Source organism: Chlorocebus sabaeus, chromosome 24 (genome assembly GCF_047675955.1).
Source record: "Chlorocebus sabaeus isolate Y175 chromosome 24, mChlSab1.0.hap1, whole genome shotgun sequence".
Taxonomy (NCBI): Eukaryota; Metazoa; Chordata; class Mammalia; order Primates; family Cercopithecidae; genus Chlorocebus; species Chlorocebus sabaeus.
In genome coordinates, this window is record NC_132927.1 from 27,202,377 (window position 1) to 27,318,871 (window position 116,495).

The 116,495-nt window shown below is 41.2% G+C and overlaps 1 protein-coding gene across 13 annotated transcripts; it reads right to left on the minus strand.

Moving 5' to 3' along the window:
• Nucleotides 1-5,919: 5,919 nt before the first annotated feature.
• Nucleotides 5,920-116,003, minus strand: NIN (ninein). Of its 13 annotated transcripts, none has more exons than XM_073010983.1 (32): nt 115,796-116,003; nt 115,261-115,314; nt 106,721-106,924; nt 92,412-92,493; nt 81,809-81,898; nt 80,076-80,245; nt 66,485-66,524; nt 64,362-64,552; nt 59,985-60,131; nt 59,295-59,504; nt 58,384-58,520; nt 57,904-58,044; nt 57,443-57,617; nt 53,856-53,966; nt 53,386-53,475; nt 50,777-50,915; nt 48,796-48,917; nt 46,869-47,371; nt 43,501-45,642; nt 41,754-41,879; nt 41,576-41,645; nt 39,520-39,735; nt 34,967-35,080; nt 31,152-31,274; nt 30,324-30,437; nt 28,498-28,644; nt 25,913-26,092; nt 24,752-24,895; nt 21,827-21,928; nt 15,908-16,108; nt 12,032-12,145; nt 5,920-9,770 (listed from the first exon to the last, which is right to left on the minus strand). In XM_073010983.1, the coding sequence occupies exons 3-32, from the start codon at nt 106,901-106,903 to the stop codon at nt 9,561-9,563; spliced, it is 6,534 nt and encodes a 2,177-aa protein (XP_072867084.1). In that variant the 5' UTR covers nt 106,904-106,924; nt 115,261-115,314; nt 115,796-116,003; the 3' UTR covers nt 5,920-9,560. The 13 variants fall into 13 exon arrangements, with proteins under 13 accessions (XP_072867084.1, XP_072867080.1, XP_037839882.2 ...); XM_073010979.1 differs by having other exon boundaries at nt 59,337-59,504; nt 115,796-115,844; XM_037983954.2 differs by lacking the exon at nt 81,809-81,898 and having other exon boundaries at nt 59,337-59,504; nt 115,796-115,955.
• Between the last annotated feature and the right edge of the window lie 492 nt (nt 116,004-116,495).

Sequence of the window (116,495 nt, forward strand, 5' to 3'; positions counted from 1 at the left end):
TTTAAGAGGAGGACCGTTCAATCATGATGAGTATTGGACAGCTCATTGACACCAGCGTGAAGATCTCAAAGCCAGATTTATATTGATTTAAGAAAACTAATGTGGGCCAGGGGCAGTGGCTCACGCCTGTAATCCCAGCACTTTGGGAAGGCAAGGCGTGTGGATCATGAGGTCAGGAGATCGAGACTACCCTGGCCAACACGGTGAAACCCCGTCTCTACTAAAAATATAAAAATTAGCTGTGTATGGTGGCATGCACCTGTAGTCCCAGCTACTCAGGAGGCTGAGGCAGAAGAGTCACTTGAATCCAGGAGGCAGAGGTTGCAGTGAGCCAAGATCATGCCACTGCACTCCAGGCTGGTGACAGAGCAAGACTCCATCTCCAAAACAAAACCCCAAACTAGTGTGATATTTCTTCTACGAGAGTTGTGGAGCAAACCATATGTATGCGTGCATATATGTGCATACTATCACTTCTATAACATTGTGTGTATATGTTGTAAGCATAAAACTATGTCTAGAAAAGAGTTCGCAAGTGTTAACAGTGATTACCACTAGGGCCTAGGATTTGAGTAATCTTTACTTTTTTTTTTTTTTTTTTTTTTTTTTTTTTAGAAAAAAGCTTCAATATTCTTTGAAAATGTATATCATTCTTGAATTCAGGAAGATGTAAAATGATTTTACATTTTTGGGGAAGCTTTTAATGGATTGTTTTAAAGTGACCCTAGTTCTTACCTTGCCTCCATTTTAAACTGCATGTCTAGTAAGAGGGAGAATAGAAATAAAGAAGGGTCAGTGGTTCATGCCTGTAATCCTAGCACTTTGGGAGGCTGAAGTGGGTGGATCATGGGGTCAAGAGATTGAGACCATCCTGGCCAACATTGTGAAACTCTCTACTAAAAAATTAAAAAGTTAGCCAGGCATGGTGGTGCGCGCCTGTAGTGCCAGCTACTCAGGAGGCTGAGGCAGGAGAATCGTGTGAACCCAGGAGGAGGAGGTTGTAGTGAGCTGAGATTGCACCACTGCACTCCTGCCTGGGTGACAGTGTGAGACTGTTTCAAAAAAAAAAAAAAAAAAAAAAAAAGGGTGATGGGAAGTGACTTAATCTTCACGTATGGTTGGATCCTTAGGTTCAAGCAGGTAGCTGAAAATCAATTGTAGGAAGACACATCACAGCTAGGCACAAACCCAAGTGCAGAGACCCCTCCTACTGCATGCAGTCAGAACATGAACCTGCTTTTAAGTTTTTGCTTCTCCTAGAAAAAGTGAGAATATTGCAATTTGTTGAATAGCAAAAATTAAACAATTGTAGCAATATGTCAGATAACTTAAGCTTCTCCAGCCAAAAAAAAAAAAAAAAAAATTGTAAAAGCAATGTCTAATTTGTTACATTGTCTTTACAAACCATTCATTAGAGTTTATGTCATGAGCTTGCATCTGTTATGGTCAGTTTAGTTAGATTGTGAATTATAGGCTTGAAATAGAGATGTATTCTTTTAATTGCTGGAATCCAGCACTTGACTTTTCTCATGCTGAAAGATGATTTTTCCTTATTTAGAAAATTTCCTCAGGCCTTTGCTAAAATATTTTTAAAGCTTTGGTCCTTTAATAAAGAATAAAGAAAAGAGGCCAGGTGCAGTGGCTCATGCCTGTAATCTTGGTGCTTTGGGAGGCCAAGGCAGGAGGATTGCTTGAGGCCAGGAGTTTGAGACCAGCCTGGGTAACATAGTGAGAGTCTGTCTCTACAAAAATTTTAAAAATTAGCTGGGCATGGTGGTGCATGCTACTGGAGGCTTAGTGGGAGAATTGCTCAAGTCTGGGAGTTTAAGACTGAAGTTAGCTGCAATTGTACCACTGTACCCCAGCCTGGGTGACAGAGTGAGACACTGTCTCAAAAAAAAAAAAAAAAAAAAAAGACTGAGAAGAACACTATTAAATCATATATAGAAAACAATTAGCATACATATTCTCCTATGAGTGTTATTTCAGGAAGACAAACTTAAAATAGAAATGTACAGTCTTCCATTCACATAATGAATATTTGAGCACCAATTTTGTTTCCAGCATCAAGTTGGGAACTGGGAATAATACCATGCTGAATAAGACATCAGTTCTTGTCTTGAGAAAATCTTAGTCTAGTGGAGGTCAGAATGGTCAGTAGGCAGTTACTTATAGAGTAGTACCTGCTTCAACTGGGAATTCACAGGGTGCTTCCATGAGCACAGAGGGGCTCCCACACCAGTATTTGAGGGTAAGGAAGACAACTGGGAAAAGTTCAATAGAACTTCTTTAATTTATGCATAACCTTAGTATAAAATTTAAATCCTTACTTTGACCTTTACTGGCAATATTTTAAGTAAGTTGCTACCAGGTCGTGCCACTTAAGTAAGATATGGTGGGTGGCATTTATTATACCTACTGTGACTTGCATGGACACTGTTGAACCTTTACATGTGGTATCTGGAGAATACATAGGAATCAGGACAAAGGGGTGGGGAGAGAGCAAGGACAAAAGAAGGAATGATATGAGAAATAGTGCTGAGTGACCACACTTATCACTAGACAGCACTGAATATGGTGCTTATTTTTTCTTTTTCTTTTTTTTTTTTTTTTTTTGCAGATGAAGTCTCATTCTGTCACCCAGGCTGGAGTGCAATGGTGTGATCTTGGCTCACTGCAACCTCCGCCTCCCAGGTTCAAGCGATTCTCCTGACTCAGCCTCCTGAGTAGCTGGGATTACAGGCACGTGCCACCATGCCTGGCTAATTTTTGTATTTTTAGTAGAGATGGGGTTTCACTGTGTTAGTCAGGATGGTCTCAAATCTCCTAACCTTGTCATCCACCTGCCTTGGCCTCCCAAAGTGCTAGGATTACAGGCATGAGCCACTGTACCCGGCCAGTGCTGAACTTTTCATAATAAACTATAGGTGTATGGTTAGGCTAGCATAAATGGTTTCTAGTGAGTTTTTGCTCGGAATACCATCTATTCTTCAGAGTAGCTACGAGGGCAAGGAAGGTTAAGGTGCTTGATACCACACAGTATATTTTTTTTATCCATAACACTTCAAACATTTTAATTGGAAATCATTTCAAACTTACAAATAGGGTTACAATGATAATACAAATAATCTTTGCTTCATTGTCTTATTTCTCTCACATTCTCCCTCACACATGTGTGCACGTGCCTGGGCAATTTTGTTTCTGAATCATTTAAGAATAATTTGCGTACATCGGCCGGGCACGGTGGCTCACGCCTGTAATCCTAGCACTTTGGGAGGCTGAGACGGGTGGATCACGAGGTCAGGAGATCAAGACCATTCTGGCTAACAGAGTGAAATCCCGTCTCTACTAAAAATACAAAAAAAAAAAAAAACAGCCGGGCATGGTGGCGGGCACCTGTAGTCCCAGCTACTCAGGAGGCTGAGGCAGGAGAATGGCGTGAACCCAGGAGGCAGAGCTTGTAGTGAGCTGAGATCATGCCACTGCACTCCGGCCTGGGCGACAGAGCGAGACTCCTCTCAAAAAAGAATAAGTTGCATATATTGTAGTCTCTATTCCTAAATACACCAGTGTATACTTTTGTAGAAGATACTTTTACATAAACGCAGTAACTAATTTCAGTAATTTAATATTGATATAATATTCTTTTCTAAGCTACTATGCGTACACCAATTTTGTCAGTTAATTCAATGTCCTTTATAGCAGTGGTCCCCAACCTCTTTGGCACCAGGGACTGGTTTTGTGGAAGACAATTTCCCACGGACCAGGGTTGAAAGGGGACGGATGGTTTTGGGATGATTCAAATGCATTGTTTATTGTGCACTTTATTTCTATTATTACATTGTAATATATAACGAAATAATTATATAATTCACCATAATGTAGACTTAGAGGGAGCTCTGAGCTTGTTTTCCTGCAACTAGACGGTCCCATCTGGGGGTTATAGGAGACAGTGACAGATCATCAGGCATTAATTAGATTCTCTTAAGGAGTGCGCAACCTAGATCCCTTGCATGTGCAGTTCACAATAAGGTTTGCACTCCTATGAGAATCTAATGCCACGGCTGATCTGACAGGAGGCAGAGCTCAGGCGGTAATGGGAGATATGGGGAATGGCTGTAAATACAGATGAAGTTTTGCTTGGTCACCAGCTGCTCACCTCCTGCTGTGTGGCCTGGTTTCTAATGCCCAGGAGGCTGGGGACCACCTGCTTTACATTTTCTTCTCTGACACAGAATCTAGTCTAAGATTAGGTACTACATTTAGTTAACATGTCTACTTAGACTCCTTTAATTTGGAACATTGCCACATCTTTTTTTTTTTTGACATTGACAGTTTTAAAGAGTCCCTTTTATTGTTCATAGTACTTTAATACTAGATAACCTCTTAGTACCTGGCACAGGGTCAGCACTTAATTATTGCTTGATCTTGAAGACAGATATGCCTCCAAACAGGAAAGCAAAAGGATTGGTAAATGTTCATTTGGGCTGTAAGCACTGTTAAGAGCTGCCTACTTTGCCTTAACTAGTAAAGCATATCTCATGTAATCATTTTTCAGAATTAAATATTATTTTAACATAAGGGTATTCAGCTCTATTTTACATTGTTGCCTACTCACTACAACATTTCACTGATTTAGTTATACAGTTCTCTGCTTTGGAATTTTAACTTTATTTGGAATTTTAAAAAAGTCCTTGTCATACCTAGCCATGTCTCCTGTTTTGCAAGTGAAGCAACCAAACAAAATCACAAACAAAGAATAGCACTTCTGGGTGAAATTTAACCTTTTGATCAGGAGATTATATAATAGACGTTTCACAATTTAGGTGAGAATTCCAGTCTTATGGCCAAAACATAACATTATGGGGAAAATGGGCATCAAGTACATATTAGAAAATTACTGTTTATGATTTTGCACAGTAAATAAGACTACAAAACACACAGACTACACAAATCTCAGTGAAGTGCAGAATTATGTTAAATTCTAGGTTGAGGACCTTACACATTTGACACTAATCCTATCTCGGTGCTCATAGCACAGAGTCTGTCAACACCTGATTGTCTTCCGTACGGATGCAGATTTTCTGATCTTCTTTTCTGTGTAAATCTTACCACTTTACTGCAAACAGATGGCAGGAATGTTTTACACAGTACCTTTCAGAGTGCAGTGTACATGGCTGCCGTTGAACCAATACTGATAAAATGTTCTGCCAGAAGTAGGAATTGATACAAGTGTTGCAACTCAGACAAACCTGAGCCCCTAGTCCCAAGTCCCCTACTTACCTGGCAGTGTGGCCTTGAGTGTGCTAAGCTCTATTTTTCTCATCCATAAAATGGGAATACTGGTAGTTTCTGCCACGAAAAGGCAGTGTGAGGTTGGTATAAAAGCTTTGAAATTCAATACAAGGCTCACGAGATGGGTCTAGTTTGGGCAACATTTCAATTCTACATTTCGGTGTTCAGCATATTCACATGCTTTTAAGTTGTTGATGAGTTTCCAACTATGTATATCTCATCATTCATGAGCTGCTCAATTAAAGTCTGAGCCATCCATAAAGATGGCAAGCTGAAATAAAGCCACCTTTGAAGCACCCAAAATCACAAATGGGGCCTTGCCAAGGTTAAGTCATGATTCTGCAGGTAAACTATGCACCGCCACAGTATACAGGGACCCCAAGCTGGCTGGTGTGAAAGTCATCCTTCTAGAATAGAAATGGAATCTCAGTGCTGTAAGCCCTACACAAATCACTTGGGGTATCTCTTTAAAATGAAGATTCTGAGTTAGTAGGTCTGGAGTGCGGGCTGAGATTCTGCATTTGTAGAATGTGTTTGGTGAAATATTTTGATATCATTCTAAAGACCAATGAAAAATACACTGAAACTTTATTTAAAAAGTCAGGGTATATAGAAAACAAAAGGCATGTTTGCAAAATCATTTATTTACATTTTAAGCTCACATTAAAATCTTTCTAGGATAGAATGGCTAAGATGAAATATACAAAGCTGATATAAACACATAACTCATTAATCTTTATCTGAACAGAAATATAGAGATGGCTTTAGATAATCTGTTTTCTTCACAAAACCAATGTTCCCTTAAGTCATGCCATGATAATGTCTCCCCATTAAGAACTTGTATTGTCCAAAACAGCTGAGAAGCAAAAAGCTAACTTTGATTTGTTAAACAGCTATTCATATGCCACAAAGCCAAAACTACTTGACAGTACTGACAGGTCCAAATAAGTCCAAACATGATGATTTTTAAATGAGTGCTTTGGTTAATTAGGCTTTGACTTGGTTTTTGGCATTACTTGTATAATTATATCATTCCAATGCATCATTACAGGTAATCCATTCAAAACATGACTTGCTTAATACTATCACAAAGCACTTAGCCTTGCCTTGATTGGAAATACCTTTAAGATGCTGACAATAGCAACCATTTCTCTTTTCCTTCACTCAGCAAAAAAAGAAATCACATAAATCACAAAATAAAAAATTCATTTCTCACATGTTAAAAAAGCAAAGTCTGCCATAAACCTTTATACTTGAGAGAAGAAAGTTTCTCATAATATCTGCCCTGGGTATTAGTGCATTATTAAAATACTAGGCCTGTAATATCGCTTCCTATGCCTTGAAAGTCTATGACTTCATGATCTACTTATGTAAAATATGCAATGCATTGAAGTTTCTGGGAAGAATTCACATTTAAATCAGTTTTAAAACTCTGGATTTAGTAAGAATTTTAGAAAAATAAATAAAACACTGTGGTTCTACCTCTCCCCTTCTACTCTCCCTTCACAAATCTGAGCTTAAGTGCAGGCTTCTAAAGAACACATGAGAGCAAGATAGGATGAGAAGTGGGTTTTACTATCCACATTTTCCTTTTCTTAGTGTAACGTATTATCACAAAGGCAAACTTGATTCCCTTTCCTTGAAACGAAGATCCCATCTTCTAAGACGATCTTAAATAATTATTCTTAAATAAAAAAGCTTAAAAATCAGTGCTTTTAATAAGCAACTAAATGCCTATAATACATACAACTTAATATTTTGAAGAGTGCTATTGTAAAGTTTGAAACAACATCTAAACGTAATTTTAGGTTTACATTTAATTCTTTAAAAGGTCTTTTAAAAGCTATAACCTGTATTACAAATTGCCAACTAAATTATAAATTGCCACTCACCTTCTCAAAAATTGTTGCACAAATGTATACATTTAAGGTATCTGTATGGGAAAAACCTCAATATGAGAAATATCAATCTCATAAGTGGGGTAAAATGAGAAATTAAGCACCTAGATGTTGGTTAAATTCACTTTCATTTGAGCAGCATTTTGATTTTGAATAGAGATTCTAAATGTCGTCTAAACTTTCCAGAAAGTCATATTTACATTCATTGTACATTTTATATACACATAAATACAAATTTATAGGAAATACACAAATTAACCTACACCTCTTATCATGTAAAAGACAAAAATTAAAAATACAACAACTGTGATCACATGCTAAGGCCAGCTATCTGGGAAATATTATTGTTCAGTTCCGACAGCAATAACCTTGAGTAACTTGGTGCATATCACAAATACACTACAGGTACTTAGTTCATGTCTGTCCTTAGCCTAGGCCAATCCCTAGTTTTAAGTGAAACAATTTTCTGTGAAAGCTAATGCCATACAAGTAGTTAAACACCTACTAGAAATGTTTGCCCGGCAGAAGAAAGATCTAAAGAAGGCATGATAGCAGATGTCAAATATTTTGAAGTATAATAATAGGGAAGGATTAAAATTAACTCTATATCCAAGGGGAAGTCAGGGCTTTCTGACAAGAGCTGTGCAAAAATTCAAAGGTCTGCTTCATCAGTGTGAACTCCCAGTCCCACAAAAAACAGTGCCTTGTCAAGGCTCTTGTAGTGAGGCCTCCTGGGTTGACTGGTGAGACTCATAAGCCCCAAGAAACCCTGAAATTCCCTGATGGAAATTATTTTGTTGAGATTGAGTTTCTGACACGATGACCTCTTGGGCAGTTTGCTTTCTCTTGTGTTCCTGCCCATAAAGCAGTGCTTGATTTTGCTGTTACACCTTTTGTAAATAGATGGGCTTGGCCCTCCAGCAATATATCAAAGCGAACTTTTCGGATTATTGTCTCATGAAAACAAGCAGGTTGTTGTGATGAGCTTGGATAGTGCCCTGCACCTAGTAAGTATTCCACCAACTGCTGGCAGAAGTGGCTAGAAGCAGAGATTATAATTGGAAGGAAAAAAAGGTTACCGAATCTAAAATGTGTAACTGTTCTATAAAGTTTTGATCTTGAGCATGAGTGGAAAGTCCTATTTGGCACTCCTTGACCTCAGGTGGCATGCCAATGATTATCACAGTAAGAAATTCTTAGAATCAGATTTGAGGTATAGAAGGAATAAGAAACACAGAAAATTTTGACCTATAGTAAATAAACTCTTCTGTAAGTCAGGTTTTTAACCCTAAAATCAAGGCCTTTTTTCTCCCAGAATATTAAATTTACTAAAAACGTAGAAATAAAAATTCTACTATGGCTGTAAATATATAAGACAAATAAATGAGGTCACACGGTTTATACATTTCAGATTCTTAGAGAGGCCCTATAGTAGTTCAGGAAGACAGTTTACAGTATTGTTCCCTGAGTTCTTGAGGCAACCTCAAGTTCATGAACTGCAAGACTCGAGAGACAGAAAACCTACATGGTCTGCTTATCCCTCTTTTCTAAGAGTAGCTATTTACTCCAAAGTGGTTTGTTCAGTGCTTTCCCTATAGTTCAACTGCTTTAATTATGTGGCTTTATCCATTTCTTAGAAGACCAGCTCCCCAAATGAAACCTCTAAGAGAAAGAAGAAAAGGCTGTTTAAAGCAAGTAAGCTTTAACATTAGTTAAGAGTGCAATTGAGTAAATCAGTTCTAAATCTATAATACAAAAAGAGTGGTAATACCGCCACAGGTGTTAGAAGGTTAGAATTCTACAGATTTGGGTTTGTCTGACCTCAGTGGTTAACAAGTCCTGCCTCCTAACCAAACAATTACACTCTACCAATTAATTGTCTACCAATTAAAATAACCAAAACTATTACAATAACTTTCCAGTATTTAAATATGTAAGAACACCTACATTTGGTTTTAAAATACAGTTTATAACAACCATTCTCATCAGATCTCAAACTTCAAATATCTAGACTTTACGCATAGATTCATAATAATGATTTAAAAAAAAAAAACCCCAAACCACAAAAACCCATTCAAAACTGGTATTTTTTAGGTTCTTGAATTGTTTTCATACATCCACATTCTTGGTGGCTATTAGAATTTTAAAATAAACTCAAATCTTGGGAATAATTTAAGTAGTGAAATATGTGAGTATTTTCAAACTCCCGTGTCTATTTAGAAAAACTAATTATGATAAATGGAAACTCCAGTTCTGTTGCTTAATTTTAACTTTAAGCCAATAAAGGTTAAAAAAAGTTGAGAACCTACTGAAATGTTCCATCTATTTCAGTAAAGTGCACAAATATGAGTGTACCCTTTGGTTTGGCTATGACCTCAAAGGAGGTGTAGAAGTCAGTGGCGCTGGTGTCAGATTCCTAACTATATTACTGAGGCTGGCAATCTTCTCCTCCAGGAGGTAATTTTTCTTCTCTGCTGTTTTCTGTCGCTGTTCAGTCATTTCCAGAGCTTTCAACAACTGGGCATTTTCAACATACAAGTCCTTCACCATTGCGTCTGCCTTAGTGTTCTTGCAGAGCTAGAAACAGAACCAGAAACATCTTGACTCCATTTCTGTAACTCTTCTTAAACCTTCAGTTTAAGGTCGGACATAAGGACTGTTGTTTTATAAAGGCAAATCACTTCTTCTAATTATTTTATTTTACAATATAGCTTCAACATCAGACTTGGCATCACGGATACCATTGGAGCAAATCCACTTTTTCCAAGCTATTTCTTTGCATAAGATGTTGATGTAGGTTACTAATAGAACAGATTGATACTAGAGGGCACCAAAACAAAAGGTTTTTTTCTACCTAAATAGGCATTATTTCTTTATTTATTCTTTAAAAACATAAAATACTTTTAAAACTTAAATTCCTGAGGTGTCAGGTGTGGACTGTTTAACTCTGCTTGTAACAGATGCTTGAACTTCCCATTCATAACTACAACTCACTGATTATCTAAAAATATAGCTCACGTATTATAACAGAGATAAGATTTGGGCAGTTACTTTTACTGAAATGTCTTTGTTTTGTTTTGTTTTGCATGGGGCTTTGTCTAGTCTAATCTTTATAGTTAGAATATACGGTCTAGGCTGGGGTGGGAAAACTTGTTAGCAGCCTTGGGATACTTTCATTGTTGTTCTGGTTAATATTTTCCATACCCCCTTCCCATGTTACCTTTTAAGTGTTCATTTTACACCCAATTTCAAATAGGGCATCTAAAAGTATAAAGGTTTATGAGAATAAAGAGTAATTAAAGAGTAACTTAACAACCTATTAGGGCAGGGAGAAGGATGACAGCACTCTCAAGCTCAGAACCTAGATGTTTGGCAGGCATCACAGAACATTTCAGAAACTATTCTCTGTTGAACTTCCCAAATACGACTTTTTTTTTTTTCCTTCCTTCCTCCTTTCCTTTCCTTAAAAAAACACTTCGATATTTCTTCATCACCAATAGAATAAAAATCAGGCTCCGTGGCTCAGCACTGGAGGCCTAGTGTCCTGTTCCCCTTCCTCTCCAGTCTCTCCTCCTGCCTCTCCCAGGACAGTGTGAACTGGCAATGCTGAAGTGTTTATATGTGTCCACACCCCACATGTGGTCATAACTCCATGACGTTCCCACAGCCTAGGATGCCCTTCCCCACACTTTCTTAACTGGGTGAAATCTTAACTCTCAAGATGCAGATTACGAGGTCTTTAGGAAGCTTTCTTTAAACTCCCGGGTTGGATCAAATATCTCTTCTCTTGTGTTCCCCTTTACTGAAAACAGGACGGATCCCACTTACTTCTGAACCTACCATGTGGCCAAATGTTTGGCACCTTCTAAGTGCATTCTATATGGGCAGCGACTGTTGTATCCATGTGCCCACGGCAGGACCTGGCCCACAGTAACTATGTGCTGAATGCTTGAATACGTAAAGAACTGAATGGATAAATGCTTACTAAATGGGACTTTTTCTTCCCTGTGTATTAAGACACAGAACAACAGAAAGTTCCTGTCTACAGCTGAATTCAGACCCTCTCTTGGGGTTATTCTTAGGTTTTAAGTATCTAAAGAACTAGGTTGGGCAATTTCTGCTCCCCACCCAACATGTTCATCTCAATTTCCAGAGAGGCTATAACACTGTCCCAGAGGGTAGTACTTTCTGCTTGTCTCTTCAGTGGAGGCGCAACTAATTTCTAAACACCAAAGCCACATCTGCCACCAGCAGGTGAAAAGGAGCAGGCTGTTTAGTGGTCCTGGAATCTGGGGTCTAGACTCTAATTCAAACTACATCTTTTTGGAGTTGCTGTAGCAATAAGATACTTTTTGAGGTTTTCATAAGCTGTTGGGAACAGGAAAGCTAAAGTTCCACTGATTACCCCCATATATATATATTTTTAAACCAATATCATTTTTCAATTTAAACAGGAGTATTTCCTGTCTCAGGCAGAGAAAAATCTATTGATTCACATGGACCTAAAGCATGTGAATGGATATGCTTTAGGTCCATGTGAATCAATATGTATTTTTTGATCTTTAAAATCTTAGGTCCATGTGAATCATGTTAGCAAAGATTTACACTTTTAAATTGTGGACAAACATGCCTTAAACAGAGCTTTGGAAAAAATACACAGTTCATATTTTTGGGGCGGTATGAGGGACAGGAAATCCTAAGTTCTTGTAGACATTTATAATAGAATTTGCCTTTATTAGACAACGTAAGTTAATGAGTTAATGGCAATAAAGGGATGTAAAGCTGGCGTTAAAGCTGGAATGTGAGGTGGGTGAACAGAGATGACCAGGGAGGCTCACTTGTTCTTTGAGCTGATTCACTTTCTCTTGAAGAAGCCTTTTCACTAGTTTCAGTTTCTGTTCAACTTCTATCATTCGTTCTTCCATGACAGTTACCAGTTGTTCCTGGTTTCCCTGAAGGGAAGAAAAGTATATTATTCGAAAATCATGTCACACTGAAAACAAAACACTGGTTTATTTTTCCCACAAGATGCCTAAAGAAAGGACAGCAAATGTTTTGCCTTTGTAACAGGAAGGATGGATTTCTCATGAAATGAGAGTTTTGAGCCCTGCGTGGATTGCACAGGTCAGAAAAGTAACCCTATCAGAGAAAGAATCAGATTTAAAAAACAGAATCTTACCTGTGTTACCATCATCCCCCTGATATAAAGCAAAATTCTTAAAATCCAGAATTTAATACCTGTGTGTACTTCTAGTAAAATGGAAATCCAAAGTAACTTAAAAGACAGTTATCAACTTCCTATCTGTGATTTGGGACTTTGCAATGTTGTGGGCCTCTCAACACCAAAACAACCACAGGATAGATTCAGGGTTTCCCAACATTTCCAATAGCTTGCAATATGCATGTCTATTTTTCCTTTGATGTGGCTGATAACTGCGAGGGTGGTTTTCTTTCTTCATAATAATCAGCCTCTTCCTGCCAATTTTTCTAGTCATCTGTTTCCCACTTGTAAACGTGAAGCACACACCTGGATTGGAGGATGAGTTTACTGCCAGAGCAGATTGAAAATTAAAAATCTCCTCACACAACAGTGATGGGTTCAGGAGTAAGTGGGTTTTGGAGAGGAGAGAGACCTAGAATGCAACCCCCATCCCTCTGCAGTCCACCCAAATGTCCCCATAAGGAATTTCAGATTTCATAAAGGTGTTAACAGCTGATGGTAGTTAAGAAATACTTTAAAAGACATGCAGAATGACCAAACATGAGTCAAAGGCCACCATCTGTTTGGATACTAAGTAATAACACTTAATCATAAAAGAAACCCTAAATCATTGTAGTAACTATCCTGAGGATAAAAACTGTAACAGGCAAAGGTCTGATGCAGGAAGTAAGTTACAAAACATTGGGCCTGGAGGACGTCTAGCTTTTAAAAAGGCCTATATTTAAAAAAATAGCTTTTTAAATTTCAAACATATAAATATAAAATGCCTGATGTCTATATGCCCAACAACAAAGCAAAACAAAAAAAAAGAGATAATTCAAAGAAGAGCTGGCAAGAGTAGAAAAACAGGAAAAACAAAGGCAGTCATATACTTAAAATTTATTTTATTGTTTCATCAAAAATTTCCTGTCAAAAAGATTTATACATTTTATACAAAACAGTATAAATACCTCTGATTTTCTTCAAATTCCATATATAAAAGTAGTACCTTTTGTTAAAAATAGTTACAACATATGGAATGAGAAAATATATAGACTACATCCTTTCAAGAATCTTAAATCCACACTCTTTAAAGGGTATAAATAAAATGATTTGTAACAAGTTGATGTTTGTGAATTTGATTCACAAGATCTGTCATTTCTACATAAATAAGAGACATAATACTGCAAAGGTTTAACAGTAAAAATAATAATTTAAAAGAGCACTTAATTCCAACACAGCTTATGTCTCTGTGTGTGGTGTGTGTGCATGGGTGGGTGTGTGCATCTGTCTGCCATGGTAAGAAATGCCATCGATAGCAGCCCAGTTTTCACAGGTGCCCAATCCTTCTGTAGGAATCTGCATGCACTGCTCGCTGCTCCGGTAGCAAGGCCTAGAGAAAGAAGGCAAGTGGTACACTTCACCCTCATGTCAGGAGGAGTTTTTAGGGGGAGTCTAAATTCACACATTTCTAATGCAAACAATTGTTAAAAGCATACACATTAACACTACACAGGCAAGCAAAGCAACACAAAATGCAGAAGAGATCATCACATCACTCCACACACAGAAACGTGCAGATTTAACAATATTCTGTATTCTTAAAATTAGTGTCAGCTCAGCAGCGGGAAGTGAGCCTGCAGTAGCATTCTGGTGAGAGTAATAAGCAGTCCACCCTGTCATCTGGTTGGAGGATTTTTTTTTCTTTCAAAAATCTTAGTGTTTGTCTAATCCTGAAGGAATTGGAGGAAAAGGATATTTTTTTTAACATTGGTGGGTGGATTGGAAACAGCAGGCTTTGAAAATAGTGTGTACGAGAGCAATGAGTAAAATCCTGGAGGATCATTTGGTCAGAAGATCCACTAAAAACCGAGATCAAAGTTTTGTAATTCAATTATATACTGGAGAGTTAAAGCATCTAACACTCTACCATCACAATTTAAGAACTTTAATATTGGGAAGTTGAAGAAGTGTGTATAAAGCTTCCAAAAACAGATTTTAAAGCTCATAAGACAAAGACCTTCTGAAGTTTATTAGAAATACAGCATAGGTATGGATGTAGAGGGAAAAGTTTATTAGAACTGACAAGTGGTAGGAGTACTTAGTAATTAAGCATAGATGGATACTAGTAGAAGAAACAGAACTGTTCCTATGTAGAGTTCCAGGGCTAATGTGACTTTGCAAAGTCACGCTGAGGGGATGCAAATAAGAGATGGGAAATTCCTTATCAAGCAAGGTATCTGAGAGGCAAGGTATCTGAACACACAAGCACATGCAAACCAGAAAGCATTAACGTAGAATTCCACAAAGAAGGACATTCTGTTTTATTGCTAATTCTGAATTAACTAAATGGGCAAGCCCCAAGAGTTAAGAAACTTCTGAGAAAGGATGATGAATGAGGCACTACAGAGAGATAACTATGAATACTTGAAAATCTAAGTAATATAAGATTGGATGTGGTGGTGAGCTGGGATCATGCTAATACAAACAATGAGAAGACTTTTACTTTTTTTTTTTTTTTTTTTTTTTTGAGACGGAGTCTCGCTCTGTCGCCCAGGCTGGAGTGCAGTGGCCGGATCTCAGCTCACTGCAAGCTCCGCCTCCCGGGTTCACGCCATTCTCCTGCCTCAGCCTCCCGTGTGGCTGGGACTACAGGCGCCCGCCACCGCGCCCGGCTAATTTTTGTATTTTTTAGTAGAGACGGGGTTTCACCGTGTTAGTCAGGATGGTCTCGATCTCCTGACCTCGTGATCCGCCCATCTCGGCCTCCCAAAGTGCTGGGATTACAGGCGTGAGCCACCGCGCCCAGCCTTGACTTTTACTTTCTTAAATAGTTTTATGAACTATGTCAACTAGAAAGATGTCACTGACTACATACTCTATTTGTTGTGAAAAGTCCTCACTTGTGATTTTCATGGGATGCTGCAGGGCTCTCGCACAGGGAAGCTCAGTATACTTTGTTAGTAGCGCATATCCTAGCCACATTTAAATTTTGTAATATTTTTGGCATGGGATGGGAACCTTAAACATTGTACACTATGTTTAAGTGATCCTGATACTTCATTGTCTATTACAAATGGGCAAAGGAGACCCAGAACACTAAATGACTCAGTTTATAAAAGCTGAGAATTCAAAAGTAGCACTGCACAGCCCAAAAAACAGCACTGCAGTTCTGTGGATTTGTCATACAGGTAAAATATAACTCTCTGAAAGAAGATTTAGGGTTGTGATTTTGTTTTGTTTTTTAAATTTAAGAGATGGCGTCTCGGTATGATGCCCAGGCTGGAGGACAGTGGCTATTCACAGGCATGATCGTAGCTCACTGCAGCCTTAAACCTCTGGCCTCAAGCGATCCTCCCGTCTCAGCCTCCCAAGTAGCTGGGACTACAGGTGTGTGCCATCAGATTTAGGTTCTTTCTCTCCATCTTTGAACTGGTATAACTTTCAAATAAACAGGTAAAATTAACAGGTGATTAACAGGTGATCTACTACTAGAGAAGAGAGCGCTTCACACCTGTGGTGTATTGGTTTCGGAGGTCCTGTTTTCAAGTTCCTCCTGCAGGTGCTGGTTTATCCTTTCTGCCTGCAGCAGCTGGTGTTGAAGCTGCAGAAACTGCTCCCTGGGTACCATCGGACAGGCTTGCTGCTGGAGCAGCTGCAAATCCCAAGCATGAGGGGACGGGCTAGGCATCGCAGTGAACCTCAGGTGCTGCATCTGAAGGACAAGGGCAAAATCCTGGTCAGTTGAGTCCCTTCAATCCCAGAGCTGCCCTTGATGGTGTCAGGCAGTGAGGAATGAAGACTATGAATTCATTAATAACCTCAGATCCACTGAAACTTGGAAATAGGACAGTATATGGGCCTGAGGAAATGAGAAAAGCTATTTCACTTAGCAGAGAATATGCTTAATAAGTAGCTTTTCTTAAAAGTTTTAGGCTTAAAAAAAAAAAGCCCTTCCCAACTCTGGAGTGATATTAAGGGCATGATGTACATAATGCATCTGAATTCTATTTCATTCTTTCTTACACTGGAAAAATTACCTCCCCCCTTTTAAAAACTGGGGTTGGAGAAAGTGGTTATGCTTTAGGGTTTTACCACTTTACTTACCATTCATAAAGATTCTTAAATGTTCATTGACTACATTTTTTTCCAACCCCAAGTTAGCGATTTTTTTGAAGAACCTCATCTTGCATCTAAAATTATTTTAACCTACCTTTAGTTTATCAATATGTAGTTATACCCTTAGATTAAACAGCACAAGACAGACAATTCTGGGGCATAAAGCAATAATATCCTAGAACATCTGGGAACTGGAGAACATGGAATGGAAGAATTCAAGACAATGAGGAAATGTGTACCAACATGCCAGTCAAAGTGGGGGAGAGGAAAGGGAGGAGGATGCACGGCATTTTGGCCAGTGAGGCAGGCCACCTCACATCTATAAATATGCAGAGCATGCAACAAACATGACCAAGTACTAAATTCAAGAAGCGGCACCTCCAGGCTTGTGAGAAAGGTGGAAAAGAACCTCTAAGACTCGGCTATAACTAAATGTTACCATGAAATGTCAGAGCCACTATCCATTTCCTTATATCTAAATTTCTAGGTGGGGACAGGGGCACTGCCCACTTTGAGATACTTCTAGTTGTAGATTCAGAAAACCACTTTATTTTTATGATTAAAATTATGGAGAATTATCCCATAATTTTATATCAGTGGGATAATTTTCTTCATAATGCTTTAAATACTGAGGAAAAGTTTGATGTAAACAGACATACCATTAAAACAAAATGAATACTGGCTCTTAGCTTAAGTACTTATTAACTGTTATAATCAATAGAAATGATAACATGAGCAAGGGGTTTAATGAGATGGCTCCATGCTATGAAAGTTCATTGTAAGAGAATGTTCTACCTTCACACACTATCTCAGGCAGAGAACTGCACCCTTCTCTGCTACTTCCAACCACTGAGTTCTAGGTACAGGTTAGCCACAGACAAAACAAAAAGAAGAGAAAATTACAGGAGTTATAAAAAAAGTATGAGTTATAAAAAGAGAAAGAACAGTACTAATTAGGTCTATTATACATGAATAAGAGCATATGAAAGACCAACATTTACATTTTTCTGTATATAAATTTTACAGACATTAAAATGTCCTACAATTCTAATTCTGCAAGTGCATCTTCACTTACTATATCCTATTTGTGCCCCTCCCAATATAATGATGTAGAAGATTCCAGGTCTGGGCCAGGTGCAGTGGTCCACACCTGTAATCCCAACACTTTGGGAGGCCGAGGTGGGTGGATCACTTGAGGTCAGGAGTTCAAGACCAGCCTGGCCAACATGGTGAAACCCCATCTCTACTAAAAGTACGAAAATTAGCCAGGCGTGGTGGCACATTGCCTTTGGTCCCAGCTACTCGGGAGGCTGAGAAAGGAGAATTGCTTGAACCTGGGAGGCGGAGATTGCAGTGAGCCAAGATCACACCAATGTACTTCAGCCTGGGTGACAGAGTGAGATTCCCTCAAAAAAAAAAAAAAAAAAAAAAAATGCCGGGTGTGGTGGCTCATGCCTGTAATCCCAGGACTTTGCGGGGCCAAGGTGGGTGGATCATGAGGTCAGGAGATGGAGACCATCCTGGCAACTTCGTAAAACCCTGTCTCTACTAAAAATACAACTGGGAATGGTGGTGGGCGCCTATAATCCCAGCTACTTGGGAGGCTGAGGCAGGAAAATTGCTTGAATCTGGGAAGCGTAGGTTGCAATGAGCTGAAATCGTGCCACTGCATTCCCACCTGGTGACAGAGCCAGATTCTGTTTAAAAATAAATAAAAAAGATTATTCCAGGTCCAGTATGGAACGGATCTGACGTTAAATCTCTTGCCACTTGGAGATGCAGAAAGAAGTATAAACTATAAACCATTTTTGTTAAGTGTCTGAAATGTTGGCTATCAGAGGTACACAACAGACTCAAGAACTGCTGATACAGTCTGCAACCCTTCTGTTGAATGTTCAAAACGAATTTATTGAACCGCTCACATTGAAAAAGTCCTGAAATAGGAGTCAAATTCTAGCCCTAATTTTGCCTTTTCCTAGTCTAGTGATCTGTGATCTTTAATTACAGTGGGGGGATGTGTTATATTAGAACTGTGACTGTTAAACTAGTATATAGAGATGAGGAGCGACTACTTCCCCCAAGGCAGTGAACATGTCAGATCAGAACCATGAAGACAGCTTTGCTCAAATCCCAATTCCAGAGATTCTGATGCAGAAACCTGTCCCTGCCCAGCCCACCACGTGGTGCATTGCTCCAATCAGGTGAGAATCCCTGCCAGAGTGAGAAGGAATGTACCTATCCCTCAGGTGAGCTGGGACACACTGTACATCCCCCACATTAACCTGCTCTATAGATATCACACTATAAATAAAAATCCAATTTGTAGGGCTGGAGAAGGGGAATGGTTAATGCTTAATAGCTATAGCTTCTGTTTGGTGTGATGAACAGGTTTTGGAAGTAGTGGTAATGGTTGTAGGATGTTGTGAACTTAATGAATGCCACTGAATTGTACATTTTTAAATGGCTAAAATGGCAAATTCTATGTTATATGTTTATCACAGGTTAATTAATATACTAAAAACCATTGAATTGTACACCTGAAATATGTGAACTACATAGTATGTGAATTATACCTAAATAACACTGTTTTTGTTTGTTTGTTTTGAGATGGAGTCTTGCTGTCACCCAGGCTGGAATGCAGTGGTGTGATCTCGGCTCACTGCAACCTCTACCTCCTGGGTTCAAGCGGTTCTCCTGCCTCAGCCTCCTGAGTAGATGGGACTACAGGTGCCCGCCACCGCGCCCGGCCAATAACACTGTTTTTAAAAACTCCAATCTGGAGTAATATAGGAGAGATCAGGGAACTCCCAACACTTTGGGAGGATTGCTTGAGCCCAAGAATTCAAGGCTGCAGTGAACTGTGATCACACCACTGTACTCTAACCTGGGTGACAGAATCTCAAAAAAATATCCCATTTGTATAAATCTATAGTGTTTTTTTGAGATGGAGTCTTGCTCTGTCACCCAGGCTGGAGTGCGGTGGCGTGATCTTGGCTCACTGCAACCTCTGCCTCCCAGGTTCAAGCGATTCTCCTGCCTCAGCCTCCTGAGTAGCTGGGACTACAGGCGCATGCCCCCACACCCAGCTAATTTTTGTATTTTTGGTAGAGATGGGGTTTCACCATGTTAGCCAGGTTGGTCTCGAACTCCTGACCTTGTGATCTGCCTGCCTCAGCCTCCCAAAGTGCTGGGATTACAGGCATGAACCACCGCACCCAGCCAATAATTTGGTTCCATTTCCTAATGAAAGCTTCATTTGAATAAACAGGTATGAGATGTTCTTTTCAGTGTTCAAATAGAAAAATCCATGCTTTTTCCTTAGCTATTTGGCTCCAGTGTCAAGACCACTTAATTTTCCTCCTCTGTTAGCAAATATTTACTACTAGGTCAAAAAAAACATGGGAAAATTACTTATGATGGCTAATACTGTCAACGGGTGCCTGGTAAGACAGGGGAACAGGTGGGAGAAGAACTGGCCTCTTGGCAGAGCCTCTGGAAAGGCTCTCTGGTGACTAAGTACACACTGCTACTTTTCAATTTGATACTAGACAATATGGGCTTAGTTTTAGACATCTTATTCCTCAGAGTATATAATTATATTTCATGAGAAAAGCATGTCCACATCTAAGTACAGCCCACTGCTCAGTTTTGAATGCATTCATTTTATTGCTGTTAAAAAAGAAAAAATGGTTTAGATTTCACTAAAGTTTCATGAATTTCCCCTTTAGCTGACAGATCAGAGAACACAAAATTGACAAACTTCACCGGTGATTTAAATGTTAGTGCTATATGTATGCCCATATTTCACATTAAAAATCAGTGCTTGGTGCTTGGTTTTTAAAAGCTACCTTTTGCATGTGGCCAGCTTCATAAAAGAAAAAAATAGCTCCATTTCTTTTTCCTCTTCTTTTTTTGAGATGGAGTCCGGCTTTGTTGCCCAGGCTGGAGTGTAATGGCGTGATCTCGGCTCACTGCAACCTCTGCCTCCCCGGTTCAAGCAGTTCTCCTGCCTCAGCCTCCTGAGTAGCTAGGATCACAGGCGCCCACCACCATGCCCAGCTAATTTTTTTGTATTTTTAGTGGAGATGGGGTTTCACCATGTTAGCCAGGCTGGTCTCGAACTCCTGACCTCAGGTGATCCACCTGCCTCAGCCTCCCAAAGTGCTGGGATTATATGCGTGAGCCTCTGTGCCTGGCCCCATTTCTTCTTATAATTCTGGATTAAAAATATGTGTATACATAGTACTTTTTAAGAGCACAAAAAGAATTTCTACATGTTCTTCTCTGCCTTACGTAAGTCTTATAGTTCACTAAATGTTAGATTGACTAATTTCATCTACCCAAGGTATATCAATGAAATCGTTAAGAAGGATTTATACATAAGTTTGTTTTCTGAATACTTAGCTTAATTATAGGATATAACAATCTAGAAGACTGGAACCCAAAGTCCAAGCTGACAAGTTAGTTTTACAAATCCAGTTTTTTCTTTTTCTTTCTTTTTGAGACAGGGTCTCTCTCTGTCGCTCAGGCTGGAGTGCAGTGGCGTGATGTCGGCTCACTGCTACCTCCAACTCCTGTGCTCAAGCAATCCTCCTGCCTCAGCCTCTCAAGTAGCTGGGACTACAGGTATATACCACCACACCTGGCTATTTTTTTTTTTTTTTGTAGAGACAGGGTTTCGCCATGTTGCCCAGGCTGGTCTTGAACTTCTGGACTTAAGCCATTTGACTGCCTCAGCCTCCCAAAGTGCTGAGATTACAGGTGTGAGCTACCATGCCTGACCACAAATACATTTTCATAGTTATTAGAGGTACCTCTCACAAGGCACTGCTGAGTTCTAAATGTAGTAATGAAGAATAGCAGCACTTGAAATTAAAACTTCCAAATGTTAATGCTCTCAAATTTCCTGCATGGATTTCCCAACTGAAGAGGGTGCTAGAGACCAATCATGTCTATAAAATGCTGCAATATAGGAGGGATCAGGGGAACTGGCATAAACACAGTGATGGCAAGAGTGCTCAGGGCCCCGTGGCTAATCAGAGAGTCCCTGCAACCTGGATTTGCAGAGGCACAGGTCTTTGCATTTTAGGTCATCATTATTACTTCCTCTGAAAAGCAGTATGGCTTCCTATGACAGTATAATTAAGCAAAGTTGTCTATAAAACTTGGTAAGACAGACCAAAGAATTCAACTTGGCAGGGTACTTAGATTTTCACAACGGGAATTCAATGCCATGTCTAGTCTCTCCCAACAAATGGCTCATTCATGGATTAAAATATTCTTCATAGCTAAGGCCATCTGCTGAGAAACTTACCTCCATGAGCTGCTCATCCAGTTTTACTTGTTTCTTTTTCAGGCCTTCATTTTCCAAATGAATTGTTTCCAATTCTTGTTCAAGGGAATTCATCTGACTGACCTGTTTAAAAAAACAAAATATTCCCTTTAAACAAAAACAAAAACACTTGAGTTGCTCTATTTTGACAAATCTGTGGTTGTCAGAAATCTCAACTCTTGGAAGAAAGCCAAGTTAATTCAGTGACAGAAAACAAATAATACAATTCAGTGTACTGCTTACATTTAAGTGATCTAGTTTTAATCACCTGTCCTCACAGAGAATAGATTCCTTAAGGCAGCTGGCTTTTAAACTTGGATGCCACCCACTGTAAGAAATACATTTTATCTTACAGCACAGTACACACCCCCACACATATGTACAGTACATAGGTACATATCACTGAAATATCCTTACCATGGACCATGTACTCTGATATTTTGTATATTTTATTAATAAATGGCCGGGCGCGGTGGCTCAAGCCTGTAATCCCAGCACTTTGGGAGGCCGAGACGGGCGGATCACGAGGTCAGGAGATCGAGACCATCCTGGCTAACCCGGTGAAACCCCGTCTCTACTAAAAAATACAAAAAACTAGCCGGGCGAGGTGGCGGGCGCCTGTAGTCCCAGTTACTCGGGAGGCTGAGGCAGGAGAATGGCGTAAACCCGGGAGGCGGAGCTTGCAGTGAGCTGAGATCCGGCCACTGCGCTCCAGCCTGGGCGACAGAGCGAGGCTCCGTCTCAAAAAATAAAAAAAATAAAAAAAATAAAAATAAAAAATGCTGGTTTCCATTAAGTTGATTTCATAATCCTCTACTATGGATCTGCAGTGGGAAAAATAGTCTTAAGGCAAAGTTAAAGGCTTAAAATTGAGAGTACGTAAAACCTGATTTATATAACTTTTCAATTTTAAAGATTTCTTGAGTGCTTTTTATTTTTATTTTTTTTGAGATGGAGTTCACTCTGTTACCCAGGCTGGAGTGCAGTGGCACAATCTCAGCTCACTGCAACCTCCGCTTCCTGGGTTCAAGCGATTCTCCTGCCTCAGCCTCCCGAGTAGCTGGGATTGCAAGTGTGCACCACTGTGCTCAGCTAATTTTTGTGTTTTTTTTTTTAGAGATGGGGTTTCACCATGTTGGTGAGGCTGGTCTCGAACTCCTGACCTCATGATCCGCCCACCTTGGCCTCCCAAAGTGCTGGGATAACAGGCATGAGCCACTGCATCTAGCCTCACTTTTATAACTCTTACTACAGGAAGAACCTAGTGAGCTATGGGACACTGAGTCAGAATATTGTTCAGTAAAAAACATACAACACTATCTTAGAAAGCTAATTTTGCTTCTATCAAAAGGAGCTGAAGAGAACAGCAAGAATTGTGAAGCAGAAGTGTAGTCTTCCAGGTCCATTTTAAAATTCAATATACATTAAAAGCCTATCACAGACTTTTTTCTCCCTAATGAGCAGCTAAATGAAACCCATTTTCTTTCTACAAAGTTTACTTGAATGTACCTGAAATTAAATGACATTTCGGCTTTAGAGCACCACCAGGCCTTCTTACTGCAAATGGTCATAACTTTCACAAAAAACAAAAATTTTATGAATATTTTATAATGAAATATTCTCAGATTTCTAAACAAACCATATTTTTTTTATAAAGAGGTAATAGTGAAAACTGAGTTTCAGTTTAGAAAAAGAAAACAACTCTGAGAAGTCTGGTCTAGAACTCTAACTTCATGGGACAAATTACAGAAAGCAAACTGAGTGGCACTACAGAGGTGTGACCATGGGGTAGCCAGCCTCCAAGAGCCCCAAAGAGCCCCACCTCCGGGTGTTCACACCCTTATACAGTCGCCTCCCACACTATACTAGGGTTAGTCTGCGTGACAAATACAATGCAGCAGAAATGTTGGTATGTCACTTGCAGGCTTAGATCATACAAGGGACCACAGCTTCTGTCTTGGTCTTTTGGTCTCAGTGTCTGTTTCATCACTTCTTCTGGGGGAAGCCAGATGCTATACCCTAAGAAAAGGCCCAGGTAGTGAAGAGCTGAGGTCTCAGGCAAGCAGCCAGCAAGGAACAGGAGCCTCTTGCTAACAGTTGCATGAATGAGCTTGGAAAGTAGATCCTCTAGCCCCAGTGAAGCCTTCAGGCAACTGCAGGCCTGGCCAACATCTAGACTGCATCCTCATGAGAGCCTTGAGTTGGACCACCCAGCTAAGCTGCTTCTGAATTCCTAACTTGTAGATAAAGACAACAAATGTTGTTTTAATTTGTTACATAACAATAAAACATACAGCCCATATTAAGATGTTTCTAATATTCAGGTGATAAATATTGCCAACTTATAAAGCTTCTAATACTAATAAAGATGATTTAACTGCCTTCTTTAAGAAAGGTTAAATTGTTTTTATTTATTTATTTATTTATTTTGAGACAGAGTCTCGCTCTGTCACCCAGGCTGGAGTGCACTGGTGCAATCTCGGCTCACTGCAACCTCTGCCTCCCCGGTTCCAGCAATTCTTCTGCCTCAGCCTCCCGGGTAGCTAGGACTATAGGCACGTGCCACCACGCCTGGCTAATTTTTGTATTTTTTAGTAGAGATGGGGTTTTACCATGTTGGGCAGGCTGGTCTCAAACTTCTGACCTCATGATCCGCCCACATCAGCCTCCCAAAGTGCTGGGATTACAGGTGTGAGCCACCGCACCCAGCCAAATTGTTTTTTTCAACCATTATTCAATCAAAAAGAACCATGATGCTATTTTGACAGGAGAACAACAGTATAAAGAGATATATGCCAAAATATGCCATCGTAATCATTTCCTTAGAAGTACACCTGAGAAGAAACACACTTAGGAACATATTACAGTGAGAACACAGACGCGTGCCATATATTCTCTAAAACTCACCTTCCTGTTAGGAGATCGTTCTTTCTGAAACTGATCACACTCTCTCTTTAAGCTCAATTTTTCTTGCTCTGTGGGTTTCATGGTACCTGATGGGTTTAGATGTTTTTGGTGCTTGGGAAGAAGATTGGATTCCAGTTGACGGACCTAACAAGAACAAATGTAAGAGGAAGAAATGCTAATACAATCACCCAGCCAGCAAAAACAACACACGGAAAGTTTTAATTCAGTACTTGGGTTCTGTTATAATTTTCCTTTTCAGTCAAGCCTGTAAATACTCGAAGCTAGCTTTTCCGGATTTCAAAAGACCCTTTCTAGGTAAGTCTGCTTAGGTCTACAAACCCAACACTGTAGGAACAAGACAGGGAAGAGGAGACTTCTGGGTCTACTAACTCTCCAGGAGTCAACAGTGTATGTGATGTGGTTGCCAGGAAAGCAGGCACAGCAGTCCCAGGCCCTTTTTTTCTGACATGAACACTACTTTTAGGAGAGAATGGGCTGACAGTCCCATCTGCTCTTATTGGACTGTTCACATCTAAAACAGTTCTATGAGGACATGAACCATGTCTGTCCTGCTCACCACTGCAGTGTCAGTGATAGCAGTTTCTGGCATGGAGTAGATGTTCTAAATAAATATCTGCGACTCTTCAGAGTTCCTCCTCAGAAGAGGTGTTAAGCATAGGTTAAATACCATTGGGAGACTATGCAGCAGAGGTAAGGAATTCCAGCACCAAGTTGGTGGTTGGAAAAGACCTTTAAAGATGATTCTAACCTTGAAATGCTGTCTTTTAAAGGAGGCACCTTTTTCTCTCGTGAGGAGTTATTTAGACCTGCAAGATCTGAGTCTGGTTTTACCATTTTTGTACACTAGTCTTGGTGGCTGGCCAATGTGAAGAATACACGGTTCACATAATTTCCATGGGTCTACATTTTGGATATGAAGATTAAAGTCAAATATATTTTAAAACTGCTGTAATATTTTATAAACATCAGGATAAAATTATATGTGAGTAAATGATAAATTATACATTCTTAAAATAAGTCTGCTATAGCAAGATACTCAAATCCATACCTTAGAACCATTCCAATCATATCCAACATTCATTTTCATATCAAACTAGTCATTTTCAAACATATGCCATGATGTGCAGCTTCTCAAGTTACCTTCTCCCGGGAGTGCGTAAGTTCTGCTTTGGTGTTCTGTACCACGGTCTGGAGCCTCTCATTCTCTTGCCAAAGCAGCTGCTGTTCCTCATTCATCAGATGATCCAACTTGTCCCAGGACAGCCTTTTCTGCTGGTTATGGAGCCCTGATGGATGAGTAGCTGTTTCTGGGGCCCAGCTCTTAAGAGAATTGTAGAGTGTAAGCCTTAAAAACAAGCTATTGGGTAATTTCTGTTTTGAGATAGGAGTCATATTTACCCAATGACAATGACTCCTAGTAAGTACCTTTCAATTGTCCCCTCAGTCTTCTAATGAAAGTATGTGTATGTACATATAAATATGAATAAAACAATATTCTTGAAGTTTGATTTTTAAAAAAAGGTTTGGAGAGTCTCTGTTTAAAATGGTCTTTGACAAAACAGCCATGCCATTTCCAATAGTGAATATGACTGAAGGGCAAGGTCCAGTTCCATAAAGGACTCAAAGTGCATCGAGATTGGTGGCTTAAAAGTTGCTTCATTCTGGCCGGGCGCAGTGGCTCACGCCTGTAATCCCAGCACTTTGGGAGGCTGAGGCGGGCAGATCACGAGGTCAGGAGATCGAGACCATCCTGGCTAATGGCGTGAAACCTCATCTCTACTAAAAATACAAAAAAATTAGCTGGGCATGGTGGCGGGCACCTATTGTTCCAGCTACTCGGGAGGCTGAGGCAGCAGAATGGCGTGAATCCGGGAGGTGGAGGTTGCAGTGAGCCGAGATCGCGCCACTGCACTCCACCCTGGGCAACAGAGTGAGACGCTGTCTCAAAAAAAAATAAAAATAAAAAAAGTTGCTTCATTCTTATGAAGTTATCTTTGAGCCCAGAAGATATTCATTTGATTCACAGAGGACATAAAGAGAAAGCTGAAATGCACTGCTAACTCGAAAGCTTTCACAAGCTAAACTCTACTTTCAACTTCACATATGCAATCATATCCTTTTTTTAGAATTCAAAGCACATATTGTCCATGTAATTAACATCTGAATTCAGAAATGTGCTTTCAGCTACCAAAGTGATTTTTTGGATCTTGAAAATGATTTAAAAAATAAAAAAGATAACACAAATAGATAAGCCTCTTGCCTTTTAAACCAAACATGGAAAAAAAAAAAGGGTACAATCTCATTTTGAGAAAGTCAACCCAGAAGTAATTTCAAAAATGGAAACTTTGAGACAGAGTCTCACTCTGTCACCCAGGCTGGAGTGTAGTGGCACGATCTCAGTTCACTGCAACCTCTACCTGCCGGGCTCAAGCAATTCTTATGCCTCAGCCTTCCCAGCAGCTGGGATTGGGGGGGGGGGCGTGTACTACCACATCTGGCTAATTTTTTTTTTTTTTTTTTGAGACAAAGTCTAGCTTTGTTGCTTAGGCTTTGGCACGATCTTGGCTCACTGCAACCTCTGCCTTCCGGGTTCAAGCGATTCTCCTGCCTTAGCCTCCCAAGTAGCTGGGATTACAGGCACCTGCCACCATGCCCAGCTAATTTTTGTATTTTTAGTAGAGATGGGGTTTCACCGTGTTGTGCAGGCTGGTCTTGAACTCCTGACCTTGTGATCCGTCCGCCTAGGCCTCCCAAAGTGCTGGGATTACAAGCATGAGCCACCACGCCCGGCCATTTTTGTATTTGTAGCAGAGACAAGATTTTGCCATGTTGGTCAGGCTGGTCTTGAACTTCTGGCCTCAAGTGGTCTGCCTGCCTCGGTCTCCCAAAGTGCTGGAATTACAGGCATGAGCCACCACACCCAGCCCAAAACAACTATCTTATTTTTTTACAAAAATTTCACCAAGAGAATCGGTGTCTACTTTTATTGTAGGACAAAATCTTGACATCTACCCCAAAACTGATATCTATAACATTGTTCTTAATTTATTTGCAGACAGATTAGGCAGCATTGTGACTTACTAAAATGAGACACTTTCTACCACACCACCATAATGTGTCAGCCAGCTAACGCTTTAATCAGTTCTTCCTGGACTCTCTCATGCCACAGCAACCTATCTGTAGCAATGAATTATCTCCTGAAATTCAATACTATTGTTTTATGCCTTTTTAGCAGAAGTTGTACTTTTTTGCAAGTCTGCGTATATGTTCCCAGATTGATTTCTTTCAATGTTTTTCTTCACTTGATTTTTTTAAGGTCACAAATACTTTTATCTACCATTTAACAAAATGTTTTAGTTTTGTTATTACAAAACTCAATTCAGTCATGGTCTTCTGACTTGCTCAATACAAAAACAAGACCTGTTTTATATCATTATGGTTTCATCTATATGTTTAGAAAAAAGCATCCCTAAACTACAGTGGCAGAGGGTACAAAAGTGGTTCCCTTGGGGTTACCAACTAGAGGGAACGAGAGAGCCTGTTGGGTGCTGGAAATTTTCTGCCTTTTTATCTAAGTGATGGTTATACAAACACATACATACAGATACATAAAATATGCATATTTATATATACATGCATATACATATAATAGCCAAGTTGTAAACTTAAGATGTGTATGCTTTACTGTAAATAACTTATACCTAAATAAAAAAAGAACAAATCACCTTGCCACCAGCATTCTGAAGTTGCTTATGCAAAGACATCAGTTCTTGTTTTAAAGCCTCCTTTTCCTGCTGAGTCACTCGCAGGTCAGATTTCATCTGGGACATTTGCAGGTTTACATTCTGCAGGGTGTCTTCTAAATTCTGAACCTGTATCATGAGAATGATCTTTTACCGCTACACAAACTTGTGATTTCACCTCTAGCATGTTCAGGAATGAATAAGGACAAAAGAACTTTCAGGTCCCTTTGTTTCTCTTTACTAAATCCAGCATGCTTGTCAGTAGCTCAGGGGAAACCCAGGATAGTATGTATATTTACAGGATGTTAAATTATATTTAGGACAATGATGAACTATGTCTGGAGCAAGGTATTGCTGATAGTCATCTGGTAGATTACTAAATGGTATCTTACAGAACCAATGGGTACCAACTGGTATCACAAAAGATGGTTTCACTGAATTTTGTAGAAATTATGTTTCAGCCTGAGATGTTGGACTGTAAAGGGCCCTCTTAGTTGAAAATAAAAATGTATACTTGTAGACTCCTATTCTAGGCTAGGCATGGTGGCTCATACCTGGAATGCCAGCACTTTGGGAGGCCAAGGCAGGAGGATCGCTTGAGCCCAGGAGTTTGAAACTAGTCTAGGCAAGATGGCAAGATCCCCATCTCTACAAAAATAAAAAGCTGAGTGTGGTGGCGTGCGCCTGTAGTCCCAGCTACCTGGAAGGCTGAGGTGGGAGAATCCTTTGAGCCCAGGAGTTTGAGGTGGCAGTGAGTGGTGATCTGGCCTGGGATACAAAGGGAGACCTCATCTCTCTTTTTTTTTTTTTTTTTGGAGACAGAGTCTTGCTCTGTTGCCCAGGCTGGATGGAGTGCAGTGGCGTGATCTCGGCTCACTGCAACCTCCACCTCCCAGGAGCCATTCTCCTGCCTCAGCCTCCCAAGTAGCTGGGACTACAGGCGCCCACCACCACTCCTGGCTAATTCTTTGTATTTTTAGTAGAGACGGGGTTTCACTGTGTTAGCCAGGATGGTCTCGATCTCCTGACCTCATGATCCTCCCGCCTCAGCCTCCCAAAGTGCTGGGATGACAGGCATGAGCCACTGCGCCCGGCTGAGACATCACCTCTTAAAGAAGAATCCTATTTTACACTAATTTCGCATATAAATTCCAATTTGAAAAATTTAAATTCACAGATCTTTAAAATAGGGTATACACTGCCTTAGAAGTCCTATTTATAAATTAGGAACAAGCAGTCACTTTTACGCACTATTCTGAAGCCTTCATAATTAATAAACTTTGAGGGAAATATTTAAATTATTATGCCACAATATATTTGAAATATTATTTAAATCATTTTGTCACACTACATTTACTTTTTTTTTTTGAGATGGAGTCTCGCTCTGTTGTCTAGGCTGAAGTGTACTAGTGTGATCTCAGCTCACTGCAGCCTCCTCCTCCTAGGTTCAAACAATTCTCCTGCCTCAGCCTTCAGAGTAGCTGGGACTACAGGCACGCGACACCACAACTGGCTTTTTAAAAAAATTTTTAGTAGAGATGAGGTTTCACCATGCTGGTCAGGCTAGTCTCAAACTCCTGACCTCAAGTGATCTCCCCACCTCGGCCTCCCAAAGTGCTGGGATAACAGGTGTGAGCCACCACGCCCAGCCTTGCCACGCTATAAACACACATCAAACATTGGTCAAATTGAATCATTTGGAACCCTCTTACGCTACTTCCACCTGGAACATTCTTTTTCCTGGGATTTTTGGTGGAAGATCTAGGAGAAGACTAACTGTGAAGATGAAACAAGAATTGTCCACATACCTTTTCCTGAGAAGCCACCAGCTGTGACTTTAAGCTCGCACTCTCATGTTCCCAGGATTTCTGTTCCTGCTTCATCGTCTCAATTCTGTGCTCTAAAAGACTTGATTTTGCCAACTGTTTCAGGAAGGGGAAAAGAGGTAAGAGGGCATTTTTGCAAACATAGCTAGCCTTAATTTATATGCCTGCACTTACACTGTCAAGAATAAGCACCATCTATTTATGTGGGGGAGCAGGGCAAGGTCAAAGGAAATGGTCTTCCTGGCTCCAAATCAAGACAAACCAAAGACTGTTTTACACGTCTAATTTTGAGGAGTTGCTTCTTTTTGGAAATTTCCTATTTTTCTTTTCTATTGCCTCATGTTTTGAGGGTGGAAGATGGTAAGCTGGAAGGCTATTAACAATCTCAGGAGCACACCACAGGAAGAAAACACAGAATATCTATTAAGGTAAGTGGGGGAAAAAGGTGGTGGTTTTGGATTTGCTAAGGAAGATAAAAGAGAAAAAAAGTGTTTGTCTATAAAATTGACCTCAGATTATAAAACACATATTTATATTATAACAAAATAGTATAAAGTAGCACTGTGATATGATAATGAGACAAATTTTATATTATCGAGTTTAATAATATAATTAGTAAACAACTAATTTAGACTCCATCAGTCTTGGCTGCAGGAAGTCTAGGGTCACAGAATGCCAAAGAAATGTTGCTCCAGGACACTCTGGAACAATAGAATACCACAGAAGGCCCCTGTGCCACTCTTCACAGAGAAAGGTTCATTATGGTGTGTATTGTATACGATGATGGCAAAGTCTTATTATTTTTACTACCTTATCAACACAGCTATTTAATTCCTCACTCAGAGCTTCCTTTTCTTTCAGCAGTTTTTCATTGTAGCTTAGAACACTAGAGACTTTTTGCTGGAAGTCAGAGAGATCGGGACATCTGTGCAGCTGTAAGAGATAAACAAATGAGCTATCCCATCATATCTCATGGCTGTAAGTACAAAGGGGTGTTTCTCAATAAGGCATTTTCACAGCTGCTGCTATTTGCCTGTCTGTAGATATTTCAGAGGACATAAATTCTAGCAGAGACTATAATAAACCTCAAGGATTCCCTTCTGACTTCTCTCTGCTCCCCAGCTGACTGTTGAAATGTCTGCTTAGGTAGATTCAACCAGACAGACATTGTTAAATAATGATCCCAGCTCTCCATTTTACCTTCAGGGTAAAATAACATACTGCCATTCTGTCATCAATTTAACACATGTGGCATATTACATTTTCCTCATGCTTTTAACTAGAAAAATGTTTTTCAAAAAATCAGTCAAGACTATAGAATTGGGCTGTGGGGGTGGCTCACACCTGTAATCCCAGCACTTTGGGAAGCCAAGGTGGGGAGGATCACTTGATGTCAAGAGTTTGAGGTCAGCCTGGTGAACATGGTGAAACCCCGTCTTTATTAAAAATACAAAAATTAGCCAGACATAGTGGTGAACGCCTGTAATCCCAGCCACTTGGGAGGCTGAGGCAGGAGAATCGCTTGAACCTGGGAGGCGGAGGCTGCAGTGAGCCGAGATGACTGCACAACAGAGACTCTGTCTCCAAAACAAAAGCACCCTAGAATTGGCATGGACCACATACAAGGTATGTGGCAAAACCCAAAGGCAAGTTTGAAGATAAAACCGTGTTTTCAGCTTGTTCCCTGTACTCTTCCTTTCAGAAGATGCCTACGCTGACTGGCCAGTAAAATGTTGTTGGTGTGAACACACTGGCTTTTCCTCTCTACTTCATGAAATCAAGACAAACCAAATACTGTTTTTATTCCTTTTCAACATCAATGCTAGTACTCATCTCATTTTGGGCTGGATACTTCTTCGTCAGGAGTTGTGGGTCAGGGGACATTCTGGACATTGTAGGATGTTTCACAGCATCTCTCGCTTTATTCACAAGATGCCAGTAAGCCCCCAGCTTCCAGTTGTGAAAATAAAAAATGTGCCCAGACGCTGATAAATGTTCTGGGGTAGGAGAGCAATCCTCACCCCCTCACCCTGTTGAGAACTCATGCTTTAAAGAGGCTGTTTCTTATACTTAACCCTTTCCCATAGTTCATAGGTTTTTAACTTTCCTCTATTTCACTTGGCTCTTTGATTCTTTATTATTATGATTTTACGACCATCTTTCTACTTCCTGAACCTGAAATTCTTTCACATTTAGCTGTAGGAATAGACCTTCAGGGATGAATCTTGTCTTCAACTGGTGACAAATCCAGCACACCTTACAAATCTGAACAAGTCAGAAGGATATAGGAAAATGTATTCTGAAATGCCTGGGCACTGGTTTAATAAAGGACTTTCTACTTTATCCACTGCCTTGCCTCCCCACCCTCCAGACACCCATAAAGCTTGATACCACTTTGGATGTCTGTAGACTGGCATGTGACTTCTGCTAATGCTATTTGTGTTTCCTTTCAGTGCAACAAATAACACACATAGATGTGCTTTGTGAACTCTGAATCACAGTAGCATACACAGTGACACATGCCTTCTAGGTCCACGTTGTATAACAGCAATGATAGGCTGATACTACCCTATTCTTGGGATCCAAAAGGATCCAGGTGCCTGATAAAACAGCCTCCTACCAAAAGCAGACCAGGCTATTTCTTCATCTCACTATTTATACCAATGCCTCTGTTTAAAAAAATAAAATAAATAAATAAATGAAAAGATGCTGAATGACGTCCTCATCATGTTATTTTTCTCCTAGCTCTGCTCCTTTCCTTCTGTTCTCCAGCTTAGCAAAGCCACAAAGCACACATTTCCCATACTATGAATTTGAAACCAATCATTATCATCTAAAGGCTGAACAACAGATAGGCTTTCAAAAAGTCAAGGAAAAAAGGATGCTCAAGTTAATTAGGATAAAGTTGGTAATAACAGCCTTGAAATACTTCACCCCACAGAAAGGCCCTATGAGTTTTAACTTCTGTTATGTTTATATGGACAGGCAACTTCTCTAGTCACAGCAGAACACGCATTTTGCATAGCAGTAGTTGACTTGAAAAGGTTCTTATAAAGCATTTATTGAGTACCAGTACTGTACTAGGCATTATGAAAGACACACATACCCCGAGGGTTTTATAATGCTATTAAGAAAGCCAGACTCATAGGAGTCAATCAGATCCACATAAACATAATACCAGATGGTATAGACTCAATGTTTCCACATTCAGGAAAGGACAACTTTGGCTTACAGGCTGAAGAGACAGATGTAACAAAGAAAATTTTATATGAGTGCCATCATAATCTGATGCTGAAGTAAACAAATGGAACAACTAAATTTTCCTACTATAAATCAGTATTGTTCCAATTGAAAGACTCCTGTAAATACTGAAAATTAAAACAGGACAATGTTTAGGACACAATTTTTTTTTCCAACAATGCATTTCTCCATGAGAGGACATAATTTTTAAGTTGAGATCTCTTTCATATTTTCATATTTAAAAATAATAAGCCTTTTTTTTTTTTTTTTTTTCAGACAGAGTGTTCTGTCACCCAGGCTGGAGTGCAGGGGCACAGCAGTGCAATCTCAGCTCACTGGAGGCTTGACTTCCTGACTTCAGGTGATCCTCCCATCTCAGCCTCCTGAGTAGCTGGGACTACAGGTGCACACCACTATACCCAGCTAATTTTTTGTAGAGACATGGTTTTGTCCTGTTGCCCAGGCTGGTCTCAAATTCCTGGCCTCAAGTGATCTGCCCACCTTGGCCTCCCAAAGTATTGGGGTGACAGGCATGAGCCACTGCGCCTGGTCTAAAGTTAAGCCTTTGAAACTTTGAAATAGGCTTCTGAAGGCCAAATTCATAAGAGAGACTGCATGCCATCATGCTCTAGAACTGATGCCTTAGTTGCTACAGAAAAAGGCAGAAGGACCGGCTTCATCAGTGTCTCACAAATCAGTGTGAACAGAATTAGAAAACTAAGCAAGATAGTCCCCCTCCTTTTAGACAAACATATGTTACTTTATCTATAACCTGACTGAGTGAAAGAACAACAATTTCTTAAACTGAAGTGGTTGGGATTCATTCATGATAATAGAATTTTAGAGTGGACCGGATGCAGTGGCTCACACCTGTAATCCCAGCACTTTAGGGGCTGACGTGGACGGATTGCTTGAGCCCAGGAGTTCGAGATCAGTCTGGCCAACATGGCAAAACCCCACCTCTACTAAAAACACAGAAATTATCTGGGTGTGGTGGCGGGCACCTGTAATCCCAGCTGCTCGGGAGGCTGAGGCACGAGGATTGCTTGAGCCTGGGAGCCAGAGGTTGCAGTGAGCTGAGATTGCACCACTGCACTCCACCCTAGGCAACAGAGGGAAGAAGGAAACTGTCTTTAAAAAAAAGGGGGGGGATTTCAGAGTGTACAACATATATAAGTTAGACACATGGATAATTAGCAATAGCCTTTACAAATCTGATTTTGCCCTTTAGGTCCTCAACTTTACCAAGCAGCAAGTCCTCAGCTACCAAGCTAGTTGATAGGACTCGGTACAAAAGACAACTGGTGGCCAGAAATACCAGCCCACCAGGAGCCCACCAGGTACATATTGTTCTGTGAACCCCGCTAAGCTGCACACAGCCTTACCTGTTTCATTTTCTCCAGTTCATCTTTGAGAAGGAGGTTTTCCTGTTCCACAATATGGGTCTGTATTTTAATTTCAGAGAGTTCTGCCTCTAGAGAAGACACTAAAGTGGAGGACTAAGAGAAAAATAAAAAAGTCAAATAACAGACATACATATTTAGCCTGGGGAAACTTACTAAGTTCATTAAAGGCCATAGGAAGGAAATAATAATATGAACTCAATGACACTGTTTTACGACCATTTTTTATCCTTATACGTAAAAGACTTTCCACTTAAACGGCATGGAAAATTCAACACCACTTCATGCTAAAAACTCTCAATAAACTAAGTACTGATGGAACGTATCTCCAAATAATAAGAGCTATTTATGACAAACCCACAGAATGGGTAAAAGCTGGAAGCATTCCCTTTGAAAACTGGCACAAGACAAGGATGCCCTCTCTCACCACTCCTATTCAACATAGTGTTGGAAGTTCTGGCCAGGAATCTCTTTCTCAGTCAGGCAAGAGAAAGAAATGGAGGGTATTCAAATAGGAAGAGAGGAAGTCAAATTGTCTTTGCAGATGACATGATTGTATATTTAGAAAACCCCACTGTCTCAGCCCAAATCTCCTTAAGCTGATAAGTGACTTCAGCAAAGTCTCAGGATACAAAATCAATGTGCAAAAATCACAAGCATTCCTATATGCCAATAATAGTCAAATCATGAGTGAACTTCCATTCACAATTGCTACCAAGAGAATAAAAATACCTAGGAATCCAACTTACAAGGGACATGAAGGTCCTCTTCAATGAGAACTACAAACCACTGCTCAAGGAAATAAAAGAGGACACAAACAAATGGAAAAACATTCCATGCTCATGGATAGGAAGAAACAATATCATGAAAATGGTCATACTGCCCAAAGTAATTTATAGATTCAATGCTGTTTCCATCAAGCTACCATTGACTTTCTTCACAGAATTAGAAAAAACTACTTTAAATTTCACATGGAACCAAAAAGCCCATATAGCCACAACAATCCTAAGCAAAAAGAACAAAGCTGGGGGCATCATGCTACCTGACTTCAAACTCTACTACAAGGCTACAGTAACCAAAACAGCATGGTACTGGTACCAAAACAGATATATAGACCAATGGAACAGAATAAAGACCTCAGAAATAACGCCACACATCTACCACCATCTGATCTTTGACAAACCTGACAAAAGCAATGGGGAAAGGATTCCCTATTTAATAAATGGTGTTGGGAAAACTGGCTAGCCATATGCAGAAAACTGAAACTGGAACGCTTCTTTATACCTTATACAAAAATCAACTCAAGATGGATTAAAGACTTAAACAAAAGACCTAAAACCCTAACAACCCTAGAAGAAAACCTAGCCAATACCATTCAGGACATAGGTATGGACAAAGACTTCATGATTTCTAAGGTAAGTTTTGCATGTTTCTACACTGTAAAATTACTGTCTTTTTCTTGGAGGAGATACTTTGAGACTATACAAATCCTGTTTCTCCTCAAACTTCTGCTTATTAATTCTAGCATCTATCAATGCATGTTGTCTACAACTATTATTACTGGGGTGTTTGTCTAATGATGGTTTTCTATTTTCTTCCTTTATTGGAATTAGAGTTGTTGTCTTCCCTCCCCGCTTAATTTTTTTATATTGATATGGACTCATATTTATTTATTCAGTTTTTTTGGTGGCTAGACAAGGTCTCACTCTGCTGCCCAGGCTGAAGTGCAGTGGTGCAGTCTTGGCTCACTGCAGCCTCAACCTCCCGGGCTCAAGCAATTCTCCTGGCTCAGCCTCCTGAATAGCTGGGACTACAGGGGCATGCCACCATGCTCTGCTAATTTTTTTTTAATTTTTTGTAGAGATGGGGTTTCACCATGTTGGCCAGGCTGGCTGCAAACTCCTGGGCTCAAGTGATCCATCTGCCTTGACGTCACAAAGTGCTGGGACTACAGGCATGAGCCACTATACCCTGACTGGTACTTATTGTAGTCTATGTTTATTTCATAATTATTTTATTCTATACTATCATTTATTTTGTTGATCAAATTGTTCCAGCTTTGGCCATTAGGAGCCCCTTCAGCTAGGGGCCTGTGTCCTTTTGACCTGTCCTGTCTTTTTTTTTTTTCAAAGAAACACCTTTTTCCTTCTGGCTCCATGAGATGTTCCAGACTTATCCTGTATTTTCTCTGCCCCAGCCCTAGAATCATTTTTCCAAGGAACCCTGGTTCCTTTTATAAGAGAATGGCACTTACTTAGTAACCAAGATCTGGGCAATCCATGCATATATACCCATCTATGTTTCTGTATCTATCTAGCTTTTTATATCATGTTTATATCAGTTAGAAATCATGCATTTATACAAATATCTCAGATCTCAATCTAACATCAGAGGGCTCATCTTAGCATTCCCCATTGCCCCACTTGCAACTTCTTCTCCAACAGTGAGAAATCTAGTTCTTACTGCTCACAACCTATTTACTTATTTGTTCAATTCTAGTAGTACATATAGTTTCAGAATTACCCATACCTCTCATGAGAATCCTGTTTACTGACTAGATTATCATAGCATGTAGGTACAGTTCATCTTGTCTTTAGCCCGGATAGTATCCAGTCAAGATATTAATTTCTGAATTACTTAAGATGATTGTTTTCTTCCCCAGTGTGGTTATATTATCCATTTATAATACAGTTAGGCTCATCTGTTCATGTATGTGCTCCCTTTGGGTTTCTTCCCCCACCACTACCATATTGATTAGTTTTACTTGTGTACTTATTTTGGGGGTAAGTGAAGAGTATGTGAAACATCATTGTGGTTCTAAGTCAGAGCTATATGAAAAGATAAACTCAGAGAAGTGTTACTGGCCTTCCTTGTCCCTTCTAACGCATTCTCATTCCTCTGTTCCATCCCTTTCCCATCCGTCCTTCTTAGTTTCTGGTTTATCATTCTTATGTTTCTTTTGCACAAATGAGCAGACATGTATTTTTAATATCCCTTTCTAACACACACAAAGGCATTCTATAGATAACTTTTTTGCACTTTTTTTCACTTAACAGTATGTCTTGGAAATCATTTCATATAAATAGGGATTTCTTTTCTTCCTTTAACAGCTGCACAGTATTACTTCATGGTATGGACCTACCCCCCACATTTATTCACCTCTTCTCCTACATATCAGCATCTATGTTGTTTCCACAATTTTGCAATTGGAAACAGTGCTGCAGTGAGTAACCCTCTGCGTACGAGTTTTCATATTGTTGGGGTAGATTCCTAGAAGTGAGATTTCCAGGGCAAAAGCTAGGTACATATGTAATTTTGTTAGGTATAGTCAAATTCACCTACAAAAAGGCAGATCAGTTTGCATTCTCCCAGCAAAGTATGAAAGAGTCTGTTTCCCCACAGCCTTGCCCACAGAGTATGCTGTCATATTTTAAAATTGATGCCGGTCTTATAGGTGAGAAATTATACAACAGTGTTGTTTTAATTTGCATTTCTCTACTTATGAATGATTCTGAACATTTTCCCATAGATTTGAGGGCCATTTTAATCATTTTATTTTATTATTTAGAGATAGGGTCTCACCCAGGCTAGAATGTAGTGGTGCAGCCTCAAGCTCCTAGGCTCAAGGGATCCTCCGGCCTCAGCTTCCTGAGTAGCTAGGACCACAGGTGTGCACCACTGCACCCAGCCAATTTTTAAACTTTTTTTAGAGATGGAGTCTTGCTATGTTGTCAAGGCTGGTATTGAACTCCTAGGCTGAAGCTATTCTCCTGCCTTGGCCTCCCAAAGTGCTGGGATGACAGATGTGAGCCACCACACCTGGCCCATTTTTATCTTTTGTGTGTGATTTATTTGTTCGTGTGTTTCTCCCATTTTGCTATCAAATTTTTGGTCCCATGTCCCTCCATTTTTAAGAGTTCTTTACTAATAGGGATATTAGGCCTTTTTACTGTGGTATATGTTGTGAATATTTTCTCCTAGTTTGTCAGCTGTCTTCTAACTTTGTTTATGGTATCTTGTTGCCATGTAAACATTTTTTAACATATAAGCAATTTTTTCTTTTATTGCCTCTGGTTTTTGAGTTACAGTTAAATAGCCTTTCTTTACACCAGGGTTAAAGACAAATTCACCTATATTTTCTTCAAGTATTTGTATAGTTTTATTTTTTTATATTTAGTCTCCCAATCCAATTAAGTTTATCCTTGTGCATGGAATGAAATACAGGTCTAATTTTATCTGTTTCCAAATGTCTACTCAGTTGTTCAGGCACCATTAATGAAAAAGTCCATCTTTACCCCAGTGGGTTGAGAAGCGGCCTTGGCTATATACTATGTTTCCATTTGTATTTGGGTCTAATTCTAGCCTTTCTATTCCACTTATCTACTTGTCTGTTCATGTGCCAGGACCATACTGTTTTAATTACTAAGGCTTTATGTTTAAGGAAGTTTAATACAAACATTTCTTCTATTTCTTGGGATTTCCTCAAAAAAAAAAAAAAAAAAAAAAAAAAGCTGTCAGATGGCTATAGACCATACCTGCACTTTACAACGTTCCAGTTCTTCTTTCAGATTAAACTTCTCTTGTTCCCGTTCCTCCAATGCACTGGTTCCTGGCTCTTTTTCCTTCTGGCATAGCATTTCTGTTAGACGTTGATTAAGTTCTTGCAGTTTTTCCTGGTTTTGAGAGTTCTTTTGGCTAAGTTCTGTATTTTCCAAATCCAACTGTTGGTTTTTGATTTCTAATTCTGAAATCTAATTAAAATTAAAATAAGTTTTTGAAACTTGTTACCCTACTTGTGCTAAAAAAAAAAAAAAAAAAAAAAACAGATCTAGAGACATAATTGTCTTTTCCCTCTCTATGTAAAGTTTAAAATATATATATATATTTCAAAACAGAAATAATACACACTCATTATTACAAATTCAATCCATTCAGAAGTGTATGAAGAAGTGAGACATTCAGTCTAACCCCACTCTACAGGGAAGCCCATTGTCCACAGCTGGATACGTGTCCCTCCAGATCATTTTCTATGCACATACAGAACCCATACACACATACAGATTCTTTTCTTCTCTTTAGCAAAAATTTGGAAATTTTATGTTTGGACAGCTTGCTTTTTCTACTTATAATATCTTAAAGACTCTTTCCAGGTCAGGCAACGTGGCTCACGCCTGTAATCCCAGAACTTTGGGACGCCGAGGCAGGCGGATCACCTGAGGTCAGGAGTTTGAGACCAGCCTGGACAATATGATGAAACCTCATCTCTACAAAAATACAAAAATTAGCCGGGCGTGGTGGCATGTGCCTGTAATCCCAGCTACTCAGGAGGCTGAGACAAGAGAATCGCTTGAACCCAGGGGGCAGAAGTTGCAATGGGCTGAGATCGCGCCATTGCACTCCAGCCTGGGCAACAAGAGTGAAACTCCGTCTCAAAAAAAAAAAAAGACTCTTTCCAAGTCAGTGTGTTCAGCAGCCACCACATACTCTACTTTTGATTGGCTATAGGATATTCCATGTAGTAAGATATTCCATAATGCATTTATCTGTTCCCATATTGATAAAGCTTTAAAAATCATTATTTCTTTTAAATGGATCTTTTAGAAAATCCATTTATACATGGTAGCATTTTGTATTTAGAATTATTTTTTAGAAGTAGGATTGCTAGGTTAGAAGATCTGTATACATACATATATTCATTACTGTTTCAACAGACACCTCCAATATGTCTTCCTCACAGTGCTACCACCTTATAATCCTAACAACAATGCATGGGCACAGTCATTTCCTCACATCCTTTTAAATACTAGATTACTTTTTGCTAATTCAATAGGTTAAAAAAGAAATATATTGCATTTGCACTTCTCTAATCACTAATAAGGCTAACCATCTTTTGTATTTTTTTTTTTTTTCTGTGACTTGACCATTCACATAGACTGCCTATATTTCAACTGGATTTTCCCATTTATTTGTAAGAGTCCAAAATACATTTTGGATGTTAACACCTTGTCTATTTCAAGTGCTGAAAATACTCTTTCCCAATATGTCCTTGTCTTTTGACTGCTTCAGACAGATTCTTAAACGGCCTTCCCTTTTTATAACTGCGTGTTGTCAGATTACACAAATTGAGCACTGAATGGCACTAGCTATCTGAATAAATTGTAATTCTGTGAAATGATATGCTGATTAGCTGGCATTCTGTATATGTGAAATTCTGTCCTTAACTTTCTGCTTTCAATCATGGTGAAGAAAAAGGAAGGGCTAACATTAACTGAAACTGCACAAAGGCTAGAGCTAATATTTCGTAGGTATGGTTTTAGAGGTATCACCTCCCCAACTCTGTTGATTATAAATCTTTATTAAGCACTTAGGGCCTAGAATAATATATACATTATTTAACATAAAACAGGAAGCTAAGTTTAGGAAGCTAAGTTTAGAGTTAGTATGAGGTAAGTTTCCATTTTCAAATTTGGAATTTACAACCTTCCCATCATTAGCTATACGTTATTCATTACCGTGTGCTGTAAATTTATAAATTTCAAAAAGGAAAATTTTAGAGTCAAAAAACATTGAGAAATATTAAGTATTCCTTACCTGTTTCTTTAAATTTTCAACTATCTTCTGAACTGCAGCATTTTCTTGTTTTACAGTTTCCGTCTTTTGCCTAAAGGAATGATGAAAATAAAATTTAACGGTTAGACTTTAAAAGTTGATGTAAAAGAATTTTAGTCTCTGCAAAAATGTCTTAGGAAAATGTAAGTATATGTCTTACCACATTTCTTCCTGAGATCCATTTAATTTCCCTAATTTCAGGTTAGAAATGCTATCTTCTTCATTTAAAGTAGTAATTTCATTTCTCAAAATAGAATTTTCCTGTTGAAGCTTTTCAGATTCATATCTGAAGCACAGAGATTGAAAAAATAGTTACAAGGCAGTCATCTGGCATCTTTGGAAAATATTTTCTAGTAACTTCCAAAAGGATGAGTATTCAGTGCCAGTTAAAAAGAAAAGTCTAAATTAGTAGTCTCTTAGTACTTGGAAATCAAGTTATGACATATTGACACATTTCTTTTGGGAAGTAAGAATTTCACTAAAAGATGTTAGAGAAGTGTAACTAAAAAAACCTTAAGCCTGGAGAAATGAATCGAGACTCAATGCTCATTCTGGTTGTTGATTTTTCTCAATGGCAAGCATATTGCTTTGAGCAAATGACTTCATTTATCTCAGTCTCAAGTCCTACCTGTTCTGAATACACATAAGCCACATTACAAAGCTATATTAGCTTAGTTTTAGGCCCCTGGGTACCTAGGGAAAGAAAATTGTCTATGTAAATCAAAGGGCCATAATGAAATATGTACACTGTTTACTTCGTGATTTTATTCATCTCATTATATTCTGATTTTTAGGACTAAAAATGGTCTGAAGAAGAGGAAAAACTATATTCAGAATTAAATTATTCCAGAGACATTTCAAACATCCTTTAATAGCTTACAAGTTTTTTGTTTTTTTTTTAAACAAATTTGCTGGAAGACTATGCAATTATATTTTACAATGTCAAGTGGACAGTGGTTCAAATTAGTTCTACCTTTATCTCTGCTTTTCAAGCATATTTATTAGAATCTGGAGGCTCCTCAAATTATATGTTCTAAGATAAATTTCCACTGTTTTGTCTTTTTTTTTTTTTTTTTTTTTTTTTGAGACAGGGTCTTACTCTGTCACCCAGTCTAGAGTGCAATGGCATGATCATGGCTCACTGCAGCTTTGACCTCTCAAGCTCAAGCAACCGAACCCGCCCACCTCAGCCTCCCAAGTAGCTAGGACCACAGGTGTGCACCACCACACCCAGCAAACATTTATTTTATTTTTCTGTGGAGGCAGTCTTGCTATGTTCCCTAGGCTCATCTGGAAACTCCTGGCCTCAAGAAATCCTCTTGCCTTGGCCTCCCAAAGAGTTGAGATTGCAGACGTAAGCCGTGGTGCCTGGCCATTTGCACTGTTTATGGGTTATCAGCATGTGCTTCAAGTGATATGAGTACAAAACTATAAAGACAGAACATTTTTTCTATATTAGCATAAGAAATGAGTTCTTATCTACTAAGTTAATAATACACAAAAAGTCATTCATTTGTATATAATGTGTTTCCTCAAAATGAGGAAAGTAACACTTAGCCAAAAAAAAAAAAAAAAAAAAAAAAAAAAATCCCTATCCATCCAAATGAAATAAGTGCTAGAAAAAAGTTAAAGAGGTACATTGAGGATGCATGTGGTTAAACAGCAAACACTCGCCATTGTGAACTTTCACACCCCATATGAACATTTGTTTGCTACAGAGGAAGGGAATGCCTCCTAAACAAGGTTATTTTATTTGTTAATACGGCACAGAAGCAGAAGGAAGTCTAGAGAGTACTGCTCTCTTCTTGAAGACTAATGGGTTAGTTTCTCTAGACACAGCAAGCAACGGAAGTTAGATCTGGTGAGGCTCTGTGGGATTCGTGACGTCTAGAAGGTACATACATTACCTCAGAAGTTCAACTTTTTGCTGCATCTCACTGCAGGTGATCTGCAAGTCATGCATCATTGCCTTCAGCTCTTCCTCCTTTTCTCCTTGAGAAAGTACATCTTTTTGCTTAACTAAAATAGTGACTCTCTCCTTCAACTTCCTAGTCAGCTCCTGTAGCTTTGTTTTCTCCAGTTCTAACTCTGCTATTGTGGCCTGACGCTGAAAATGTTTGTCTTGAAAGCCTAGGAGAGTAGTGTTTTCCTCCAGTATAACTTGATTCTGTACTCTTGGCCTTTCTTGATGTGTCCGAATTGTTCCATGTAACCAGGCAATTTCATGTGCTTTTACTTTTTCTAAGAGCTGTGTATTCCCCTGCTCAAGGTACTGGTTTTCTTGCTTACATTCTTCTATGACATGATGTACACTCCTAACCCTGGGCACACACTCTTCCAGTGTCTGATCGAGCTGGAGTATATTTGCATCAGGTTCGACTTCCAGGTTCTCTAAACTGGCTTCCCATAAGCAGCAGTCACACCGCTGGACCATGCTTTCCTGCAGCTTCTCAATCTTTCCTTGAAGTCTCAAAACCAGAACATTCAGCTCCTCGTTTTCTATTTTGACCTCATCGTAACTCTTTTCCAGGCTAAGGAATGTTTCAGTGACCTCCTCCATTTTCTTCAGCTCATCCTGCAACCTGAAAACCTCTGCAGTGAGTTCTTTGTTATTTTCTAGTGCCTCATCATAGCGTGTCTCCATCATTCTCAGCTCTTCCTGAAGGCAGTCATTTTCTTGGCTCACATCTTCATACAACAGCTTATATCTGGGAGAAGCCTCAGGGATTCTCTCAAGCATCTTTAGTTTCTTTTTTAGCACAGAAACATCAAAAAGTAGGTCCTGTTTCTTTTCAGAAGCTCGATCACAGTCCGCACATAACATCATTAGCTGTTCCTGAAGCTGACTAATCTGATTCTTCAGCTCCCAGGATTCAGTCCTCGTCTCTTCACTGTTTTCAAGCTCAGAAAAACCCTCTACTGAAGCTTCAGACTCCTCTATTTTGACTTCCTTCCTCTGAACAGAGCTCGTCCCTGTACTTCCCAGGTCCCGGACCTCATCATCTTCCAGGTCACTGAGGACATGCCGCCTGGTCACATCTTCTACTTGCTTCGTTCGATTTTGCTGCAAAAACGGCTCTGTTTGTTCCGCAGTATCTCCAAAAAACTCAGTAGCTGGTTCATCCAAACAAGAAGACATTACTAACCCTGGCTCTAACTTTTGTAGCCTCTGTTGCAATCTGGAAATTTCAGTAGCCATTTTCACATTTTCCTTCACTGCCTGTTCATGAGCTCTCTGTAGACTTAAGAGGACATCCCCATTTTCTTCCAATAGCTGCTCCCCTTGCTGAAGCAGGGACAGGGCTCCATCTCCTTCTACTTCCTCCTCTCCTATCACCTGGGAACCACTCTGAAGCGTGGAGAGAGGAGATGCTGCCTGCTGCATTTCCTTTATTTTACTCTTAAGTCTGGAGATTTCTGTGCTCATCTCAGCTCTTTCTCGATCTGCTTTCTCACAGGTTGTTTTGTGAATGTTCTCCATGGCCAGAAGCTTACACATCATTTCCTGCCTTTCCTGGTCATGTTCCATTTCTAGTCTTTCCAGCCGCTGGCTGGCCAACTGCTCCGAGGCCCCTGCCTGGCACAGGGCCTCCTCGCGCTCCCTCAGTTCTCGCTCGTGACTGCTCTTCAGCTCGAGAATCTGGTCGGACAGCAGGCTTTGCTGGGTTTCAGATACATTCCTTAGGTCTTCCAGGTCTTGGAGTAGCTGCTGTCTTTCGACAACCATGCTGTTCAAATGTTCTTCGTATGTTTTCTCCAGCATCTCTCTCTCCTGCGTCAGGACCAGAGAAGTTGCTTTCTCTCTCTTAAGAGTCTCTTTCAGCAGCTCCTGGGCTTCCGCACACTCCTGGGTGAGCTCGTCCTTCTCAAACTCCCACTGGGATTTCTCCTCGCGCTGCTGTTCCCGGAGGTCCTTCAGCTCTTGGCGGTAGCGCCCTTCCAGGCTTTGCAGAGCGCTTTCACACCTCTCAGTGACTTTCTGACAATCAGACTGAAACTGGGCTTCTATCTGAGAGGTTCTTCTATTACACTCTGTTTCCATTTTTTCCCTAAATATAGTCAACATACAGCATTATTGAAACTGCCGCCAACTCCAGAAGCAAACAAAAACCATTTTCCCATGCACTGAGAAAGCTGCTAAGCAAACAACTGACATACTCCCTAAAAATGGTCTTAACTTACTCCTGTGTGATTCATTTATACTGGAAAGGGATCTATCTCATTTCTGAAAGCTAAGACTGGCAGCCATAATTCATTTAAAAGACTTACCTCTCTCTGGAGCTAGAGGGAAATCTTAGAAACTAATTTCTCTGGCATACTCCCGAATGTATTTGTTTATGAATTTTTAAACCAAAGACAAAAGACCAAATGCATATTAATCTAATCCGTAACTTGGGAAATATATACCATTCCTTCATGTTAATTAAGCATGCATTACAGGATATCAGTCACATAAATGACACATATTAACAAATTCATTCTGCTTTTGCTTCTTATTTAACAAAGTAGCACCAAGTCAATCAGGATGTGATGAAACAAAGTCCTCAAACAAACCTGGGACTTCACATGAGGAACATAAGCACGAAGTGCTGTTTCTTAACTCTGGTAGGAAATGTAACCTTGCCTGGAGTCCAGTTTAGCTTTTCTCAGAAAGCAACAGGATTGAACTAGGAAGGAGCCACTTTTGGGATAATCTTATCCTCCTCTTGAGCCTTATAAGATACAATAAATCTGAATACAAGGAATACTTTCCTCTTTTACAAACATAACAAAATAAAAACAGTTCCAATCATCCCAAGGTAGGTTCACATCAAAACAATGGCAAAAGTAGTAAAAAATATTTAAAAGAATCTACTCAATCAATGGGCTACTATGCCTTCTGATTTCTCCAAGTCTCTTAAGCAACTGGCACTTTTTTTTTTTTGATACGGAGTCTCACTTTGTCGCCCAGGCTGGAGTGTAGTGGCGCGATCTCAGCTCACTGCAAGCTCCGCCTCCTGGGTTCATGCCATTCTCCTGCCTCAGCCTCCCAAGTAGGTGGGACTACAGGTGCCCGCCACCACGCCCAGCTAATTTTTTTTGTATCTTTAGTAAAGACGGGGTTTCACCATGCTAGCCAGGATGGTCTTGATCTCCTGACCTCATGATCCCCCCACCTCGGCCTCCCAAAGTGCTGGGATTACAGGCGTGAGCCACTGCGCCCGGCTGCGACTGGCACTTCTAATGCCCTGAGGGATGGCACCCCAGGTAGCTCCGTTTCCCTTCACTTTCTTACCTTCCCTCCTGAAGCTCCTTTTGGTGCTTTTCCAAGAGCTCTTTTCTTAACTCCTCTTTCTCAAGAGTGTGCTTCTCTACCAGGCTCGACAGCTGCTCCTGGTGAAACCGCTCTAGTTCCTGAGTCAAGCCTCTCACCTTCTCTTCTGTCCAGGCGCGACTCTGAAGGCCTTCCCTCTCCTGCTCAAAGCTTGCTTGAGCCTGCGCCAGTCTAGCCTTGAGCTCCATCTCATGTTCCAGCCTCAGCTTCTCCTGCAGGTGAGTCTTTTCCTCCTCAAGCTTCGCTTGCAGTTGTTTCTTCTCCTCCTCATGCCTGCAAGTGGCCTCATGATGTGCCTCCTTGAGTACTGCTGCTTGCCCCTGAAGTTCGGCAATTTCATTTTTAAGGTCACTTATTTGTTTTTCTAAGGTGTGCATTTCATTCTCGTGCCTTTGCTTCATGTTCTCCTGTGCCTTCTTGCAGCTGACAATGGTTTCATCCAGCTGCTTTTCATAATGGTGCACCTGAAGGCAGAGAGTGACAGCACCACAAGATTACTCAGCTCAAGGCCACTGAAAGCACAGTGATGGAGCAGCAAGTACTTTTTTTTTTTTTTTCCTACAAGACATTTCTCATTTCCTGATCTTGTTTTAAAGTAACTGAATTCAACGCTTTAAGTAAGATATTTAAGTCAGGCATGGTTTACATATCTCTTTGAATTGGCTGAATTTTATTAGTCTCTGAACAGCTCTATTAAGAACTGAGCAGCCGTTACACATAGCTACCCTCTGTCTTCCCGTGCATCCTTTCCAACCGTAAACTTAAGTCTTGAAACACATATTTTTTGAGATAGGTTCTCACTCTGTCACCCAAGCTAGAGTGCAATGGCATGATTATGGCTCACTGCAACCTTCCATCTCCTGGGCTCAAGCAATGCTCCCACCTCAGCCTCCTGAGTAGCTGGGACTACAGGCACACACCACCTTGACCTGCTAATTTTTTTTTTTTTTTGTAGAGATGGGGTCTCACCATGTTGCCCGGACTGGCCTTGAACTCCTAGGCTCAAGTGGTCTGCCCACCTCGACCTCCCAAAATGTTGGGATTACAGGTGTGAGCCACTGTATCCGGCTGTGTCTTAAAATATTTAATTAAATTCAAATATTTATTGAACACCTATCAGGTACTTGCAGGCCTCAGAACATAATACTCTGGGTAAGACATGGTCCCTGCTATCCAGGAGAAACCAGTCTAGACATGGATATGACAACTATAAGTATAGTAGGCGGCAGAAAATAAAAGGTATAGAAAAAACAGCTACCATGTAACCCAGGGATTCAGTGGAGGGAAAAATCACATTTTAGTTGGAGAAATTCAAGAATGGCTTCATGCAAGAGGCAGCATTAGATATAAATCCTGAAGGGTAAGTAGACTTTCAAGAGGCAGAAAGAAACTAATGTCAGCATAGTTTGTAACAGCACAAGCAAAAGAGGACAGAGTTTGATGGACAACTGGGAATTACCCAGTTCAGCTGGAGGATAAGGTAACTCAAAAGAATGGTGTAAGAGAAAACTGGAAACGTAAGTTGAAGCCTCATGGTAAAGAGTTTAGAGGCCAAGGTTCAGAACTTGTACCTAATTTAGTAGGCAATGCAACATCAAAGGGCTGTTTTTGGTTTCATTGAGATGTTTTTAAAAAATAAATTGGGAGATAATATAATGGGTTTCAAGCTTCAAGTTCCACGATTGCCAGGGCTGAAGATATTGCATTTTGGAGAAACTCTCCAGAAAAAAAAGGGCCTGGCTATCACCCTACAAAACCATCCTGAGCATGTGGGTTCCCAACATAGAATGTGCTGCTCTATGAGAAAAAGGAATTAGAAATGCCCTCCACACATAAGGCTGTCAGAGCCAAAAGAAATTAGAGAAGTGGATTGGTGGGAAGGACTTACTTTATCTTCGAGTTCCAGTCTGAGGCAGCATATGTCCCTGTGATGTTGTTCTTTCATCTGTTCAATGACCAGCTCTGCCTCAATGCTCATATTCAATGGATTGCATTCTTCAGAACCGAGCCCTGAAAACACATGGGACACATTGATCCTGCAGCAGGTTCTTTCAATAACACAATGTGGCATCTGAGGAGGGACATCCAGTTTAAGGAATTGTTTTCAGCCTGAACTGCCACAGATGTGAACTAATAGGAAATCAGGAAAGTAGGAAATTAACAGAGGCCAAGAGAAGTCTTTTCTCTTTTCAAGCATTAGGGAAAACAAGAAGAAATGAAGGTGAACAGATTCTTTCAGCTACAGGCCATGGAAAAAACCTTAATAGAATCCATCTCTTAGAACAGTAGGTGGTGGTGGGGGTGGAAATTGTTGCTTAAAGGTGGCTACCTCCTAATGAAACTGCTGCAAATTGAGGTAATAGCATGAGGTAGTTTGATCAAACCAACCAGACTCCTACCCATCCAACAAATACTGAATGACGATGTGGCAGGAAAATGAATGGCCAGCATACTAGTTGTTATGCCCTGAGGAGTTAGCTTCATGGGTTACACTATCCACAACCTATCACCCAAAATTACAGAAGACTGGCTATTTCCTATGAATTTCCTGGAGTGTGGGGAGATCCCCATTTTAAATTATCAGCTAAATTTTTAAAAAATAGGGCATAGGTTAGGAACCAGGACACAGGCAGTTGTGGGTAGAAATTCTTAACTCACGCATAAGCTCATCTCTGCAACTGCCCATGATGATGACTAAGAATGACACTGAAAATGCAAAGCATAAGTTGGGGGCTGAGCTTGTACACAGAAGAAAAGATTATGACTAATCTCTTAAGGCAGTGGGACCCAAAATAGCTTTGCATGTGGGGATACACAGGCAGATGGGAGAAAGGAACTTTCTTGGGTATAGGTCTAGCAGCTGCAACTGGCAGTCTTGCTTTGGGTCTTCCCTTCATATTTGATGGCATATTCCCAACTAAGAAGTAACACTCAGGGTGTGAGCCACACCACGATGGTACAGCTTCTTGTCCCCATGAGGAACAACCCCAACACTTGGCCATCTATGGAAAAGTCCATAACAGCTGCCGAGATATATCATATTGTGAGATCCTCAGACTAGAATGAGCTAAGAATCAGAAGGGAGGTCTTAAGGCCTCTTCGTCTCCTCCCTCCCCAATCTGTTAATTATTCTGCAGTAAGAGGAGGAAAAACAACATGTGTAAGAATGACACTCCTATCCCAAGTAGCACTGGGGAAAGTTATTTATAACAGAATGACTGATTATGAGCTCTCTTTGAAATTTAAACTCAACATCCCCAAGAAAAGAGGCAGGCTATCGGGAGAGAGGAAAGGAACTCATTGTTAATGTGGGAGGCTCCCAAACTCTGCCTTCCAAACTTGCCACTCAAAATCTTCCTCAAAGGCCCAGGAGGCCAGTCCGTAATTTATCTTCTTTGTTCTGCTGAGGTAATACAGACATTCAACACAGCCAGTATAAGAAAACCAGCTATGGATTCTGTAGTTTCTGGCTGGCCTGCTCTCCAAAGCCGTCTTCATACGAGTGAGGCACTCTCCTCGAAGGGGACAGCAATAGCTCAGTGTCTGAATTCTAATACTCCCAAGGCCTGGATTCCCAGATTTGCAGCCAGTTTTTTATTTGTTTTGTTAAAGCAAATACCCTTGTGGTTTGATTCTTCCATTCCTTTGTTGATGCATATCAAAATCAGATGGAAATGTTCTCATAAAAACTTCGAGGACAAATGAAAAACCAGACCACAAGTGAAACAGCTCAAGAAAAAAGTATGGCCAAATTCTTTTTTTTTTCTTCTTCTTTTTTCAAGTTGCCAAGGTTTTGCACTTTTATATTGAACCATGGTTCTAAAAACAAGGGTAAAGTCTTTATCTACAGCTTGTCTGAATGTGTTTACCCTGGTCGGGCTCAATGCCACCGCTGTTAGCATCAAGTTCTTCTGACAGTGAGTTCTTCAAGGGAAGCCTGAGCACTCTGCCTTGTGCACGATATTCTTCCAGCTCAGACTGGAGTTCGTCTACTTGGTCTTGTAATACCTAGGGTTTATAAACCAACACAGGTCTTAGATGTGACACCAAAGGCAAGCAACAACAAGCAACAACAACAACAAAAACGATAAATTAGATATCATCAAAACAAAATATTTTGTGCTTCAAAGAACAGCATCAAGAAAGTAGAAATGTTTTGCAAATTATGTATCTGATAAGGGACTTATAACTAGAATACACAAAGACTATTATCACTCAATAATAAGAAACAATTTTAAAAATGAGCAAATGATCTGAATTGATATTTCTCCAATGATGATATACAGATGACTAATAAATACATGTAAAAAATACTCAATATCATTACCTATCAGGGAAATACAAATCAAAGCCACAATAAGATAACATTTCACACTCACTAGGGTGGTTAGAATAAAAAAGACATACAATAATGACTGCTGGTGAAGAAGTGGAGAAATTGGAACTATCATACTAGTGGGAATATAAAATTGTGCAACCACTTTGGAAGAAGTTTAGCAGCTCCTCAAAAGGTTAAACATCGGGTTACCATATAACCTAGCAATTCTACTCCTAGGTATATGCCCACACAAAAACTTGCACACAAATTTTCATGGCTGTGTTATTCCTAATAGCCAAAACCCACCAAATGTCCATTAACCGGTGAATGAATAAACAAAATGTGGCATATCTACACAATGGAATATTATTCAAGAAATGAAGAACTGATACATGCTACAACATGGATGAACTTTAAAAACATTATGTTAAATGAAGGAAGCGGTCACAAGGGCTAATATTGTAAGATTCCATTTATATGAAATGTATGGAATATGCAAATCTGTAGAGACAGAAAGTACACTAATAATTGCCTAGGGCTGGGGGACTTGGGAGAGATTATGGCTAAGTGGAGCAGGGGTTTCTTCCTGAGGAGATGAAAATGTTCTAAAAGGCCGGGCGCGGTGGCTCAAGCCTGTAATCCCAGCACTTTGGGAGGCCGAGATGGGTGGATCACGAGGTCAGGAGATCGAGACCATCCTGGCTAACACGGTGAAACCCCATCTCTACTAAAAATACAAAAAAATTAGCCGGGCGTGGTGGCAGGCGCCTGTAGTCCCAGCTACTTGGGAGGCTGAGGCAGGAGAATGGCGTGAACCCGGGAGGCGGAGCTTGCAGTGAGCCGAGATAGTGCCACTGCACTCCAGCCTGGGCGACAGAGCAAGACTCTGCCTCAAAAAAAAAAAAAAAAAAAGAAAATGTTCTAAAATTGAATGCGGTGATGTTTGCACAATTCTGTCCATACAGTAAAAGACTGAATTTATACTTTCAATGGGGAAAACATATAGTGTACAAAGTTGTTAAGAAAACAAGTGGATGAGGCTGGGCACGGTGGCTCATGCCTGAATCCCAGCCCTTTGGGAGGCTGAAGTGGGCGAATCATTTGAGGTCAGGAGTTCAAGACCAGCCTGGCCGACATGGTGAAACCCTGTCTCTACTAAAAAAAAAAAAAAAATTAGCCAGGTGTTGTGGCAGGTGCCTGTAATCCCAGCTACTTGGGAGGCTGACGCAGGAGAATCGCTTGAACCCAGGAGGTGGAGGTTATAGTGAGACGAGATCACACTACTGTACTCCAGCCTGGGTGACAGAGCTAGATTCCGTCTTTAAAGAAAAAAGAAAGAAAGAAAACAAGTGGATGAACTGGGAGAATTTCTGAAGGTAGAGCTGACAGATTTTACTGATGAATTCATTATATTTAAAGACATTTAGAAAATACCTCTATTTAATTAGAACCAAGAGCTAAAATTTAATTATAAAAGCAGTAGAAATGTTTCTTTCCTTAAATGTGTACATATATTTCCTGAAAAAGAGTAACTTCATAATATGATTGTTTTCCTCATCTCTGCACAATTAAACTTTTTATCTAAGTAGCCGGAACTCAGTTGTATTTGTCTCATTAAAATAAACACGTATTGCTGGTTTAAGAAAAAAATTCAAATTTCTAACTTTAGGGGAATTTTTTTTAAGTCAGAGATTCTTGCTATTTGTAAAAATGTTTCCGTCCCTCCTGGCAGAAATTGTGAAAGATTTACTAGCTAAGACTTGAGATGTTTCTGCTTCATTTGCATTTTATAAATAAATGGAGTAAAAAAATGTATTAAGGAAAAAAAAAAACCCACAGGACAAAACCAAATCACATCAGATTAGGTCTGCAATGATCAATCAGGAAAGGCTAATTTTTCAATAATAATATTAATAGCTAGCATATGTAAGTGCTTACTCTATCCTTGGCTCTGCTCTAAGCACTTTACATATACTCACTTATGGAATTTTTGCTACAACCTTTCGTGGTGGGTACTTTTATTTTTACCATTTTATGCATGAGGAATTGAAGTACCCACAGATTAAGTGACTTGCTTAGGGTGACAAAGCTAGGGAACGGTGAAGCTGGGGTCTGAACCCAGGCACTCCTGCACTTACTTGATTCTCTTTGTCTACCTACCCTGCACTGCTGCTCATATTCATTTCTCATCTGTGTCAGTCTCTCTTCTTGCAGGAAGAACTCAGCACTGCTGGGATCGAGGTCACCAAACTAGAAAGGGAAAAGGGCAAAGCTGTCATTTTTCCCGAGTGCCCTTCTTTGACCCAACACAGCAAAGGCCCAGTTTCTGGTATTCACCCAGTCTCTTGAGTATGATAGGAATGCGATATTTAAACACAAACACCACCAACTGGGTGATGGGGAGAACGCACTAGAGTGACGTGTTCAATGAACGCAGGGATCATTTCTCAGTGCCAGGCATGTTCTCCTTCATAACCAACTTAGTAAATTATATCCTTGCAGAAGTTAGAGCATCCTTTAGCTCCCAGTAATTGCCTGATAAAAATGTTCTGGGGGCATTGCTTCTGTTCTTTTGAGTAAACTACATAAAGTAGGCTGCCTATCAGGAAATGAGATTTGAACAGGTTTACCTTTTCTGCTAACACATTTTCCAAATTTCGCTGAAGTTTGTTCGTCAGATTCTCATATTCTGCCAACTTCTCTGCATTTTCCAGAAGCTCATTTTCCAGACGACTGTTTTCCTGAACAAGCATGGGGAAATTAAATGTGGCACAGATTAAGAAATTAGCAAACTGTGGTACCATTTTATATACAGCATAAATCAGCACTGTAGATTAAAGATGTTTATCCATCTTAAGAGTTGTAGTAGACTACAGGAGGCAAAAGTAAATATAAAAAGGTTGGTATCTATTTTATAACAACAAAATAAGTTTGCCCTTTTGTTTTTGACCACATAGAACTGTGCTGTCCAAAACAGGTAGCTGCTAGCAGCCACACTGGGTACTGAGCCCTTGAAGTGTGTCTAGTACAAACTGTAAGTTTAAAATAGACACCAGACTTTGAATAGCCCCAAAATGTAAACTAGCTCAGTAATATTTTTTGTGTACTGATTGTGTATCAAAATGATAATGTTTTAGAGATAACTGGATTAAACAAGATTATTTGAAATTAGTTTCACCTGTTTCTTTTCACCTTTCAGTGTGGTTACTTGCAAACTGAAGTTATAATGTAAGCCACATATGTGTATCTATTGGACAGCATTGCAGTAGAATATGAAAATATTCTCAATATATAGTAATGACAAATGAAAGAAAATGATTACAAAATACCTTGTTCAGCTGCCAGCAAAAGAGAACTCAGAAAAAGTACAAAAAGTAGAGTAACTCTAGGCCAGGCATGGTGGCTCACGCCTGTAATCCCAGCACTTTGGGAGGCAGAGGCGGGCGGATCACGAGGTCAGGAGATCAAGAGATCAAGACCATCCTGGTTAACACGGTTAAACCCTGTCTCTACTAAAAATACAAAAAATTAGCTGGGTGTAGTGGCGGGCGCCTGTAGTCCCAGCTACTTGGGAGGCTGTGGCAGAAGAATGGCGTGAACCCGGGAGGCGGAGCTTGCAGTGAGCCGAGATCATGCCACTGCACTCCAGCCTGGGTGACAGAGCGAGACTCCATCTCAAAAAAAAAAAAAAACAAAAAACAAAAAACAGTCGAGTAACTCTATAATCAATTTATTGATATTATGATTTGGTATATATTTAATGTATAAATTTATTTTGGTTTAAAGATGTAAAAACTGTACATATACATTGCTCATAATCTGTATATGTTTATATTATAATAAAATAACACATCGACTAAAACCCACAAAAGTTTTTTTTTTAAACTTAAAAGGATCTGTATATATAGTATTTTTAAGGAAGATTTCCAACCACATTTGCTAACACACACAGACAGACATGCCATTTGACATTTTTCTTTTCCTGTGTTAAAGGCTGATTGGAAGAACATCATTTTTTAAGTACATTTTGCCAAAAGAATACAGAGCCAGTATATTTTTAGTATATTCTAGTTCATACCCTCATACAGCAACATAAGTAAAAAATAATGTACTTGGAGCATTTAAAAAACACCACCTTCCCCTAAAATGCCAGTTCTATAACATTAATCTTTCAAAGTACGTCTAAATGGAGAGGCTAGAACAATATGGAGTAATCTGTGTATCAGGAAGTGCTGGTGCTCTGGAGATTGACAAATCAGATACTATTGCTATCTTGGGGAGGGAGGCAGATGTGGATACAACTCCATATGACCCAACAGGAAATGTGCTATCTCTTGGCAAGAAACAAGTAAATGTAATGGGAATGAAAAGGTGATTTGGCCTGCAGTGTTGGGGAAAGCCATGAAGGAGCATAAATGTGCTCTGCCCTCTGCGGCACAGAGAAAACTGAGGTAGGGGCAGTGGGGTGGAGGAGGGCATGGCACTGGGACTTGCTGGCAGCAGCTCAAGTTTGAAAGGTATGAGGACGAGCTGCCTTTCAGGAGCCTTGACTGTTAACACATTGTTTTTGTTGTTTTTTTGCAAAGGGTGGTAACAGCATGATTGTAACTGATCTTTAGTTGAGTAACTGGTAGCCATATGGAGGTGGAAGAAATGGAAGAAAGAACTGTTCAGGATACACATTAATTAGCTGAGACATCATGATGAATTCTGAACCTAATCAGAGGCTGGGGAAATGCAGAGGAAGGAGATAAATCTGAGAGTCACTTCAGAGCATCAATGTAACTTACAGACTGATGAGTAATGATGAGGGAAGATGACGAAGAATTTTAGCTTCTGAGACTTACACCTCATGGTGTTGCTGTTGATTAGGGAGAAATTCACGAGATGAAACAGTTGGATGGCTAGGGAGTGATAATTAGCTCAGTGTTTGATGTATGGAGTTTCAAGAACCTTTCATGATAGCAGTAACAACAAACATTTCGTATGTACTTATTATTTCCCAGACACTGTATGTGCATCATCTCATTTAGTCCCCACGTCAATGCGATAGGGTAAGTATTATTATGGTGCCCATCAGGCTGAGGAACCTGATCTACGTTTTCAGTAAGTGATGGTACCCAGATCTGAACCAGGCAGCCTGACTTCAGAGCCCTTGCACCTTATTATCTGGTGTAAGAGTCCAGTAAAGAGAAGGATCACTTCTTTCACTGAGGCACAGGAAAGAGGGGAGGATGTTTGAGCGACAAGGCACATTTGGAGGCCAAGGTGGGAGGATCACTTTAGGCCAGGGTTCGATACCAGCCTAGGCATCATAATGAGACCCCGTTTCTATACATTTTTTTTTTTTTTGGATGCAGTCTTGCTGTGTCGCCCAGGCTGGAGTCCAGTGGCACAATCTCCGCTCACTGCAACCTCTGCCACCCAAGTTCAAGCAATTCTCCTGCCTCAGCCTCCTGAGTAGCTGTGATTACAGGCATGCACCACCACACCCTGCTAATTTTTTGTATTTTTAGTAGAGACAGGATTTTACAATGTTGGCCAGGCTGGTCTCGAATTCCTGACCTCAAGTGATCCGCCCGCCTCGACCTCCCAAAGTGCTGAGGTTACAAAACACATTTTTAATTAGCTGAGCATAATAACATGAGCCTATAGTCCCAGCGACTTGGCAGGCTGAGGCTGGAGGATCACATGGGGCCAGGAGTTTGAGGCTGTGGTAAGCTATAACTGCACCACCGCGCTCCAGTCTGGGTGACAGAGTGAGACCCCATCTCAAAACAGAGAGAAGAAAAGGCACATTTGGAGGCCGGGAGAAACAGGCATCCATGTAGCAGGAGGCAAGACCATCTGCTGAGAATGAGGGGGGCGGGCAGGCAAGGAGACGGGGATCTGAGGGTGAGGGCCAGGTTTCGAGTAGCAGCGGGAGGAACAAAGGGGTCAGCCAGGTGCCAAACAGCCCTGAAGACCTAGTGAACCCGCAGTGGGAGAGAAGAACAAGATATGCTAATCAATACCGTGAGCAAAGCAGGAGCCTGGGTAGCCCTGCTGAAATCCAGATTTTAGCAGCGCCCTGCCAAGTCTGGGTGAAGACTCAGCTGGGCAAACTTAGAGGATTTTTGGACTAAACCCTGTGCAAACATGCCCACTTCCAAAGCTGTAGTTTTCCACGTGGTGTTCCCAGCAGGGATGCAGACCACAGAACTAATAAGATGATTACCTTTAAAGAGAGGGCAAGGCGGTCCCGGATATAGTTCTCTTCTGTTTTTGCCTTTTCAATTTCCTGTTCAAGTTCTAAACGCTGCTTGCCTGCCTGCTGCAGGATTTGCTCTCTCTCTTTTCGGAGTTCATTTTTTAAGGCTGCTATTCGCTCCTTGTACTCTTCATCCAGTTTCCTGTAAGGAAGAAAAATGGACAAGCTGCCATCACGTCTTTCAGAGGTCCCAGCATCGATCTACCAAAAATGGAAACACAGAGGCACAGAGATGAAAAGCACCTGGATAAAATGTCTAGTGTACCCAGCTTTCCCTTAGGGCTTGACACATCTGAGTCACTCCAGCCAGGTGTGGCCAACAGGCTGGCCAGCAGAGTCCCCAATGCACTGTTCTGCCCCTGCAGCTGCAGGCTCCACTGTGCTGGGCTAGGGTGGTGGGTGAGGAGGAGCTTCACTGCTGGCCTCACCTGAGGTTGTACTCATTCCGCCGCTCTATGGCCGCATGGTGATCATCCACCTCCGAGGCCATTAAAGACTTGAGCTTCTCGGCCTTGTCCAGATCTGATCGTAGCTTCTCTTTTTCTCTGACCACCTGATCAACTCGTTCCCTAGGATCATAAGTACACTGAGTTAATGGGAAACTGTTTCTAAGCAACAAGTAGACCCAGAAAAGCTCTCATCTGGCTTGCATCAATGCAGAAGCAAAACCAAGACAACCAAAACCCTCCCAAAGCAAAAAGGCGTTCCACCTTTCCCTTCAAAAGCCCACATGTCAATCTAAGTTCTCCTTAATTTTCCTATGGTTTAAGGAAGATGTGTGCAGCAGTTGGATAGAAGATGAGCGATGTTTGCATACAGAATAGAAGGATGTCTATCCAAGGCATCCGAATGACTTGCTGGACAAGTAGGAAAGGGAATGGGGCAGGCGAACCTTCTGCTCAACTCACAACAAATGCCGGATTTCAGCCTTAAAGCTGGCCAGAGCCGCCTGGTGAATGCTGTTCTTGGTGACCAAAAGTTCATTTTCAAGGGCCAGTGTTAATTCTGTCAAGTTGATGTTTCCATCGAGGCTGAAATCCAAGGCCTAGAAATCAGAGCAAGGCATAAATTCAAAAACAAATCACTTATTCCACCCTCTGAAAGCAGAAAACGTGAAGGCTATACAAACTCTGAGAGCTGACAATGATCCAGAAACTAGACAATTCCATTGCTTTAGTGATTGCTTAGGAACAGCTATCAGTCTAGAACATAGTTAAGTTTTCTCTAAGGAAAGCATAACATGGTTATTTGTGCTAAAAAGAAAAAAAATTATCTTGGCCAGGTGCAGTGGCTCACGCCCATAATCCCAGCTCTTTGGGAGGCCCAGGCATGTGGATCATTTGAGGTCAGGAGTTCAAGAGCATCCTGGCCAACATGGTGAAACCCCGTTTCTACTAAAAATACAAAAATTAGCCCGGCATGGTGGTGTGCACTCGTAGTCCCAGCTACTTGGGAGGCTGAGGCAGGAGAATCGCCTGAACCCGGGGAGGTAGAGGTTGCAGTGAGCCGAGATTACACCATTACACTCCAGCCCAGGTGACAAAGCAAGACTCCATCTCAAAAAAACAAAACAAAACAAACAACAACAACAACAAAACTATCTGGCCCTGTAAATAAACACAATTGTAAGAGTATTTCTTATGTCAATAATCTGGGGATTAAAAACATGGAAAATACTTAACAAAAGGCTCCTAGTTAAAATGGCTAAAAAAAGTTACCTCTTATCTTCGAGACTTTGTGAACAGATGTACCATTAGGGAGAAATAAAATCAAATCATGGTTTTCAAAAAAAAAAAAAAAAAAATTGAAAATTTTCAACCTTTCTTCGGTTTGTCATTTTTCTCAATTTTAGCTGCCACACCTTCAGGATCTCCTGGCTGTTCTCAATGCCCTCTTCTTGCCAGGTGTCAAGTATTCTCTCCACAGATGCATGGCCCATCCCATCATCCAGGCAAGAGAAGACCCGAAAGCCAATGGTACTTGTCATTGCCGATGGGGTTGTGGTACGTCGTCCACTCTCATCAAAAGACTGGAAGGAGGAAGAGACTTAAGCAAGCCTGGCTTGATTCCAGGTATTTCAACAAGATATTGGTCAGTCCTGACCACGGTGGGTAGAAGGCATGTTCCTCTAATTTACCGTGCCAGGAAAAAAGTCGTGCAGCCTCTCTGATCTCTGTTCCCAAGTGAGTCAAGCCTACAGAGCTTAGCAAGACCAACTGTTTTGGTAGAGAGTTCTATGACATGGACGAGATACATCCCTAATTAACACCAGGTTTCTTCTGACCCAGAGCTGACATGACAAGGCATAATCAGTGGTCTTCCCATTGCAATTTATGGTCATTTCTCAAACCCAACCTTCCCTTCCTAATGGTTAAGGCTTTCTAATTCTTCTTTTGCTTCCCTCTCTTTCCTTAGTATTTTGTTTCAGACAACAGATTAATTTATTAGACACTACTCAAATGGGTTCTAACTTTTATTCACAAAGAAAGCACTTTTGCTTATTTTTTACCTGCATGGAAAGGTGCCTTTTTAGTTGTCTATATGGAGTAGATGCTGATGGTGTAAGGGATTTTCCATTTTTAAACAAACCATAGAAAAAATCTTCTACACTCATTGTACCGTCAGGATCCAGATTATGGAATACTTCCTCGAGCATCTAGAAAAGAGTCACCACATATTTTAAATACTTCATTGAAAACAACACAAGGCCCAAGGTATACTTCTGGCCAATAGTAATCAGCACCATGGTTGGTCCCAGGACTCCAGAAATATAATTATGCCCCTTTATCCTCATTTTACTGATTTCCCTTTCAAGTAATGATATGCCCTCCTCCTTCACACAAACTAAATAAAAGTCAATTTCCAACATCTTCATAATATTATGCAATTTAGCAATTAACTATATTCTCTTTTACTCACACTCCTACAATAGGCAGTCTTTAATGTTGTTACACATTATTCTTACAAATTAAAAAAATTACCTAAATAATACAAAGATACGGCTTTCTGGCTAGGCATGGTGGCTCATGCCTGTAATCCCAGCACTTTGGGAGGCCGAGGCAGGTGGATCACGAGGTCAGGAGATCGAGACCATCCTGGCTAACACGGTGAAACCCCGTCTCTACTAAAAATACAAAAATTAGCTGGGCGTGGTGGCAGGCGCCTATAGTCCCAGCTGCTTGGGAGGCTGAGGCAGGAGAATGGCGTGAACCCGTGAGGCGGAGTTTTCAATAAGCCGAGATCATGCCACTGCACTCCAGCCTGGGCAACAGAGCGAGACTCTGTCTTTAAAAAAAAAAAAAAAAAAAAAAAAAAAATGATACAGCTTCCCAGTGTCATAACAGCAGAAAGTGGTTAGACATCTGTTACACCTTTACACTGTGGTGACCCTCGGTGATATTTTCTTTATGTTGAATTTTTGAAACTGGTATGCTAACACAGCAGAATTTGGTCTGGGACAGATTACAATGATCTGATTACAATTCAGATTTGGGTTCTGAAATTCATAACCTGGGGTTTAGAACCTTACTTGTAACCATACTGAGTGTGTTGGCTTTTTGCTTTAATGTTTTAGCGCAGGAGAAACAAAGATTTTATGTGTGTGCAATAGATGTGTTCCAAGAGATGTAAAGGCAAGGGAGTTTTGACTGGCTAGTCTGCACTCTCGAATGGTAATCAAATAGCCCCTATCCTGTAATAGGGAAGGGAAGATTGGGCTACAGCCCCATCTAGAAGTTTGCCTGGGAATGGCTGGTTCCCTAGCTCCACAGAGGAATGGGAAGGTGAACAGAGAAACGTGAATCATTGAAGCCACAGAACGAGGAGGAAAGGCAAAACCCTCTTACTAGCAGTCAGATTCTTCTTTATTCTGGGGGCTAAAATGTTTCTACAGGAACATGCCTCCAATGTACAAAACGGAAATCTCTTGGAGAGCTTGTTAAAATGAAGACTCTAATATAGTAAGTCTGGTGGTGGGGACTCAGATGCAGCATTTCTAACAAGCTTGCAGTTGAGGCCCATGCCACTGAGCAGTAAGGAGACAGAATAAGCAACAAATTGCTCTTGTTGCATTTGAGCCTACAACTGGACTCATTCTAACACAGACCTAAATTCTCTGCAACACATTCTCAAAATTTTAATATTCATTTTGTAAATCTGGACTACTGCTAGGATTTACACAATCTCATTATTGTTGATTTCATTCTTCGTGTAAGGGCTTGAGGCAATTCTTTCATCTCAAATGTTTTTTTCCCCCCAATTCATATCCAATAGGAAACATCAGTTTCCATTCTTGCTTTCATACTACTTCCTCTGGAGGGAACTCTGAAACAAGAAAACCATTCTAAGGAGTGGAAACGTTTGCAAGAAGCAACAATCCTAAAAGAGGATCAAATCAATGGAGAGATATTTGGGGCAAGATTCTGAGGTTGCCAAGATCCCTTAACTTTTCTATCCTATTCTTATCCACCAAAATAATACTCTCCTAGAGGACAAGGCTTTCAGGACCATCATACCAGAAATTACAGTCAAGTCCAGGTGTGTTGACTGAAGTTAACAAGGTTAAAAGTTTGGCTCTAACCTTAGATCCACACTGCTTGACCTGTGACATTAGCCAAATCCGTGCACCACTTCCAGACTGCCTAAAGACCTTGTACCTGGGAAGTCCTTCCAGTTATTTTAGGTGGTGGAGTGGGCAAGTGATGAATAAAACAGTGTGGATTCAGAAGACCGGGGGGGCTAGGCAGAAAACAATGCTGGTTAAATGGCCAACTGGGGCACGCTCTACACATCGAGCAGGAGCTGTCTCTGGAACTGTGAGGACATTCTAATTCCCCAGGATACATGGACCAGGTCTTTGGATGGTTGGTTTATGGAAGTGTAAGTTGGAAAATAATCACAAACCCACACACTCAAAGAGGGCTGGAAAATGATGTCAATGAATGAGGCAAGATGGGTTTAAGACATCAGAAAGTAGTGAGTGCTGGGAAACTGAACACAGGGGTGCATGTTCTCTCCAAAGGAGCTGGCTGCATCTTACTGTCCACAAAATGGAGCCAAATCTTTGGATTTTGAGAAAAATCTCCTGATTTTTTTTTTTTTTCAATGTAGCAAAAAGTTCATTTTTAAGAACACTGGGCATGACCAATAAAATAGGCTTGGGGCCAGACTTGGCATCAAGCATGCTAGTTTGCATCTCTGCCCCGTCACTGTTCTTGCTTTTGGAAAAGAGTGTGCTAGTTACAGGCATAAGACAGTGACTCTACTTCCCCTTCATGAAAGCAGTGAACAGCCATGATTTCACTCTCTCTACCTATAAAATGAGAGGTGACTAAATCTAAAATGGCTTTCAGTTATAAAATTTTAGGATTCCAAGTAAATGAGATCATCTTGAACTTCCAGCTCCTCTGTGGTTTAGAGCTAGTAATACTAAGTACTACAGTATTTCACTATTTTTCTTTAGCAGGAAAAACACTAAGCAAAAGCTATATTCACACTGCCTGTCCTCAGGCCAGAGGAAAATAACTAAATGTGCTATTTCTTTTCCTGAGCTTTGGAAACTCCACCACAGAAGAAAATGCAGCTTTCCACAAATGGCTACAATTTATTCCAAGAATTGGTTTTAGATAAATAATCCAAGTTTGTGCAATATTTTTTGGCAAAAACAACCCAAGATTCTGCATACTGCACTGATTTACAATTCAGGAGAATAAATTTAATTTTATGACTCAATAATCACCAATGAAAAATAAATGACCACTGAGCCATTAAAAAGGTAAACAAAGGGTATATAATGGTCAAATACACACGGAAGAAGGGGAAAACAACAAAAACTTTCTGTAAGTCAGGCTACTTGGAAGCTTGTGATAATAAATCAAAAGCTATTATTTGTTTAGAAAAATACCACTAAACAACTATTTCTATTATTTGTTTAGAAAAATAATACCACTTACTTCCTGAGCAAGCAGAAAGCATGGTTTCAAATATCATTATAATCAAAGATTCCCAAAGCGACAACTGTAGCCCTAACCTAACTCTCTCCAGTCCTTATTTTCAGCTCGTTGAAAGGCATATCTTAGAATTATTTCTGTTCTTATGTTTCACAGCTATTCATGCACCCAGTCCTACCAGTTCCTCTCTTCATTTTTTAGAAAACATAAAGCTCAGAGTTTTCCCAAAGAAGAGTCTTTTGGGGGCTCCTTCAAAACTCTTCTTAGTACTTTCAAAACAACCAATCTACCCTTCACCATTTTCTCATGACCAGAATATTGTGATGGCTGCTGGCTGCTCTCACCCAAGGCTCTCTTCATGCCAATATGTAAAAGCAGTTTAGCTCCTCGTCAGCAAGCAAGATTTTTCTCTATATTGCTCAATCTGCTTAAGAACTCAGGGATGATATTGAGATGTTCTTTCCAAAAAATTAAATTTATCCTTCTGGCCTACAAAATACTCCCCCAACTCAAATCTACTGAAATCCTTGCTTAATTCTTCCTCCACATGTTTCCCACATTTTACTCTGCGAATGGCACCTCTACAAATACATGTGACATCATGGCTACACAGAGCTAGTGCCTGACAGTTTCACATGGGGTAACCTGCCTAGCACAGTGAGTTTGCAATAGCTGGGTAAGTGTCAGCCCTTGTCAGTTTTTCTTTTCCACAACACAACAAGAGCTCCTCAATGACAGAATCTGTATGAATGACTTCTTAGGAAAAATGACTTCTTAGGAAAAAAATCTTTATGAATGACTTCTTAGGAAAAAAATCTTTATGAATGACTTCTTAGGAAAAAACAAGCTGCAGAGAGCCACACCACAGCTGTTCCTAGCCTGTGGCCAGCTACGCTTTTACCATCACTATTATTCCTGAATGACACTGCGAGGCTCACCTCTCCATCCACACTCTGTAAACCGTACTGCTCACAGATGGAGACCAGCTTCTTCCGGTTCAGGTGACCATCACGGGTGATCCCCAAATCATCACAAACCTCTTGCAGTTTCTCTTCTATCCAGTCTTGGGGAGGGGAAGATCCACTCTGTGAAGCATTCAAGTCATCTGGGTTCCAAAACCTTAACTGGCCTGAGAGAGAAGCAAATGTTGCACGGTTTCCAAAGGAATTACAAAGAGAGAGTGCCTATTCTTAAAGAAAACTGTGCTTTCTGAAAATCAATATTATAAGAAAAAGACAATAAATGTCAATTCCATTTTGATTTGGTCCTGAAGCTCCCATGAAACAGAATCAATGGTTCTAAGGCTGCAACTAGAGTAAATGGGTACTTTTTGGCTCCCTGACTGTCATTACTGTGTAATAAATATAATCTCCTGTGCAATATTGCAAAGTTCTAGGTTTGTTTTATTTCAATACTGAGCACATCACAAGCTTAGGCTATAGTGATCATAAGAGAAAGCTGGTTGAGGGCCATTATCGAGAACTCTATAAGCTCTATCTCAGCTATAGCTACCAGAATGTATTACCTCCACTTTCTTTTCAGCCTAAGTACTACAGCATCTTTTACTGAAAAGAAAATAATCTCATGATAAAAGTCTCAAGATGGCCAGGCGCGGTGGCTCACACCTGTAATCCCAGCATTTTGGGAGGCCGAGGTGGGCGGATTATAAGGTCAGGAGATGGAGACCATCCGCTACGGTGAAACCCCGTCTCTACTAAAAATACAAAAAAATTAGCCGGGCGTGGTGGCGGGTGCCTGTAGTCCCAGCTACTTGGGAGGCTGAGGCAGGAGAATGGCGTGAACCTGGGAGGCAGAGTTTGCAGTGAGCCGAGATCTGGCCACTGTACTCCACCTGGGCGACAGAGCGAGATTCCATCTCAAAAAAAAAAAAAAAAAGTCTCAGGATTAGCCTGTTCCCAAATCTTTACATATGAATATTCTGACATACAGAAACCAACAGTTCAACTGGAAAAAAAAAAAAAAAAAAAAATCAATGGTTGCAAGCTATAAGTTCCCAGTTATCTATACATTAAGGTAAATTTCATTTGAAGACTTAAGGATCAAACTACTTATTTAAAAATCAAAACTGCGTATTTATTCTCTATTAAAAGCCCTCACTTGTAAATTTTGCTTTACACATTAGAGATTCTGTAAGGTCATTACTTAAACATGAGATAATTACTGGCACAATTTTGTGTGCTTGGAAGAACCTCAGAGGGTTGAAAGGCATATTTAGTGCTACTCCCACTCTTTACTGACAGGAATTAAGCCCATTACTGCTGTGGCGTTTCAACCTAGAGAACAGGTTGTAATTACACTTAAGTACAGTTAATCCACAGAGGGTTGTGAAGTGGGCTGAGGTTCTGTTAGCTGAACCACAGTGCCATCTTGTGGCTAGAAGATCAACGTGTTCTGATGCTTCTGAAACACATTTGAAACTTGTCAAAGGATGCATTTTTAAATTAACTAATTAATTTATATTGTTATTTTTATTTTTTGAGACACAGTCTCTTCTGTTATCCAAGCAGGAGTACAGTGGCACAATCACGGCTCACTACAGCCTCCAACTCTTGGGCTTAATGGATTCCTCCACCTCAGCCTTCTGAGTAGCTGGGATGACAGGCACGTGCTAACCACACCTGGCTATTTTTAGTAGAGACGGGGTTCGCCATGGCTGGTCATGAACTCCTGGGCTCAAGTGATCCTCCTGTCTTGGCCTCCCAAAGTGCTGGGATTACAGGCGTGAGCCACTGTGCCTGGCCAAGGGATGCATTTTAATAGGTCACTATTTAGGACTGTTATAAAATTAATCTGAAAGTCTGTGTAACAGAGAAATTAGCCCGTAAGTGAAATTATGTATCTCAGTTACCATCTCTTGCACGATATTAAATGCTAGGATTTTAAAACTAAAAGCTATCAATTGTGAATAAATTTTTTGTTGCTGTTTTTCTTAATGTTAATTCCCAGCTGGCCTCCAGCATAAGAGATCAGAAAGACAGGGTGTGGAGAGCACCTGGCAGCCCTTCCCTTCCAGGCACGTCCTGACACACTCAGCTCTTACCTTCCGCTTCATACTCCTCACTGCGTTGCGTCTTCCAGTGCTAGAGGAGGCAAGAGAAGATTAGTGTGCTTTACAACTTATTCAGAAAGAACTATCCTAGCTTTTCCTAGAGCAGATCACTCTCTGGCTCTGAAATCATCATCTAAGTGAGTCACATAATTTCAGGACTCTCTAGTGTATCCATCTAGATGAGTTCTCTTCAGTTAACCAGCCAATCAGGATGAGACTCCTAAGAAACACCACACAGCCTTCTGCAGCATTTCACCAATGATTTGTCCTCATTTGCTAGGTCACTAATTCAACAGCAAAACCTATCACAACCGATTAAACCCAGCCAAAGCAAATATCCAGTATCATCAACCAACAAGTATCTGTACACATGCATTTATGAATTTATTCTTCAATAAATGTGTACTGAGTGCTTCTTTTTGTGCTAGGTACTGTGCTAAGTCTTGGTAATACAACCACAAACAACCATGAACAGGACAAACATATTTCCTGCCTCAAGAAGTTTATATGCTAACGAAGACAAGCAGACAAGAAAACAGGAAATACAACAGGGTAGTATTTTAAGTGCTATGACAAGGAAGTTCAGGATGCTATGTGGCTACACAGATGGGATACTTTAGACTTGGTAGATCGGGAAGAAGCAATGTCTAAACTGAGAACTGAAGGATAAACTGCAGAGAGCCAAATGAAAAGAAGGGGACAGTTGTTATTTGCCGAAGCACGAAGGCAAGAATGAGCCTGGTTCATCTGTGGCATAGTGAGGAGAGAGATGCAACTTAAAATAAGTAGGCTAGAGAAAGTGTAAGTAAAATGTACATTATCAGTAAATTACATTAAAGGCAGTTCAATTTATCTGAATTGGACCATTTTGCCACCTTATCATGCTTCATTACTCCTGCCTCTTCTCCAAAGTCACAGCATACAGTTGTAATTTGTGTACTGCACCAAAGTGACCTGCTAAGGGCACAGGTCAGGACCAAAATTCAGCCCTTGCTCCACTGGCTGGGGACGGTACAGGTCATCTTTTGACCAGTTGCAACAAGTAGGTCCACAGTGGCTGTGGCTTCCAGCAAATGGCTTTATCCTCTCCAGCAAACTGCCTAAAACTAATCACTGTTACGGGGGGTTACTACAACCATCAAAGAAAACCCTGCTAGAAAAGGTGAATCGCCCTTTCCAAATGCGGCTGCTGTCATAGCAGTGATCCAGCTTTATGAATGAAGCTGCCTTTGATAACAAATAACCAGCACATTTTCTGGGTAGCTGACCTGTACAAGATTACTTGATCTCTTAGAATCCGAAAATAAACTCGACAGGAAAGTCAGCCTAATTAATACCTGTCTCTAGAACTTGGATTCCTCATGACAGATGGTATGCCACGTAAAATTTTTAGATGAAATGTTGTTTTCCAGTAGTTCATTCAAGTTAATATGAGTTGAAATTCTTCTTTCAGGCAATCTACCCTCATCTACTTTATTCTCCACACTCAATAGTGGTAGTTCTCTCCTCTTAAATGAGGTCCAACCACCTATCATGGTTTCACAGGTCCATGTTTTACTTAGATACTTAAGACAGTACCAATTCAGAGAGTTCATTTAATTTGACCATACCAAACTGACAATGCTGAGATGGGTTACTGCTGACAAACGGAAGACACCAAAAGGCCATAACTCAAAATGCTGAAGTTCACTACAATTCATGCAGATTACAATGGAAAGTCACTAATAAACACAGTATCAATGAAAAATGAATTAGGACACTGTGTGATTTTTGCTTGTGATAACGATTTCATCAGCTCACTGAGCCTACATTTCTACATAAAGACGTCTCTCCAATCTAGTGGATGTCTGAGGCATGGTGGGGATGGGGAGTGAATGGTAAAGTCAGCAGTCCTTCATAAATTTTCTTATATTGTCATTTCTGGTCGGAATTAAATTGTTTTTGCATAAGAAAATTTAAAAGAACAAAATCATCCTGCCTGTCTGTCCCTCCACATTTATTTCCCTATTCAACGGAGCAGACAATTTAAATGCTCATACTACTCTGGCATCCAAAATTATGAAAATTCATTATTTAGTATACCAGTTGGAAACACCCCAGAACTAAATCCACTAATTCCACCTATGACTAATAAAATAGGGTTTTATGGTCTCAGAACCATTGGTCAAAACCTACCAAATCTCAAACGGGATGATTTCTAACAGCAGAAACAAATGGGAGAAATGGCAGGAGAATGTTATCACTGGCCCCCAAACATAAAGAGAGTCCCAGTTGGAATATACAGCTGTAAAAATGCAACATACACACCTTCGAAAAATCCTTGTCATTACTAAAGCATTGGCTCATTTACTTTTCAGTTCATCTGAAAATAGTGAGCACAGAATTCAGAGATTCAGAGAAGATGCTCCAATATACTGTTTCCAACATCTTATGAGTCTATGAGACTGGGTGCCTATGTCTGATTCACTCTCTGGGACAGCACTTCCCTGCTGCCTTCTTCCCTGGATTCTTACTCCTAACTAATAAGGGATCGAGTACGGGGACCACTGCGTAGACTTAGGAGCCAGAGTGCCTGGTGCTGAATCATGGCTTCCCTATCAGGTTGGCCTTAGGCAAGCTTCTGACGACTTCTGCCTCAGGTTCTCTGTCTCTAAAATGGGAACGAAGTAGTACGTATTTCATAGAGTTATGGTCAAGTGCTTAGAATTGTGCCTGGCACATAGTAAGCTCTATACAATTGTGTTATTTTTATTGGACATATGTTTATATGATACATGCAGAATTTATTTTAATTTCGATATTTAAACTTAACGTATTCAATTGGGTCGGCCTGGGGAGGTATCTGTCATTCATATACATTTGTAAGAAAAATGCCAAGTCTTCCCAGCAGAGAAGCTAGAAACACAGACAATTCACATAAGAGGCTACATAATTTAAAAAAAAAAAAAACAAACAAAAAAAAACGTGGGAAGGTTCATCTCAACAGCAATCAAAGAAAGATTAAAACCAAGAAGTCATTTTGTTCCCACAAAAAGGTCATTTTGTTCCTATTAAATTAGCAAAGTATTTAAGATATGACTTCTACTATCATCAAGGTTATGATTTAAAATAGGTCTGTTTATATGTCATGGGTAGCACTGTAAATGGTTTTTACTTTTAGTAACGTAATGGCTTTATGTATCAAAAGCAATAAAAATGTTCATACTTTTTGGTCCAATAATTTCACTTGGTATTCAAAGACAATAAAATCGAGGAAGAAAAGCCATATGTGTAAATATGTACATCACAGCACTTTTTGTAACAAGAAAGTATTAAAAACAATTTAAATATTCAACAACAGCCTAAAGTATAATGATACATTATAATGTAGCCATTAAAAGCATAATTAAAAAACCATATACGAACATGGAAAAGCATCTTATGAAACGTTAAATGAAAGACCATTACAAAAATGCTATCTATACAATGAAAAAATATTTATACAATTAGACAAAGGCTGGAAGGAAACGGAGATAATAAAAACATGCATCTTGGATGAAGGATCATGGGAAACAATTTCCTTTTATTCTTTTACTGTTATAAATGTTGTTTATGCAACAGAAACAGGTACAACTCTCACTATTTATTTGCCCACTAAGTTTTCACTAAATTCATTTCCTGTGACTTGGGGGTGGGATAAAGGGAAGCTCCCTCCTTTGGGTAAATATTGCTCTGCAGCATCTGCAACATCTCCCCATATTATGACAGATGAGGAGGTTTGGTGGGAAGCCCAGGTGCTGCTCAGGCTGGTGAATGTTGGATGCCAAAGCCTCCTAAATTTAGCAGACTGCGGCAAGATCAGAGACACTCAACTGTGACCTGCCTTGTGGACTGAGACCATCCCAAAGAGACATTCTTGAGGAGGTCCAACTCAAAAGTGTCAGATATGGCACAGCCTTCAAAAGCCCAGACAGCATCCTCATCTTCAATGATTTCACACAAAATCTTAAGGCAAGTGGGGGTGGAGGTTGGGGGAAAAGGATAAACATGGTTTTTGTTTGGTTTTGTTTTTAAGACAGAGTCTCACTCTGTACTGCAGCTTCAACCTCCCAAGCTCAGGTGATCCTCTGGCCCTCCCCGCCGACCCACCTACAGGTGTCTGCTACCACACCAGGCTCATTTTTGTACTTTTTTTTGTAGAGATGGGGTTCTGCCATGTTGCCCAGGCTGGTCTTGAATTCCTGGACTCAAGTGATCCAGCCACCTCAGCCTCCCAAAGTGTTGGGATTACAAGTGTGAGTCACCGTACCGAGTCACTTTAAACATGTTTTAAAGTCTTCTGGGAGTAGCGGTATCCCAAGAATTCCTTTGTAAGAAACACAGATCCAGCCAGGACCACCCTGCTAAAAGGAGAAACAGGCTTATACTAATGGCTACATTTTCATTCCAAGACCACCTCAGTTGGAGATGGGGCTTACCACACAGATATGAGGAATTCTGTGCTTCTTCCTACCTAGTCTCCACCAAGGATCTGTTCCCTTAATCAGAGGGAGAAAAGCACAGGGTGGTTGAGCATTTGTTATTAAATTGCTATTTCAGGGGGGTGGGTGGGGGAAGATTCAATTCATTCACAGCTCATTTATTTTCATTCTCACTGCCTGGAGCCAGTAGTTCCAATTAAAAAGCAGGGAGAGAAGGAGGTTAGAAGGCTGGGAGGTATTAAATCATTCGGTTACTGGAACACCACCAGTAAAGGGAGGCATCATTCTGGAAGAGGGTCCTTCAATTGCTGATGGCTTTCGCAGCACAGTGGAAGCCTGGCAGGTGGCCTGTAGACACAGATCTGCCACGAGCACTAGAAGGACGATTATTACAAAAATCTTTGGAAAAGTAGAGGGGAAAGCAAGGGACAATGGCTGAGATGTGTTCACAAGACTGAATTCATAAGATTTATTTATTCCCTTGAAATGTATGTAGCCTCTCACTGGAGAAAGAATGGATATTAATACACATAAAAATCATCCTGTGGGACTTCAGTTTCTCCCTACTCTGGAGGCACAGTTGTGGACAAATAAGCAAAAGGGTTTGGCAGAGACACTGTCTGGGTTGTTTGGCTCTACCACTTTCCGTGACCCCTCAGTACCTTACAAAGGGAGGAGGACACTCCAGTGCACCCAAAGGGACATGCAGCCATATGCTTGGCACTTAGGAAACCTTAGCTATTATTATTATTTCAGTCAGAAAAAATGATGTGTTTAGGGGTTTAGACTGCAGAGCCACACTCGAGTTCAATTTCAGCTCTACCACTTACTCGTGGTGTGACCTTGGCCAAGTTACTTAACCTCTGTATGCCTCAGTTTCCTCATGAGTACATGAATAACAACACGTACCTCTGACGGTGTGCTTCATATTTGGAAAGCACTTACAACAGTTCCCGGTAAGTGCCAAGCATTTGTTAATAAATATTACAATTACTATTCTTACTACTTGGATGTGTAAAACTAGGACAAGGGCAGAAGAAACAGCAGACAGACCAGTGCCAGCTTTAAAGAACAAACCCAGAAGAGACTCTCTTTAAAAGCTACAACCTTGATATGTTAATTGGTTTGATTTAGTTTTTTCACAATGTATCCATATATCAAAACATCATGTTGTACACTGTACACGTACATAACTTTTATAATCATACTTTAATAAAGTTAAGGAAATCCCCCAGAACTATACCTTTGAGCATGATGACTGTGATGAGGCGATGAATTTCCAATTCAACTTAGGATCAGGGCTTCCCCTGGGGCCCCTCCCTGCAGACAGTGTCCCCTAGGCAGCCACGGCTGGCAGGGGCTGCCTTGTCCTTCCTCATTACCATGCCAGTGTACTGGCCAACAGCCCCATTGGGAGTAGGCAGAGGGGAGAAGGTCAGAGGTTGTCCAGGCCCAAAATGGCTGCTCACAAGACAGTCCCCACGCCCTCAGGCAGACAAAGGGAGTCCCCCCAAACCCACTCTGTGGGCCATGCATCTCAATGTCATGCTGGCCATTGTAGCCAGCTCTTGCGTTGTCCTATAGCTGGACAAGGGTGCTCTGCACAGGGCGGCTGCACAGGCGGCACCGATTTTTGGAATGCTTTTTTTGGAGGGACATCTGCTTTGCTGGACTGCAGAGCAGATGGCCCGAGCCTCCTGGATCTCCAGCTTCCAGTCCCGAGGCTGGGCCAGCATCTGCAGCCTGTGGTCCTGGTGTGGCCCCTGCCCACAATAGCCCAGCCGCCACCCCCACCAGCCATCTGCTCCAGCGCAGACCTTTGCACCTCGCAGAATGTACGGCTAATTAAAACCATTATGGGGGCAGACGTGGGCCATTCTTTCCCAGCAGAGGTTGCCGAGCTGATCTCAGCAGCCTCAGAGCCTGGAGTAGAGTTTTTTTTTTCTCTCTGGGAAGGAGAAAGCCCTGTAAACCGGACAGAAGAGGAAGGAAACGTACTAGAGTAACACAGCTCCCCAAACAAACTGAGCTGTAGTGTGCATTTAGAAGAGCTGCACATTTAGCTAAGCACAGGAAGTCTCTGAAAAAAACCAGAAATCAGTTTAAGAAGAGTGCTCATTAAAGAAACTTTAAGACTTTTTAAAAAATACAGCATCTATGGCATATTTCACTGACAGTCCTAAGTATTTACAAAGCCTGTGCTCTGAGCTGGGTAGTGGAAGCTGAGTGCGCCTGGCAGGGCTGGCTATTGTTTCTGCAGGGACACACTTCCTGGGACTGTGGTTCATTTTCCACTATGCCACCTTTGAAGGCAAAGGCAATGGAGAGCCTGACAGCCCAGCTCCCAATCTCTCCATTCTGAACTCCGGGACAAGCTCCTAAGGCCAGGGTTGTCACGACTAGAATGCAAATCAGTGCCTTTATCTTTTAAGGCAATTAACTGCTACAAGTGCATGCAGGGGATAACAGGAATTAATACGATTTTTAAATGCACATACATTTAGATGAGTCCTATTACAAATTCACACACATTTAGATGAGTCCTGCCACACTGAAGGCTAAAAGGCCTTTGGTACCGCTGGTTCAAGGAAATGCTGAATTTAAGAGTTTGGGCCTTAAGCCTCTTCTACCAAGCAAGGTTGGGGACTAGTTTTGGTTCACTGGATTTTAAAGTCCTTAAAGGAAAGAGATTAAAAACATACCTTTCCTGCTCCTCAGAGTTGCTCAGTTAAGTAACGAATACTACTTTTCTGTTGGAAAATATTTAATGATATGTAGGACAGAAAATGTTACTGTCATCATGAATATTAATTCTTGATTTCTTGCCTATTTTAGTTTCTAGTTAGAAAATAAATATTAGAAATTTTTGATCTGGAAGGAGGTGGGGCTGGGGTCTGGTTTCCAAGAGAATTGTGCTGGGATCAAGTCAGCAAGGCTTACCAGGACACCAAAGCCTAAAAGTATGTGTCAGAAAAAAAGACATTTTATAAGCTTTGAAGGGGCTTCTTTCCATCACTTTCAAATGATCTACAATTGCATCTTGAATGAATGTTTCATCTCTGGGAATAGCCATATGATCTGATAAGACTTAAGACAATGAAGGAAAAGACTGGAATTCCATTTAAAAAAAAAAAGTCTATCCTGAAGACATCATAGCTTTTGGTAGAATAAATGGCATCAGCAATAAAACTGCTTGCTTTGTCAAAGACCGGAACAGAAAATTTAACAAGGGAGTAATAGGAAAATAGGTGCATTTCAGCTACAAAAGATCTTAGCAGAACTTCTCTTGGTTATTAAGTTTACTCCAGAATTAAATATTGACTCTGTACGATGTAAATGAATAATTCATAAACTGCAAAGTTATGCATACATGAAAATGAACATAAGGGAAAAGATAAGTCAGTTTCACACTTCTTGAAGAAGTTTCATTTTATGTAGGGTAGTAAAATCAGTTTGTCTTTTTTTAAGCTTTTTAACAACCACCTCCCCATCCTCCTACCCTCATAGTCCCAACACAAAGACTGGATTTGCTTGTAGTGCAGTAATCAGCTTTAACTTTTCTCTCAGGTCCTCACTTAAACCACACTGTGCAAGTCAATGGTTTTGGCTTACACTACTATTGTCTACAGTTGGAAAAATGACTGTATAACACCCCTTGCTGTTGATAAGAATCTTACTAGACCCGATTTATTCCCTGTGGAGGAAAACAGTTAACAAGGTGTACCCTGTTTTCAACCAGGGCAGAAAGCAAAGTGGCCCTGCCCCAATTGTATTAATTGCACAACCTTTTCTACCAGGTCTGAGTAATCGAGAACAGAACTGAGAATTAGTTTAGTTTAGTTTTGTTTTCCCTTCCACCTACCCTCAGAAGAAACATGAGCATAAAATTCAAGGACAGTTCAGTAGCTATTAATATACAAGGCAAAAAATGTACTCTTCTGACTCTCATTTGTTTCTTAACGAAGTAAAGCAAAAACAGTGACAACCAAAATCTTCTCATTAATCACACCGTAGGTTGGAATCAAGAAGGTACCCTTTGTTAGTCTGGATTAATTCAGAATAGAAATGGCCAACTGAATTGACTTGAGCGAAAATGATCCCATAAAAAAAGAAAAATCACCACTTTCTTTTCAATGTCACCCAAGATGAGAGGTCAGACTCCCAAGGGATCCATTTGCCAGATAAACACGTGAAATTGGAAGTCAAACCCTCATGGTAGCCTGATGGTGGGACCTACCTGTCACTTATGAATTAGCACATTCTGCTTCGGGATTTCCAAATGAAATTCTGAAATGCGTATTTTAGTGCTGAAAATCTGCTATGTTACAGCAGCCTTTCCCTACAGAGTAGCTTTATTGCCTTGTAAACTAAACTTGGTAGAAGAGATATGCTTAATAGCTAGGTTATATATTTTCTGTTTCAGCAGGAAAGAATCAAAGTGCCCGATAGAAGCATGGGGTGGGGGAAGGGACGGAAACTACTAAAATGTTTACAATTTATGTTGGGGCTGTAACGTATACAAACTAAAACAAAAGTAAAACATGATCAAAAGCAACTCGTAACAAGATTTATTTTCATACATTCTACTCAGGAGAGGAGGCCAAGGTGGCAGAACTTTTGCTACCCCCTAGTGCCAACATGGGCTCTCCCACCCATGCCACCACATCACAGTGGGCACTCTGAATAGGCACCAGATGAGCTCCAAGTCCCTTGTAAGTAATGAAGCCTGAAGCTTCACAGTGGACTTACATTAAATATAAACTTAGTTGCTTCAAAGCAATCTCTATAATAGCCTCCCTTTCACATGCCTGTATTTCTAGATGCTTTCTTGAGTGGGAGATGAAGGGTGGAGTTGTAAGTAGACTGCAGTGAATGATTCTCAGTAATCACTGAGGATGACCCGTAATTTGGATTATGCTTATGGGCAACAAGAGAAGGCCCTCCAAATAAGGACACAGAGAAAACATTGTGAACCACTAACCCAAGAGCCTAGGAAGGAATTCTGGCTGACCTGTAGCAACCTCCCCTACTATGAAATCACCTTAGAGGGCAAAAAAGGAGAAATTATTACTTTATGTTTTCAGATGACTGTCTGCTCACTAATCCCTATAGAATGAGTTCCTAGAAGGAAGCCAGCCCCCTTGGGGACAGTTTTTATAGGAATTGTGACACTGTTCCATTCCACTGCCCACCCCTCCACAATCCTCAGAAAAATAAAATTATTCTTTGATGCAACCTAGAGCTAAAATAAGTCTTCTGTTGAGTAGCAACAGTCAGATTTCCCTTTCTTTAACTTCTGATGATGGGTTTAGGCCCTTTTATTGTCTTCATCACAAACAGAAAAAGTCATTTTAGGAAAAATGAGGCATGTCTGAGAGCAGGGGAAACTGAAGTCCAAAAGTGAGCTGAGAATCCCTCCTTTCCCTAAGCTGGGATCCCGAAGTCAAGGGAAAATTGCAATCACAACAAAGAAGGCCTGGCTCCAACTCCCCATCTTATTACTCCTTATGAAATAGTCACATCAGAGGAGACTCGACCCCAGTCCCTCCTTCCACATTGCCCAGTAGCCCCAAGATTAAGTATAAGCCCAAGTTGGGAGCCCAAATTCCCAACATCCTCAAAGAGAGGAGACAGAAGGGCTTTCGGCAACCAAAAAGGAGAAAAAAGCAGCCAGTAGTAAAATAAAGAACTGTCAGAGGCCGGGCGCGGTGGCTCACACCTATAATCCCAGCACTTTGGGAGGCTGAGGCAGGTGGATCATGAGGTCAGGGGTTCAAGACCAGCCTGGCCAAGATGGTGAAACCCCGTCTCCACTACAAATACAAAAATTAGCCAGGCGTGGTGGCACGTGCCTGTAACCCCAGCTACTAGGGAGGCTGAGGCGGAGAATTGCTTTAACCTGGGAGGTGGAGATTGCAGTGAGCCGAGATTGTGCCACTGCACTCCAGCCTGGGCGACAGAGTGAGACTCCATCTCAAGAAAAAAACAAAACAAAACAAGAACTGTCAGATTCAGAACTCATTGTAAGAGGAGGAAATCAATTCCACACATCATTGAGAATTTTTTTCCTCCCTACGCTCTGCAGCTGGGGGCCGCTCTGGAACAGGGAAGATCACTGGGTCTCCTAAGAGACCTGCACAGCTTCTGTAGAAGGAACAGAGGTTTCTAGAGCAAGCTTGTGCTGCCCATTGCATGAACTTCTGAAGGCCAACAGAATGGCCCTCAACTGCTAAGCCTAATATGGAAAGTGGCCAGAAACAGGAATGCTGTCTTGCCATAATAGTAAGTAGCAAGACTGACGCATGGACAAGGCTGTACCACAAGATTCCTGCATACACGGCAGTGAAGGCAGCGAGTGTGACCCATAACCATAGCTGCTGTGCAAAGCTGGGCTTTGCCCTTTTAACTGCCAATAGGAACATTGAAAATGTCTTGTGTGAAGCTATTAACTTTTTTTTTTTTTTTTTGAGACAGGGTCTTGCTCTGTCACCCAGGCTGGAGTGCAGTGGCGTGATCTTGGCTCACTGCAACCTCTGTCTCCCGGGTTCAAGCGATCCTTCCACCTCAGCCTCCTCAGTAGCTGGAACCAAAGGGCATGCACCACCATGCTCAGCTAACTTTTTTAAGTTTCGTAGATACAAGGTTTCTTTATGTTGCCCAGGCTGGTCTTGAACTCCTGGGCTCAAGTGATCCTCCTGCCTCAGCCTCCCAAAGTACTGGTAGGCATGAGCCACCATGCCCAGCACTGAAACTTAATTTTTTAAAGAGATGAAGTGATTTGAAAACTGACAGGCACAATTCAGCTTACAAAACACTTTATTTTTAGGCAAGAAGGCAGTTGGATGGGCTTTGGTTTGAGTCTACTTTTGGTAACAAAAAAAGGTGTGATACAAAGGTATTATTCTTGTATTCCTACAGGCCTTGCTCTGGTGATATAACAGAATAGCAAAGTTGAGTCGGGATATAACAGAATAGCAAAGTTGAGTCAGTTGGAGTCCTTGCCGAGAACAGAAATCCAGAGAAATGACCAGCTCCAGGCCTCTATCTGCAGTTCTGTTGATGGAGGGTGGTGAACGCTACAGCTTCTGTGTATAGCATCAAGAGGTCATATCTAAGAGGTTTCTGGAGGAGTTAAGGGAAGTTGTAAGTACATCAAGGGTGACATGATTGTCCCAAAATACCCTTTAACTGAGACATAAGCCACAAGATTTTGCCCAGGCTCAGACCTCAACTCTTATCTTTATTTATACATGAAACCAAAGTCACACTTTAAAAATAGTAAATCTCCCTGGGCACCAGTAGATAACATATAACAAGGATATAAGAAATATGTTGCCAGCAACAAAGTCAGCTCTGCCCAACAGCTTTCTGGGTATTCCTAGATGAGGACTAGAAACTCATGTCAAAAAATAAGTAAGCATTTACTTTCTTAGTACCAAATAATAATACCTTGGGGACTGAAATAGTTGGGGAAATGAGATATTAAACTTGAAAGTGTTTTCCAAATAACAAAAATCTACCCCCTAAAGGACTGAGACATTTGAACCATTTTTTTCATAAAGATGTACATTCCACACCACTCAGGGTTATAGAACAGACTTTATGATACCTTTCCTGACAATAAGAAAATTATTATGAATGCTGTACTAACTGAAGTATGTAAATGACTTGCATCCCTGAATTATATATGTAAAATTTTTGTGCGTATGAGTATATGTGTTTTACTGGGGAAAGACCCCTATCTCAATTCGCAAAGAGACCCAAGCAAGCAGAAGGACTCCTGAAACTGTTCTCAGCTTTTTCTGCTTTTGGCTTTTTCTATTTTCAGCTGTCACTTCTCACCCACACTACTCTTATACCACTTTTGTGGGGTTTTTTTTTTCCCTCTTCTCTCTTCTAGTTGCTTTTCTCCCTCTCTTCTCAATAACATTTCTGCCACTGCTGCTTCACTTATGGTGAAGGACGAGTGTCATTTGTTTTTTAAAAAAATGATGCAGACCTCTGATCAGCAGACTGGTCATGTGTCCTTACAAATATCCATATTTTTTGCCAACATTTGGGCTCAACACTTGGACTCTTTTTAGTTACTTTTGGATTTTGGGGTATTCTGGAAAGTTGAGGAGGACACTAGATGTCTGATTGCTGGGGCCATCGCTGGGAGCAAGCTTCCTGTAGATTTCAGTAAGCTGAACATGGATGTTAGACTGCAGTGCGCGCGCACACACACACACACACACACACACACACACAGAGTCCACTGACAATCTACAGACCACTTTCAGAAAGTTAAGGTGCTTTGTTTCTTTTCCAATTTATATTAGTATCTGAAATATCTGCAGCCCTAGTCTGAGCTGGGATTTGTAAGAAATATTTACAGCTTGCTCAGCATGACATTTTCAATCATGTTCTATAAATGGGATGCTGGTAAATGAGCCATAAAGAAAGAATAAAGAAAATGTTACTGAACCTCCTTTATTGGTAGATTATGGCAATATGCAAAATGAAAAGATGGGGAATGAGGGAGGCTGGCAACTCTCCACATGCTGGAGAACGAGACAGGCCTGGGTGCAAGGAAACCAGCAGGAAGAACCATGGCAACTGCTGGGCACTGGAAAGCACCCCTGGCTCAGCATCTTGAGGCAGAAACCAAGTGTTCGAGCTGCTTTATCACACTACGAAAGATAAGATGCAGGCTCTCAAAATGCCTGAACACATTGCTTTCATTTCCTGCTATAGATGCTGTTTTATAGTTTGGGGCAAGGGTAGGGGAGGAGCTGGTTCACCTTTTAAATAGCTAAAAATGATCATGCTATAGAGGAGAGAGATATTCAAGAACTAGAAGTGGGAGACCCCAGATGATGTGGACATACCTGAACTCTAAATGTATACATGACGCATGCACAGAAATGTCAGCTCTCCAAAAGCTGAAACGAGGTAAAAACATTCAAAAGATAGAAACATTATGTGTGTCCAAAAGGCAAGTAATAAGACTAGCAAGGAGTTGGTAACTGAGAAAAGCCCACATCGAGCCATCAACCCCCTCAGCTCCCCTGCCTCTGTCCTGCACTGACGTAGGGCTCCACACTCGTGATCCGGATGAACGTGCACGCCCAACTCCTTACCTCACTGCAGTCACTGGCTGGGATGTGTGAAGGCCGCGCTTCCTCATCCAGTGGCTCAATCACTGTCACTTCGGCAAACTCCTCCACGGACTCTTGGAACTCGGGCAAGGACCTTCGTCCATAACGCTTCCCACCTCTAACATATTTGGGCTGAGCTTCTAGTGAGCAGTCTGAGTGAGGAGACAAGAGTTGAGGCCACATGACATCAGAATCTCAGTTCTTAGCTGCCACTCACAGCCATCGGACACAGCCTCTTATACCAGCCTCAAAATAGACCACCACTGTTTGCCAGTTGTGGTGGCTGTGGGTGTATATGAACCATCAGGTCAGATGCAGAACACGCCTTCTAATTCTGAATGATTTATGGGACCAGGAGCATATATCTGCACATGATGGGAGCCATCCAACAATGGCAGCAAGGGATCTCACTTAATAGTAGAGGATTAAGGTCAGGAAAAGGTGAGGGGTCACATTTGTTCTTCTGTTTATTAAGCTGGTTTTCCAGCAGGGTGGGGAGACATCATATTAACAAAGAGTCACCGTGGAAGAAGTCTTAGAAAACGGTAATACAATGGACACCAAATCAGCACTGTAAACTTAGTATCCACATCAATTAGTCTGAAACACCCTCCCTTACCTTAGTGATTCCGCTGTTAACCATTCCACTCTCTGATCTATCAGACAAGCAGGATGACAGAACAAAGAAACGGACATAGCACATTCTAAGTAATTAATGACAGCTAGTTACTTACATGAAACCCAGCATCAAGATCTCATTGTAAAATTAAAAGCAGTGAAATAAAATAGCAATGTGAAACCACAGTAAAAAAAAAAAAAACCTGTATTGTTTTATCTCTTGGTAAGCATCGGTGTTGTACAAAATAAAAAGGAACGTGCATGAGGAGAGAGTCATCTCTTGATCTTAAAGAAGGACTTCAGCATTTTGACATCACATGTCTCAGGTTCAACATTCACCACCTTCCCTGTCACCATCACCACCACTGCCGGATCACCACTGCCATCACCACCACCACCACCACCACCACCTCCACCGCCACCGCCACAACTACAGGCTAAGCTTTTTCCACAATTGGAGCTTTAAAGCAATAAAATAAATACTTCACTCTATTCAAATGTTATCTCGGATATAGATTTTTTAGCACCTTGTACAGCATTAGAATAAAATGTTTCATTAAAGTACAAAATATGGCAATGCTTTGATTTGTTGTTTGATTGTCCACACAGACATACTCTCTCGAGAACAGATATGTATTCTGTTTGAACATGAGTCTTAGCAAGGTATGTTTGAACTCAGACATGTAGACTTTTAAATGAGATTATGTACACATATTATAAAAACAATAGTTGATTAGATAAGAACTAAAAGAATGACTGTTCCTTTACCACCACTGAAACCATGTTGGGGTTCAGCCATTACTTTACAGTTTCCCAGGGAGGACTGGTGACCCTCTTTGACTAACCACCTCCCCGCCATGTCCTTCTTCTGGGACAAGCTCAGATTTCACTAACTTCACAAATGTGGCCAGACACAACCTGAAAATGCTCAGCAAAGCTCAGAGTGAAGTATTTATGCTAGCCATATCATTTCCAGTGATATTTATATCCAGCTTTAAAAAAGTCCCAGTCATTTTATTAGGTTGAGTGATTCTCTTACAGGAAGTGTTTAAGCATACAAAATTTATACTGAAAATTGCATGCATATTTGAAAGTACCTTTTATCAGAAGACAGTGTGTCAGCTTGTGACCATTCAGGAGCGGCCCAGACACCCGAGCTACTTGTTGGCAGCTGACACCCACAGATGCTAGTCAGATAAGAGGCAATGCAGAACCATCCTTAATTTATTACCTATTCTTAAATTTTGGTGGCAGACAACAAGATATACCATTAGTGACCATAGGGTTTGGAAAAGATTAAAAGGAACACTTAGAACCTTGGATAATGAACCACGGTATTTTCTAGTGTAAGAACAAAGTCGTATCCTGGAGATGGAAGTGGCGAAGGAGCTCTTATTGCATGCTGCACTTAATCAGCGGCAAAAAAAAAAAAAAAGCAGTGGGACAACACAACTATGTTTTAAAAATCCATTGTGATCTAATCCCAAACCTACCAGTGGATGAAATGGTTCCCTAGTTGTTTACTATTCACTACCCCATGTAGTGCATAATGTAGATGCAGTGGAGGATTCAAAACAGCTCTTTTTCTAAGCAATAAAAGGTAATAGATTGTGAGCCAACAGGGACCCTGTGGAGTTTTGGTTTATTTACTCATTTATTTTTGCATTGCCAGGCATTAAAACGTTTATTTCATTATCTTATTTAATATAATAACCAATTTGAGCAAACTTTAAGTTAATATCCTTCATAGAATACACAAACACGATAAAGTCAATTTCTAGAGACATCTACTAAACTGTGTAACCTTTCTGGAATAAAGACATTAGCACACACAAAGAAAAATGGGTTAAAGTTTTCTCATCACCACGCGTGTGACCAATAACAAAGTGGATTAATCACACCATTTAAAAATAGTCACCTCTTAGAATGACACACTCACACATCCCTCTCCCATTTACAGCATCCGCCTCATTGCACTTAACATGATACGAAGGGAACAGATGTAAGGTAAGGATGTCGAGAACAAAGGTAAGGATGTCGAGAGAGAACATTCACGGTCAACAGCCCTTCCTGGGTTAAGCATTGAAAACACTGTTTCTCCTTATCAATCTCAACCAGAGATTTAGAACTGAAAAGCAACAGTTCACGGAACCGTGCGGACTCTAAGACACGCTCACCCACTCAAGTTAAAGAATGCCTTGAGCTTTTCTGACCATGCCTGATGGAAGAGATCCAAACCTGCAACCCTGGGGCTAAGTTTACTTACTTTATGAGTACATCCAGATGGAACCTTTATTTTTCAGGGTGTCATTCTGGAACAATCTTACCTATGTCAGACAACATGGAGGCTTTTGGTTTATTAAGAAATGAAATTATCGACCTCATAGAGCTTCCTTTAACACAGGTGAGAGTAACTGCTCCAATCACCACCTCCAAGAAGGGACATGAAATGCCTGGCCAGTATGGCGAAACTCCGACTCTACTAAAAATACAAAAATTAGCCAGGTGTGATGGCTTGTGCCTGTAGTCCCAGATATTTGGGAGGCTGAGGCAGGAGAATCGGTTGAACCTAGGAGGCAGAGGCTGCAGTGAGCTGAGATTGTGCCACTGCACTCCAGCCTGGGCAACAGGGCGAGACTCCATCTCAAAAACAGAAGCAAAGCAAAACAAAAAGAAATGCTACCAAAACAAAGTACAAAGGACTGCCATGCTTTCAGTGTTTCAGTGTTTGAGTTCCTTGAAAGTATATTTATGATTCTCCCTGGACTGTCAAAATTCTGAGCCATTTTTCCTTCTTTCCCATTTTCCATTCCTCCTATTTGGCATCACTACAAAAATTAAAATGGGCTTCAAAGGAAAGCAGACCAGGCCAGCTTGCCTAGAGCTGTCTCAGACCCCATCCCTGGAAAGCTTATTATGAGACACACCAATCAGAAGAAGGTGGCTTTGAGGCAGTCCAACCTGACCTAGTTTAATGGTCTAGGTTTTATTCCATAAACCAAATGTTTGGTTATGAGCAGAGGACAACAGGGAAACCTTGTTTCAGTCCTCTGCTGGAGTAATGTGGAAGCGAGTGACGGTCTCTACAGAGCACGGAGGAAAAACATCTGATCCAGGAGTTAAAAAGATGAAGAAAATACTATTCCTTCTGCCCTTAGAAACGACAATTGGGATGCTCACATGCCACATTTGTTATTTCACATCTCATCTGTCCCAAGAAGAGAAACTCCAGAGCTGTGATAATGTTCCCTTTCCAAATCAGGATAAACCACCATGCACATGTATGATGCCTGACAAGAGGTCTTGCACTCATAATAAAAATAAAGTTAAAAAAGCGGTGTCAGGGAAAATGACCACTCTGAGTAGATAAGCCAGCTGCAGCCAGGGGAATAACCAACAGCCGCCTCATTCCTCGCCGAATTCCTTTCCCACCAGCAGTGTGGAGGGGAGAAACACAGCCTCGCCTACTCCAGGTTTCAAGCAACGCAGAGTACACTTTTTAAAGCTCTCCCCTAAAACTGACCACTGCATCAGATCACCACATCTGCATCAGATGTGATACAGGTCACTGCTTAAAATGCTCCGCTCTCCTGAAACCACTGCATGAATGGCCAAAGCCAAAGCAATGAGGAGCTAAGGGAAGCTAAAATCATTATGCAAAACCTGAACGCTAGATATCCAATTGAATGATTTCTTTGCAAAAAACACAAGCTCAGGACCTGGAATGAAGCAGCCACAGCTGCTTCCTGGAAGTTAAAAGAGATTTTTCAAAGATGCTCCCCAGTGTTAGGCAGATTTGTTTAATGCATAAGCATATTTACCAAACACCTGCCATGGGCAAAACATTATGTTGTCCCTGTTGAGGAATAAGATGGATATTTTATCATTTTTTTGGAATAAAAAAATTCCCTGTTCCCAAAATGACCTGAGGCCATTTCCAAGGTTGAAGAAGAAAATCCTGTCCTTAGGGTGCTGGTATTCTCATTTGGGAATTGCTTGCGTAGGACTTTGCTTTCTATGTCCCTTCCTGACCCATTTAGTGAGCCTGGGAAATCATTCCCAGAGACACCACCCCCATCCAAAGAACCTCAGCACAGGAGGCCCATGTTCATGTTACACTGCTGCTGAGCTCACAGGAGTGCTGAAATCGTTTGAAAAGGAAAGGTAAAAAATGAAGCATGCGCAAACCTCAAGGACAGCATCCCCAAGAAGCTTTCTCCGGAAAAGGCAGTCATGCAGCAAATGAGCCTCACCCAGCCCCATTCTGCATCCCACCTCCTTGCCTTTGCTGAATGCACCATCACACAAGGATTACACAGTGAAAACGCAAACCCACGCCTGATTCTAAATAAGAGAAGGGAAGAGAATCCAAGGCAAGACTAAGACCAAGAAAAATACAGACAGAGACCAATGGAGACTGACAGAGAGAGACAGATATGGAGAGAGAATGAGACAGAGACTGAGACCGAGAGAGAGAAAGAAGTGGGTAGGGAAACAGGAGATAATAGGGACCTAGAAGCCTATGGAGGGGTAGGGAAGGGGAGTGAGAGATATAGATGTGGGAGGACCACCAGGAAGGGAAAGGGTGGAGTAGGAGACTGAGGAGGAGGAGGGCAGAGGTGAGCTGGAGTGGAGGAAACAAGGGAGTGGGGAGGGGAATGTCTCAAGGATGGGAAGGGAGAAGAGGAGGCCAAGAAAGGTTAAACATTAAAAAGCCATCAGCAAAAGCTTTCTGACATGATCTGCCATTCCTTTTGCTTCCCAGTGCACTCCCTGCCTCTAGGGCCATCACCAGTAAGCAGCCTCACCACACTTCTGTGTGCACTAAGCCCTTTCCAAGGTAGCTGCTTGGAAGGGCATTAGCACCTCCCTCCCCAACTACTCTCTCCTGGAAACTCCACACAAGGTGTATGTGTGTGTGTGTGTGTGTGTGTGTGTGTGTGTGTGTGTGTGTGTGTGTGTATATATATATTTATATATCTCAGACACAACTCCCAAGTAAACTGTTTCATTATCAAAATTCTCACCAGTCCTATTTAATTTTAAATGACATGAGCATTTCTTGCACATAATACATATTTTTAAGTTGCCTTTTACCCTTAGTAAATTTACCACATAAATAAGTATTCTTTCACAGCACAGTTTAATAGCTACTTAGTCACTGATTACATAGATAGAGCATGATTGGCCTACGAATACACTGTCCAATTTCTTCACTTGCTTTATACAGGCTGAGTATCCACTATCTGAAAGGCTTGAGATCAGAAAGAAGTGTTTCAGATTTCAGACTTTTTCAGATTTTAGAAAATCTAAAGTGTATCAGTTGAATATCCCAAATCTCAAACTCTGAAATCTGAAATGCTCCAATGAGCATTTCTTTTGAGTATCACGTTGGTGCTTAAAAAGTTTTGGATTTTGGAGCATTTTGTATTTTTGGATTAGGGATGCCTGACATATATATTTTTTCACTATTTTAAATGACTAACCTTATACACACATGTTTATGTACATCTATAACTATATACGTAGCATAAAATCTGAGAGTAGCATGGATTAGCCAAAAGCATTATTATAGTTCTTGGTACCTATTATCTTATGTAATCCTAGAAAGGTTCTATCATTTTAGAAAACATTAGTAGGCATAGGTGTTTCCAATTTCAGGATTATAAACACATCCTAATATCCTCTTTTGTTGTTGTTGTTGGCACTGGTGGTGGTAATGGTTTGCTTTTTTTTTTTTTTTGAAATGGAGTTTTGTTCTTGTTGCCTAAGCTGGAGTGCATTGGTGCAATCTCAGCTCACTGCAACCTCCGCCTCCTGGGTTTAAGCGATTCTCCTGCCTCAGCCTCCTGAGTAGCTCGGATTACAAGCATGCACCACCACTCCCAGCTAATTTTTGTATTCTTTAGTAGAGATGGGGTTTCACCATGTTGGTCACGCTGGTCTTGAACTTCTGACCTCGTGATCCACGCGCCTCAACCTCCCAAAGTGCTGGGATTACAGGCGTCAGCCACTGCACCCGGTCTTTTTTTTTTTTTTTTTTTTTGAGACAGTCTCGCTCTGTCACCCAGGCTGGAGTGCAGTGGCGCCATCTCAGCTCACTGCAACCTCTGCCTTCCAGGTTCAAGCGATTCTCCTGCCTCAGCCTCCCGAGTAGCTGGGATTGCATACCCCTGCCACCATGTCCAGCTAATTTTTGTATTTTTAGTAGAGACGGGGTTTCACCACGTTGGTCAGGCTGATTTCGAACCCCTGACCACAGGTGATCCACCTATCTCAGCCTCTCAAAGTGCTGGGATTATAGGTGTGAGCCAACGTGCCCAGCCTGTTTTGCTTTTAACTCTTGGAGAAAACTTCTGGTCCTCACTGTTAGCATTTCATTGACGCCAACAGAACAGGGACTAAGTTCTTACTTATCTTACTTAACCAAGAGATGACAACAGAACAAGCCTTTGGGCCATCTGTGTGTAATACCTCCTAAAATCAGGGACTTCAGCCCGAATTCAGTGCCTACCCCAAGGCCTCTGAACATAGTTATAAACACAACTCTTCAATCACCAAAATCAATAGCTAGCCCAGTGACAGGCCATAAGACCTGATTCAAGGCACAATTGCTGAGTAAGTGAAAAAATGTCTGTTAACTGTATGTATCACTTCTTCAAAATATAAAGAAAATAATTACAATTGTGGCAGTCCTTGAAATTAGGAAGGTCTGTTACAATAAAACAATCATCTGCACCAAAACAATGCCTGGTCCTATTTTTTAATGAGTTGGCTTTTTCAAACCTGAGTTTTTCCTACAAATAAACAAAGAGACGTTTCCAATGAATCACATCAAGGAAGAAAGGGCTTCCTGCATTATGCTAACATCTACTAAAGAACAGAAATCTAATGCAAGATGCATCAAATGAGGACAAAATCTCTGGAGACAGGATCCAGCTGGCATGTTGATGCCATGTAGCTTGGAGCTTCCGCCAGCATTTCCATTACAAAAATCCTATAATCCAAAGCCACGGCAAATTGAATAAAAAGCTAATAATTAAGTTGTTGCCCCTCTCCTATTCCAGAAAAACAATTTAAAAATTAAATTGTACACATAGATATGAGAGAATTATGCCACTGGCAATGCTAATCAGTTTGGAATTTACAAAAGATTCCCTACATCCCAATCCATTTTTCTGTCTTTATTTGAATTTCAATATTTTTCACTGTGTTGTTGTTATTATAAAAATTGCTTTTTAGGGGAAAAACTCTAAGAGTCTTAGAATTATAAATTCTAAGTTAAAAATTATAAATTTAAAAAAAAAGTCTTAGAATTATAAATTCTGAGTTAAAAAGATGCTGAAAATAATCTAGTCCATATCTCCTGATTCTAAAAATAAAGAAACTGTACCTCGGAGGAGTTACAAATGGCAGAGCCCAAGACTATGGAAATAATAACTTCATTTCATCTCCTCTCGAATCCCATGGAGCTTTGTTTCTATAGAATTTATATACAACTGCCTTTTATTAGGAGGCTATAAAAACATGAGATATACTATGCACTTGTCCTTAGGAAGAAGAACTTTATAGTTTCAATGAATGTTAAGTAAAATCTTACACAAACACAAGGCTAGCATTTTTCACAGATATGGATAATGCCATTTAGATATTAGGAGGCGACACAATCAAATCTTGGAGCTGAAAGGGATTTTATGTATTTTTTCAGCACAACCACTTTCACATACGAGGTGACCAAAGACCCCTAAGGTCATGATATATAAGATCATCCGATTAGAGGGACAGAACCAGCATTTCCTAACTCCTCACTTAAGGGTGGCTCTATTAAATCAAGCTGACTTTTCTATATTACAGTCTGGTACAATATCTGATATTTATAAAAAGCTTTGGTGCTATAAAATATCAATTCATGGCCCTCTCGGTTTCCAAGGCTGTGCACTATGGCCCCCCTATTATTTTCAGTCTCCTTCTATAGTGTAAAGGTAACCTTTTATCTCAAAGACTACCATCTCCATTGATTTCAAAAAGGCAAGACAAGAATAACACAGACCTGCCCCGGGCACAGTGACTCACACCTATAATCCCAGCACTTTGGGAGGCTGAGGCGGGTGGATCACAAGGTCAGGAATTCAAGACCAGCGTGGCCAAAATGGTGAAACCCCATCTCTACTAAAAATACAAAAAAATTAGCCGGGCGTCGTGGTGGGCGCTTGTAATCCCAGCTACCCAGGAGGCTGAGGCACAGAATTGCTTGAACCCGGGAGGCGGAGGTTACAGTGAGCCAAGATCGCACCACTGCACTCCAGCCTGGGCGATAGAAAAACAAAAACACAGACCCGGTCCCTTCTAGGATGAGCTAAGCATGACCAGCCAAATAATGCAGAGGACACGGGCATCCCTGTCCCTAACGATCAGGTGAAACTTGCTTTTTGTGCATTCCTCCTTGCTGCCTCTGGCCGCTTGTCAGACCCTTTTGGCCAGGCTGCACTGACTGAGGACTGGCTCACCCATGTGAAAGCTAAAATCCTCAACCTAAAGCCTCCTTGAATCACGTCCCTTGGTGATACAGTGTAAGCACCCTCCTCGCCACTAGCTGTAAGACCTCAATTAAGCTACGTACCTCTTTGGGCCTCTATTTGCTCATGGATGATATGGCAGGATTCTCTCCAGCCCTAAACATGCTACGATCTATGATTTAAGGGATAGTTACTTCCATAAAGGGAGAGGGAGAGGTAAATGAAGGTGGCCTCTTGATGTACTGCATTTGAATCCCGACCCTATTTCCTCTGTCTCTGCCCAGCCAAACCAGTCTGCCTGCAGCAGGGTAGTCATTTTTTTTTTTTTTTTTTGAGATGGAGTCTCACTCTGTCACCCAGGATGAAGTGCAGAGGTGTGATTTTGGCTCACTGCAACCTCTGCCTCCTGGGTTCAAGCAATTCTCCTGCATCAGCCTTCTGAGTAGCTGGTACTACAGGTGCCTGCCACCACACCTGGCTAATTTTTTGTATTTTCAGTAGAGATGGGGTTTCATCATGTTGGCCAGGCTGGTCTCGAACTCCTGACCTCAAGTGATCTGCCCGCCTCGGCTTCCCAAAGTGCTGGGATTAGAGGCGTGAGCCACCATGCCTGGCTAAGAGTCACATTTTAGAGTGGGTGGAAGAATGTCTGAGTGGAAAGAATTGCATGATCCCCACGAACAACTGGAGGGGCCAAGGAGAAATCGGCAAAAGACAGAAAAAGCAGAGATGCTCAGGAACAAAGCAGGGAATGTGGGAGGAAAAGCCGACTCACGTTTCAAAGCGCAGGCTCAATCCTAGATTTCATCCTGCCAGGACAAATGTTAGGGAAGTCATAAACGCTACAAGAAATGCTATCAATAAGTACATTTCTGCTGCCTTACACTGACATGGGGCAGTTTTGAGACGAAGACTTACTGCCTACCCAAAGGATAGAGCCCACAGCAAAACTAGAAAAATCCCTTCCATGTGTCGTCCTGGAAGACTTGTCCAAATTATGATCTTTGCCTGCATAGCAGTGAGGCAGACACATAACTATGAAACCACCATCTGGAGCTAGATTTATAAATTTTACTTCCTGGCTGTGACCAAGCTCAACCAGCCATTGTCTAGCTCAAGGATGTCCAATCTTTTGGCTTCCCTGGGCCACACTGGAAGAATAATTGTCTTGGGCCACACATAAAATACACTAACACTAACGATAGCTGATGAGCTAGAAAAAAAATAAAGGTCCATGCATAAATGTATAATGTTTTAAGAAAGTTTACGAATTTGTGTTGGGCCGCATTCAAAACTGTCCTGGGCCACATGCAGCCCGTGGGCCGTGGGTTGGACAAGCTTGGTCTAGCTCATCCTACTGCTTGGATCCCAGCAATGTACAACTCTGGGTGAGGACTCTTCACATCTGTAGTCACTATAAATCTGTATATTTATTATGATAAGTTTCTGGCAGGTGACAGTGACAGTACGGGTTTTGAAGAAATTGCAGCAGGAGGATCATGTGGATTAGCAGCAGGACGGTTGGTTCCAAATCCACATAAAAGCACATTATCAGCACACAGAACCCTGAATTTATGCTTATATGACCTATGCTCATGTTAGCTAATATCTACCCTGGTGGTAATGTCACCATAGCTCTATTCAGGCCCCCCAGATGTCTCAGGCCCCCCAGATGTTGCACCAATTGTTATCAACATGACAGACAACCTTAAAAAAGTGAAAACACTAATAAAATGAGACCACATGAAAAAATAAAAGTCCATGTTCTAGCAGTGGTCACCTGTGGAAACGCCAATGTTTGTCTGGAAAATTTCAAGAATGCAATAACCTCCCTCAGGCTCACTGGGGGCTTCTAAAGAGCTCTATCAAGGGTCAGAGTTAAGAATAACATTGCTAGGGGTGTCACCATTACCGAAAAAGGGGGACACTCAATCCAGAATCTAAAACATTGCTAAAGGTAGGGTCCATCCACACAACACAAATCTAGAGCACTTCAGAGGGCAGGATGAAGAACTAGATCACCCAGCAAGGGTGAGAAATGAGTTTCCATCTGTGCCTCATCTAAATAGGTCACACTGAATGACTCCTTGTAGTGACAAAATGTTAATGATTTATCCTCAGTTTCAAAACTGGGCATATTTTTGATGTTCTCTTTTTAAAAGTCGGGTTTATGGAGGCATAATTTACACAGAGTAAATTTAATCCTTTTATTGCACAAGTCTCTGGGTTGGAAAAACTCACACAATCCTGTAACTACTAGCACCATCAAGATATAAAAGTTTCATTGTCCCCCAGATTCCTTCATGCCCCTTTGTAGTCAACTCCTATCCCTACCCCGGCAACCACTAATTTGATAAAACCAGACTGTACTGTAATACAAATTTCCACAGTGTTTAGACTCCCCTTTATACATCTACCATATTTCATTGATTTGAAGACACCCCCCCACACACACACCAGACACTCTGAAATGAAAATTTACAATTAATGTCATTTTACAATTGGCAACAATTTTTGTTTTTAGAGATACAGGAAATAACAATGTATCTTACAACCTATGGTGCTTAGAAGAAAATCAGTAAAATACAATATTAAGTCTTTAAGTCTTTGATTTTGAAACGTTCATTGAATACTTACTACATGCTAAGCATTCTTCTAGGCACTGGAAATACAAAAATGAACAGCATGGTCCTCAAGGAATTATCACTTGAGAGGAGGAGACAGATAATTATAATGTAATATGATAATGTCTATAGCAGAGCATTATCTACTCACTACGACTAAGTAAAATTATCTCTACACTGGCCACTCTTCTACCTTCGGGAAAAAATTTCCCCAAATCATATCCTTCCACATAAAAGGAAATAAGGATGAAAGCAGTTACCATTCAGCTTCACTCTACTCATTCCAAGAATGAGTTATTGCCACACCATCTGACATATTGCCTAGAAACAATCCAATTATTTTCTCCATAATACTATGCTGCTGTAGTAGAGAAGTCTCATTTTAGTGTTCAACAGCTGCAAAGCTTTTGATAATATTGAAGAGAAGTCACTGAAAATAACTGCTCAATCTGTGAAAGGCAGATGTCCCCAATCCTTCATAGACATGCTTCAAGGTCCCCAGATTCTTCCCTGGATAACTTTTAAAGGGGAATGCAGAGAAGAAGAGTGAGTGCCCTTACCTGGTTCTTGAAAATGTTCTTCATTTGATAGAGTTCTGGACAAGATGAGTATTAATGCTTCTTTAAATTGGTCAAAATGTACCTAAAAAAATAAAAATGGATTTAAAGTAATTTCCACAGCTCTAAGAATGCAAACCTATCTACAAGGTACCAGAACTGTTTTCTTCCCATCCTGACAGCCTTGAAGTGAGTCAGAACCCAATTTGTTGCCTTTTTCATTTCTCTAAAGACAGAAGGGAAAATAGGCTGATCATTTTGACACCTAATGCCATAAACACTCATATCAACATTTATTTACCCCCAAGGAAAAAAGCTATATAGCAAAATCCTCTTTATAAACTCAGAAAAAGATATATTTTAAACTCTTAGCTCCTTTTATTTTTCTGAACAAGACCAGAAGAGAAAGATGTTAGGCTAGACATTAGAAAAGCCTTCCCAAGCAAACGATCCAATGTAATGGTGTCCCAAAGACGCTGCCATATCTTGAGATATTCTAGAAGGGAGTAAGCTATCTTTTGAGGATGACGTGAATACAGTCTTCCTTAGGGGAAGGTATATAATATTTATTTCCCAAGACCCCTATGACTCCATAAATAAGCAAAAATCAATAGCAGATGCACAAAGGATAACAGAATCTTAAGAAGTATTTTCCTGAATTCTTAAAAAATAGAGTTATCTTGACTGAAGTTGGAAAGAACCTGAGTTTTATTTAAGTAAATAGTCAGAACTAGGATATGACTTTGTTGAAAAGGTAACAGCATTTTCTTTATGGCCAAGGATATTCTATAACTTAAATGTATGTAATCTCACCTTGGGTCTTCTCGTCACAATTCTAGTTTGATAATGTGGCACCTATTGACACAGAATCCCCATGTAAATGCAAAATTGGTAAATTTGTAATTTGTACTGTTACAGGATGGGTCTCTTTGGATGTCATGACAAAACACTGCCCAGAGGTTTAATATAGGTGACAGATAAACTTCCAAATCAAATTTACAAAAGCAGCAAATTTCATTAGTTATTGAAACAGTGGACAAAAAATCATATCATGTCTTATCTATGCAAATCAAAACAAGAGAGGAATCCATTGAGATTTCTATGTCATAAAATTGTATCTGCTTGCAATTTACCACATTCTCCCAAAATATATGTGATTTCTCTACTATGTTAGTTTTGATTGGAATTACTGAAATCATTAGATTATATTGCATATATTTAAGGTGTACAACTTGATGGCATGATATATGTATACAATGTGAAATAATTACCACATTCAAGCTAATTAAAATATACATCACCTCACATAGTTACCTTTATACAGACATAAAAAATCTATATAACCTAAGGAGCCAGAGCAGAAGCCTGTCAAGGAAAACCAGGCACCTGCTAAAGATCCAGGGAGGTACAATCCTTGAAAGGGTAAAAGATTGTGGGAAGGTAGGCTACATTAATTAGGTTTCACAGTCAAACAGCCTGGGGGATGGAGGGGAGGTCAGGTCCTGCTACTGTCCCAGAGTCAAAAATAGGCTCCAGTTAACATGGGCAAGGCCAGCTTCCCAATCAGCCAGTTCACAAACATCACGCACTCAAGAGCTCTGGCACTCAGGACCACTTGACAGGCATCTATGAATTTCCACAGAATCATTCATTCTTCTCAGAGCAGCCAGAAGCAAGGTTAGGAGGACACACAAAGGCTCTACAGCGAGGTGGGTCCAGGCTCTAACCCTAGCTCTTCCTTCACTGCCTGATGTGAATTGGCGACGTTACAAAGCCTCTCCAAGCTCTAGTCTGTCTGTCTGGAAAACTGGGGACATCTAACAACTGATATTTATTATTCATTCAATAAATATTTATTGAGCAGCTGCTCTATGCCAGGCACTGTACTTGGCCCTGGTGACACAGTAGTGAATGGGAGTGACAAGTTCCTGTGCCACGATGCTCACAGTCTCAGGAAATGTCACAGAGAGTCCAGGCAGCTGCTAAGAGCACTGTACGTATTTTATGGTATTTATAATACTGCCTCCCTGTGTTAGGAAGATAAAATGAGAATTGGGTAAAGTATCAAGAATGTCCTGGGACTGTAAGATACCCAGCAAGTGGTAGTTAATAGTACCAACAGGTATAGTAATAAGGGTGACTGACTCTTCCCATCACTTTTATAAAGAATCAGGGCCATGGCCAGGCACAGTGGCTCACGCCTGTAATCCCAGCATTTTGGGAGGCCAAGACAGGTGGATCACTTGAGGCCAGGAGTTTGAGACCCGCCTGGCCAACATGGTGAAACCCTGTCTCCACTAAAAATACAAAAATTAGCTGGGCATGGTGGCGCACACCTGTAATCTCAGCTACTTGTGAGGCTGAGGCAGGAGAATCGCTTGAACTCAGGAGGCGTAGGTTGCTGTGAGCCGAGGTCGAGCCACTGCACTCCAGTCTGGGTGACAAGAGCAAAACTCTATCTCAAAAAAAAAAAAAAAAAAAAAGAATCAGGGTCATATTTTCAAGCAAAGCTAATGGCTATGAGAGAGACCGAGATAGCCAAGGGTGAGTTGTCGGGGCGGCAGCAGGGAGGTCCGAGGGCCTGCCTTCTCCTCCGGGATCTGTGGAGTTGCCCAGCATCAGAGAAACTGATCCAGTTTGCTATATTTAGGGACCTGTAACTCTAGGTTTCTTCTCTCTTTTAAGGATATTAATGGAGGGGACTGAATGAAATGTAAGTCTCTCCTTGCTAGAGTTACAAGTTGAACATAAAGAAGGTTCTCTTTCAAAAGGAAGGTGTTTGGAGGATTTCAGATCCTTTACACTTGACTCTGTGGGTCTCCCCGGGTCTTCTAAAGGTGTAAGTTTTGATGGAGGCTGTTGGAAATAACCTTCCTGAATTTGGTCCTAACATAGTTCAACTCATTGTTCGAAGGTCACTCAGTAGTCCATGTACCTCAATTTTACTTTCCCTGACAAATGACAAAGACATCTATAATCTGGAATTGATTCTAATACACTTCCAGCTTTACATGAGGCCTAAGTACACCTTAAACATGGTATGACAAATACACACACTTTTGAGACAGTAAAAGCTTCATTTATGTGGAGTTTATTTCACAGCCTCACCTATCTAGAGTACAGCAGACAACCAGGAAAGAAACACGGGGGGTCAAAAGCTGAGGGAGGCGCCATAAAGCCCAGGCACTCTTCCCATAGAAAATGCCACAGGACCAGCTCAGTATTTCTACATTCCTACTCTACCTGATTATTATAAACTTCATAACCCTGCTTCCCAACTCACTAGATTGGAAGCAGCAAATAAAAGACAGGGGCACTCTAAGCTAAAAGTACAAGGAGTAATTATTAACATATTAGCCAGGTATGGTGGCATGCACCTGTCATCCCAGCTACTTGGGAGGCTGAAATCGGAGAACTGCTTGAGGCCAGGAGTTTGAGACCAGCCTGATAACATAGCAAGACTCCATCTCAAAACATAAAAAAAAGGAAGAAGCAATTATTGACATATTGAGATTGAAGAAAGACATTAACCATTCTCCTTCAAACAAAAATAAAGTATAATACTTCTTATACTTTACAAACATATTTTTAAAACTCTATTAAAAACTACATAAACTATAAAAAAAGACAACATGTGCATTCAAAAACTTAATAAGCTGGGGTTGTTTGGTGTTGGGGCATGTATCCATGCTTAGTGTTGAGGCAAGGAATCATTAAGTGAATCCTGAAGCTATTACTTTTTTTTTTTTTTTCAGATGGAGTCTTGCTCTTGTTGCTCAGGCTGGAGTGCAGTGGTGCAATCTTGGCTCACTGCAACCTCCGCCTCCCGGGTTCAAGCAATTCTCCTGCCTCAGCCTCCGGAGTAGCTGGGATTACAGGTGCCCACCACCATGCCCGGCTAAATTTTGTATTTTCAGGAGAGACAGGGTTTCACCATATTGTCCAGGCTGGTCTCGAACTCTTGACCTCAGGTGACCCACCCGCCACGGCCTCCCACAGTGTTGGGATTACAGGCGTGAGCCAACGCGCCTGGCCTTGAGGGTATTACTCTTATAACACAGAAGAAAAACTCATAGGTCAGGAGATTTGAAATGATCACGAACAATCTAATTGTGTTTAATACACTCTTGTATATGATAAAACTAAAATTTTGAATCCCCAGTGGTCAACCTTTTTTGTTTTTGGTCTACTATTAAATGGGGTAGAAGATCCAGCTATTAAACAATTTTATAGGCTTTTGCGGTGGTTCACACCTGTAATCCCAGCACTTTGGGAGGCTGAAGTGGGCAGGTTGCCTGAGCTCAGGAGTTTGAGACCAGCCTTAGCAACACGGTGAAATTCTATCTCTACTAAAAAAAATCAAAAAAAAAAAAAAAATAGCTGGGCGTGGTGGCAGGTGCCTGTAGTCCCAGCTACTCGGGAGGCTGAGGCAGGAGAATCGCTTAAACCCAGGAGGTGGAGATTGCAGTGAGCTGAGACAGCACCACTGCACTCCAGCTTGGGTGAAAGAGCAAGACTCTGTTTCTGAAAAAAAAAAAAGTTTTTTTTTTTTAAGAATGTGGGTCATGGATAATGCTAGATGAATGATGGTATTATCATAGGTTCAGTCTTTCCTAGACATTTTGTCATTTGAATCTCACCATATCCATGTGACACAGTTAAGGCAGAGACCCTACCTCAAAATTGAAAGGTGAGAGGTAGAGAAGGCATGCACCAGGCCTCTGACTGAACTCATCAGAGCCCAGCAAGCCTGCCTGGCTCAGGCCCACTTCCCTCTTGGTCTGACCCCTCAGGGAAATCCCTTGCTGCTAGAAGTCAAACCCTCAACTTCACACGAAGCCACCAGGTGTAAAGCACACACCAGGTATAAGGCAGGATCAGGAGATACATGATCAAGAAGACATATAACCTCTGCCCTCAAGGAGTTTATCAGTTACCCCATAGATTCCAGAAAGTGGAAGGGTAGAATGGGGAAAAAGAGAGGAAGGTTTATTAGTAACTACAAGATAGAAGCTGGTATGTGCCTGAGAGAGACAAAAGCTGGTAGGGGCCTCTGATAAACAAGCATGTCCTACTTGGCCAATAGGGAGAAAAGAGGGACAGTTTTGCAACGCTTGAATTCTCTAAAATCTTCACAGACAGAGATTAAAGGTTTCCAAAATTTACTTATGATGTAGTAAATCGGCTTCATTTTAGATGAAAAGGGGCTCTACAAAAGATTAAACAGGATTATTAACTCAGAGGCTCTTCATAGCCCAATAACGTCTACTTGGTTGAATTCCTCTTTTCCCAACAAAAAGTCCGAAAATTCACACACCACACAGCAGCTGGTCCAAACCATTAGAACAGCTTAAGTCTTGCATTGATCTTTATTTTCCTTCTTGCAAGTATAGACACTGGGCCCTCGGATTTAAATAGCAGTAAATGCCTCATCTTTCAAAGAAATAGTTCTCTTGTGGAGGAGGCTACTGCTATTTTCCATCAATGCTCACGAACACTGATGTGGTAGAAAAGCCCCTTAGGGCACAACCCAGAACCGAAATGTTGATGAACACCCCCCACCGGTGGGCTAACTATGTTCAGTAACTGCAAAGTTTTAAGTATCATTTTTCTCCTTCAAGGGAGCTTTACTACTGTATTTTGTTAAAAATTAGAAATCTTCACACATATACAATACAATTAAGTCTCACAAGGTAACAAGTTTCCGAGTTTTGTATACACTGGTTGGTACCTCTTCATTTGAATAATAATTGCTGCCATTCATTTTGCAAGCATTCCTATACCTTGTATGCCTCAAAGGGCAGTTTGCAGCAATGGGGAAACTGCACGACTGATGAAAACCACACATGACATTTAAACTAAATTAAGAGGAAGACCGGTCAAGTTTGATATTTTCTGTCATGTGTCACCACCTCTTGGGAGAAATTTACCTCATCACTTTTCCTCTCCACATTTCATAGGAATGCTTTTTTAGAAACACAGTTTGCTTTTTTTAAAAAAAGAACTTAAGCATCACACAAGAAACAAATTCAAACCACACACACACACAAACCCTGTAACAGGAAGTGGAACAAGGAAACTAATGTTGCATAAACCCATCTCGTGCAATCGTGGAGATCAAATGCAGTTACCTCATGTGTACAGGCACTACTGGAAATAGACCCAAGGTGGGAGAACTCAAGCTAGCTCTAAACCAGGTGAGTTTATGAAAAGAGACAAAGGTCTATGTAACTAACACAAACTTAGTAGGTTTGTCTTTACTAATATAAAGAGAAGTTAATGAAAGAAGATTCAAAACATTGTGTTAATTGAAATGGCTACAGAAATATGGACTTATCAGAAGTCAATGCACAGGAAAGTGCTTACAGCATTATGCAAAGAGAAATGACATAGACTAAAAAAGAGGCAGTTTCGTAATGAAAGATACACTTATATTTTATTTTAAATCAAGTATTCAGGTTATTGTAATTTGAATTGTTAACTTAATATTATTGTATTTAATATTCATTTATTAAATTGTAATATTGTAACTTAATATTCATTTACTGCAGACAATGTAGAGAGAGGCAAAGGCTATTTTAAAAGGTAGGTTTATAAAACCTAAAGCAACTATATGAAGCTGTACTCCAAGACTGATCCAAGGAATCCTATTTACAGATGGAAATGAATTCAAACCACCACCATGCAAGAGAACTTCTAGCAAATCTACTCTTCACTCTAACCATGTTTCCCGGTAAATCATTACTACGAAGTCACTATTTATCAAAGAGTCATTCTGGGTGTGTAGAGGGTAGGAGAAAGGAGCATACAGCCAGATACAGCAAGTTAACTGTGTCCTTGGCTCTATGATAAGCCTTTGATACACACAAATCTCAGTCCACCTTCATCACATTCTTGTTAGGGAAATATTCTTCCCATTATACTGATGAAAAAACTGAGGCTCAGAGTATTTAAGATAACATGTTCATATGGTTAAAAAGTGGCAAGAGCCAAATAGCCAAGACAATCCTAAGCAAAAAGAACAAACCTGGAGGCATCACGCTACCCACTTCAAACTGTACTACGAAGTTTCAGTAACCAAAACAGCATGGTTCTGATAGAAAAGCAGACACACAGACCAACGGAACAGAATAGAAAACTGCACACCTACAACCATCTGATTTTTGACAAACCTGACAAAAACAAGCCGTGGGGAAATGATTCCCTATTTAACAAATGGTGCTGGGAGAACTGGCTAGCTATAAGCCGAAAATTGAAACTGGACCCCTTCCTTACACGTTATACAAAAATTAACTCAAGGTAGATTAAAGATTTAAATGTAAAACCCAAAACTATAAAAACCCTAGAAGAAAATCTAGGCAATACCATTCAGGACACAGGCATGGGCAAAGATTTCATGACAAAAATGCCAAAAGCAATTGCAACTAAGCAAAAATTGACAAATGAGATCTAATTAAACTAAAGAGCTTCTGCATAGCAAAATAATCTATCATCAGAGTGAACAGACAATCTACAGAATGGGAGAAAATTTTTGCAATCTATCCATGTGACAAAAGTCTAATATCCAGAGTTTACAAAGAACTTAAACATATTTACAAGAAAAAAACAAACAACCCCATTAAAAAGTGGGCAAAGGACATGAACAGGCACTTCTCAAATGTAAACATTCATGCAGCCAACAAACATGAAATGAAGCTCAACATCACTGATCATTAGAGAAATGCAATGAGATGCCATCTTACACCAGTCAGAATGGCAATCAATAAATAGTCCAGAAACAACAGATGCTGGTGAGGTTGTGGAGAAAAAGGAACACTTTTATGTTGCTGATGGGAGTGTAATTAGTTCAACCATTGTGGAAGATAGTGTGGTGATTCCTCAAAGATCTAGAGGCAGGAATACCATTAGACCCAGGAATCCCATTACTAAGTATATACCCAAAGGAATATAAGTCATTATATTATAAAGATATAAGCATGCATATGTTCATTGCAGCACTATTCACAACAGTAAAGACATTGAATCAACCCAAATGCCCATCAGTGATAGACTGGATAAAGAAAATGTGGTACATATATACCATGGAATACTATGCAGCCACAAAAAGGAACAAAATCGGCCTGGCATAGTGGCTGAGGCCTGTAATCCCAGCACTTTGGGAGGCCAAGGTGGGCGGATCATGAGGAGTTCGAGACCAGCCTGGCCAACATGGAGAAAACCCATCTCTACTAAAGACACAAAAAATTAGCTGGGCATGGTGGCACGCACCTGCAATCCCAGCTACTCAGGAGGATGAAGCAGAATCGCTTGAACCCAGGAGGTAGAGGCTGCAGTGAGCTGAGATCGCACTATTGCACTACAGTCTGGGGCAACAGGGCAAGACTCCATGTCAAAAAAACAAAACAAAACAAAAACACACAAAATCATGTCCTTTGCAAGACATGGATGGAGCTGGGAGCCATTATCCTCAGCAAACTAAAGCAGGAACAGAAAACCAAACACTGCATATTCTCACTAATAAGTGGGAGGTGAACAATGAAAACACAGGGACTAATTGGTAGGGGTCGGCGGGCAGGCGGGGAACAGCACACACTGGACCTGTGAGGTGCGGGGGAGGGAGAGCATCACGAAAAATTGCTAATGGATGCCAGGCTTAATACGTGGGCGATGGGTTGATCTGTGCAGCAAACCACCATGGCACACATTTACCTATGTAACAAACCTGCACATCCTGCACATGTACCCCAGAGCTTAAAAGTTAAAGGGAAAGAAAATGTGACAAGAAGGGGAACCTGAATCCAGGACTGACTTCAAAGCCTGTGCTCTAACTGTATACTATCTGCATGTGGTGTTGGTAGTGTTTGGGGAGCAGGGTGAGGGAATGGAGATTCACTTTTGCAAATTTGGAGTTTGAGGAAACTGTGGAGATACATATTCAAATGCAGGGGCTGGGAAATCTAGGATCCTATCCTGGTACTGACTCAAATGAGTCATCTGACCTTGGAAAAGCCAAGGTTTCTCTGTCAGACAGATGAACTCTGAGGTCTAAAATCTGAGGCAGACACTGAAGAACTTTAAGTCCCCTCTGTCCAGACAGGAAGCTACTCATAAAAGTATCCATGAAATAATGATGAAATCTAATGAGCATCCCTAATCGTAGAAATAAGACATTCTGAAACCAGGTCGGTAGAAGAGAATGGCCATTTAGCACTTGTTCCTGCCGTTCTGAGTCCAGGCCTTCCCAACAGTTCTCCCTTTTGATCCCTGTCACACTAAACATCTCTGACAGACACAGCGACGTACTGTACACAAACACACACTTAATTCTGCAATGAGTTTGATGAAAAAGCATTAATACAGAGTCAAAGCAAGTTGAGCAGTCTCCTAATCAGGTCTTCTTGTCTATAAATGGGAAACCACAGACCCTTAGGAGTTCAAAGTTAGAGATTAGATCCAAGTCTACATATGCAAAAAACCTCCTCCTAGCTATCTTTTCTCTCCCACAGCATAGGCCATTTCCCTCCGCGGGTTTAAGTCTCCCTAGCCTCCCTTCCACAAGTCAGAGACAACCAGTCTGACTTTTGTTTGAGTTATTTAATGACAACCCCATCAGCAGGACCACTATTACAAACTAATGGCAGTTAATATTGAATGTAATTTTACATACAGAGAACAAGTCCAAATAAGCACTACAAGAAAGTTCTCCATTTTCGATTTACACTTCAAATGATTAAAACGTATATAAGAAAAAGAAATCTTAAAAAGCTTTCGAGTTGGAAACAAATCCACCACCTGAAATTAATCAAGAAATTTATCAAAGAACCTCAAACCCTTTCAGAAATGTAAGAGAATTGAGTTAAATTATATATATTTGTACAGCTATTAAATTTTAATACTAAAAATCTCAACACGTTTTGATTACCAAAGTCGACATACCTATGGTACTCTAGAAACCAATGGTGATTTCTGCTGCCTGGAGGCTTATTCTCACTTTAAAGTGTGCCAGGGACATAGCATATTTCAGCATCCAAATTCATTTTAAGAATATAGCAATGAAACTCTTCAGAACTTCAGGGGGCTGTTTTGTCTCAAAGTTGGTATATTGTGTAAGGAAAGAATGTTTTTTTTTGAAACGGAGTCTCACTCTGTCGCCAGGCTGGAGAATAATGGCGCCATCTCAGCTCACTGCAACCTTCGCCTCCCAAGTAAGCGATTCTCCTGTCTCAGCCTCCCGAGTAGCTGGGATTACGCGCGCCCACTGCCACGCCGGCTAATTTTTTGTATTTTTAGTAGAGATGGGGCTTCACCGTGTTGCCCAGGCTGCTCTCGAACTCCTGAGCTCAGGCAATCCACCCGCCTCAGCCTTCCAAAGTGCTAGGATTACAGGCGTGAGTCACCGTGCCTGGCCAAGAATGCATTTTTAAAACTGGATATGGCCGGGCGCGGTGGCTCATGCCTGTAATCCCAGCACTTTGGGAGGCCGAGATGGGCGGATCACGAGGTCAGGAGATCGAGACCATCCTGGCTAACACGGTGAAACCCCGTCTCTACTAAAAATATTAGCCGGGTGTGGTGGCAGGTGCCTGTAGTCCCAGCTATTCGGGAGGCTGAGGCAGGAGAATGACATGAACCCGGGAGGCGGAGCTGGCAGTGAGCCAAGATTACGCCACTGCACTCTGGCCTGGGTGGCCTGGGTGACAACGAGACTGTCTTTAAAAAAAACAAAAAACAAAAAACAAACAAAGAAAAACACTGGATATAACTAAATATTTCAACAAAACCAAGGCAAATTAGCTTCATGTCCTGATTTCTAATAAAGGAGATAGAGAGGTATGCAGAAACACTTCATTTAAGCATCTACAACTAATATGACTGCTTGGATAAAACTTGGTTCATGGTTCCCTTAGATTTTCGTAGTATTTGCTCCCCATGCTACTCATTTGTCATATATATTACCCGACTAGATTGTAAGTTTTTCAGTGTCTTGAGGAGCCCCTTGGGATGACGCCTCACCTAGCTGACAGGTGCTTAACTGATGACAGAGATATGATGGAACTCTTTTCATAATCTAGTGGTAAACACATATTGGCAATATCCCTTTTCCTTCAAATCAGGGATCCACAAGCTTTAAGCATTTCAAACACCTGTACAGTAACCACCTTGCTCAGGTGAATATGGTTTCAAGCTATAAAGCAAGACAAATGAATCGAAACATAATTTGGAGGGAAATGACCTATCAGTAAAAAACATAGAAATGGCAAGTTGATTTAAGAGTGAGACTTTCATTAACAACTGTTAAACATTAGGCCTTAAAAAAAACCAAGTTATTGAAGATGGGCTGTAAAATGTAAAAATAAATACACAATGTTTGTATTCCTGGTTGAGCGAGACAATGCTTTTCATCGTACTTCTTTTCAAGAAAAAAAGGAGTAATTTAGCCCAAGTCCAATAGAGGTAAGGTGGATGTGTATTTGATTTAAAAATTATATTCATTAAGATAATTCAGCCTAAGTCCCATAGAGGAAACTTGGAAGTTGTATTTGATTTAAAAATTATATTCATTAAGATTTAAAAGACAAAATTAAAGCCAGAAGCATCCAGGAAGTTGATGGATACTAATGCAGCCAAAAGCCAACTTAATGGAAAACTGTAGTTTACGGTAAATGTAAATATAAATAACTCAGACTCTGATATCGTTTGGCTGTGTCCCCACCCAAAGGTCATCTTGAATTATAGCTCCCGTAATTCCCATGTGTTGTGGGAGGGAGCTGGGGGGAGATCATTGAACCGTGGGGGTGGTCTCCCCCATACTGTTCTTGGGGTAGTGAATAAGTCTCACGAGAGTTGACGGTTTTATAAAGGGTTTCCCCTTTTGCTCGGCTCTCACTCTCTCTTGCCTGCCACCACATAAGGTGTTTCTCTCCTCCTCTCATTCTCTCTCACCTTCCCCCATGATTGTGAGTCCTCCCCAGCCACATGGAACTGGAAATCCCTTAAACCTCTTTTTCTTTATAAATTACCCAGTCTCGGGTATGTCTTTATCAGCAGTGTGAAAATGGGCTAATACAGACCCCATGCCATAAGACTACAGGAATGCCTCACAGGCAGGACATACACAATACATATTTGTTGAATTAATGAATAGATTAATATATTCAGATTTGTTATGCTACCATTTCTTTCTTTCTTTTTTAATTAAACCAAGCTGCTAACCCTTATAAGTTTTTCTAAAGAAATATCTTCTAAAGAGAAGAAAGATGACTGGCAGTAAAAAACACTTATAATTTTACAACTATAATCCCTACTGTATGCATCATGAAAATGATAATACTTGGATGACTCCAGTGAATCCGATGGTATTTTATCTTATAATTTAAAATTATAGACCATATAGAGTATCTTAATAGCATATGGCCAAGTTTGTGTGATCATCTGAGGAGAATAATTTGGTTTCATTAAAAAATGCAAATTTAACAGTAGTGCATTAACTCATGCCAACCCCCGACTCTCAAGACCATCACCAGGGACCTCCCACATGAAATCAATATGCATCCATCTATTTAACTTTTATCACTGGCTCACTAAGTAAATATCACACTATAGACCACTTAAGTTTTCATTATTCAGGCAAATAGCAAGCGTCAAAAGCAGGCTGGTAGTGTCAAGTTGTTAACAAATCAATCGATAACTATTCCCTGTTTGAGTCTACCAAATGAGGGTAAAGATGTGCAACATCTGGAGAGCAAACTGTTGACCTGCTGCCAAGGTGCAGTCTGTTTACAGCGTGGCATTCCATATTTATGCAGACTCTAAGAAAACCACTCAAGGAAACCTTAGTTGTATCATGCCTTTTCAGGCAGGTTTAATGCTTTTAATGAGCATTAAAACAGATCAGCCCACTGATACTATCCTTTAGACATCAAAAGTACTGAGATCCCCAAGGACCGTCCGGGAGATGCCAATTTTTTTGCTCCCCACAAGGTCTAAGACTGAGGCAGAACTGGAAACTATGTGACTGCATGACATGAGGGGGAGCAAATGGTTCAATCTTCAAAGCTTCATTTTAAGATTATTAAAGGAAGATTTTTAGCTTTTTATTGGGACCACATGTATTTATAGACAGCTAACCCTCCTTCCTCCATGAGAGGCCAAGAATGGCTCCAGTTTTTGCAAAGAATTCACATTTTTTTCCAAGTGTGAGTCCCATTTAACATCACATTCATGTGCCAAGTGCCTGAGAATATCATCTTTTGCACATTAATTTCAGGATGATGGCTACTCCTGTCTGTCTTAGGTTACAGAAAGCCAATACATGGTACTATATCTGAAGTCACTTACCTCCCTTGTCAGCTAAAAGACAGCGTAAATGAAATGAAGAAAAGGAAGTTCAGTCATTAGAATAAAGTTAAGCCTCACGACTGCTTCCTCAATTTATACGTGATAAAAACCAGAATGAAGCAACAGAGTGTAAAAAGTGTTGTCCATCTTTCTCTCTAATCATTCCAAAATCCAAGAGCAAGAGACCTGACTCAAAGCCATATAAACAAAGCTATTGATAATAAATAGCTATTAATTATAAACAAGGCAAAAAATAACAGCTATTAGTTATAATTATGAGAATGGAAGGCAATCTCAGGTCATGGCAGATCAAACATTCACCATTGGCAAGAGGAAAAAAAAGACCCTCTCTTGCTCCTTACTCATATCTGTGACTTGATCTATGGAAATAACATGACTATTTGTCGTCAAACACAGAGGCTAACATTGGCGTGCACACACACATCCCTGCTGGAAGCAAGTCGTGCTGGGTTTTAAATGAACCTGCACTGCATTTATTTACCCTGCTGTCTTATTTCCTGAGTAGAAGGTTTAATTAATGCTTCACCCAGAAATAATCCACGGAAGAAATAGCTTCATTGGGAGTAAAAGTCATAACAATAGCTTTCTTACTGCATTTTCTTTCTCTTCAATGGAAATCTCACCCTCCTCCTTTCTGTCCCAGTGATGAATGTGGAGTCAATAAAATAAACTACAAAGAACAAGACAAAAGTTGGAAAACATCCTTTCATAACCTCTTTTTCTTTATCTAAGATGCTCACTGTACACCATAACTCCAGAGCACAAATTAAAGCAGGCCCTTGTCACCCTAGCCAACTGGGCTGTGATGCCACATCCATTACATTCTTCTTTTTATCATGTAACAGCCAGGATGCTAGAAACAAGTTGCAACATGTGTGGTCTGCCCCACCCCCAGCACCCTGGCAGAAACCGCACCCCACTTCCCACAGCCCATGTTCTTCCCCAGACCTTACCCTGCCCAAGAGGTTGTCCTGAAGTAACGTCTGCTGCAGCACTGGGGCCACCTCCTCCAAGCTCAACATGTGGCAAAGGTCGGTGAGTTCTTCCTGCCCCAGGGACCCTGTGCCCGTCGTGTCAAAACTGTCAAACAGCTCCTTGAGTCGGGCCTCATGCTGGTCCTGCTCCACCTCATCCATCCCATAGCCCACAGCGCTCACCTGTGTAGGACAGAGACAAGGACAGGTTGTGGCAGCCTCTCCAGTCCTACTGTGGTCACCCCCTGGCACATTCCCCTTCTCTGTACCCCACCAGTCCCTAGGGAATGCTCGGGAACACCCAGTTTCTGATGCACCCCACAGCAAGACCTCTGGTCTCTGCAGGACCAGCCCTAGCCAGTGACACTCCCGCATGCACTCACACCAGGGCCACATACACAAGGTTAGATCGCACTGGGAGCAACATTACCAGAATGATGGGGTCATGCACGGTAGGAGACACCCTTCTCTCTTGCCTGGTTCTCAGGCGGACAGCCAGACTGCCAAACTCAAGGCTGAAGGTAGTTCTCTCCCAGCTCTTCTAGCCCAGGATTTTAAGAAGGTGAAAAGCCACTTAGACCACAAGACTATTCAAGTGAACTAATTGTTAGCAACAGCAGACTGTATGGTCAGAACTTCCATGCTAGCTGGCAAGCTTTAGATAACCTGCCCCAATGTTGCAATTGATCAGCGTGACCAAGCTGATTTGTTCTACTTCATTCAGCGTAGATGGCCCCCATCATAGCTAGACTGGAGGGCTGCAGCAAGAGGCACTAGATCAACACGACGTATGCTACAAAACCACCTCCCTGTTTACATGAAACCAAATGCCTTTTACACGAGTTCCTCAGAAAGCAACTCAATTAACTTCACTGGTGCAATTACATGAGGTGTGACGGGAAGAATATTCCCTGAAGCTTGCTTTAGTCCCAGCAAGTTTTAGGTAATGCTTAGTTGCCTAGAAAAAAGGGAAGACACTATTTCAACCTTTCAGACAGTGAGGTTTAAAGGAGCCACAGACTGGTTTATATGAATCATACAGCATCTCAGGGAACCTCCACTCACTAGAGCATCTCACCTCTTTATGCCTGATTAACCTGTCTTCCGTCTCTCTCACCTACCCATACTCCAGGCTGTCCACTTTGCCACCTTCCTTAGGATCAGTAAAAAATTGGAGACATCAAAAACTGAGTCATTTTTGTTAAAAATATACATCATAAAATTCCAAGGAGCTCGTATTTTACAAATGAAATCTTTTTTTTTTCTTTGCGTGACAATTCATTTTTAATGTGCTGGATTTTCCGATGAAAGCCTGAAACCTGCACATCTGAAGGTGCCTTCACCATGACGCAATGGATGCCAAACACAACATACACCCTTGGGACGGTGACCTCAGCCATCTGCAATAAGGCTCTCCGAACCAGTCCCTTGACTATAAAAAAGCAGCAGCTTTCACTAACCAAGCGTCTCTAATCCAAGTTAACTTAGAGAAAACTAACTTAGAGGTGATCATCCGTACAGCAGATCATTACAACACGAAAAACGTAAGCTAAGATGTTGAACACAGCCAGAACTGAAAATAAAAGAGCTTTCTAAAACAAATCAGCATTGCTCTAGGTTGTATTTGCTTTCTTTCCATAGATAGCTGTTCAAAACTTGACAAGCTAGAACAGAGCCATGATCTTGCCAGGGATTTCAGCAGAACTGGGTGGACACAGAAGATAAATGTGAACAGCTCTGCCACACAGCTCAGTTTTTACTGGGGCCACTCATTAAAGTAAAGCAACATGGCACAATTTTGGTCCAGGTTCCTGGTCTTGGACAGGTCTCTTCTAATTATCAGTTTTTCTGTTACTAAGGTGCTGCAAGCTCTGGCTGTCTTCCCAGGATTGGTCTGCTGGGTTAACTAATCACTATGTAAATGTTTTCAAAATAAGTTGAGAGTGTTATATAAACATCAAAGCCTCAGAAAAGAAATACCAAGTTGTTATGCAAAGCCACAGGAGTTAAGAATTTAGACAAGGCCAACACTTGGCTAACGAGATTCACTTAGAGTTCACCAGTTAATTGTCAACTAAGATCTGCTAAGAATCCCCAAGGTGCTCCGGGATTTTCAGTGTTGGTAGCTCTCAGTCTCATTCTGAGTTTTACAGTCCCCTGGGCTGTTATCTGACCAATTTCATAAAAGCAAGACTCTTCTTTTGCTTGATTTTGCATATATGTTTAAAAACTCAAAAGTGAAAGAATTCTAACACTTCCCTTTTTAAAAATTACTTTTAAGGGGCAGGGAATTGTCCAATGAAAGAGAGGAATAAAACACTGATGTACTGAGAAGTCCTGATCTTATCCACGGTGTCGAATTTGACATACTATTATGACCGACTCTTTGGGAGGTCATTGGATTTTCACTAAATCAAACCTCTTTAATTTTATGGCAGCTTTCTTTTCTTTATCTCTTCATTTCATCTCCTTCCTTCTCAAAACACTGTGCTTGACTGAAGGGGAGAAAAGCACCACTCCTGTGGAACAAATGCTCACGCTGAAACATCCAGGAGATGTTACTCATGGTGAAAAGTTGTCAGTGGTACAGAAGGCATTTTTACTGGTTGATATTATTTCCCAAATGTTCATCAGTAATTTCATGTGCAAGAATTTTTTTTTCTCCCCACTTGGCAGAAAGTTCTTTAACGATAAGCTCCACGTTCCTATTTCTTTTACATCTTCCCCCAAATGCATAGTAGAGTCAGTCTGTTCTTCATGCCAGGGATTCAGCAAATATCATGGATTGACTTCCTGTATGGATCACTCCTTGAGAGGAATCGTACCCTTAATAAGGTCTACAGAAGTGGGCATATGAAAATTTTGGAATGTCTATTTCTTCCACCAACACACCTCCACTTCCTCCACCCTATCCTTTCTCAAAGGCATTTTCAGCCTTAGACATAAGCAAAAAGTAGAAAGCCAACACCAACTGCCAATCTGTACCGTGCAGCGCTGTCTGAAGTTTAATTCCATAGGCTAGTAATTAAGTAAATGGATTCACAAACTTTGGCTGCATTGTCTTGCTATGGGATGGAACTTTGGAGGAGAATCTATACTAAAACCTTTCTCAGGTCCCCTTGATTACAGCATGAAAATAACAATGTGCATCTGGAAGGTTTGTTCTGAGAGTTAAATGTGGCAAGCAAGCGAGAGTGGCTAATCCCAGAGGAAGCTGATACAAGAGGGAATTTAAGATAATCAAGAGAATATCTGCGGCTACAAAGGAGTGGTAAACTGAAGAGGAGGTAACAAGTGAATCATCTACAGATCTACCTCCAAAGAAGCAAAGCAGGAGATGTGAAATGCTGTAGAACAGACTGAGAATGGGCAGGGAGTGTACTATGTACATAAACATCATTATATTACTAAATGATAATGGCAGCAGGTAATGTTCAGAGCTTCCTCTATCTTTAAAAGCAGGTTATTGATAAATTTAACATCAAATAAAAGCAGAAAGCTGAACTGTAATTGGGAATTACTTCTGAACATTTACTATGAGTCTGGCCTAAACTAAGTACTTTATGTATATTATCTCATTTAATCCTCCCAATTCTTAGAAGTAGATATTCTCATTTTCCCCTGCAAGATGTAGAAATTGAGGCTTGACAAAATTAAGCAACTGTCCAAGGATACAGCACTAATCTCCCTGAACAAAATGGAGGTGGAGCCAAGATTTGAACTCTAGTGCTATGCTCAATTATATTATCCCTCAATCCTACACATGCACATAGAACACATGAATGAGACCTCTGAAATGATGCCATTGGCAAACCACTTATCTCCACCTTTATGTGTCAGCCAGTTGAAGAGTACTAAGCAGCAGAAATCCCCACAGAACACTCCATGGCCACAAACTTTTCCAAATTGGAATTGAGAAGCAGAGTTCCTTCCTCCCCACCTCCCTTGATCCATTTATTGAATAATTATAGCCTACAAGGCACCAGGGATATACAAATAGAATACACATCCCCTTTTTTTCTAAAGCAGCTTTGGGATTTAGAGCAAGAAAGAAATAAATTCTTATATAAAAATGATCATGAAGCATCCCATATCTTCAATAATGGGCATTGTCCAGGAATTGATAATTTGTAAATGACTTCCCCTAAATAAATACTTAAGTATGTATAATCTGTGCAATCCAATGCTTTTCAGAGTCAAACCCTAACTGGTACCCACCAGAGGCAGGAATCTTACTCAGAGATTAAGAAAGTTACATTTTGAGTGAGAAATTCTCCAAATTGCAAAGAAGAGCTCCAGTGTTATGAAGCCTGCCATAATAAACCTGGGCCTCTCCTCACCATCTACCTTTCCAATCAAATTGTTAGAAGGCTTTATGACTCTTTTGGAATGAAAGAACCAGTATGGGCAATATTTTGGAGTTCTAACTGGGGATGGTTAAATACGAAGCAGATGCACAGAACCATTAATCAAAACATTTACCACTCAATAACCACCCATCATGACAATTATTCTGAGCATTTTCCTTCCAAATAACTCAAAATAAGGCTGCCAAAATGCTGCCGACTCTGACAGTAGTGTTCATTACCCCAGCTGATGAAATCACAGTGGCAAATAGGACTGCAAACGAAATAGGTGGAGGTGTGACCAGAATCATGAGTGGATATGTGGATTTATGAACTTTTCAGTGTTCAACCAAGGGACAGAAAGGAGCTTGTAAGAATGACACCCCAGCTAAAGGGGATGTCTGTTCTGGGCCAGAGGAAGTAAAAAGGGGACAAAGTCTTGCAAGTGAAAACCAAATAATAAATATGCACAATGCCAGAGTCCCTAGCCCAGGCCTTTTATTTCCCCTCCAGATGGTTCAGCAGCTGAAGAGCTCTGCGGAATGTCTGCATGTCCCCTCGGCTCAGCTGCTTTCCTTGAGAGGGCATCATAATAGATGCTTTTGGACCTGTATGCAGACATAGCTGTTGGGGGTCCACAGACCAGGCAGTGACAACCAGTGACTCATTTACTTACTCTACAGCTGATGTGATGAACACCGACAAACCCCACTTGGGCAAAGCTCTCCATTTATGCCTTTAGCTTTCACCATTTGGCAACTTGGAGCCTAATAACACCAATGATGAAATTAAAGTGTTTCTTTTTCTTCTCTCTTTTCCGCACATACTTTAATTGGCTGCAAAGATTTTCAGGCTCACCATATTGGACTAATTTCAGTATAAAGGAAAGAGTGACAAGGATAAATTCAAGGATAAATTCAAAGCTCAATAGAAAAAGCAGTTGCAGCCATTTACAAGTTTATATAGGAGAATACTTCTGCCAAAAACTAGTGCTGCTTAGCAGCAAACTGATTACTGTCAGAATGCCTCCACTCTGCTCAGACAGTGTCTTACTCCTAACTGGATACCAAAAGCACAACAATATCGCTCTGAATGAAATCATGGTATAAAAATATAACACAAAAGCTTAAATGCACAGGAAAAAAAGTCACATTAAATAAATTTGAAAAAATGCCCAGGAGCGGTGGCTCACGCCTGTAATCCCAGTAATTTGGGAGGCTCAGGCGGATGGATCACAAGGTCAGGAGATCAGGGCCATCCTGCCTAACATGGTGAAATCCCATCTCTACTAAAAATACAAAAAAAAATAGCCAGGTGCAGTGGCACGTGCCTGTAATTCCAGCTACTCAAGAGGCTGAGGCGCAAGAGTCGCTTGAACCCAGGAGGCGGAGGTTACCATGAGCTGAAATCCCACCATTGCACTCCAGCCCAGGAGACAGTGAGAGACTCCATGTCAAAAAAAAAAAGAAAAAGAAAAGAAAAAGAAAAATAACAACCTTTGTCAACTACACTATAATATTTAACTAAGGGAATCCTACTAGCATTTATTCAAAAATGTAAGCAAGCTTTATTATTTTGCTATTCTGAAGGATGTAATAAACCCATGCTTTTGTTCAAGCTAATAACTGGTAGATTACCCCATCAAATAACTCAGGTTAGCTGCAGGGAGAAAAAGAAAAAAAAGAAAAAAACCAATAGCCTCGCACAATGTGCATTCAATAACCTGTAATCAACTACTAAGTAAATTACGGAAGCAGAAAACAGAGCTTTGTTACTTTAAAAAAAAGAGTTTGTTACTTTAAAAAAAAAAAAAAAAAAAAAAAAGGAGAAAGCTTGTAACAACTTCCACTTCTGGAGCCACATTGACTCCAGTTAATTTAGGATGCCTGAGGCTATGAGTATGGTACCCTGAGGTGTAAGTGAAGGTGATCTCTTCTCACATCTATGAACAATATTTTCCCAACTTTGTTTTTAAAGTGAGCATTAGGGTATAGATAGATGCTCTGTAATTTTTCCATCCAAAAGCTTGAATAAATGGTTAATTGCTGACTTAAATTGCAATAAAGAAGTGTCCTAATTTCAAACAAGGATGCTCACTTTCAGAATCTCATAATCTTTTCAAAAATCTGTTTTATTCATAAATAGGATAAAAATCTTCTTGCAAGCTTCACTAAGTCTCTCCATAAGCCCCTGCCCAACAGATGCAAGTTCAATAGCCAGAATTCAACCCAGATAATTTATTGGCTTACAAATGAATTGGCATCTATAAAAATAAGCTTTCTAAAAAGGATTTACGCTGTTTAAATCCTTCAGAAATGCTCTAAGCTTACCCACCCTTTATCAATGTAAGACTGATAAAATGTATTTTCATTATCATCATAAAATGGAAGCATCAAGATTGTTGAAATGTTAGTTTAGAAAGTCATTTGCAGTGACATTTAAAACAATTTATTTAAACATTTGACTCATGATAAGAATACTGCCTATTAAATTAAGATTGGCTGTTCAGAATTCACTGGAGCCCTATTCTCCCCCTCTGTGACAGTTAACATCTTTTGATAGTAAGGGTCATTACACATCTAAAATTAAAAAGAAATAAGAAAAAAGAACGCCACGCCGTTCTGAGCAAGTGCCTATTAAAATGACTGATCCTCGACATTTTAATGCAAAGACTGTGAGTATGATGGCTTCCTCTCTGTTGCCCCCTGTGAAGCCTTTCCCTGTATTGGCAATAACTTTGCCCATGTCCAACCCTGTGGAACATTCATATGACCTACCTTTTCCCCACTCTGCAGAATGCTTCCCTCTGAAGAATCACCAGAGAACAGGGAAAATAAACAAATCTGCAAACAAATTCCCAGGCAGTCCACATCACCTCCCAAAGGACACTGACAACAGCTGAAGAGACCACAACACACAAACTCGTTTTTCAGCCAGCCTGTAATGTTCCTCCTTACACACACTCTGGAAATCCTCACAGCTCCCTTCAACTCCAGAGCAGGAGCCACCAATATTCCAGGTCAGCCACCTGTATAATATGCTCACCACGAGAGAAGACTCAAGGTAAAATTAAACTGACAGAAAAAAGCAATGTTCCTTGTTAGATCATCAAGCCTCTGGAAGCATGCAAACATATGCGTACGTTACGGTGTTTAAGGCGACCCAACTGAGAAACGTCGTGATTCCAGGGGCTTCCCTCATGTATCAGGATGGACTTTATCAGGATTCTCATCCTACAAAGCTACCACGTCAGTCACAAAAGACAACTACGCAATCTGTTTCGATGTAATAAATTCAGGAGTTGAGCTGTATGGCAAGCCCATCTTAGAAGTCCTCAACGCCAGGAGAGGATCTGTCCTAGTTAGGTGCAAAAAGCAGATCTCATAATATCCAAGTTGTCTGGAAACATGATACATGGCAGGGTAGTCTTTCCAGCTCCCATTTTGTTGGTGCCTTCACCTCGGGTTGTCAGGGCTGGGGTTAGGGAAAATGCCTCTTTCCGTCTCTATCTCTTAACTTCGCAGCGAGAGCTGTAAGCAGTGACTGTTCTCATCACCTAGTGTCCTTCTGTCAGGGGCCGCTTCGGTAGCTACAGAAGCCTAGCCGCTGGAAGCTTCCTTCCCGGACACTCCACACCTCCAGGCCACACCTTTTAGGCAATAACCAAATGTCATTTTGTTCTTTCCCCTTCTCCTAGGCATTACACCGGGAAACTGTTTACGCGCATCGACCCCACACACCTTCCAAAATCTCCACTTTCCGGGCTCCAAGCAGCTCTCTGCTACTCAGACAACCCAGGCTAACACCTCGGGTTTCCCCACGCAGCTTCCTCTTCAGCTTCTCAATCACAAGACTGTGCGGGCGGCACATGCCAACGGAACCACCACCCCTTCTGCTCCCTCGGGGACTCAAGTCGCTCTCGGACCGCGCACAGAAGCGGCTTTCAGTTCCGGGCAGGCGGCCGGGGCTTCGGGGGTACTGGGGTGCCCAAACCCAGGGGTGCCGCCGGACGGGGAAGCGGAGGTGCGGCCGCAGGACGGGCGCGCCTCCCAAGTCCCTAGCCACCTGCGATGCGTCCTCAACTCGCCTGCCCATCGCCACCACCAGAAACCTCAGACACCCCATTGTGTGGACAGGCAGCGCGCTCCCCCCGGCCCCGCCGCCCTCGCCTACCTTCTGTCGGTCTCTCCGGAGCGCCAGCACAGCCGGCCGCCCGCCTCCAGCGCTCTGCAAAGCGAAGGAGGACGCTTTGTTAGGGCTGGAGAAGCGGGACAATACTTCGCAGCCGGCGCCGCGATTCCGGGCGGGTGTCCTTCAAAAGGACGCGAATGGGGACCCGCGCGAGCGTCATTTCCATATGTAAGGGGCCAGCGCTTACAAAAGCGCTGCTCTCGGGGGCCGCGGGCTGCAGCGCGCATCCTCCCCACCCCCGCCGGCCCGCCCCCCGCCCGCGCCTCCGGGACCGGCCCCTCCTCCCGCCTCCGAAGCCGCCCCGTCCCCGCCTCGTCCTCCCGCCCGGCCGCCGCTTCCTCCCGGCCCGCAGGGATTGCGCTCGCCCAGGCCCCGGACCCCAAATGGGAAGCCCCCGCGTGATCTGGTGCCCAGTTCGCTCCGGGCGCTCAGGGCCTCGCCGACGGCGCGGGGGCAGCGCGAGGCCTCCGTGCACCCCCAGACCGTGGGTCCGGGTCCCCGGGGTTGCGCCACTTACTGCTTCCCGGTGCTCAGGCGCCCGGCGCCGCCGCGGGAACCATGGCCGCTGGCGCACTCCGGGCTTGGCGGCGGCGGCGGCGGGACGGCCGCGCCCAGCGCGCTCGGCTGCCGGCTCGGCCGCGGCCACCCGGAGCTCTGGACGCTGGGGAGGAAGGGCCCGGCCCGCGCGGGGAGGAGGAGTCAGGGCGACGCCGGCACCGGCGCTGCTCCTCCTCTGCGGCCCGCGCGGCTCCGGCAGCTGAGGGAGGAGCAGGCGGCGCCGCCTGGGCCCTAGCGGACGCGCCCTCCCTCTCCGAGTGCCCGCCTCCGAGATCTGAAGTTAGAAACGCCGGGGCTCCTGGTGCGGGTGGAGGAGGCTGGCGCCCCGAGGTCGCCGCCGAGCTGGGGCTGGCGCTGCCACCCTCGCCTCCTGCCTGTCCGCCTCCCTTTCTTTCCCAACACGCCTGCACTCACCCGCACCGCTGACACTCGGGCAGCAACGTCTCCGCGCAGAGGAAGGGCCCCCGCCTTCAGCCAGCGGGATTTTAAGGGGGGGATCCCTGTGCCTCTTTTGCTCTCGGGCGGCCCTGGATTTCCCAGCCTTCGGGTGTCCACTGGCCGTCAACATTGGAAAGGGTGTTCAGGAGGCGGAAGGGCTCTAGAAGTGACTCGGTGTCCTGTAGAGCGAGCGCGACCCTCCTGCCGGGTCTACACTGGCT

What these genes read in the sequence shown, in the direction of transcription:
- NIN (XM_073010983.1), bottom strand. Translation starts at nt 106,903, where the DNA reads ATGGATGAGGTGGAGCAGGACCAGCATGAGGCCCGACTCAAGGAGCTG. An exon ending in AAAGGCACCTTTCCATGCAG is followed by an intron (nt 59,505 to 59,984) that starts GTAAAAAATAAG and finishes TCCTCCTTCCAG; the next exon opens with TCTTTTGATGAGAGTGGACG. An exon ending in AAATGACAAACCGAAGAAAG is followed by an intron (nt 58,521 to 59,294) that starts GTTGAAAATTTT and finishes TCTGATTTCTAG; the next exon opens with GCCTTGGATTTCAGCCTCGA.